At 29.8% G+C, this 144,179-nt stretch overlaps 7 protein-coding genes, 3 long non-coding RNA genes and 1 pseudogene across 21 annotated transcripts; 6 read left to right on the plus strand and 5 right to left on the minus strand.

The window, feature by feature from the left end:
* Positions 1 to 9,190: 9,190 nt before the first annotated feature.
* Positions 9,191 to 10,734, plus strand: LOC145200610 (uncharacterized). The gene is made up of 3 exons (XM_090070741.1): positions 9,191 to 9,508; positions 9,752 to 9,849; positions 9,962 to 10,734. Exons 1-3 carry the CDS (start codon positions 9,483 to 9,485, stop codon positions 10,510 to 10,512), a joined length of 675 nt encoding a protein of 224 aa, XP_089926867.1. The 5' UTR covers positions 9,191 to 9,482; the 3' UTR covers positions 10,513 to 10,734.
* A 7,804-nt stretch (positions 10,735 to 18,538) lies between these two features.
* LOC149880518 (uncharacterized) lies at positions 18,539 to 22,455 on the minus strand. Its single transcript, XM_090070947.1, has 8 exons — positions 22,113 to 22,455; positions 21,798 to 21,947; positions 21,528 to 21,620; positions 21,126 to 21,349; positions 20,425 to 20,611; positions 19,650 to 20,341; positions 19,384 to 19,553; positions 18,539 to 18,825 (listed from the first exon to the last, which is right to left on the minus strand). The coding sequence occupies exons 4-6, from the start codon at positions 21,333 to 21,335 to the stop codon at positions 20,223 to 20,225; spliced, it is 516 nt and encodes a 171-aa protein (XP_089927073.1). The 5' UTR covers positions 21,336 to 21,349; positions 21,528 to 21,620; positions 21,798 to 21,947; positions 22,113 to 22,455; the 3' UTR covers positions 18,539 to 18,825; positions 19,384 to 19,553; positions 19,650 to 20,222.
* On the minus strand, positions 18,539 to 23,666 carry LOC149880519 (uncharacterized). Its single transcript, XR_016446457.1, has 2 exons — positions 23,329 to 23,666; positions 18,539 to 18,849 (listed from the first exon to the last, which is right to left on the minus strand). It is a non-coding gene; the product is annotated as an uncharacterized LOC149880519 (long non-coding RNA).
* A 143-nt stretch (positions 23,667 to 23,809) lies between these two features.
* LOC149880520 (uncharacterized) lies at positions 23,810 to 42,975 on the plus strand. Its single transcript, XM_090069953.1, has 4 exons — positions 23,810 to 23,929; positions 24,546 to 24,806; positions 28,454 to 29,764; positions 32,161 to 42,975. The coding sequence occupies exons 2-4, from the start codon at positions 24,557 to 24,559 to the stop codon at positions 42,720 to 42,722; spliced, it is 12,123 nt and encodes a 4,040-aa protein (XP_089926079.1). The 5' UTR covers positions 23,810 to 23,929; positions 24,546 to 24,556; the 3' UTR covers positions 42,723 to 42,975.
* Positions 42,976 to 54,474: 11,499 nt separating this feature from the next.
* On the minus strand, positions 54,475 to 63,225 carry LOC149880521 (uncharacterized). Its single transcript, XR_016446440.1, has 3 exons — positions 62,948 to 63,225; positions 60,692 to 60,832; positions 54,475 to 55,100 (listed from the first exon to the last, which is right to left on the minus strand). It is a non-coding gene; the product is annotated as an uncharacterized LOC149880521 (long non-coding RNA).
* Positions 57,772 to 60,043, plus strand: LOC149880522 (uncharacterized; annotated as a pseudogene). The gene is made up of 3 exons (XR_016446439.1): positions 57,772 to 59,465; positions 59,553 to 59,808; positions 59,892 to 60,043. The product of XR_016446439.1 is annotated as an uncharacterized LOC149880522 (transcript).
* Positions 63,226 to 63,965: 740 nt separating the features above from the next.
* On the plus strand, positions 63,966 to 79,553 carry LOC149880523 (uncharacterized). 7 transcript variants are annotated; one of them, XM_090070268.1, is made up of 4 exons: positions 63,966 to 64,105; positions 65,808 to 68,065; positions 68,172 to 68,420; positions 70,320 to 79,553. In XM_090070268.1, exon 4 carries the CDS (start codon positions 70,403 to 70,405, stop codon positions 78,680 to 78,682), a length of 8,280 nt encoding a protein of 2,759 aa, XP_089926394.1. In that variant the 5' UTR covers positions 63,966 to 64,105; positions 65,808 to 68,065; positions 68,172 to 68,420; positions 70,320 to 70,402; the 3' UTR covers positions 78,683 to 79,553. The 7 variants fall into 7 exon arrangements, with proteins under 7 accessions (XP_089926394.1, XP_089926393.1, XP_089926396.1 ...); XM_090070267.1 differs by having other exon boundaries at positions 65,808 to 66,551; positions 66,764 to 68,420; XM_090070270.1 differs by having other exon boundaries at positions 65,808 to 66,119.
* A 3,995-nt stretch (positions 79,554 to 83,548) lies between these two features.
* On the minus strand, positions 83,549 to 90,065 carry LOC149880524 (uncharacterized). 4 transcript variants are annotated; one of them, XR_016446451.1, is made up of 4 exons: positions 89,663 to 90,065; positions 85,460 to 85,592; positions 84,879 to 85,018; positions 83,549 to 84,148 (listed from the first exon to the last, which is right to left on the minus strand). XR_016446451.1 is itself a non-coding variant. In XM_090070929.1 (2 exons), exons 1-2 carry the CDS (start codon positions 89,873 to 89,875, stop codon positions 84,047 to 84,049), a joined length of 315 nt encoding a protein of 104 aa, XP_089927055.1. In that variant the 5' UTR covers positions 89,876 to 90,002; the 3' UTR covers positions 83,549 to 84,046. The 4 variants fall into 4 exon arrangements, 1 of the variants encoding a protein (XP_089927055.1); XR_016446449.1 differs by having other exon boundaries at positions 84,879 to 85,109; XR_016446450.1 differs by having other exon boundaries at positions 85,460 to 85,564; positions 89,663 to 90,002.
* Positions 90,066 to 92,988: 2,923 nt separating this feature from the next.
* On the plus strand, positions 92,989 to 95,457 carry LOC145181327 (uncharacterized). 2 transcript variants are annotated; one of them, XM_090070607.1, is made up of 3 exons: positions 92,989 to 93,059; positions 93,394 to 94,807; positions 94,894 to 95,457. In XM_090070607.1, exons 2-3 carry the CDS (start codon positions 93,826 to 93,828, stop codon positions 95,151 to 95,153), a joined length of 1,242 nt encoding a protein of 413 aa, XP_089926733.1. In that variant the 5' UTR covers positions 92,989 to 93,059; positions 93,394 to 93,825; the 3' UTR covers positions 95,154 to 95,457. The 2 variants fall into 2 exon arrangements, with proteins under 2 accessions (XP_089926733.1, XP_089926734.1); XM_090070608.1 differs by having other exon boundaries at positions 93,002 to 94,807; positions 95,005 to 95,457.
* A 9,783-nt stretch (positions 95,458 to 105,240) lies between these two features.
* LOC149880525 (uncharacterized) lies at positions 105,241 to 108,777 on the plus strand. The gene is made up of 3 exons (XR_016446094.1): positions 105,241 to 105,346; positions 107,213 to 107,421; positions 107,601 to 108,777. It is a non-coding gene; the product is annotated as an uncharacterized LOC149880525 (long non-coding RNA).
* An 11,080-nt stretch (positions 108,778 to 119,857) lies between these two features.
* Positions 119,858 to 142,348, minus strand: LOC149880526 (uncharacterized). Its single transcript, XM_090070067.1, has 4 exons — positions 138,296 to 142,348; positions 134,526 to 134,844; positions 129,848 to 131,387; positions 119,858 to 120,040 (listed from the first exon to the last, which is right to left on the minus strand). The coding sequence occupies exons 1-4, from the start codon at positions 138,306 to 138,308 to the stop codon at positions 119,858 to 119,860; spliced, it is 2,055 nt and encodes a 684-aa protein (XP_089926193.1). The 5' UTR covers positions 138,309 to 142,348.
* Between the last annotated feature and the right edge of the window lie 1,831 nt (positions 142,349 to 144,179).

Below are 144,179 nucleotides of genomic sequence, written 5' to 3' on the forward strand. Positions count from 1 at the left end.
TGGATGCATAAACCTTTACTAGAAAGTCCATCGGGCATTCCATGTCCCTGACGGAAATCGTTTTTAATCAAATAATTTATACTTGATTTATAATTTTTGCAAAACCTTTTGAACAATCCATGTCCCACACTTTCAGCCATATTTATATTTACCAGCCTTTCAGCCTGTAACATATTTGATAATGCGCTAAACGAATTGTGAAATATGTTTAGGGACAATGGAGTTAATTAACAGCTTTAATTGAATTTTTTCCAATAATTAAAGTTTTTACAAAAACCAAATATTTTTTTTCCTAAGCAGAATTTATTTTTTTCCAACAGAATCGTTTTAGTTAAATAAAATGGAGATTTTTTTACTTGTTTAACTTACGATGCGATGTGACATTTTTACTACCACGACAAAAATCTCATTAAGATTTTATTCATCAGTAAAAATCTCGTATTAAATTTTTTCTTTTTACTTCCCCGCATTAAAAAAATACTTTTTTATAAAATGTGTTTTGCACAATCCATATATAGACAATCCATATTGCATTTAATTTTTAAATTGCTTAATAATGTAAAAACAAACGTTGAATTTTCTTCCATTTATTCTGTCGACAGGAAGGGAAAATTTGTGCCTCTTGTTTGGTGGCCAACGCCAATTGGGAAGTGGAAAAGCTGGAGGCAACCTTTAAATTTTCTTGCATACAAAATATCTTTTAACGGATCCGCCAGGGAATTTCAACTCTTGATAGGCCTTCAAAAAAAATTTCCATCCGCGGCCGCCATACTAGAGGCGGAAGCTACTGTCGATAGAAGCGAATATATTCTACCCGAAAAAATATTTTTTAATTGTTAAAATTACTTTTATATGTAAGTTTCCTAAGTTAATTTTTGTTACTTTTACATGTATATATGTATGTATGACTATTATAACAGCCTTTAACATATTTGATAATGCGCTAAACGAGTAGTGAATTATGTTTCGGGACGTTACAGTTGATTAACGGCTTTAATTGAATTTTTTCCAATAATTAAAACTTTCACAAAAACGAAATATTTTTTTTCCTAAATAGAATTTATCTTTTTTTAACAGAATCGGTTTAGTTAAATAATATGAAGATTTCTTGTTTAACTTACGATGCGATATGAGATTTTTACTACGGCATTCAAAAAAAATTTCCATCAGCAGCATCCAATCTAGAGGCGGAAGCTACTGAGTTGAAAATAGAGTTGAAAATAGAGTTGAAAATAGAGTTGAAAATATTCTGCCCGTAAAAATATTTTTTAACTTTTAAAATTACTTTTTTGTTAGTTGCCTATGTTAATTTTTGTTACTTTTGCACATAAGAGTAATTTCATATAACGGTGCAGCAATCTCTAACTAACATTCTTTTTAGCTTACTTTTCTCTCACAACTCTTCTTTCTCTTTTTCGCTTACTTTTCTCTCACAACATTCTCTTATTCTTACTAAAGTAAATATTACTTTTTTAAAATCTTATATTTACGTAAGATTACTTATAAAAATGATTTACTTATACAAGTAAAAAGTAAATTGAATTTCGACGCAAACTATTTGTATAAACATAAATCTAAATTCCTTTTTAAAGTGAATTACTTTTACACGGCTGACTTTTAAAAGTAATTTTCAAAATGTAAATAACTCTTTAATGGTAATTAGTTTTAACTTGTAAAAATTAATTACCCATTTTTGAAAAGTTTTCAGTAAGTTGCGCTTTTATCAAAGTAAACTTTATATGTAAGTAACTTTTTAAAAAATGAATTACTTTTTAATGTAAATATATTTCATAATTTATTTACTATGTTAATTAATTTTTGTTCAAAAGTAACTTCTTTTTATACATCGAAATAAGTAAAAGTGCCATCCCTAATTCCTTTTCATATAATAGACAATATGAATAAATTTTCACGGGGGTTAACTTGAAACATTAAAAAGAAAGTCAATAGTTTTAAATATAAATATTTTTGATGAACACAAATTTAATTGTGTTGAATTTCTTTGTAGTAAAGTATCAATTTCAAGTTAAAAAAATTTCAACTCATTTGATTTAAATTTATAAAGATATTCTAGACAAAGAAAGTATCTAGGTAAACAAATTGGTGAGAAAATTAAGTGTGATTAAATTCCTATAAGGTTTTCTTATTTGAAACCTTTATTATAAAAAATAAAAACCATCCTATTAATTCTTGAAAAGATTACTTGTAGACAAAAAAAAATATTTTTTCTCAAGTTGGGGGAAATATTAGCTTTTGTTGTATATTTTGTACTTAACCTTTTCGCTGCGCAATAAGTTTTGAAATTTTGTGAGCGCTTTGAGCATATATATTAAGTGGTTGCGAGTTTAATCGTGTTGAGCAGTTTGAGGTACAGTCGAATGTACTTTATCCGCACTTTATCTGCAAAATATCAAATTTTCAGGTTTTTACACGTTCGTAGACTTCCATAGGTATACAATAAATTTAAAACATGATGCGAAAATACTCGCTCGGAGCGTATGAGACAGATTTTTTTTGCGAGTATATACGTGTAGAGCAGCAAAATGGTTAAGATTGGAGCGCTTTAGTCTGACTTTAAGACCTGTGCTTTTTTAATATTTCTTAATGAGAATAAAATTCTCTTTAATACTCATAAAATTGGTGGAGTAAGTAAGCCAAGTTATCTTTATTATTTACATTCTACAACCTCATTAGCAAGCATCATGATCTTATCACCTATGGCCATCCATGTGCTGACAGTCATCCAAGTGGCAAGAATTATTATCTAATTAATTTTAGTGCATTTAATATCCAGACAAACCAGTTGTGTAGAAAGCTTTAAGATTTATTTTTTTGCCTCATTTTTTCTTTAACTTTTTTAGGGAGTATTTTTCACGTATTGATTGGACTACTGTTTAAACCAATCAAAGTAATCAAATTTTAAAAATAATTCTCTTCAGGAATTTTAAAAAACTTTTGTTAATAGCTTTGACTTTCTTTAATTTTGAGTGGAAAAAATTATGTTTATTTTTAGGTATAAATTATGTCGGAAGAAATAGTAAAGGGAACTTACATCATGACTGATATAATTGAAAATCCGGAAGTATTAGATTCTGATTTTTCAAACGGAAGATATCTAGACGCTTTGGCGTCTATTCTCGCAATTCACAGTGATTGCACAGCAATATCACTGTTAGGATCAAACGAGTATGTCATTGCATTTAACAAACATTTACCTTGTAATGCTGATAAAGCTGCACTTGTTACAAATAGTGTTAAGTGTATTGAGCATTGTATAAAAAATCTAGATATTAACATTCAGGAAAGTGTTGAGAAACTACTAGGGTTACATCTTTGTTTAGGCTCAGGCTTTAAACGAAGCCTTAAAAAATGTGAAAAGAATGATGTCAAAAATACTGAAATCAAACAGCTTTTAAAAGATATTTGTAAAGATTTATGCAAGGTTAAATTAGAAACTGACAATTATCTCAAAGAAGAGAATTATCTCAAAGCCTCTTCCACAGCAGCAAAAGTTGTTGAACAATTTTATAATCTTTTACAAAAAGGAACTTTAGATAAAAAATTTCCAGCTGAACTACTTATAAGGCCCCTTCAGGATGTAACTAAAGTAGGTTCACTTAAAGAAAAGAGTGGCATTATTTCTTTATGTTTAAGCATATCATTTCACGACTCCTACGTTGAACCTAAAAGTAAAAATGAGCATGCGGAGATAAAATTAAAAAAGTTGCTGAAGAATTTGCCAAGATTTCACGGAACAGAAACTAATCAGCATTATATTGGTATATCAAAACTATGCTGCTATCACTGTCACCTCAAACTTGATGTGACCTTTCCTCATAGTGGAACACATGGACTGCTGTTTAGTGAGCATGTTTCTATATATAATAAAGAATTGGTAGAAAAACTGGGTAGAAAGCTTCAGATTCGAAGTGTTACATATTTTAAGAGTGTGTATTTTATGTATTAATTGGACTACTGTTTAAACCAATCAAAGTAATCAAATTTTAAAAATAATTCTCTTCAGGAATTTAAAAAAGCTTTTGTTAATAGCTTTAACTTTCTTTAATTTTGAGTGGAAACAACTTTTTTCATTTTTAGGTGTAAGAAATGCTAAAGAAGAAAAATACTAAAGAAGAAATACGGAAGATATACTAAAGGGAACTAATATCATGACTGATATTATTGAAAATTAGAAAGTGTTAGATTCAGATTATTCAAACGGAAGATATATAGACGCTTGGGCGTCTATTTTGAGTGGAAACAACTTTTTTCATTTTCAGGTGTAAGAAATGCTAAAGAAGAAAAATACTAAAGAAGAAATACGAAAGATATACTAAAGGGAACTAATATCATGACTGATATAATTGAAAACTACAAAGTGTTAGATTCAGATTATTCAAACAGCAGATATCCGGCGTATATTCTACCGATTTACAGCGATTGCACAGCAATATCAGTGTAAGGATCAAACGAATAAGGCCCCTTCAGGATGTGAATAAAGTAGATACCCTTTTAAAAAAGTGGCATTATTTCTTTAAGTTTAAGCATACCATTTCACGACTCCTACGTTAAACCTAAAAGTAAAAATGAGCATGTAGAGATAAAATTAAAAAAGTTACAGAAGAGTCTGAGTTCACACAACAGATACTAAACAGCTTTATACTGGTATACCGAAATTATGTTGTACCTAAAACTTGGTGTGACCTATCCTCATTGAGGAGCACATGGACTACTATTTAGTGAGCATGTTTCAACATTTAAAAAAGGAATTGGTCATTAAAACACCTCTTTCTGATGAAAATATTCGCTTAGGCAGTCAAAGTAGAAAGCTGCCAACTGACGAAGAGTTGGAAAGTAAAAGTCTGAAATTATTAAAGTAACAATACTTACAATACAACTAATAATTGGTTGGACAAAAAAGTCTAACAAGAGTATCTTTAAACCTGTATTATTTTATTAATTCATTTCAATATTTTGATGTTTATTTCAAACTCATTCGCTATAAGAGATATATTGTTTACCACAAAAATTATTAGACGTTAACACTATTAAAATAATCAAAATATTTGTTATTTCTATTTTATATCTGATAATCTATAAAATTAAATTACAGCGAACTCGAATTACGCGTACGCGTGTTATATCCTTTTCTCTAAAGCTTACCATCAGGTAGAGCAAAAAATTCTGCACAAAACGTGATATTAAAATGCAAAGTAAGAGTATATATTAAATTACAGACGAACATAAAATTTTCTTACAAAAACCAACGAACGTTCTTAAAAATCACATGTTTAAAAGCCAGAAAAAGCAAGGTTTTTTCATTTGTTTGAATGCTACCTGCTTTAGATGAGGATATCACTTTGTAATGCGATTTAAATATTGGCCACAAAAATGTATTTTTTGGTTGTAAACAACTAAATTTTTAAAATTACAGTCGTTTTACAAAAAACAATGCTTTTACGCTTTGTCATTTAAACATGAAAACTTATCAAATTAACGATTACAAAGCGTATATTATACTAAAATCATTAGAATTCAAACAATGATTATACAAAAATATTTCTTTTAACATTTTGTAACCGCATTAGTTTAAAATCAGTTAAAAAAAAGAAAACGATCATTAAATTACAACTGTCATTGCATTTTGTTTCCATTTCGCCAATGTCTCAATTTGGCCGTTTTGTAACAAGCAGCGCTTATCACGTAGTTTGTTAAGTCTTTTAGTCATGGTCATATATAAAGAGGAATGTAAGGAATTGAAAAATTGGTGCATAAACAAATTATAAACAATGTGAAGAAATATAGAGAATAGTATACGTAGTATCATATCGCTGTGGATGCGATCATAAAAGATCCGATATTAGAATAACAGTTAGCGAATAGTCGAAGATCTGGCAGTAGTTAATCTCATCTTGTCGCTTCAACCATTTCAGCGATAAGTTTATTACTTGCTGAGCAGTGTGTTCACTACGTGAACTTTAAGCTCAGCAACAAAATTGGAAATTCAAGGAGCGAAGCTCTAACGCTTTCAGCGCTACTTGTGGCGCGAAACTTGATAATGCTTCCAGCACTACTCGTAGATCAGTGAATTGATTATGTTATTTGCATTAGATAATATATCATTAAAAGAAAAAAATATTTACTAATTAAAAATGCTAATTTGAAAATTTATAAACTTTCAAAAAGAAAGAACAAGACTGCGATCAAAAAAAGTATATTTGAAGGTTGATCATACAATCGAAAAACTTCCTATAAAGAAATCACAATTTCACGAGAAGTTATTTAGCTGAAAACCAAGGAGCTGTCATTATGTTCTGGTGTGTCCGTATCAAATGGAATGTTGACAACTTCTTTAAAATATGTTTTTAAAAGAAATCTATTTTTACAAAGTGAGACTTTACTTGAAAGTATTGATTATTTTGGGTGAAAGTAATAGAAGTAATTGTTGCTAATGACTCAAACCACAAGTATTAAAAGAGGTAACCATATTGTATGGTGATAAGGTATGTGCGCAGAGTTAGCATACATCTTATCACAAAAGCAATATAGATCCGCTTCTCGGCCTAATGGCTAACATCAAGTGTAGCTAACTGGCTAGGCCGGCGTGCTTGTATTAAACTGATACTTTTCTTTTTTTTTGTCGCCCACTCTTCAAAGGGAGGCTAACTCAGAGTCGACGCGCTACTGGGTCTTCCCTGGAGAGGAGTGGGTAGTCCACAAGGCATAGGCTGGCGGAGTTTGAACACAATTCCTTCCTTCCACTTATCTTCATAGCATATGGATTAATGATGAATAAAAATTTGCTCACAATTGGGTGTGAAGCCTAATGCGCTGCACCATATATACATCCTATGCGTCCTCATTATTGTTATCCCTTTGAGCGTCTTTTTAAAAATTTTGATTAACTGTCATATTGTGGAATCCCAAAACCTCCTTTTTTAAGCCCCCATGTTTTTTCGTTTTTACGTTTCATTTACCTTTACACTTTGTGTGGGTTTTTACGTAATATTAAGGTTTTCTTAAAAAGCAGCAGCTTATAAACCTTACAATACATATTCGAATAGAACAACCTCTTTTTTTAACTATTTTTAAATTTAAAAATTTACACCATACATTTATAATTTAGAAATGGGTAAGATTTATATTTAAATTTAAGGAATCCACAATCATTTTACTTCTAGAGTTTTTAGAATTTCTTTTTTATAAATTTTAATATTCTTTTTCTTCTTACTGCGTTTTTTTGTTTAACTTTACATCACAGGATCTTTATCTATTTTCTGTATCAATCTCCTAAATTGTATTAAAACAATTATATTACAATAAAAATTTGAAGAGATTAAATTATTTTTGAAAGATAAAAAGGTAGAAGATAATTTAAACAAATGCTTGAAGCACTATAATTTAATATAATATTTTTTTATATTGATGAAAATGACTAGTATCAAAAAAAGAAATATAGATAAAACAAAAGCTAAGCTGCATAAAACACCTTTTGTATAAGAAGGTTTTGTTAAGAATGATTGGCTAGAAACAACTTTTCAAGTATTGTTTTTTTTGTTTTGTTTGTTTGTCTTTAAATTTAGAGTTAGCAGAAAGGTTTTTCTTGGACATACTTGGTTTTTACTTTTCCTATATTTACATATATATATAGATGAACTGTCAAATATTCATATATATATATATATATATATATATATATATATATATATATATATATATATATATATATATATATATATATATATATATATATATATATACATATATATATATAAAAGAAAAATATGGAAAACCATTAAATGGAATATCATCAGAAAATGTCAACCTTAGCGACAAAAGTGCATAAACTTATTTTATATATATATATATATATATATATATATATATATATATATATATGTAAGTTTATAGGTATATATATTCAAATTAGGAAATGCATAATTATATACCTACAATATATGATAATCACCAGATATACATAAATATTATATTTATGTATATATGGTGATTATTAAATATTGTGTAATGTAATGTATGTTGTTATATATTGCTAAGAGTATAAATCGATATCTTGTTATATTTAATGTAATTAGATATCGATTTATACTCTTAGCTTTAAATTTTAATCAAAAACTCATTTATAAAAATTAAATTTTCACTAAGTCTAATTTTTGTGTTATAACATTTTCAAAAACAGTTTTATTTTTTCTTAATTGCAGCAATTTAAAGCTTAATGATGTGTTTATTGAAACACACTTTTAAAAAATTGCATACCTTATTTATTTTCATACTCCATTAATCTAAACGTTACGGGGGGTGTTATGCCCCCAATTCCCCTATATATAAATGGCTGTGCTCCCCTGTGATCCTCAGGGTAAATTATGGTTTAGCCCAATTTAATTTGGCTGGCTCTTAATATTGTGTTTAAAAAGGAGTTTTTAAATCTTTTTAAATGTCTTAACTAACTGCTAAGCATAAAAAATATTGATTTACTTTATTAAAATATCTGTTTTAAAAATGACGTCATTATCGCAAGTTTTTCGTCAAACAATTTAAATAAAAATTTATAAGTATGATTTCCACGGTATAAATTACCAAAAGCGACCATAAAATGTTGTTTTTTTTTTCACCAAAATGGCTGAAATGAAATTTTTCATTAAGCGCTGGAAGTTTTTTTTTTATTTTTGGAAAACTGTCACTTTAAATTATCCATTCTACATTCAAAACATGATTTGGAGAGAATATGATACAGAGAAAGATTTTTTGTTCTATTTCTTTTAAAATATTTTTATTATATGTACTGATACACTTTGCATTAAGTGAAAAAATATACAAATAAATGATTACATTAACTAAATATTTCAAATGGATCATAGTCAGATCACACTCAATAGATCATATGAAAATAATGATAGCTGAAGGAGAATAAATAGAATTTTAACAGTATATATAATAAAAATATCTTAAAGCAACATAGAAAATTAATAATTACTTAACATGTTTTAATTAAATTATTTATTGATAACCCATATGGTAAATTTTTGTTTTGTCTAGAATTTTTAATGTTGAAACGAAATTGTATCATAAATTGAATCAAATAGAGTTTCAGTATTCTAACCAACTGCAACATGTGTATATTTACATTTTAACTGTTGTAAACAAGTTTTAAAAAAATTTTTATTTTTTCCCAAAGTATACATACAATAGTATTTAGAAAATTCAGACAGTTCTGTGGAAAATGGTAGAAAGTTTAAACACATTATGTGCATGCTGATTGGATAAATATGGTAAATGGACTGACAAAGTTTTAAAAATCACTCCTGGTATTGAAAAGCATATTCAAATCACATTTAACGTTTTTATGTTTTTATCAAGATTGTTAAATAAAAAATAAAAAGAACAGCAAATACTGAACAAAAGGCAACTGAGTTTGTTCCAATCACTGATGGAAACACAGAAAGTGATATCAAGTTGGAGAAATTATGTTGTCAATGCTTTTCAGCTATTGGTAAGTATATTTGTACATCAATAATTTATATATATATATATATATATATATATATATATATGTATATAAACAACTTAAGAAATATATTTCTTGAATTACTGATACCTATTGAACTATTTATTAAAGACAAAAGAGTATAAAACAGTTAAATATGACCTATTATCAAAAGAGTTATTACTATGAAGTAGTTGTTTAACTGGCTAATGAATAATGGTACCTATTATGCATATTTTTTAATTTAAGGAGAATAACTCATTTTTGCTGCAAAAGCCAAGCTGTTGACAATCTTATTAGCCATTCAGAAGCACTTGGACATGTATGTAGTGAACAAATAGCTTCAGGTGTTTAAATTTGACCTTTAATTTTGAAGCAGTTTTTTTAAATTTTTATCTCAAACTTTTTAAAAACAAATATTTTTCCAGAAAACATTTACTTATTTTTTTACTTTTTCAGGACTCCTCAAAAATAAAATGAATAGAGAAAATATTAAATTCTGTGAAAAATTTCCACTTAGAAATACATTAAATATTGTTGTTGGAAGACCAGATACAAAATCTAAAAGAATATCGCTTAAAAAGTTATCCTTTGATGTCATAATGGAACTCTCAAACACGTTAAACTTATCCAAAGGAAAAACAAAGATTCTTTGCAGTAACTTGCGTGAAAACCTTGGGAAAAATATGGTTGATACCAATATAACGCTTCAAATGGAAAGGTTACATGGTTCTTTGTCAGAATTCTATGATATCGAAACTGAAACATTTATGTCAGGTGATGAAAAGTTAACTCGTAGTCTAATGTTCGTTACGAATATATCAGATCTTATTCTTCACATGATGAAAGAGAGAAGATTAGATCCTTACTCCAGTATAGCTAAAGATTCAGGACAGGGATTTTTAAAATGTATTTTAAATGTTTTTGATCCTTTGAACAAACATTCAAGCTCAACAAGGCTTGATTATGCTGGTGTAAAAAAAATCTATAATTTTGTCTTTGGTGGATGATGTTTCTGAACACAATGGAAACCTTAACATACTCCTAACTCTGCTGAGGTTAGAGGATGTTAAATACTCAATAGCATTTGATCTTATATGTGGAAATTCTTTATTTGGTCTCAGTAGCCACAGTGCACAGTGGGCCAGTAGGTGGACAAAATGGGAAAAATTTTAGTTGTCTAATCTTGAAAACTTATGTAATTTTAGTATCTATATATATTAGGAGAAATTTATTGATAACTTATTTATATTAAATCCCTTAGTTACCAGGACTCTAAGCATTTGAATATTGAAATTAAAAAAAAAAAAAAAAAAAAATTTAAATAAGTAATTAACGGTGATATCAACGTTGTGTTATATTTCAATTACATCTACGTCTTTGAAACAAAAAATTAGCACATGTTATTCTAGAGTGTTTAGAGATAAGAAAAACCAAATGTGTGAAATAAATTTGTCATAGCATGTTATCTCAGTTATACTTTGAAAATCACAGATTAAAAAAAAAAATTCCTTAAGAAATTTGTTTTTTGCCGCACTATAACTAATAATTACCACAATTTGCCATGTGCTGTCTTATATTTATTTGAGCTATATGATGCTTCAATTGAGTTTTAATTGATTGCTCGTCCCCTTAAATCCCCGTTCAGATTTTATATATGTTTTAACTTGGTTGCTATGGTACTAAATTTTGCATGGCAACAACTTATTTTTACATTAACGTTGTTTTAACAGTATTTTACATGCGCTAAGTACACAATATTGGGGGTATGTATTAAAATGAGATTCACAATTCTTATGGGATTACTTTTTTTGGTTAGTATGGATACCTTACTTTGCATAGCATAGCAACAACATATTTTCGGTAGTTTTTAGTAATTTAATTACTAACACTAACAGTAATTTAATTACTTTTAATTTTAATTACTAACACTAGTAGTAACTTTATTAATAACAAGTATTAGTAGTCCGGACGGCATATATATTATAACATTAAACTTTTAAATACAAAATACTTGCTACAATAATAATTTAGATATGGTTTTATTAAACTTAGACATTCATAATTTTCTCCAAAAAAACAATCTTAGTATTTCAAAACAATATATTTCTGAAGATATATTAAAATTTATTCATCCAAAATTTGCTGATTTTAAAGACGTTGATTTTAGACATACTGTTCGACGATTTGTTTACTTGTATAAAAAAAAGTGGAAATCTGCAAACTATACTGTCAAAAACTTTGAAAAGAAGTTTGTGAGCTGGCTTAATGAATATTTAATTGTCAGAAAAAAAGACAATGAACCAACTGCAAGTAGACGTGGTCGAAAACCAGTTGCATTTGATAATAGTTCTAATAAAACTAAAAAACGGCGTGTAGGGGAGAACCTTAATGAATGGGACAATTATTGAATGGGACAAAACCAAATTTGCATAGAAGCATCTACGGTTGGCTATCCAGACTTCTGTGGTGAGAAGTGTTTGACACAACCATTCAACAGACCAAATATTTATTTCTATTATGGTCTAAACATAATGGCATTGGATATTATTGTGTTTTGAAGAACAATAAGTAATTTTTAAAAACAATTTTCTGTGTCTGATTTTGCAGCGATTACTAAAGTTATGGAAAATGAAACTCCATTTTTGAACACCCAAATGTCTCTACTTTTTAAATTTGTAAAACATTTGCGGTTAGTTATTACTGTTTTTAGCCTGTCCTGTCATTTGTGAATATAGTGGGAAGCCTATTGAATGGGACAAAGTATTGATTATTGAATGGGACTTTTCCAAACGGCTTGATGTGAAAAAAGCAGAAAAATATATTTCGGCAACTTAGTTATGGTCACACATAATTTTATTTTTAAATACGTTTTCATTTGATTTTAGAATATGGTTCTAAACAAGTGTGACCAATGCTTTAGCTGAAATTCAATATTATGTTCAGAGTTGAGAGAACTAAATCTCTATTAAAATCTTTTCTTTAGTATTCTTTAAAGTTGAGTCGATCAATAGTTTATTAAATGAAATTAATTTTAAATATTTAATTAGATATGTTGATGTATGATATTTATAATATGTATAAATATGCATAAATGTTTAATTAGATATGTTGTTGATAACAGAGTATTAAAAAGATGGCGAATATTAGATATATATATTATATATATACATATATATATGTATATATATATATGTATATATATATATGTATATATATGTATATATATATATGTATATATATATATATATATATATATATATATATATATATATATATATATACACACTTACTTATAATTCCTGTTTTGTAGTTATTTATTGTATTTATATACATTTATGTATATCTACTCTCACACACACACACACACGCACACATATATCTACTCTCACACACATAGACACACACACACACATGTATGTATATCATATACTATATGTATGTATATGTATTATACATATACATACATATATATGTGTGTGTATATCTGTGTGTATTTTAATTATATATTTAATGTTTGTATTTAAATATTTGCATATTGCATATATTTGGTTTTTGGGCCTGCTTGGATTCAGTGTTTTACTTATCAATGGTGGATATGTGGTAATTGTAATAATAACAGCAAGAAGCGTTATTATGAATGCGAACTATGTGAATTTGACTGTTAATATCTTCTACACTTTCTTTGATTTATTGGTTTTTATTTCATGTACTTTGCAACAAACAATAATTGTTGATTTTTGTATTTTGGTTAAACATAAATAAAATGAATTTTTTAAATATCTAATAAGATACTTTGTTATTGAGTTTTTTGAAAGTAAACTAGATACTTTATATGGTATAAAGTTGTTTATTTATTTCTAATTTATAATTTAGCATAGGGATGCTGTAGGCAATGGCTCATTTCCCTATTGGAAATGTATCATTACTGGGTATTACATCCAAGCATTTAAACAACGCTTTTTGTTTTACTAAAAACAATTATTCGTGTTTTTAATTTATTTTTAATATAAATATTTTTTAATAAAATTATTTTAGGTTTGTCAATATTTTCAGACTTTCTGCTATATTTATAGCTTTTTTGGGTTCCCTAATTGTAGAAACTACTCTTACTGCTTGACTGCCTTGAAACTTACTTAGGACCTCTCTTCTTTTATTAATTTTTTAGATTTGTCCCATTCAATAATTTTTTTTGTCCCATTCAATGAGTAGTTCTTAATGAATGGGACAAATGCCATGGTCCAATAAAACTCTCTTTTTACCAATACCCATATGCGGAATCAATTTCTTTGTTTTTGTTTATCATAGTACGAGAGTTAATAGTTATCAAACTATTTTCAAAGTAATTTTTAAACAAATTTATCAACCTCAAAAAATGCATTTTACGAAAACTGTCCCATTCATTAAGGTTCTCCCCTATCTTGTTTAATTGAATCTCATTCATCCAATGAATTATTTTTTGCTGCTAATAAAAAATTTAGAAATGAATCTATTATTGCTGCTGCCAAGAACGTTTTAAATATTTCAAATACAGATAAAGCAACTAAATATTCAGCAGACGAAGCACTGGCTTTAATAATTGATGCAAGTCTGACAAAAGCTTCCTATCAATTGGTTAGAAGCGGAGCCTTGGAGAAAGAATATAACATTTACCCTGCTTACAATGATGTCAGAGATGCAAAATTGAAATGTTATCCTGCAAACAAAACAGTGGAGGACTATTCAGCTTCAGTTCCTTTAAAAGATTTAATAATTCATACTTTGATAAGAATCTGTGGAGTTCGGGAACCTGTGCTAAGGCACTTGATATTGAACGACAAAGCAATAAAAACAATGAGACTAACGTGTAAGGATGGTTTTGTTGGTGCTACTGGCTAAAGTATTTATAAACAAGTTTTATCAGAACCCGACATTAACAGAGATTTAAAGCGTGAAGAATCACTATTTATTACTTGTCTAGTACCATTGGATTTGACTGGATTTAACAACAGCAACGAAAAGGTGCCTATTTGGAAAAATCAAAAGTCGTCCTCCACAGCCAATTGTAGACCTATAAGATTTGCATACAAAATGGAATCCAAGGAATCTGTGATTGAAGAAGATCAGTACATTAAAAGTGAAATAGAAAGCTTGGGAATGATTTTATTTGAGGTTTGCAGATCTTCTATTGAAGTGAATTGTATTATTGAACTTACAATGATTGATGGGAAGGTTCAAACGATATTATTGCTTTATAATTTTTTTGGTGCAATTTAAAATTGACAATGTTTTCTTGCACTATTTTTGCTTTTATTATTCCTAAAACATTATTTACCTAAATACTCAATATTGGTGGGTCAAAAATCCGACAAAATATTCAAATATCAATTTACCACTTTGTAACTAAGGAGAGTATCCGGAAACTAAGCAATATAAGTATCCATAGCAACTAAATTTAAAAAAATATCACTTTTGTAAGAAGTGTGATCTCATATTGGTACTCATGACAAATTTAGTGAATATAGCACTTATAAAATATCTGCAGATAACAAAAATAGGTTGTTGCTAAGCAAAATAAAGGTATCCATAGCAACGAAATAAAAAAATATTACCTTCATAAAAAGCGCAGACATCATATTAGTACTCATACTAATTTTAGTGAATATAGCTCTAATATTAAATTAGTTACGAATTTTGTCCAGTAAAAGTGAATTCTGGCCCACTGTGCAGTGGCAAGTTTGCATGTCTCTGGTGTGAGGGTGAATGTTTACTTGAAAGTGGTGAATAAAGAACATTTAGATCCATAGACTCTAACTACAAAAAATTTGTTGCTGATGATTGCAGATTTATATATAAATATATACATTATATATATATATATATATATATATATATATATATATATATATATATATATATATAAATGAATAATGCAGATTGAAAATCAGTTAAGCTGCGTGATTTGAATCTTCGTCAGAATCTAAAGCATTACCTATTTAATTTTTTTGATTTTAAACTGATTGCAAAATTCTGAAGCTTTACATATTTTTTTTTTATTTACAATTTTTTTTTTAATCTTGAGTTCTTTTAATTTTTTTGCAAGTTATAAAGAAAGAATACATAACTGCCATTCACTAATTTCTGTTTTTTGGTTTAGTCTTGGCTTATTGATACTGGATTAAAATTTAAACTGAAATAAAATGCAGTCAATTAAATATCTCTAACACATACAAACCATTATCAGTTTTTAAGTATTAGAGATAATAACAAACTGTGCACAGTTTCTAGTGATGCAGTTAGGAGTGATAGCCAGATATAACTTTCTAACAATACAATTAACAAAGTTGGCTAGTTTTTACTGACATAATTCACTGAATTTTTGCAAGAAAAGGTTTGTGTTTATTGAAATGTTTAGAACTTTGTTAACTTTTAGAATTTAAACTTTACATGAATAGCATAGCTGGATTTTCTTTGTTTGTATAAGTTAAGTTTTATACTACCAACACATTCTTGAGTAAAAGATGGTTTTTCCAAATTGATTTTTTTTTCTCTTGGCTCTTACTTCTAATGTACAATCAGTTTTGTATCATTCACTTATGTAAACATTAAAATAACCATAGTTTGAGTCCCGCTAAAATTTATGATTGCTCCATACCTTTTCTGTATTTTTAAAAGCTTTCAAAATTACATTATGCCAAGTAGTTGACAAAGTTGTTTTGGTTTTTTGAAATGTGTTAAAATTAGTATAAAAATCATAAAGCATGCACCTCTGGATTCTTGAATAAGGATTTGGCTATCTTGACAACCAACAAATTGAACAGTTTAAGGTAAGAATTGTTCTGCAAGAACAACACCAAGTTGTTGGACTGGAAGAGCTGAAACTGGGTCAGCTGAAAGAAACAAACTTGGTTTGAAAATCACTTGCTCATCAGATTCAAGAAGAGTATGTTCAGGAAGAAGAGTATGTTGCAAACTTATGTGACAGGTTTATGAGTAACTTGTTGAGCAGCAAGATTAGGAGCTGTTTCCAGAGGAACAGAACTTCCTCAGTATGAGCAACAAAAACTATTTTGGAAACTATTTGCTCAACAGATTCAAGAAGTTTAGATTTAGAAGGAGCACTGTAAGCATGTGTGACAGGTGTACAATAATCTTGTTGAGCAGCTCAACTTCTCCTTTTGACAATGGCTAAATTATTGAGTTTTTTTAATGCAATAAAGATATAAAAAATCTTAAGCGCTGGAATTTTCTTTAGAACAGCTATTTACACTTTAGTTGCCCTGTCTTCGTCAATCAAATCAGAGGACTTTAGGGGCATTTTAAAGAAGTTGAAATCTCTCTTTTTTCTAATTCAGTGCTTTTTTTCTTTTTTTTTATTTTGTTTTATTTTTTTGTTCATATAAATGGCTTTTCTTTTCCTGTAGCCACCAGTTAAAGTTCTTTTAGTTTCAATATGAAAAATGTTTTTGAAAAACTCAGCCCAACACAAGAATTATCTTTACTAAGTTTACTAAATCTTTGTCAGCACTAAGAAAATTTCAATGTGCTAAAATATAGTTGTAATTTTAATTCTTTATGAATTTTGGTCATTAATATCTTCCTATTTTGAGAATAAAGGTTTGGTTTCATGAAACCATTTCAAATCACTAATAGTGTTAAAAATTTGAAAAAGAAAATTTTGCATTAGATGTTCATTTAAGTGAGCATATATTTTTTCAGTTTTGTTTACCATAGTACACATTTTAAAATTGTGTTACACTGAACATGCTTTTTTTCTCCTTTATATTTACATCTGCATATAAGTTACCACAATATTTGAAGCTGCTCTATGTACAGCACAATTCACTTTGTTACATTCATGTTATAAAAGAAAAAAAAAGGCTATTTTAATTAGATTATAAAATGTTTGCAGTAATGATGTTTATTTTTTATGTTGATATAGATATTTAATTTTAACTAATGTTGCTTTTGACTATATTATAAATAATTATTTCTTATTTCCTGCAATTATTTTTTATCATTTTTAAGAAGGCAATAAATATTATTGAAAGTTTGATTATCGTTTTATTAATTATCAATATCACCTGCAATATTGCCTTCTAGACTGTTATTGTCACAAACCTTATTTGTAACCCCAATATTTAAACCAATTACTTAATTTTCCTCTGACAATCAGAACTATACAACTCTCAAGTTGTTGAAATGTTGTAAAAAGTTGTTAAAATGTTGTAACACTCATATAGATAAATTTTTACTTGAATTCGTTTCACACCCATTCTCATGTTATAATCTTTAATGCCTTTTAGACTTAGTAAATTATCATTCTCTTTATCATATTCTCTTGGTTATACTTTGAATCTCTTGAAATGTGTAATTTCAAGAAATTGAAACTCTTTAAATGTGCAATTTCAAGAGATTCAAAGTATAACCAAGCAAATGAATCGTTATTTAGAATGTTAGGCGGCAACCAAGATAAACTTTGGCCTCCTTATGTTATCTGTGGGTGTTGAAAGTCAACCTTACAAAAAGTAGTTAAACACCATGAATAGTAAGCCATTTTTAATTCATATATTTTATTTTTTCGAACTACAGTATAACACACATAGCCTGTGTTCACTACTTTGCAGCAGACAAACAGTATAGTGGTATTAAAATTAAGCAAATTTCTTACTTAATCTGGTTTTGCTGGCTGCCCATGACTTACGAAGAATAAGTAAGAATTTTAGCTGAGTCATCTCTTAATTATGTTTTTATTCATACCCACTGAGAAAAAAGAGCTCTTCAAAGAGCTCTTTTTATAGTAACCCAGCAGCTCATCCAAGAGCTTCTTTAAGAGGTCTTAAAGGAGACAGTCCGCCAAGAGCTCTTCTTACTGAGCTCTTCATTTGGTTTTCACATAGCTCATCCAGGAGCTCCTTGAAGAGGTCTTTAATGAGACATCTCATAGTACATATATGGTTTATTAAACCATATAGGTACTAAGAGAAAAATTGAATCTTCTTTACTTAATTGAAGAAGATTCAATTTTTATATTTAAAAAAGACTAGTAGAGCGTGATCGTTTTATAAATTTTTATTTTATTAATTAACTATAATAAAAATTACCATTATCATTTACATAGTATTAATATTATTACATGATATCAATATTTACTTAAAACATAATCTTCCGCTTTATTTGTAAGGTTCGTTATTACTTTCTTCACTGTCTTCTTTCTTATCCTCCTCCATCGAAACTTCTGTCTTATCGCAGCAAATCATTAGAACCAGAGATCGCTTATTAGCAAACCGTGCTACTTTGCTATCTCTAATCGCCAATCGTGCCATCTTTTTTGTCTTGGTTGCCTGAGAAAATTTGAATAGTTGAAGCTATAAATACATTATGTTAAAATAGTCACTATTTTTTTACAATAAACTTAACTCTGTAATTAAATATAAAAACATGATAGTTATGCTTAAATTCACAGGTATAAGAGAATGTTATATACAATCATGGCCAATGAGAGGGGCTAGGGCAGATGGGGGAATAATCCCTGGGCCAAATAATACTTTTTGATATGGGATAATATTTTTCAACATTCCCCTGAGGCCCATATTGCTGGTGCACTAAGATGTAGAGCAACTGTTTGAGCAATCTTTTAATTGGTTTAAAACAGTTTTCTATTTTTATTGCTGAAATTTGGTCTTATAAAAAAGAATAGACTACTGAAGAATCTTTAAGGATGAAACAATATTGTCTATATATATATATATATATATCTATATATATATATATATATATATATATATATATATATATATATATATATATATATATATATATATATATATATATATATATATATATATATATATATATATATATATACAAAATTGTTTGTAGTAAATCTATAACAAACTCACTTTTCAGCAAATTTTCCAGGTTATCAAAAATGTTTGCCATGAGTTCCAAAGCCATTGATATTTAAATGAATGCACACGTTACATGTGCTATAAATGTGTTAAACACCAGTAAAAGACGCTCATGGGCAGTCAACCACCCTCCAAGCTCCATCCATGACAACTAAAAAAAACTTAAACAACAAAATAATGTATTATCTCATTTATCCATTGCCAAGAGAAGATCATCATGGCTATGCGTATATCATCAGGAATAAATAAAAACACACCATATTCATTGGATACTGTCCACTGTCATGACATTTGTAAGAAACTATCCTGTCATGATTTTGCCAAAACCAATCCCTTAATAGGATCATCCCCAAACACACCTTAATGTTTAAAAATTAACAGTATAACTATATACTAAATTTAAGCTAGAAAATGTGCCTTGATAAAAAATGTCTGAAACAATTTGCCTTTAAAATACCATTAACCCTTAAGAAATTCTTCATTTTAAGGCATGGTAAACTGGGAAGCTTGATAACAACACCAATAAACTGGGAAGCTTGATAACAACACCAATATACAACTTATATGATAATTAAAACACATCGCATTTAATGAATGAGTTGAGAAGTATAAATTTTTGCTTTTTAAGGTTTTCTAACTCACAATTATAATAAATTATATAAGTATAATTACACAGATAATATATTGTATTTATAACTAAATAAATTATAAGGTTAAATATAATTGTTATATATTTTTATTTTTTATCACTATATAATATTATAATTAACAAAATATTAAAAAACAAAATCTATAAGAGCAATTCAAATTTAATTTCAAATCTATAAAAGTTATTCAAATTTTGTTTTTCTGTTCTCCTTTGTAACATTGTTGTTAGCCTTGAACATGGCATCTTTCAGGCCTTTTTCAATTTTTACAACATCTTTGTGGCCCAGATATTTTAACACAGCTAAAAATAGATTGAATTTATTTTGTAATATTCAATGTAAAGATTAAGTTTTTATATAAAAATCTATAGTTGTCATTACTGGCCTATCAGTGTGGAGTACACACTCCCATTCTTGACTGCCACCTTCTTTCCAGATGTTTTATTTCCAGCATAACAAATTGTTTTTAACATATCTTGAGAGAAAATTTCTTTCATTATCATTTTAGCTGCTGTCCTTTTTGCAAATGTTGTCAAGGTGAGTGCCTTTGTATGTTCCAAAAGCGACATTTTCTGTAGGAAATAAAAACATTTTGTGAAAAAAGTATTTTACATAATATTAACATAGATAATGCTATACCAATAAGATATAAAAAAATGTAATATAATGTAAAACTTAATCTGCATTATTTCACATGTTCATTTTATATAAAGATTTTTTTACGTATAAAGATTTTTTAGATGCCTGTTATACTTAACAACAACCAAGATTACAATTAAAAACAAAACAAAATAACAACTTCAGATAGAAGCAGACAAAAAATCTTCAAAAGCCCTTGTAACGTTCATCTTTATTTTATATTTCAAAACCTTGCAAAAAATTTTGTCATTTGCTAAATCTTTTTCTAGTTGGAGTAGCTGCAGTATAAATAAATGAATAAATTTTTATAAGTTATAATTTGATTTATATTAGCATGTGGCTAGAGCATATGAAGGCTCCCTACATTTAAATAACATAATAATAGATTCAATTTTTAACATATTAACTTACTTAAATAATAAGAAAATACATATTGTATTAACTTACCCAAGTTTTGACTAAGGAGTCATTTTTCAATTTTTCCTCCAAATCAAAATACTGCTCTTTTGTGGTCAAAGGCAGGCATCCTAATATCGGATTATCCTTAACTTTATCATTGTCTGCAAAATCCATGTTTGTTTTTAGAGGTGGTTTTCTATTCTGTAAAATGCTCTTTATATCAAGAGCTTCCATCACTACATATGTAAAATTCAGCATGTGCTAATTAACCTCTAAAAAAATGAAAATTATTCAGTATTTTTATCGCTCAATTATGAAATGAAGTTTAATTCTTATTTACAGCGAAAGTTTAATTACAATGCTATGTTGTAATTGAGAGAGTATATTTGTTATGTAAAAAGTAAACAATGTCAGATCACACAGACCATAGACTTTAAATACACTATTTACCTGTTTGAGACATATCGCTGGCTTTCTTTCTGTGCCTATTTGAACTACCCAATGTTCCATTGCACCACTCATTAAATTCAGCATCAGCTTCAACTTAACAAAAAAAAGTAATGAAAAAATTTAAGACTGTTGAGCTTTTAATCTTAATGTATTTTTTATATTGGAACTCCTATTACGCAGATTCAAATTCAATATATATATATATATATATATATATATATATATATATATATATATATATATATATATATATATATATATATTTCTTACACTTAAACTCAGTCCTTCACTTATCATTTTCTATCTCTTACACAGGGACTGTTCCTAGCCTCCTTTGGTGGCAAAGTAAGTCCTATGCCCTTGGCAGTAGGACTTAGTTCTCTACACATGACAGGAGACCTATCCCCAAACACAGGCGATCTAGAAGAATTGGATGCTAAAAATAAAATTATAATATTTCAAATAATAAATGCAAAATTAAAAATATCACAAAAAGAAACCATTAATTATCCCTTATCAATTATCTTTATCTTATTAATTATCCCTTATCAATCAACCTTATGTAATTCCATTTTGTAATTCAACCTTTTGTAATTCCATTATATCATAAATCAACCTTTTTTAATTCCATTATACCATAAAACAACTTTTTGTAATTCCATTATTTGAAATTTTAACAAAATATATTGCAGTTATGTTTTCTCCTTGTGAAATTATAAAATGTAGGTATGTGTGCAAAATTTTTAAACTATTCAACTATTTTATTATTTTACATCATTGTAAAGAGCTTTAAATCAGTATTACGATGGTGAAAATTTCATAAAAAACTAATGATTCTACTAAAAGTTATGCCCATTTAAGTGACAAAAATTCATAATAAGGAATGCTGAAGAAAACTGCAACCAACTTAAAAAATTAGCGTTCGGCTTACGGTGGTTTTATAATAGAACTTCATTGTTTATCTTTTTGCGCATTACTTTGCCTCGGTAATATTTTTATTCAACTAATAACAGAATATGGTTTTTTTGTGTGTGTATTCAAATCATGTTTTGAATACTTTAAAAAAATCACCAATATTTTAAATAAAGTTTCATTTTTCTAAAAAAACAACTTTTTAATGAATAAAAAAAGTAAAATATACAAAATGCTCATAATCGTGAATCCCCCCCCCCCCCAACCTCTACAAGAGAACAATATTTGGTACCTTTACTGCGTGCAAAAATAGAATATGAGCGTGTCATTATTTTTTAATGAAATTTGGCAGGTACATAGAAAATAGGTATAGAAAATTGATCCAAAAGTTAGAAAAAAAACCCATCATTCCTTCAATGTCAATTCACTTCCAGAACAGGAATGAAGTTTTCAATAGCAATGAAATCATTAAAAACGTTAGTAACAGCAAAAAAAAAACAACTTGCAATAAACTTAGAACACTCTACTTGTAAAATATTATCTAAGTCAATATAAAATTCTAAAAAAAAGACGAGAAAAATCCATCCTTACGACACCTACCTCGAGCACGCGGTGAAAAAATGGTCACAGATTTTATCTTTAAAATCGGTGCCGTAAATCGCAGATACGCACGTACCTATAAAATGCAAAGCAAAGATAAAAATTATTAAATTATGCGCATGCGCCTCAAAGCAACATTTCACGTAAAATGTTGCTTTGAGGCGCATGCGTACGCATTAACGCGTGAAATGTTAAATATTTAACAAAAAAAATTTGTAAATAAAAAAAATTCTGCAGAGAGCTCTACTCGACTCATTTAAATGAATAAACTGAAAGTAACATTATGTACTTGAAAAATATTATACATTCCTTGAAAAGACAAACTATAGCATAGGGAACATAATTTTCATATAAAAAGTGAAATTGAATCAATATAATACATAATATATGTACATAATAAAATTTACTCTTCAATCTACTCTCCAAGCGGAGTTTATTGTAGAGCTCTAAGAGCTCCGCGAGAGCTCATTTTGCTCATAGGGTAGCAAGTACTAGATCTGCAAAATTATCAAAAAGGGAGTTAAAGAAATGGTCGCAAAGAAATTTGTGTCATTTTTAGTTGATGGTCTCATAAAAATGAAAAGAAAATATCAAATAACAAATATTTAACTTGTTTTACTCTTCAACTTGTTACAAAAAATTCACTATTTATTTATCACTCTTTTATTTTAATTTACATATCTCCACTAAAGCGTTAATATTGATTTAGTAATATTAGCTCAATCAGTGTGCCATTGAGCTAACATTATGTAAATAACTGTCAAAGTTGTTACATAAACCTTTGATGAATTATTTAAAAAGAGCGTTTTTGACTGAACTTGAGATTTTTAACCATACGTAAAAAAAATGATTTTTAACCGTACGTAGCAAAAATGAAAAGGGGCGAGCCGGTAGGTACCTATTTCTTGTTCAAAAATCTTTATAATCTACTCAATATCAAATATAAAGGTTTAAACTGATGTGCAGCAATACTTTTACTTTCTTCGTTTTGCTTCTTGCTAACTTTTTGAAAAAGTTTTAACAACTCATTTCCCTCTTTACTCATTTCCTTCTTCACAACACAAGCTTAAAAAGATGCATTCAGTGCTCATTAATTTTCTGTGTTCCCACAACTAGTTGTAAAGAACCAAGCTAAAAATAAAGTCATCTTATAGTTATTATTGGTATTTTCAAAACTATGGTTAGAGTAGCTTCTGTTATCTTCACAAGCCTCTATCATTGTAATTTTAACGACCAAGTTACCGTTTAGTCATTGATTTTCTATATATTGTATATGCCAAATACATCAAAACAATATATAGTTATATATTTTATATTATATATATTGCAATATCATTTCTACGTTTCGTCATTCATTGGAGTCATTTTTATTGTTTTCGATAACGGAAAGATGATATTAAACTGCTTAAAAAATACTAGTACAAATAAAAAGATAAAAAATCAAATTTATAAAATGACTGATCAATCGGTTAAAAGTTTATTGTAGCAAATCTTGTATTGTTTTAGACATATTCATAATGAATCCAAGAATAAAATGCATTTTGGTTGACAGCATCTTTCCGGAATGGAAAACATTTGCCAGTAATGCTGCTTTTGAAAAAGCTGTTATTGATTATATCGATCTCGACAAAAACAGTGATCAACATAAAATGGACGAACTGCTTAAAAAACTCGTTTTACGAAATCCTTTCGATTTTATGTCCGTGATCGAAAAATCACTCTCGCTGATGGATAAAGCAATTATTTTGAATGAGATCCAAATGATTCGTAAGTACAGCCCCCTTTTATACATTTTACTTTTTTTAATGCGGGTCTGTTTTATGTAAAAGTTTTTCCTAACCGTTTTTTTTAGGCGTCATTTTCAAAATGTGATTACTCTTCGAAATACTCGTCTCTTTGAAATTAAACTTTTCGAAGAATTTTTTTCGCACTTGCCGAATAATTTTCTCAAATCTAATTAAACAGTTGAATCTAAAAACCTATTTTTTTTTTTTTTTTTTACCAGTAGCTTCAAAGTTCAATCTCCAAACTTCAAATAATATTAAAAAAAAAAAAAGCTAATAGTGATCAATCTAAGATAAATGTACGTTAAATGCTGCAACATTTTTTAAATGAAAATCATGAGATCATCCATGAAAGTTCATACAAAAAAAAACTTTTTAAGGAAAAGCCTTATGTAGAGTTTTTAATTATTATGCAAATAACGCAAATTTGCGCATATTTTGCAGTAATTTTTCCGATTTGCTTTCAAAAGCAATGTGTAAAAGTAAAACAACTATGTAAAAATTTTTCTCGATTTATTTAGTATAAAATTTTATTGCTGAATCATGAGCTTTCATAGTATTATGAAATTTCTATTCACATTATGAACTTACAGCTAAGCGAGAAACTTAAAAGCGATCATTTTTAAAGCTAAAAGCTTCTTTCCAAAAAAAATACGGGGAAATATAAAACGATACGGGGAACGATACGGGGAAATTTAAAAAGGTGTTTGCTTCACATGTATGCGTATAAATGTCATAGAATATTTGTATTAAAATATTTAAAGGCTGAATATTTATGTAACAGCCATAAGATAACCTATTTAGCATTTACATTTCAAGGGCTGTTTATTGTAAACATTGTATTATAATTTTTGATTATATTTTTTTTATTTATTTATTTATTTTTTCTTGTACAAAATGAAATTTAAAAAAATCTGGTAAACTTTAATACTTCAGCATAACGTAATTAGTTCAGCATCCATCCATCTTTCAATTATGATGTGAGTTGATAAAACTAATTAGTAGAAAGTTTTAAATTTTTGCTTTTTACTTACAATAATTAAGTATAAAAAAACAGGTGGGTGATAATAATATTTGTATTAATTTTTAAAATGTTATATTGCAAATAATTTATTTTGTTTGCAACAAAATGATATGTAATTAGTTAAGCAATTGTAAAAAATTAATATTTAATCGCATGCCCCTAGTTTTTCATTACATTTTTGCACCTATTCGGTATGGAGTTAATCAGATTTCGACATCGTTTTAAAGGAATGTTTTTTCAAGCATTCTAGAGAAACTTTCATAACTCTTGCTGATTTTTCGGGTTTTTTGTTTACTATAAATAGCCTCATTTACAACCGTAACAAAAAGATCGGCAACAGCCGTACGTTTTAATAATCTGTCTTTACCTACATTCTTCCTTTTTAAAACATTTCTAAGAAGTACTGTCTCATGAATAGTTGCGTGTTTTTCCTTTTTGTTTTAATTCTATAATAAGATGTTTTTTTTTTGCACTACAATGCTTTGCACGACCCATAATTTCTATTTATAAAATAAATTTCTTTTGATCATTTTACATATTTTATTAAATTAACGCTAACTAAAAATAAATCAAATAAGTAAACAGCTAACATAAATACATTAACAAGAAACAATATGTATGTTATTTTAACCAAGAAATCTGTTTATGTTCGTGCATTAAATTCGGGACTTCACCAAAGTAATTTGAACACTGTTAAAAATGTTTTTTACTCCCATTTCAATATTCAATGTATGCATTTCTATTACACATAAACTTATTAACTGATATTTATGCTTGAATTAAAATATTATCAAAAATAATTATTTTACTAGTCACTACTATTATTTTGTCCACAACTGTATATTCATTAAAGAATACTCTCTAAGAAATATTTTTCGATATTTCGATATTTCGATATTTCGATATTTCGATTTTAATTACCGTTAGAATATTTTGTGACTGTGCTTCATTATAAGATAGGCGAATTTTTTGCTGGATCATTCTGACTTTTTTTTTCCCCCCACAATCGTTGGTGGCACATTGGTTTTTAATTAAAAAACCTATGTATGACGAACTTAAAATGTAATTGTAAGATTCACGATATTCTAAGTTACTTTTACATCGTTTTTGAAATCGTATTTAACCGAAACATATTCTCAAAACTAGTCTAAAGTACATAACTCAGTATATAACTTTCATAGTTAAGGCTGCATCAGCCAAGGGCTGTTTCAATGAAAGTATTATACTTGGGATGGGGGGCAGGCTGTTACCCAGCAGTAGACTGATCAGCGTTATATGCCATTAAAAACATATTATAAAGTTAGGAAAAGTCAAATAAGCTCAGGCTCATTAGGTTTAGTTAAACCTCATAACTTTGAAAAATAATTTGAAATGGCTGCATCAGCCAGAGGGCGGAGTTTAAGGGTTAAAAAGTAATTGTAAGATTCACGATCTTCTAAGTTACTTTTATATCGTATTTAAAATCGTATTTAACCGAAACACATTCTCAATAACTTAATCCTATTTGATAAAAAGAAGCAAAATAAATTGAATACAACTGAGTGTTAATATAATATAATGTCATTATACGTATGTTCTCTCTACTTTTTTTTATTTGAATGCTTAGGCTTTAGCAACATAGGTGCTAGGTGCATGGAAAGTTGTTGTTAAAAAACAGATCTTCGAAACGTTTTCTTATTGTAGATAGTTCATTCAGATATTAAATTACTGGTGATGAAATTTCAATGGCCTAATTATATATGGAATCTGCCCTAAAATGGCAGGTACCAGGCTATTAAATTTTAAACTCTTTTAACTTATAAGAGTTATATTAAACTAAAAAGGCAAGTTATTCTGCAATATGATTGTAGTCATTTCTTGAAAAAGTTGTGCTTCAAAAAAAGCTTGCATGTTCCTAAACCAAACGTAAGTGAGCTCTCGAAAAACCTGTTAAGTCTGTGTTTACCAAAAGAAGCAAATATGAGTTTCAAAATTTCTTCCCATAGCTTCTTACAGCTTGATTGAAGTAAATCCTTTGGACATTTTGCAAAAAACTAAAAATGATATTTGCAAAAAACTAAAAAGATGTTTCTTGACAGCGGTTTTGTTTTACGACATAAACAATTTAATGAAGCAAAAAAACTCATGACCTTAAAGGTAATCTTCTTGTTTTACAATAGGGTTCCATCTCCAAATCATAATCATTTATAAGGAAGAAACAGAGTTTAAAATATACACTGTCAATCTCTATTTAAGGACTCCTAGGTTTCATCAAAAGTTATGATCTCTAAGTTCATGGTAAACAAAAATTAAGTTGGGAATAGTAAAGCTTAAAATTAGTCAAATTTAAAAAAAAATATGAGTACTGAAAATTTTTATGAAAACCAATTTTTAAATAAAGCACTTAGAGTAGTAAAAAAAATTATTTTTTTAAAGCCTTTTTGAAATCACAACGGCATGTAAAACAGCTTTAAAGGTAGTGATAATTTTTGAAGGAAAAAAATGTCAAAATGACATCACCCTGCTGTTGGTAAATCTAACTATTACGTGCCAACCCACAACCAAAAGCGAAAACTCCTGTAAATTAATGCACTTCAGTCCTGTAAATTAACATATTTCTTGTTTAGATGCAAGTGACAAGCTGAAAGCACATTATTTAAACACTTATGGGACAACGCATCGACATGGGCAGAGTCAAACAAAAGATCTCAACCTTCTCATTAGTAATTTAAAGTTAGCTTCAGTGGAAGAAGCAGACTTAAAGATGGTTAATGATGAATTCAACGAATGGGAATACTATTGTTATAAACAAAACAGTTCCAAAGCTGTAAAATATGAGGAGGTATTTGAGAAAAGGTCTCGATTGATTATGATTTCAGGACCTAAAGGTGTTGGGAAAACAAATTTTCTGCAAAATTGTCTTTATCATTGGTCAAACGGATTTCATTGGAAAGATTTAAACTTTGTTTTCTATTTCCAGTTCAATAAGTTGAACAGACTTCAAAATGTTTCAAACATGAAACAGCTCATAAAGAAGTTTTACAGAAATATTCTGAAGGGATACGAAGTTTCTTCGTTTAATGCAACAATGTTTATTTTAGATGGTTTAGATGAATTTGTTTACTTAGAACAATTTATTAATAGAAAATCTTCAAACACTATTCCCATAATAACAGCGCTCGGGGATGTCTTTTGTTCCGAAACTTGCAGATGTGTTATTAGTGGGAACATCACTGCTACAATTAAATACTGGAGCACAATTAAAAATAACAAAGAAGCAGCAAGCATGCAAGTTATAGGTCTTGATATCAGTAGAGCAACGAGTTTCTTAGAAGATCAATTGCAGAGTAAAACTTTAAGAACTGACATAGAAAACCTTTCAAAATTATCTTGCAATGAGGCAGCTTTGCTCTCTGTATCACTTTATTTGAAAGCAGCTTCTTCAACACTACTAATTTTTAACATTCAGTCTGTTAAAACTATGACTGAGCTACACTCGCTGATTTTTCTACACTTTCTGCGACAAAACTGCAAAGATGGTGAACCATTTCGGCGGGTTATGCAAATAAATCAGCAGCATATTTTAAATGTCTGCAAAGTGGCCTTCACTCTTCTGAGTTCAGGAAAAGTGAATGTTTTACAAAGTGAGCTTGGGTTTGTTTTAGATGAAAACGGTTTTGAACCGCTTGGTTTTATAAAAAAATCAGTGGTAAGTCATCAATATCACTTTGTTCATTTCGTTCTTATGAAGTTTTGCGCCTCTGTCCATCTATTATTCAACGTTAAATCTCATGACATTATTAATAACAAAAGATTGCGCCCCTGCTTGCCCTTCATTAGCGGTTTTTTGCACCGTAACGAGAAAAGCTTCATGAGTTTAATTTGCGAGTTAAAGGAACCATTACACCAACAGATATCTTGGCTCAGAGACATCTGTGGTAAGACATTCTTTCTTTAATATTCAAACTTCATTTTGTATATATTTAGCTAGCTACTTCTAAAATAAAACATTAACTATGATAAATTCCATTCACTTTTATGAGTAAAGTTTATAAAATTGGTTTGTAATTTTGAGGAAAAACAACGAGGATGGGAAAGTTGAGTATTTTCTTTTTAAAAAAGATTGCTTTTAAAGTTCTTTTTTAACTTAACTTATGGGTGAGCAAGTTACTTTTATTTCAACAGCATGGAAAATTGATTCAAAAGATGAACTAAAAAATAGATAAAAACTTGGATTGAAGTTATATTGGTTCACCTAAATTGAATGTGTAGAGGTTGTTTTATCCTTCATTCTTTTCATGCACAACATAGTGATCACCTTGTTGTAATAGGAGTTCCAGTGACATTTCTGCACCATTTATTTTTGTCTTTTGATTAGGGTTTGTTCTTCTTTTTTTCTACTTTGATTTGAAATTTTTATAAATTGGTACCGATACTCCATCTGTTTCCAAATAAACAAATTTGTTTAATGTGAATAACATCAAAGTGCAGCCATTTTATACGCTTAACGCTATGGTGTAAAAAATCTAGATTAATGCAAATCCAAGTGAATAAACTCATGTAACCTCGTCATCAAACTTTTCCTATAAAATAACTATCAAAAATTTTTTCGTGCAGGTTCTTCGCATTCTAATTTCAAAGTTGACCATAGAAGTTGTCTTTCGTTCAAACACGTTTAACTTACTATTGAAAATAAAATTTCAACAAAGTCTCCTTCGACCAGAGTTAAAGGTTTTCTTTAAAGTTAGTTACCGGGCATATTTTCTAAATTTTAAAATAGCGATATTTAAATCTGAATGTCGTTTTTTCTTAAACCACTTCATTATTTCGTTTAATTGTGTTAGTCTATGATAACAAAAACAAAAATTTCTCTTTCGCATGTATTAAAAACAACTCGCTCGACTTTTTGCAGCAAAAATTGGACCAACAAATTGAAATTCAGCACCCTTTAAAAGTATATTACTCAACAGCTACTTAAGAGATTTTTCTAGTTTTTTTACAGAAGGAAGCTAATGTGCTGCTGTTTGATTGTATTGGTATTAAATATTGGTTATCATAGTTACAGGTTTAAAATGAGTAAACAAACATTGAATTGAAAAAAAGTTGGGAAATTTTTCTTCAAATTCCCCCAAAAATGTTTGGTGTTCTTCGATCTTCAGTTGGATTTATTTTGCGGCAATATAAAGAAGATCAAATTATTGAAAAAAAAGCAGGAAGTGGAAAAAAGAAAAGATTTATCGCAGTAGAAAGGTAAATAAATGTCACTCGCAGATAGATCTCGCCAGAAAATTTAAAAGCAACCAAGCTTTGGTAAGAAAATTTTTATCTAAATCTGAATAATATAACGCATATCATAAAAGAAAACTTGAGAGCTATGCATTGATCGAGAAATCAAAGAAATTTTTTGTTTACAAAAGCTATATAAACTTTTATGCCGAGAATAGTTGTGTATAATTGAAGACGACAACTAATGGAGAAAAGGACTTTTCTTAATGCCAAGCCAGCAATATTTTTATCAGCCAAACGATAGAAACGTCACCAACAAATTCAAGAGTATTCAAATTATAAAATTTTCTACCAAGATCCTTACAGGGCAAGCAACCTGCTCCTGTGGTTTAAAAAGTGATTCATATATTACTCCTAAGACTTATAGCTCAGATTTGCATTGAGAAGAATACATTAAGAAATCCCTTTTGTCATTCATTAATCAACATGATATGCTCACAATACTTTGGCTTTTTATGGCTACAATCCACTACTCCTAGGAGTCTCTAGAATGATATGAACAAAATTATTCTAGAGACTCAAATTGACATCTAAGAAAGCGTGTTCTCGATATTGTCCGAAGAAGAGTGTTAAAAAAGAAATTATAAAAATAATCCTTCAGAAAAGAAAGGAGTTAACTTTAGGTGAAGAAGATTTTATGAAAAAGTGGATCGCAACATCAAAAAAAATATATATATTCAAAGCAAAATCCAGAAGATGATGACAAGAACTCACAAAAAAGTTCAGTTCTCACTAAGCGTCCAAGTAAGTATGTAAAAAATGTCTTAAAAAATTTAGTGAGCTTTCATCGGCTAAAAAAATTAGAAAAGTCTGTCAAGTCAATTTTGAGTAACTAACGTTTAAAAGGAAAGTATTTCGCGATTTCTTTTTGCACTCTTACTATTAAAATGTTAGTCATTTTCGCACTCTTATTATTAAAATGCTAGTCATTTTTGCACTCTGATTATTAAAAGGTTATTTATTTTTCTATTGCTTTTTTTTTGACAATAAAAATAATTTTCAAAACTAATAAACGTTCAGCAAAAAAAGAAATTGTTCTTTTTAATAGAATACAATGATCGCGAACTTTTCTTTGAATGCTTCTTCGAAGCACAGATTTCAATTAAAGAGGATTTGAAAGAAGCAATAGAAAATCAAAGAAGATGGATTATGGAGGCAAAATACGAAAATGCTGCTACTCAAGATTTGAAAAAGAAACATTTTAACGACAAACTAATAGAAGCAGGAATAAATACTGATTTCATATCATACCAAAGATATGTAACATCCGCAAATAACACATCTTTTTCAGTTTCATACCCATTAATAGATTTAAATAAGGGAATAAAATTTAATGTAAACACTCAAAACCTCAAAAGTGCAATAGAGTTCTTTGAAAAACAACAGTATGATGACGCAAAAAAACTTTTCAGAGAAGTTGAAAAAAAGCAAAAAGAAGGTTTAGGCGAAAACCATGCAGACAGATTGAATACAATGTATTGGATTGCCAGGTGCTTACATAAAAAACAACAATATCAAAACGCTGAAAAATTATTTAAAGAAGTAGAAAAAAAGCAAAGAGAAGTTTTAGGTGAAAAACATACCTATGTTTTAACAACAAAATACTGGATTGCTAGAAGTTTATATGGAAAACAACAAAAAGATAATGCTGAAAAAATGTTTAGAGATATAAAAAATATTCTAAAAGAAATATATGGAGAGAAACATGCAGACACACTAAATACTAAATTCTGGATTGCGAGGTGCTTACAAGGAAAACAACAGCATAATAACGCTGAAAAACTTTTAAGTGATGTAGAAAATATGCAAAAAGAACTTTTAGGAGAGAAACATCCAGATACACTTAAAAGTAAACACTGGATTGCTAGATGCTTTCATGGAAAACAGCAACATGATAACGCTGAAAAACTGTTTAAAATAGTAGAAAATATGCAAAAAGAGGTTTTAGGAGAAAAAAATGCAGATACGATATATACAAAACACTGGATTGCTAGGTGCTTGCATGATAAACAACAATACGATAACGCAGAAAAAGTGTTCAGAGATGTAGAAGTTATGCAAAGAGAAGTTATCGGAGAAAGACATACAGAAACACTTAATACAAAATACTGGATTGCTAGATGCTTATATGAAAAAGAAAAATATCATAATGCTGAAAAACTATTTAGAGATGTAGAAAATAAGCGAATATCAGTTTTAGGACATATCAATGCAGATAGAAAAAACACACAATATTGGATTGCTAGATGCTTACATGGAAAACATCAATATAACGAGGCTGAAATATTGTTTAAAGATATAGAAAATATGGAAAAAAATGATTCAGAAATAAAAAATACTAACAAACTAAATACTAAGTACTGGATTGCTAGATGCCTACATGGAATACAGAATTATGATAATGCTGAAACTCTCTTTAAAGATGTAGAAAAAATGCAAAATGATGTTTTAGGAGAAAAACATGAAGATACACTGAATACAAAATACTGGATTGCTAGATGCTTATATGGAAAACAACAATTTGATAATGCTGGAAAACTGTTAAGGCATGTAGAAAATCTACAAAAAGATTTTTTAGGAGAAAAACATAAAGATGCACTACATACTAAATATTGGATTGCAAAGTGCTTACATGAAAATCAACAATATGATATGGCTGAAAAAGTGTTTATCGATGTAGAAACAAAGCAAAAAGAAGCTCTTGGAGAAAGACATCCAGACACACTAAGTACTATTTACTGGGTTGCTAGATGTAAGTATGAGCACAAGCATTATGAAAACGCTGAAAATCTGTTTAGAGATGTTGAAAAACAGCGAAAAGAAATTTTAGGTGAAAAACATGCAGATACTCTTAACACAAAATACTGGATTGCTTATTGCTTACTTAAAACACAACAATTTGATAATGCTGAAAAGTTGTTTACACATGTAGAAAAGCAACAGAAAGAAGTTTTAGGAGAAAAACATGCAAGTACTCTAAAAACTAAATGCTGCATTGCAACGTGCTTACATGAAAAACAACAATATGATGATGCTGAACGGCTGTTTAGAGATGCAGAAACTAAACTAAAAGAAGTTATGGGAGAAAAGCATCCAGATACATTGAATACAAAGTACTGGATTGCTAGGTGCAAATATGAACAGCAGCATTATCATAATGCTGAAAAATTATTTAGAGATGTAGAAAATAAGCAAAAACAGATTTTTGGAGAGAAACACCCAGATACACTAAATACTACACACTGGATTGCCAGGTGCTCATGTAGACAAAAACAGTATGATAACGCCAAAATGATATTTACAGATGTTGAAAATATACAAAAAGAAGTTTTAGGAAACCAAAATACTGATACTATAAGTACAAGGTACTGGATTGCTATGTGCTTTTATGGAAAACAACAATATGATAATGCTGAAAAACTATTTAGAGATGTAGAAAATATGCGTAAAGAAATCTTAGGAGAAAAACACGCTGATTCACTATGCGCTAAATACTGGATTGCAAGGTGCTTATATGGAAAACAAGAATATGATAATGCTGAAAAACTGTTAAGAAATGTAGGAAACATCCAAATAGAAGAATTAGGAGAGAAGCATGCAGATACACTAAATACTAAATACTGGACTGCTAGGTGTTTATATGGGAAAGAACAGTATGATAACGCTGAATATCTGTTCAGAGACGTAGAAAATATGCGAAAAGATTTTTTAGGAAAGAAACATGCAGAGACACTAAATACTAAATACTGGATTGCTAGGTGTCTACATGAAAAAAAACAATATGATAATGCTGAAAAAGTGTTTAAAGATGTAGATAAAACAGACATAGAAGATTTAGAAAAGACTAATGAAGACAGACAAAGCACACAATACTGGGTTGCAAGATGCTTACATGGAAAGCAACAATATAATAATGCTGAAGGACTATTTAGATTTGTTAAAAATATTCAAGAAGAAACCTTAGGAGAGAAACATGTTCTTACACTAAATACAAAGTTCTGGATTGCTAGATGCTTACATGGAAAACAACAATTAGATAATGCTGAAACTCTCTTTAGAGATGTAGAAAGTAAGCAATTAGAAGTTTTAGGAGAGAATCACACCATAACAATAAGTACTAAATACTGGATTGCCAGATGCTTATACGGAAAAAATCAAAATGATAATGCTGAAACACTTTTTAGAGAAATAGAGAGTAAGCAGATAGAATTTTTTGGAGCTGAGCATACCGATACCCTAAATACGAGATACTGGATTGCAAAGTGCTTACATAGAAAACAACAACATGAGAACGCAGAAGAACTGTTTAAAGATGTACAAATTATGCAAAAAGATGTTTTAGGGGAGATGCATGAATATACAATAAGATCTAAATATTGGATTGCAAGGTGCTTACATGAAAGGCACCAATATGATCATGCAGAACAACAGTTTAGAGATGTAGAAATTTTGCAAAAAGAAGTTTTAGGAGAGAAACATCCAAAATTACAAATTACCAAATACTGGATAGCTAGGTGCTTATACGAAAAGCAACAATATGATAATGCTGAAATAGCTTTTAAAGAATTTGAAAAAAAACTAAAAGGTTTTGGGGAGAAGCATAAAGATGCTATAAGTACAAAATACTGGGTTGCTAGATGCTTGTATGGAAAAAAACAAAACCAAAAAGCTGAAAATTTTTTTAAAGATGTAGAAAATAGACAAAGGAAGGTTTTAGGAAAGGAACATGCAGATACTTTAAATACTAAATTCTGGATTGCTAGGTGTTTATTTAGAAACCGAAAAATTGATGAAGCTGAAAAAATATTTATAGATTTAGAAAATATACAAAAAGAACTTTTAGGAGAAAAACATGCAGATACTCTTTGCACAAAATACTGGATTGCTAGGTGCTTACATGAAAAACAGCAATATGATGACAGTGAAAGACTGTTTAAAGATGTAAAAACTAAGCAAAAAGAAATTGTAGGAGAAAGTCATGCAGATACACTTAGTACTAAACACTGGATTGCCAGGTGCAAATATGAAAAACGGAATTACCATAATGCTGAAATATTGTTTAGAGATATAGAAAGAAAGCGAAAAAAAGTTTTAGGAGAGAAACATTCAGACACGCTAAAAACTAATTACTGGATTGCTAGGTGCTTACATAATAAAAAACAATATCATAATGCTGAAATACTATTTGAAGATGTAAAAACTAAGCAAAAAGATATTCTAGGAGAGAAACATGCAGATACAGTAAATACTAACTACTGGATTGCTAGGTGCTTGTATGAAAAACAACAATATGATAATGCTGAGAAACTGTTTAGTTATGTAGAAATCATGCAAAAAGAATGTTTAGGAGAGAAACATGCAGATCTATGCTGCACTAACTACTGGATAGCTAGATGCTTTTATGAAAAACAACAATATGATGATGGCGAAAAACTGCTTAGAGATGTAGAAACCATGCAAAATGAAATTTTGGGAGAGAAACATAAAGATTCACTTAGTACGAAGTACTGGATTGCTAGGTGCTTGCATAAAAAGCAACAGTATAGTAACGCTGAAAATACACTTCGAGATGTAGCAAGTATGCAAAAAGCAGTCTTTGGAGAGACACATGAAGAAACTTTAAATACTAATTACTGGATTGCTAGATGCTTATATAAGTTGCACCAATATTGTAACGCTGAAAATCTGTTTAGAGATGTTGAAAATAAGAGGATTGCAGTTTTAGGACATATTTATGCAGATAGACAAAACACACAATTTTGGGTTGCTAGGTGCTTACATGGAAAACAGCAATATGATAGTGCTGAAGGACTTTTTAGATTTGTAAAAAGTTTGCAAGAAATAACTTTAGGAGAGAAACATGCTGAAACACTTAATAGTAAATGCTGGATCGCTAGGTGCTTTTATGGAAAACAACAATATGATAATGCTGAAACTCTCTTTAGAGATGTAGAATTAAATCGAGAACAATGTTTTGGTGTTAAACATCCAGATACACTTAAAGTTAAATTCTGGATTGCTAGGTGCCTATGTGAAAAACTACAATATGATAATGCTGGTGATCTCTTTAGAGATGTAGAAGTTATGCAAATTGAAGTTTTAGGAGAAAAGCACAGAGATACACTAAATACTAAATTCTGGATTGCAAGGTGCTTACATGGAAAACAGCAAAATAATCATGCTGAAGTCCTCTTCAGAGATGTTGAAGTTAAGCAAAATGATACTTTAGGAGAGAAACATATTCATACACTAAAAACTAATTACTGGATTGCTAGGTGCTTACATATAAAACAGCAATATGATAACGCTGAAAAACTGCTTGAACATGTAGAGAGCATGCAAAAAAAAGTTTTAGGAGAGACTCATGCTGATACTCTATGTACTAAATACTGGTTTGCTAGGTGCATATATGAAAAGCAACAATATGATTATTCTGAATGTCTGTTTACAGATGTAGAAAATATGCAAAAAGTATTTTTAGGAGAAAAACATGCGCATACATTAAGTTCTAAATTCTGGATTGCCAGGTGCAAATATGAAAGTCATCATTATCATAATGCTGAAACACTTTTTAAAGCTGTTGAAAGTGAGCAAAAAGAACTATTAGGTGAGAAACATTCCGATACACTAATTACTATGAACTGGGTTGCTAGGTGCTTACTTAAAAAAAAACAGTATGAAAATGCAGAAAAACTGTTTAGAGGTGTAGAAACAATGCAAAAAGTTGTTTTAGGGGAGAAACATTTAGATACAATAAATTCTATACACTGGATTGCAAGGTGCTTACATAAAAAAAAACAATATGATGAATCTGAAAAACTGTTTACAGATGTAGAAGCTATACAAAAAGATGTTTTAGGAGAGAAACATGCAGATACAATAAGTACTACATACTGGATTGCTAGGTGCTTGTATGAAAAACAACAATATAATAATGCTGAAAAACTGTTTAAAGATGTAGAATATATGCAAAAAGATCTTTTAGGAGACAAGCATGCAGCAACACTAAATACTAATAACTGGATTGGTAGGTGCTTATATAAAAAACACCAATATGATAACGCTGAAAAGCTGTTTAAAGATGTGGAAAATAAGCAAAAAGAAGTAATCGGAGAAAAACATACAGAATCACTTAATACTAAATACTGGATTGCTAGATGCTTATATGAAAAAGAACAATATCATAATTCTGAAAAACTATTCAGAGATGTAGAAAATAATCAAAAAGTAGTTTTAGGAGAGAAACATTTACATACACTAAATACTAAATACTGGATTGCTAGGTGCTTACATAGAAAACACCAATATGATGTTGCTGAAAATTTGTTTAGATATGTAGAAACTAAGCGAAAAGAAATTTTAGGTGAGAAACATGCTGATACATTTAGTGCTACATACTGGCTTGCTAGATGCTTAAATGAAAAAGAACAATATCACCAAGCTGAAACACTGTTTAGAGATACAGAAACTATGCAGAAAGATGTTTTAGGAGAGAAACATGCAGATACAATAAATACTAAACACTGGATTGCTAGGTGCTTACATGGAAAACAACAGTTTGATGATGCTGAGATTCTTTTCAGGGATGTTAGAAACAAGCGGAAAGAAGTTTTAGGAAAGAAACATATAGATACAATTAATTCAAAATTCTGGATTGCTAGATGTTTATATGGAAAACAGCATTTTGATAATGCCGAAGGGCTATTTAGAGTTGTAATTAGTATGCAAGAAGACGTGTTAGGAGTGAAGCATCCAGATATACTAAAAGCAAAATACTGGATTGCGAGATGCTTTTATGGAAAGCATCAGTTTGATCCTGCTGAACTTCTTTTAAGAGATATAGAAAGTCAGCAAAAAGATGTTTTAATAGAGAAAAATGCAGAATCACTTAACTATAACTATTTGAGGGCTCAGTTCTTACATAATAAGCAACAATATAATAATGCTGAACAACAGTTTGGAGATAAGGACATTTTGGAAATAGAGGATTTAGGAGATAAACATGCAGATTTACAAATTACCAGGTATTGGATTGCATGTTGTTTATATGAAAAACAACAGTGTGAAAAAGCTGAAATGCTCTTTAGAAACGTAGAGTCTACGCAACAGATTGTTTTAGGAGAGAAGCATGTAGACACGCTACGTTCTAAATACTGGATTGCTAAGTGCTTACATAAAAAAAAAAATTATCATAACGCTGAAGGACTATTTAAAGATGTAGAAAAAAATCTGAGAGAAATTTTAGGAGAAAAACATGTAGATACAATAAATGCTAAAATCTGGATAGCTAAGTGCTTACATGGAAAAAGACAGTTTCGTTGGGCTGAAAAACTGTTTAGGGATGCAGAAATTATGCAAAAGGAAATTTTAGGAGAAAAACACCCAGATACACTAAATACTAAGTACTTGATTGCTTGGTGCTTACGTGGAGATTACCAATATGATAATGCTGAAGAACTAATAAGACACGTAAGAAATATGCAAGAGGAAGTTTTAGGAGAAAAACATGTTAATACACTAATTAGTAAATACTGGAATACAAGGTGGTTATATGAAAAAACACAAATTCATGATGCTGAATGTCTCTTTAGAAATGTTGAAGATAAGCGAAATGAGGTTTTAGGTGAGAAACATGCAGATACACTAAATACTAAATTTTGGATTGCTAGATGTTTACATAGAAAACAGCAATATGATGACGCTGAAAAAATGTTAAGAGATGTAGAAAAAAGGCAAATAGAAGTTTTGGGAGAGAAACATGCAGATACACTTCGTACTAAAAGCTGGATTGCTAAATTCTTAAATGAGAAGCAACAATATTATAATGCTGAACAACTGTTTAGAGATGCAGAAATTAAACAAAATGAAGTTAATGGAAAAATTCCTCCAGATACACTTAAAGCTGACCAGTGGTTTACTAGCTGCTTATGTGAATATCAACAGTATCATGATGCTGGAAAAATATTTAGAGATTTTGATAGAAAGCAAAGAGAAGTTTTAAAACTCGGTAAACTAAATCCTAATTACTGGCTTGCTCGGTGTTTATATGGAAAACAGCAATATGATAACGCCGAGAATTTGTTTAGAAAGGTAAAAAATCAGCAAGAAGTTGTTTTTGGTGAGAAACACGTTGATACATTAAATACAAAATACTGGATTGCTAGGTGCTTACATGGAAAACAACAAATTGAATATGCTGAAGTACTCTTTAGGGATGTAGAAGGTAAGCAAATAGAAACTTTAGGAGTGAAGCATGCAGACACATTAAATACAAAATACTGGATTGCTAGGTGCTTACATGGAAAACAACAAATTGAATATGCTGAAATACTCTTTAGGGATGTAGAAAGTAAGCAAATAGAAACTTTAGGAGAAAAGCATGCAGACACATTAAATACAAAATACTGGATTGCTAGGTGCTTACATGGAAAACAACAAATTGAATATGCTGAAGTACTCTTTAGGGATGTAGAAGGTAAGCAAATAGAAACTTTAGGAGTAAAGCATGCAGATACACTAAATACTAAATACTGGATTGCAAGATGTTTATATAGAAAACAGCAATATAATAATGCAGAAAAACTGTTAAGAGATGTGGAATTTATGCAGTACCAAGTTTTAGGAATGAAACATGCAGATACGCTTAATTCAAATTACTGGATTGCTAGGTGCTTATATGAAAAACAACAATATGATAAGTCAGAAAGATTCTTTAAGGAAATAGAATTTAATCAAATAAATGTTTTAGGAGAGAAACATGCAGATACACTAAATACAAGATACTGGGTCGCATGTTGCTTATATGAAAAACACCAGTATGATAAAGCTAAAAAGCTATTTAGAGATGTTGAAATAATTCAAGAAGAAGTTTTAGGAGATAAACATGCAGATACAGTAGATACTAAATGCTGGATTGCTTGGTTCTTACATGGAAAACAACAATATGATTATGCTGAAGGATTGTTTAGAGTTGTAAAAAGTATGCAAGAAGAAGCCTTAGGGGAGAAACATGCGGATACACTAAATACTACGTACTGGATTGCTAGGTGCTTATATGGAAAACTACAAATTCATGAAGCTGAAGTGATCTTTAGTGATATTGAATGTAAGCAAAAAGAGGTTTTAGGAGCGAATCATGAAGATACTTTATGTTCTAAATACTGGATAGCTCGGTGTTTACATAGAAAACAGCAATATGATAACGCGGAAAAACTGTTTAGACATGTAGAACAAATACAAAAGTTTGTTTTATTAGAGAAGCATGCAGATACGCTAACTACTAAACACTGGATTGCTCGGTGTTTATGTAGTAAACAGCAATATGATGAGGCCGAAAAACTGTTTAGAGATGTAGAAATTAAGCGAAAAGAAGTTTTAGGAGAATTACATGCAGATACTTTAAATACTAAATTCTGGATTGCTAGGTGCTTGCACAAAAAGCGACTGTATCATAGTGCTGAAATTCTTTTTGTAGAAATAGAACAAATGCAAAATGTGGTTTTAGGAGAGAGACATGCAGATACTAAATATATGATTGCTCTAAAGAGACATGCAGATACTAAATATATGATTACATTAAATACTAAATATATGATTGCTCGGTGCTATCATAAAAAAAAACAAAAATATTATAATGCTGAACCTCTCCTTCGATACGCAGAATATTTGAGAAAAATTGTTTTAGGACAGAGACATGTAGATACTATAAAGACTAAATACTGGGTTAATAGGTGCATATATGAAAAACAAGAACTTGAGTTTGCTGAAATTTGTTTTAGAGATGTTGAGAATTCCCGTAAAGAGGTTTTGGCGAAGAATCATGCAGATACACTTAAAACTCAATACTGGATTGCTAGGTGCTTATATGGAAAGCATCAAGATGATAATGCGGAACTCCTCTTTATACATGTAGAAAATAAGCAAAAAGAATTTTTTGGAGAAAAACATGTTAATACATTAAACTCTAAGTACTGGATTGCTAGGTGCTTATATAGAAAACAACAATATGATAACGCTGAAAAATTGTTTAGAGATGTAGAACACTTACAAAATGAAGTTTTAGGAGAGAAACATGCAGATACAATATGTACTAAATACTGGATTGCTAGGTGTTTACATGAAAAACAGCTATTTGATAGAGCTCAGAAAATGTTTAGTGATGTAGAAAAACAGCGTAAAGTTGTTTTGGGAATAAAACATGCAGATACTCTAAATGCTAAATACTGGATTGCTAGGTGTTTAGATGGAAAGCAGCAGTATAATAAGGCTGAAATGTTGTTTAGAGATGTGGAGGTGACGGAAAAAGAAATTTTAGGAGAAAAACATGCAGATACATTAAATACCAGGTTCTGGATTGCATGTTGCTTATATAAAAAACAACAATATAATAAAGCTGAAAAACTCTTTAGAGATGTAGAGATAATGCAAGAGGTAGTTTTAGGAAGGGAGCATCCAGATACACTTAATACTAAAAATTGGATTGCAGGTTGCTTATGTGAAGAAACTTCAAGTAGTTTTCGCTCTAATGTGTTTGGAGATGGGGGCGTTATGCGAAAAGCTGATTTTGAAGATGAATGGTGTATTCTTATGAACGATGAAACAATTATTTAGAATTTTTTCGTTTGGATGTTTTCAGGCACAATATTTTTTAATATTGGATTGTTAGGTGCACTTATGAAAAACAGCAAATCGATATCTTTGAATAAGTATAAAAACTTTTTAAAGTAAAGAAACGTTTAGCGATGTGAAGACTTAGGAAAACGAATTATTATGCGGAAAAATTAACTATAAAATTATTGTGTTTGCTGGCCTCAGTATATTGTATTATACAATATAACTCAATATACGTTCTATTAGTGTGTAATGGCTAGCACTCTTTTATTCATTACATTAGCATAAATACAAATAATACTCTCTTACTCTACTTTTAGTGCTCGATACTGTTTCTATAAATTATTCCTCTTTCTGTTCTTCTTTTTTTATACGAAAATCTCTTATTTATTGAAAACGGCTAAAATCTTCTTGCTATTCTCCCTTGATTGATATTTCTTTTGACTTCTGTTTAATTCTTTACCTCTTTTCCTTATTTATTCACTCATAAAACTTCTTGTTTATTCAAATATTTTCCAATCAACAAAATCTCTCTCTTTAATGTTTTTCATAAAAACTTTTCTTAAAACTTTTTTTTACGTCGCTATAAAACTCCGTTTTCTTCTTTCTATCCATCTCCCTCCTCTCTTTCTCATCTCTGTAAAACTCCTTTTTTTTTTTAAACTTTTATATTTTTTGGTTATCCATTGCGATACTTTATTCATCATTTATTTACTTCGTGTTTATGTTTTCTCCCAGCTGTTTTTTAAACTTTTCTTCTTTCCGTTATATCGTTTATGAGTTTTCGTGTTTTCGTCTTTTCGCACTTGTTTCTTTTTATTTAACTATTCTTCTTTCCAGATTGATAAATCACCGTGTGTACGTCTTCTCCGGTCGCTGTTTTTAACTTTTCTTCTTTTTGCTTAATCATTTATTTATATGGAAAGTTAAATGAGTCTCCGTGTTGGTATTTTCACAGCTGTTGTTTTTAACTTAATTCTTTTCGCTTTATACTTTGTTTATACGAAGTGTTGACAAGTCATCTTCGGTAGGTTTTTTTTATCATTGTTTTTTTTTAACTTAATTCTCCCCCTTCACAATACGCACTAATGGTCTTTCTTGCCTTACTAAGTATTCTCAAATGTTTAAATCAAGTATTTTCTTTTGTTTCTTACTAATGCACATAATAATATGTAATTAAATGTCACCTAAAAAATATTCTCTCTTTATTTATTTATTTATTTATTTTCCTTCTCTACTTTTTTTCTCCTTTTTCTCTTCCCGAAATTCATTTTAAAAAGCTCAAAAAACTATACTTAAAGTAAAATTTAAATATTTTCTGGTCATTCATATCTTATCCTTTTCTCCCCTATCCCCTTTTATGATTTTCCACCAATGTTTTCAAAATTTATCAAAATATCTCAAAAAAGTTCATCAATTTTCCATATTTATTTGATTAGGATTGTGAGGAGGGAGATTAAAAACAACGATCGGAAAAAACGCAAACAAGTTTACTCGTCAACTCTTCATATAAATGAACGATAAAACAAAAAGAATTAATTTAAAAACAGCAACTGAGAAAAGACGTACACACGGAGACTTATTTAACCTCTTACATTAATAAACGATAAAGCAGCAAGAAGAAAAGTTAAATACAACGACCGGGAGAAGACTTATACCCAATGGTTCTTCAATCTATCACGTAAGTAAATGATAAAACGGGAAGAAGAAAAGTTAAAAACAAGTACATGTAAAAGACCGGTTTTAGATAAACCCACAGATCTATAAAGCGGGTTTTCGTACACTGTCGGTTTTAGATCACTGGTAAAAAAACGTCTAACCTCTGAGGTAGGGTGAGCTAAGATAATCTTAAAAAACCCCACTAATATATAGCTAGCCCTAGCTCAGCATAGAGCATTCGGTTAGGCATTTTAGGTTAACAGAGGTAAACCTGGCGGTTAGGGTATGAGATCTCTTGTTTGGAAAACCTTATGCTCTTATATTAGTCAACGCTCTTGGTCCTAGAGTACGTGGCTAACGAGCACCTTGCGAAAGGTTTGACGGGCAACCCTAACGGGCATCAATGAGGTGAAGAAAAAGTCAATTGACAAGTCCATAGACTCGTTAACACTTCAGACAGAGGATAAAAAAACTATACCGATGTGAAAAAGCCAGACATAAAAAATGTGTGATGTGAAAAAGCCAGACATAAAAAAACTATACCGATGTGAAAAAGCCAGACATAAAAAACCTATACCGATATGAAAAAGCCAGACATCGTGCTACCCGCAGGTAAGTCATCAGATGAACACCAGGCAGAATTCAATGCCTTAACCATGAGTGGTTCGATTGCTGTCTTACTGGGTCTAGCTGCTTAGTACGTCGCACACTGAGCCAACTAAAATACTTTTGTCCGTCGTCGAGAGACCCTAAAGCTCGTACGTTTCGAACACAAACAAAAGTTTCAATATGAAAACAGGAGTATTATCTGGTTCATAAAACTTGAAGTTTATATCTTCTATACAAGTGTCAAGCCTCATTTTCCGCCGTCAAGGTTTACCAATGAAGTCCCATGATAGAAAGGGGGTAATTTTATCGAAAACGGCAACATCTAGAACCTTGCTAGGTCTATCCTGGAAACTCAGGTCTATCCTGAAGGTCTAGGTCTATCCTGAAATCTTTAGAAGCAGCAGGACCACATGAGACAAGAAACCTCATGTTTCCCGAAGGCGATGTTAAAGCTTTGAACAGTCGTATCTTCGAGTATGGTGAGGTAATTATTGGTAGGGCTAGTGTGCGGACTGCTGCAGGTGCACCTAATTCTTTCTCATGACTCGGATGATATAATGTAAGGGACCACTGATCTACTTGGAGAAGAAATGCATCAATAAATCTAACATAAAATGTCCGGAGAGAGGCTATACCTGACGTTGTCCAACCTATTGAGCGTACATTTCATTACACCATCCGCACCATCCTTGATCTTCAGCGAGCTTCTATATTTCATTTATCCAGAGAATAAAACATAGAAGCTCGCTGAAGTTTACCGATTACTTTCAAAAAAGAGAAAGAACACCACCAAAAGGCTAACATATGGGTCGCTATCTCTGATAAGACTGGTCTGCTGACCGGTGTCGTTGCTGATAGTCTTGCAACGTCTGGAATTTGCTCAATCTCTGGGATTGCGCTCGCGTTTGTCGGCGCAACATGCGGTATCCTATCGAGTTTGCTCATCATCATCGAACAGCGATACATATCCTCTTATGCCGCACAAGATTGGGAGTATAGAGTGTGATTTTTATCACACTCTATACACCCAATCTTTTGCGGAAGTGGCCTCCCTCTAGGAAGGTATAAGCACCGCCATCAATTATGGAGTTGCAGCTGATAATCTTGACGGTATCACTTTTTTTAGTTGACATATATACTGATCGCTACCTCATCGCGCTTGTTCCACATTGTATGTCGCTGTTGGTGGTAAGATCTGGGCTGGGGCCGATAACTAAGTCAAGAGCTAAGGGAAATGGACTTCGGTGCGAGGGTGGTTTCTTTTTTTCTGATGATTTCTAGTCTGCACGCTTAAGAAGAGAGCTGAAGCTCCGATGGCGAGCATGGTATAGCTAGGTTCTGCAATGAGTCCTACGACTTCGGCGTGCTGCTTCTTCTTCCTCTTACTAGCTTTGCACCAGCATTCTGCTTTTGTTTCGGTTGTTCTTGTTTCTTATCCTCATCACCTGCATTTTTTGCAGCAGCGGCGATGATCTACAGTTTCTGTTTTTATAGTGTCTCGAGGAGCACTGCTTTTCTTTCGTTTTCTCGACACTGCTTTTCTTTTCGCGTAGCAGCCGATACTTTTCCAGCCTTAATAACTCTCTCGTTTTTTGTTTTACGTTGACTGGCGGTTCCTCCATCGTATTTTTCGAACCTGCATCTTCAATAGGCAAATCAGGTTCATTTGAGTTAATTTTTTTCAACAAAACGATGATCACGTTGAACAGACCAAGCTGGAAGAGTTAAATCAACGGTGATTAACATCAAGGTCAACGGAGCTATACCTGAACCAAAATGATGATATACTTCTCCTGAAAGAACTCACAGAGCGTGCTGCAGTAGAGGGTTATTATTGAGATTAATTTTTAGGGCAGCGTGATCACCCATGGGAAAGAATCTCTTGACGAGACCTGTGTATGGTGACGTTGCCATTTGATTGAGCCCGGCGCCCATGCTCCCGCCCATCCTTGCGGTATATTCTAAGGAAGCAGCAGTCACCTCATCCGGATCCATATTGCTGACATTGTCATGAGTTAGCTGCCTCCAGATCAGTTTTTTGCTGTTTCCACTGCCTAACCAGCCAACCAACTACGATAGAGCTCTACAGAGCTGCCTTTGCTTGGGTATGGGCTTGCCTCAATAGCTGAGTTTGAAGTATCCCCAGGCAATTCTTCTAAGACCTCCGCCATTATTGACATTAAGATACGTCTGTAAATGGTCTTCCTCCAGATTTATACCCAAATCAGGCTTGATATGCAAATTGCCAGTAAAATCCATGAGATGAAAAACAAAATCATAGCAGTTCGACACCCCTATTACCATAGGTGAATATTAGTCTAGCGGATCAATGAGCTCCTGTTTTTTAAGGGGAGGATTACCCAGGCACTCAGTTTGTCTATTACAAGTCAGGGAATGGCTGTATATCTCTGCGCGATGATCCACAGGCTGTGCTTGATGTGGCGCTCACTTAAAGCATTTTTGCAGAAACGAGACTTTTGGGAGTCAAATTCCTTTTCGGTGAGGTGTTGTCGGTTATGAAGTTGCACTCTTCTCCAGGTGAGAAACTATGACTCTGATGGTGCATGTAAGTTTATCAAGGACTTCACCCTCACGATGGAACACTTGATTGAAGTCAATTTTTTTAAAGATCAGACACGGATCTTCATTAGGCAATACCTTGAGTTTGGGATAATATTGGGTATTAAAGCTGAGGTGCGCGCTTAGAAAGGTCTAGACTGGTGTTTGCAAGTTACAGGGTTTCTATTGAAGTTATGATATATTAACTATAATAGCTATATTATTGCTGGCAGGATGTCTACCCCCTCACCTGATTATAAGAAAGCTGTCGCTGCCGTTGTGTATCACAGCGCAGTTCTTGACGTTGGAGCCCTGACCATCTCTTACGGCTTAGAGAAACCAAGCTAGCATCGAGGAATGAGCTGCGGCTTGCTATGCAAGACGTCGGAAAGTTGATTGGTTACCTAAAGTTTGGTGAATGGGCAAGGCAGATAATGATTGATAAGAAATGGATCCCTGCCAGCCTTGCTCCTAGCAATTGAAAAATAAATGCGAGACACATAGCCCTTGTGAGCATCATTACAAGCGCGGCAGCTTTCACTGGCAGCCAAGTCGAAGCGCAAAACCTCTCAGGGAACGAGACTAAAGATGAGATCAAACGACACAACAAAGCCATAGAGGCTTTCACTAAGGGGCAACAAGATTAAACAATTAAGCTCGCAGAGAACCTTGATAAAATCAATGCTCGCCTCGCAACTTAGGGTGCATTTAAGTCTCAACTCGAAGACTATGTTATGGTAACCTGTCTCTATTTCGAGATGATGAGTGCCAGAAGAGAGGAGCCCAACGAAGAAATTTTCAGTCTTCCTAAAAAAACCCGAGTTCTCAGATTATTATACGCTTAGAGATGAAAGGATGCGAGTCTACGGTTTGATTGCCGCAGCCACAGTTGCCTGGGGACTCCCCGGATGGTATTTCACATCAGGCGCAAAACATAATAAATGAAAAGAAAATTGGACAGGTGAGGCCAAATATTTTCCAGGAAGGCGCAGAGCCCTCGCGACTGTTCCGCTAAACTCTATTTTCGAATCTTTTTGACCTCTTTAAGTCAGTCAATTATGAAAGCTGTTAGTCCACAAATTCCTGGAGATGATGAGATCAGAGCATAGTCGCATATCAGGGCAATTTAATCTGGTACGACAAAGGTGAACACGGGCTGAAGGAGTGGTGATGTTAGGTTTGCATCAGCACTGGCACCTAGAGTTACCCAAGCCCTGAGAAAAATAGGTTCAGCATTGGATGGGACGCTTCGCCTTCGATACATGATGATCCAGCAACTTTTCTTTTCTCTCTAGTAAGGAAAGATGCTATGTTGGAATCTGATGATATATACCGTGTAGCTAGGAGTCATCTCAACTGCAGACACTTTATGAAGAATTTTCATAAGTATCCCATTTTTCAGAAGACTCTTCGATCTTATGGACGTTTGTGAGATAATCGGTTTTGAGTACCGAGCCTTCCGCAAGATTAATTTTTGTTTAGTGCGCCTTAAGATTAATTTCTATTGTGCGTCGAACAGTCTTTTGCTGCGAGAGACTGTTTGGCGCACAATACGCTAAAGATGCCGTTGGCGTCGCACGGCTCTTCGGTGAGATCCACAAAATGCATTAGATTGCTGTCTCTCAGACGCCTTCTCAACCGGCTCGAAGGGCTGTTGTTCTAGAGGAGCCTATAATATTTGATGGCTTTGGAGTCTGTGTCTGGGTGTGGGGGTTGGTTGGGGTGTGGGGACATTAAGTTGATTTGATGAAGCTACCTGTTTCCTGAAGGTTTCCAGATACTCGTCTAAAGTTATAATTTTCTTTCTGAGCAAACTCTTGAGTTCTTGCGCAATGCCTCGGTCCATGTTTTATGGTTGCTACCTAGTGTAAATATAATCTGTAAATGATAAAAAAATATAGCTGACACATCATATACTCTATCATGAGCCGCGCCGAGTGCACTAGGACCAAGAGCGTCGACTAATGTCAGAGCATAAGGTTTGACAAACCACAGGTCTCATAGCCTAACCGCTAGGTTTACCTCTATTAGCCTAAAATGCCTAATCGAATGCTATCTCAGCGGTATTTTTAAGATTAGCCAAGCTTAGCCTACCTCAGAGGTTTGATCTATTTTTACTAGTGATCTAAAACCAAAAGTTTACGAAAACCCGCTTTATACATCTGCAAGTTTATCTAAAATTGGCCTTTTACATCTACTAAATAACTGGGAAAAGAGGTAAACACGAAGACTCATTAACCTGCAAGATAAATAAATGAAAAGGTATTGCAACTCGTCAGGTTAGAATTATTTTGTTCTATCTCCAATTTTAAACGTTGGGAGAAAATGAATTGTTAATTTTACTAAGTAATGATTAGTTTTAAAATAAACTTTTTTTTTGAATTTTTTTTTCTAAATAGTTTCTTTAAATATAAATTATTTAAAGAATAAGTTATTATTTCTTAAAAAAGTAATAGTAAAGTTTTAAATAATTTTTACTTTAGGAAAGAAATCAAAAACTTTCTTTCAACGCTTAAAATGGGAGAACAAAATAATTCTAACCTGACGAACTGGAAAAATAGAAATCAGAAGAAGTATTGATTTAAGAAGATAAACTAGAAGTAATAAAGAAGAGATGTTCGGAAAAAAAAAGAAGAATAAAAAGAACAGTAATTGATCGAAACAGTATTGAACACTACGAATAGAGTAAAGGAATATTCTTTGTATTTTATAAACTTAATTAATATAAAAGCGCCATTACACACTAACTGAATGTTCATTGAGTTTTATTTCATAATATAATAAAATGAGCACGGGAAATTCAACCTTAACCCTTTAACTATTAAACCATGCTCATTCCTAACCAAACTATCCCCAAACCTTGCCCTTTCCTAACAAAGTAATCCCCATACAACTAACCTCGATCCCAACCTCCATAAACCTTTCCACAAAACTATACAACCCAAACCTCTTTAACACTTACCATCATCAAACAACTAACATTAAACATTAAAATGTTTACGCCGCCCTCACAATACTTATAAAAGGTTATAGAAAGCTGAATAACCACAATGAGAAAACAATTCATATATACCTAAGGCTCCTTTGTTCATAAAACTGCTGAAATAAACCACATCTAAGAGACGAATTTCTGAAAACAATTGTGAAATCAATTCTGAAGTATTTTACGCAGCTATTCATATTGATATGTCCAACTCCACTAAAACAAGCATGGTGGTTCACCATTTTCACCACCATGCTTGACCATTCCTCTTGTGCATTTAGGTTTCTAACGTTTACCTTAAGGTCTAAATGCCTTCAAATTTTCATGAGGACCTTTCAGGTTGTCTGCAAACTGTTTTTTTTTTATACTGAAAGTTTCAGTTTTTCGAATGGTATCGTTGGCGTTGTCAAAACAATTTATTTTGACGCTACGAAAAACTTTTCGGTTAGTGAAGCCACATGCTTGAATGGTCATACACCATTTCGTTCCGTTTCAAAATTCAAAATTTCTTGATTATTTAGCATACGTTTGACTTGTGAATGGTGACAATTTCCTTTTGTACTTGGTGACAATATCCTTATGTTTAACTCCTTTTCTATAATTATTGATTTTGCGTTCTCGAAAAGTTTTATCAAACAATTTTTCCTACCAATATGAAAAATCAGTTCAAGAATGCTTTTGTTTGCCGTTAGAATAAAGTAGTTTGAAAAGTTGCTTATTTTTTGATTACTGATGGTATCTACTTACAATTTTTTAGAAATTTTATATTTTCAATTTTTGTAGCAGGAATTTTTGTAGTTTACGGATAATCACTCCTAGATTAAGATACAAATGTATGCAAAAACACCTTAAAAAAAAATCGTAACCTTTTAATAACTTTTTGAATATAGAATTAATGAACAAACGTCTCATATCTTTGTTTCAGCTATAACTGATAACCATTTATTTTTACTGACTAAACTATTTTAGAAAACAATATAAAAATACGTCTATATCACCTGAGTAAAGAACAAACTTCCCCTATTCAAAAATACGATATGATATGATATATATATATATATATATATATATATATATATATATATATATATATATATATATATATATATATATATATATATATCCATAAGTTTGGACGCACCTATCGCAACTTCAGCTATTAAGAGAAAAATGTGTCAGAATTATTTTGATTTGTGACTTTAATAAAACAAATCGATAGTTTTATGTTCTTTTATTAGTTTCAATGAAAAAAATATATATAATAGTATCAAAAGTTATTACTAAAATAAAATGTTTTTATTTAAATCTTCTTTTCGTCAAAATGGCCACCTTTAGCTTTGACTATCGCTAAGCAGATACGTGGCATGCGATCAATTCATTTTTTTAAATATTCCTCATCAATATTTTTCCATATGTTTTGGATTGCCTCCAAAAGATCATTTTTAACCCTTGGTGGAGTTTTTCGGACTTCACAATCTAAATCATCCCACAATAACTCAATTGGGTTACAATCAGGACTCCGTGGTGGCCAAGTCATGACCTTCAACAATTCTTCCTCTTGTTTTTCATTTAAATATTGCTTAACCACTTTAGCAGTGTGTTTAGGATTGTTTTCTTGTTGGAACACGAATCGTTCGCCAATTAATTCGGTTCCACACACTAAAACATGTTCTTCCTAATTTTTAAATAGAATTCTTTTTGTCATTTTCCCGTCAAGTTTGGCAATTGATCCGACTTGGCTACCACCGAAACAACCCCAAAATATTATATTATCACCTCCATGCTTAAAAGTACATTGCTCCAGCATTCTTTCTCCTACCCGACGACGAACAAATGACCGGCGTTTATTCCCAAAAATCTCAAACTTTGATTCGTCTGACCAAAGTACTCTGTTCAACTCTTCTACCGTCCAATTCTTGTGTACAATTCAACTATTTATATATAAAAACAAATAACTCTAGAAGGAACCTCTGAGTTGTGTGTACTCACAGCGCTCAGCTAATACTTCATTCAGCATTTATGACTTAGTAGTATCGATCTGAAAAACTAATGCATAAAAAATTTTATCTTAAAAAGAAACTCAGCTGCCTACCATGCAGGTGTGTTATGAACCATCTAGTACACATCATTAGGTAGTTAAGAACTAAAAGGTACATAAATTATGTAACATATGCTAATTATTTGAAATTCGAGTTTTTGCGCAAGCAAACAAATACTTTTTCTTCACTTCTGTTAAGCAAACAAAACTTAAACAAATCAAAATTAAAATTTGTGCATTGTTTTACTGAGAATTTTTATTTTATATTATTTATTCTAAAAATCGAAAAACAGAAAGTTATTATGCAACAAGAATGTGTTTTGTTAAATAAAAAATAATATATGACATTTATGTAAATATGTAATATTCCGTTATTTTTATTAAAAAATCTTATGTTAAACAAAAAACAATTTATCAATATTTGAGCTTAAGATATAAAACTTGATCATCATCAGTTTCTTAATTTTTATAAACCACATGCAAAACAAGAACATGCAAAACAACTCGTTTATTCATTGTTAGGTAGTTGTATCATGTACAAATCTTTTTCAAAATTATGTAGTTGTAACAATTTAATAACATTTAAAGAAATTTTTTTAAAAAAAAAAATTTATTGATTCATTCAATAATAGAAGCTGAAAAAATATAATTTTTTGTTTGGTTGCTTTTGTTTTGGGGAACAGTTTATAGATTTCTAGTCAAGGTACATAATAATAATGTTTTAGGTTTATAAATGTGATTAACAAATTGCATATCCATATATACTGTTAACATCATTATCATGCGATACTTTTTGGATATTAGAGCTTTAGGGTTAAAGTATGCAACGAAAACCTAGATTTTTCTGATGAGCGATATTGTTAGTCTCATATTTTCAGATCTAAATTTAAATTTTGTGTACCAAATATTGCAGTTTCTGTACTATCAACATTTGATGTTGAGTTTTACAAAGCTGCGAACTTAATAAACTATTATGATAATATATAGGTAAGTGTGTAAAATATTCGAACTTTGTTTCAATAGTGCAATACAAAACTTGTTTATTAAAATTTTTTGTTGCTTTCCTATGTCTCTTTGAACCCTGAGCCCAAAATTGACATTATTTTTTGCCGAACATTGATGTTTTCTGAACAAATCTTAGTTTTGCAACCTAATAATTATTTGCCTAAAGTTTTTACAAATGCACACAATTACTAAAATTGACAGCTAAAAAATGTATCCAAAGTATGAAAAGAGCTTTGAAATTTGATAAATAGAGTATCCTTAGTACACTATTTGAACTTTTCTTTAGTACTCTATTCGAAAAATAATCTACAAATTATTTGTAAAATAAACAATAATATTTGCAAATTTATAAACAAATTTCAAAATAGCCATGCTGCTTTATATATATATATATATATATATATATATATATATATATATATATATATATATATATATATATATTATATATTATATATATATATATATATCATGTATACCATGAAATATATATTATATCTTTCTATAATACAGAGAGAGAGATTATATATAGACTCTTTGCTTTTATAGTACTTTATATTATATTATATTATATTATATTATATTATATTATATTATATTATATTATATTATATTATATTATATTATATTATATTATATTATATTATATTATATTATATTATATTATATTATATTATATTATATGATATTATATTATATTATATTATTTATACGCTCTTTACTTTTATAAACATTTCTTTTTTTCTAACCAGGACTATAGATCTCATCATAACCAGAAACCATATTTTTCATGCCTTTGCACATATGCGTTCACCTGTGCGTCCGCTGCCAAATTCATTTTATGTTTGACGAGTAAAACTTAAAGATTATGTTCATCACTTCTTTTGTTTTTCCTCCTCACAAAATGCTAAAAATGCAGTTTTTAAGACATGCAACAACCCATGTCCTTGTATTTTTTAATTATCTGTGCCACAACGTTTTCGTAGTCCGGACCATTGTGATTACCGAAAAAGGCTTCTATTACCTCTCGCAACGCGCACCATGTTTTCCTATGAACTTCGCTCGTTTTAATTCCAAGATTTTCTGATTATAGCATTATCTCACCTTGCGGTCTAATATTTCGTCCTTAACTTTGCCTTTACAGAGCTTCGAAAACGTATGTTGAATTTCTTAAAAAGTCTCTCCATTAAGAAAAAAGCAACAATATAAAACAAGAGGCTTTAAAAATAGAAATAATCGTAAGAAACTTGTTTGATCCGTTTGGTTTATTTTTAATTTTATGGTATTCTATTTAATAGTAAATTGAAATTTTAAAGTTTTTAATGCGTGTTATTTTATTATTTTTAGGTTTGTTTTCAATATTCAAAAAATATGCCTCTGATAAGGCTTCACCAAATAAATCAATTTTTGACGGGTACATGTCATACTGCCATTCTTATGAACCAATGATTGAACGTTTATTATATCTCACGAACTTTTATTTTTTGGTTGAACGTTTATTTTCACTGCTGAGTTTTTTCAATACCTAAAGAACAAAAAAAGTAAGAAAAATGAGAAAAGGAATTTTCCTCAACTTCATTAAATAATTTCTAATTCTTCAACTGTGATTACCTATTAAAAATAAACTCATATTTTTCACTATGCATTTTGTTCCAGAAAAAAAGTCCGAGTGGGGACCCTACAACTTTTCTTCCCAAGATCTCTCATGCCATAAATCGGTTTTTAGTAAGAATTTTTTAAAATAATAATCCAAGATAAGAATCTTATTAAAGACTCATTAAAGATTTTTAAGAATTTCTTATTTCATTCAAAATAAGAAATCTTAATGAGAAGTTTAAAAACATTTCGGTTTGTTTTAAAAGTTAAATAAATTTGTTAAGATTACAGCTTTTGTTTACAGGTTCCAAATCAAGCGAACAAGTAAACCTCATGTTACAACTTGGTGTAAAATTTACACCGAATCCCTGCAAATAATTTAATAACTCTGCTAAATGTTTAACTTTAATCTCTGTTTACATAAAGCAAGTAGTTAAGATAAGAATCTCATTTGAAAGAATGGGAATGCATGTTTAAGTGGCATCACGCTGTCCAAAACCTGAAAAAGAGTTTAAAAACTCAAAACGCTTTTTTCTCATATTTTGAAGGTTTAACCTTTACAAATAATAAAAGTTGAACAAAAATGGAGCAAAAAAAAAATCTGTATTTACCATAAATTTGTTGCTAAAAAGAGATTATTGTAATAATTTTTCTTTACTTGATTGTTTGTTTTTTTAACTTTTATTCGTTTTTATATTATTTTCTATTTAAAGATTTTCTGCCTTTTAACAGAGAAATCTTTAGTGGTTAAATATCTTTCTTTGAAATTCTGCACAGAAACAGAAATTAGTCTGATGAATGTGCTGAGTTAAAAATATTATTCCTATGGGATCGCATTAAAATTAAAACTAAAGTAAGTTGGATTGTTTTGTAAATACATACTTAAATGAGAATTCAAGAATGTTAAATGAAAATGATCAATTTTATTTTTGCAAATGGTTTACAGCAATGTCTTTTAGAAAATATTGTTTTCATTTGAATGATCTGGCAATCAGCTATCCTTGTTGAGAAACGGACTGATTTTTAGATTTTTCTAAAAAAGCATTTTTTAATCATCTCAAACAACAAACTTACCAAGAGTTATCAATTTCAAAAAGATAAGAAACGTTAAAAAATAAATTTTTTAAACGAGTCCCTTGCTTTTCATGGCTTCCCCCCGGAAGATATTTAGGAGCTTTAACACAGCGCTAGTTCATTAGTTGGTTCTTACCACCTCTCTTCATATAATCAATTTAAGAACAATCAAATGGTAAAAAAAAAAAAGGCTCTCCCAGGAGAGTAAGGGTTCGTCAGTCCATCAGGGAAGATCATGGTTGAAAAAATCGAACGGTGCATAAAACATTTTGAGTGTAAAACTGATAAATGTAAAACAATAAAGGTTATCTGAAATGAAAACTAAAAATCGAACATACTCTTCTTTGTCGCATTCGTTAATAAATAATTTGAAAATAAAGGTCAAGAGGTAAAGAATATTCTATCACCAAAGCATCAAGAAGATAATAGAAATCTTTATATACACACTTCAATCAAATAGTTAAAGATCTAAAGGCTTAAATTAAAGCACATTATTTAAAGAACTTCCATTAGTTTTCGTGAAGAATGTACTTTCTAACCCGTAAAGCAAAAGCTTTCTCTTTAGCAAACTTCTTTTTAACCCTTTCGTACCGGAATTTATTTAGGTGATTTAAAAAGCGCAATAATATGCGACGTAAACACTTAAATAGATGGGTTTCCTTACAAAATAAGTAAAACAAAGTATATGTCATTGGAAAGCAGGCAAAATTTAGAATCCAAAAAAATAATTAGGAAAGTAAAAAACTTTATATATATATTGTTATTTATGTATATATAAATAACAAAAATATAAATATAAAATATCCGAGGCGCACATATGTGCGCCTTCGGCACGAAAGGGTTAATTAAGAATAAATTACGGTTAGGCAACATGATTAACAAAGGGCAAATGGACTGTTTTGATGGAATATGTCTGTCTGCGAAATTATGAACTAATTTCAAATATCTATCTGATTAAGTTGCACCCAAACATTTATCGGCGCTTCATCACTGGCTTTTTTAAACTAATTACAACTGAGAAAACATAGGTAAGGTATTCCACTTCTATTCGTGTAAAAACATTCATCCGCACTTTTTCTATATCCCAGGAATCAATTGGTCGGCGCTACTTGATTTTCTCCTCCCCCCTTCCCTCTTCAATTGATTTTGAGGCCCATGTTTTTATACAATTTTTAATCAGCATAAAATTCTCTATCAGAATCAATCATAAAACTGGGGGGGGGGGGGGGCCGAGAAAGTCGAGTAGCGCCCTATTGGTCTCTATAAGGGGACTTCTTCATGAACATAAAAAGCTCTTTAAAACAAGTCAACTTCACTGAAAATATTTTTATTGCAAAAAACAGTAGGGTTTTTATCAACTAAAGGGCGCCTCTAAAAGCAATTTTTTCCAGCCTATATGTGTGTGTGTGTATGTGTCAGTTCAATACACAATCGAAATTGAAAGCGAAAGCGAACATAAAACTTTAGAATTTCTCGATGTAACGGTAATAAATAACACCAAAGTTAATTACGAGTTTAAAGTTTACAGGAAAGAAGCCGTCACGAATATTTAAATTAAACCTTCACTCAAATCACGACCCCAAAAATTTTTAGCGCAATATTTAAAGGTTACGTTCACAGACCGTACTCCATATGCAGTGATTTACATTTACAAAACGATATAACTTTTCTATTTTAAATGCTCAACGAAAATGGTTACGAAAAAAGCCAACTGGTAAGTATTGCAAACCAAATTAGTAAAAAAAGTTCCGAAAATAAAAATAAAAATCAATCCGAGTGTGACACCCTCCATACACTTTCTAAATGGCACTTGCGTTTGGATAATCATCTTAAAATTAAGCATTTAATGAGCAAAGATCAAATTAAAGATGTTATTTCAGAAGCAAGAGCAAAGTATTGGTTTTCAGAGAGTTTAGCTCAATCATGCTCTGGTTATTACAAAACAGTCGCAAAGCCAGTTGAAGAAACTCAAAAGGTTTTGACTGAGAGTTATCTAAGTCATCTAACACAGGTGCCTTTTGGTGCTAAAAGAATTTTATGATGAAAAAGCCAAAGAACAGGATGTTCAAAATGAAAACTTTCTAATGTATTATGAAAATACTTGTGATCTGCTTCATGCATTTAAGAATGAGCTAAGCAAAAGATATCCTGTTAGCAGAGCGAAGCTTATTGTAGTCTTGTAGAATTTATTTGGTTAGTTATTGATGAGAAAATGATTATCTATGCAAAATCTGCTTTTAGTAATGTGTTGCTTGTTGAAGATGTATACCACAATCCTATTGTTGCACAGATTAGTAATGGTGGGAATGAAGGATCCAGTCTTAGAGTGTAGTTTGCAGCTCTTATACTTTTCTTGAGCTTTTCTCAAAGAAGACATATATATCAGCCTAAAAAGAGATGATTTTAATAACTTAAAAGATGAAAGAGAATAGTTGAATTCAGATCTTTTAAAACCTATAGCACAAACCTATATAATAAAAAAAAACATGGGTTCCAAGCATCTAATGTCAACAAAATTTGAGTATCCAGGGTATAAAGTCTTTGTAAATTATACATAAAAAACCTCAACTATATATGGGGGAAAAATTAATTGCCTTGCCTGTAAATATATCTAAGCATCTCAAGTTTTACATACAACAACTTTTGCCAATCTTAAACCCATCAAATCCATCCTTTTTGTTTGTTTCATCTGATGCAGAGAAAATGTCACATTGTGTAATAGGAAGTGCTTTAACATTGACTTTTAAACAAGCCAAGGTGTTTGGACAAACAGAGTACAAAAGAGTTAGTCTAAAAAGAATACAATGCTCATGTACAAAATTTGAGTGCAAGATTGAAGGAATTGATAGTGGGTATTTTGCCAAACACTTCTTGAAAAGCAAGAAGGACACTACGCAGATTCATTATAATCTTTTTTTCAAACCATAGAGAAGCATTGAAGCTTGCTATGCTGGTTGGAAATACTTTTGAGGTTGGAAATTTCAGGTTTTAGAGAAGGCAAAAATAGAAAATCTCACTAACTCTATAGACAAATGAGAAAAGATAATCCCTTCAAAAGAACATTTATTAGAGTGGTTAAAAACAAAAAACATTGTTGATCCAAAAAAAAGATGTCTGAAATAATGAATGTCTTAAAAGAAACAGAAAATAATGTGTCATTTTACAGTGACATGATTGATTACAGCGATTGATCATTCAATGTGAAATTTCAATCTTTCTGGTATTACACTTACAAGTTTTTTATTACTATGCAATTATAAAAAATTGTAAGAACATTTCAAAATTACTTTTCTTTAAATTTTTTCAGAGTTTTTACAGAGAATTTGGCTCTAATACAGATGTGTCAACAGGTCACTGCAAACCAAGTGTCAGAACTACAACATTGGAAACAGTTAATATTTATTTGAAGCTTTAACATTTAAACTTGTATTATAATAAATTGAGTTTTTGAAATTAATTTGTTTTTTTTTGCTTAGATTGTTTCTCCATTTTTCTTTATATTTTAGAACGCTTATGCTAACGAAACCCTCATACTTTCTTCTGATTCAGAATCCAATCCTCAAGTTAGCAATATTTTTATTTTTGTTTGCAATTTTTAATGTTATGAAATTTCAGTAATTTAAAAGATAAAAAATCTTATCCACAGAGAAAGAGAAGTCAAAGATTTTGAGAAGGAAGCCTTGCTAGACGATGAAATATGCTACTTAAAGTTTATAAATGTTGAAATGAATTTATTTAAAATATATGAAGCACCATCTTATAATTAAATGCTAATTCTAATTATCTTTTTTTAATGGTGAATTGAAATGGTTGTTCCTTACTTTATTTTAGGAAGAAAGATTTCCATGCCATTCTCCCGATCATTCTTTAGAGCTTTTCCTTCCTTCTTACTTAGGATCAAATTCCAATTTGGATACCAAGATAGAAAATGTAATTTAATTCTGATGTGTTCAGTTTTAAGTATTGATATTTCCAAAAAGGATGATCTGATTCAGAGGAGAAAGCACAGGAAATCTTTCTTTTCACTTTTAACAGAACTATGTTCAAGTATTTTTTGTCTTGCGGATTTTAATACCGTATATAGAACGCGAACCATTACTTCTGAAGAGGTCAGAAACTAGCTTGCGACAAGCAGCCGTGGAAAGTAGACATTTTCCAAGAGCGTGACGGACTTTTTTTTGGAGATTTTTAATTTTAAATATTCGAGAGACAGAAGATTCTAAGAAATTATTTACCTGTCTAAAAACCGTGTTATAAAACTTGTTAAAATTTTATTTTTGCGTCTTTAAATTCTAAAATATTGTTTCGCTAAATTCTAAAATATTATTTTGCTAAATTCCTAACATTTTTTGTTTCGCTACCTTCTAACATATTATTTCGCTGAAGTCTAACATCTGGCTAGAAACATTAAGCAACCTATATTTCTTGATTAAAATTGAGACTTACTGATTTCGTAATAAAACAATCACTTTTCTTCATGACGAATGCTTAAACCAAAAATACGATCAAAATACAACCTTCTGCTGAATATTACTACCATCAAAATCCGGACGCGTAATAACTTAACCATTAGCAGAATAACACAACCTCCGTAATGATAATGATAGTTATAATAAAAATAATACAATGACAGTAGTAATGTAATAATAATAATGCCGATAATTATAATAATGATAAAAATAATAACAACAACAATGATAATAATAATAGTAACAAGAATACAAATACAAATAATAATAGTAATAATATAAATAACAATGATGTTTATACTAATTATTATAATGGTTATAATAATAGTTAATGTAATAATATCAATACAAATAATAATAATAATAGCTAATATTATTAAAAATTATGTTAATAATTCTAACTTTAGTTTTAATAACAATTAATTTACTAATAATAATACAAATAATGATAATAGTAATATTATTTGAAATGATGATAACTATAATAATTATAACAGCAATTAATTTACTAATAATAATACAAATAATGATAATAGTAATATTATTTGAAATGATGATAACTATAATAATTATAACAGCAATTAATTTAATAATAATAATACAAATAATGATAATAGTAATATTATTTGAAATGATGATAACTATAATAATTATAACAGCAATTAATTTACTAATAATAATACAAATAATGATAATAGTAATATTATTTGAAATGATGATAACTATAATAATTATAACAGCAATTAATTTAATAATAATAATACAAATAATGATAATAGTAATATTATTTGAAATGATGATAACTATAATAATTATAACAGCAATTAATTTAATAATAATAATACAAATAATGATAATAGTAATATTATTTGAAATGATGATAACTATAATAATTATAACAGCAATTAATTTACTAATAATAATACAAATAATGATAATAGTAATATTATTTGAAATGATGATAACTATAATAATTATAACAGCAATTAATTTACTAATAATAATACAAATAATGATAATAGTAATATTATTTGAAATGATGATAACTATAATAATTATAACAGCAATTAATTTACTAATAATAATACAAATAATGATAATAGTAATATTATTTGAAATGATGATAACTATAATAATTATAACAGCAATTAATTTAATAATAATAATACAAATAATGATAATAGTAATATTATTTGAAATGATGATAACTATAATAATTATAACAGCAATTAATTTAATAATAATAATACAAATAATGATAATAGTAATATTATTTGAAATGATGATAACTATAATAATTATAACAGCAATTAATTTACTAATAATAATACAAATAATGATAATAGTAATATTATTTGAAATGATGATAACTATAATAATTATAACAGCAATTAATTTAATAATAATAATACAAATAATGATAATAGTAATATTATTTGAAATGATGATAACTATAATAATTATAACAGCAATTAATTTAATAATAATAATACAAATAATGATAATAGTAATATTATTTGAAATGATGATAACTATAATAATTATAACAGCAATTAATTTACTAATAATAATACAAATAATGATAATAGTAATATTATTTGAAATGATGATAACTATAATAATTATAACAGCAATTAATTTACTAATAATAATACAAATAATGATAATAGTAATATTATTTGAAATGATGATAACTATAATAATTATAACAGCAATTAATTTAATAATAATAATACAAATAATGATAATAGTAATATTATTTGAAATGATGATAACTATAATAATTATAACAGCAATTAATTTACTAATAATAATACAAATAATGATAATAGTAATATTATTTGAAATGATGATAACTATAATAATTATAACAGCAATTAATTTACTAATAATAATACAAATAATGATAATAGTAATATTATTTGAAATGATGATAACTATAATAATTATAACAGCAATTAATTTAATAATAATAATAAAAGTAACAAAATTATTAATTTTAATTATAATATTAGTAATTAAAAAATAATAGTAATAATATTGATAAAAATGTAGATAATGCTATTAATAAGAATAATAATAAGATGAATAATAAAAATAAAAATAACAATAATAATTATGATAATAGTAAAAACAATAACAATAGTAATAATGATAATAATAATAGCAATAATAATAATAATAATGAAAATGATGATAATAGTGACTTAACAACAACGTATCATCAACTTACCTGTATTTATACCTTCCTCTCACTGTCGCCTTTAATTTTTTTTCTCAATAGAAACGTTTTGTGCACAGCCAACTGCTAAAGCAGTTTCTTGCGTTTTTAAAAAACACGAAATATTATTATGAAAATACTTAACATAATTGCATTTTTAAAAAATGTTGTTATAAAATTAGTCTCTGATTTTTAGTGATAACATTCATGAAGAACAGCGCTCGTTGTTTTCGATTGATTTTTGAAGCCATCTTTTATTCTTATATCTGCCGACGTGTTGCTTCGCTAATTGCTTTTCAACCCATATCTATTTATCCAATCTTTTATGATCTCAAAAAAAAAAGTATGTGAATAAATTGGTCATAATTAGCATCTTAATGCAAATTTCAATGGGAAATGATCTAATTTGCACTGGTTAATTAAATTGTTATAGGCCACAGCTAGTGAACAACCAATACCGAAATTTCGGCCCAAACCGAAAAAGTAAAAGGTTGTTGAAGTAGAAATTTCGGTTTTGGTTTCGATTTCGGCAGAAGTCTCGGCCGAAGCTGTAAGTTTCCGTTCACTTGTTCACATGGTTTGAGAAGGAAGTAGAAGGGAAATCAGTTAAAACTTTGTACACCGACTTTTTTTTACAAAATGTTCCGGTATGCATTTTTTATATGCACTTTGTAAAGCTGAATAAGTAAAAAAAAAGAAAAAAAATGAATAGGTGAACTTGTTGGTGACATTTTTTGTAGAGAAATATTTTTCTAGTCATGCAAAAAAAAAAGTGGATCTTTATTAGATGTTTAGTTTTTTATGATTTGAAAAAAAAAAAGAATAAGCAAACAATGTAATGCGTCATATCTTTTTTTTTTTTTTTGAATGCAGTGTATTACAAATGGGGTGTTTGATTTAAATCTTCTGTTTGTTTTTATACTTTCGAATTGAATTTTGAGTTTTGTTACACAAAGCAAACGGTGGTGTTGTTAAAAAAAATAATAAAAAAAAAAAAGATGGAGTGCAACTTTTATGTTGTCATTAAAAGTCGCATGTTATTTCACCACATTCTTTTCGAACCTTACGTGGCGCAGTTTGAGCACATTTGTAACACGATACTTCGTTTAGAGAAAAGATTTAAAAAATTTTTTATAACTGTTCACGAAGAATTGTTGTGTGTAAATTAAGGTACATGTTTTTTTTTTACTTTATTGAAGTAATATATTTTTGATGATACTTTTTTGAGCTATAACATTTGACTTTCCCCTAAACTACAAATTTCCAGAAATAGGAAGGTTTTTTTTTGAAGTAATGACGATATTTATGACAGCGCATATTTAATTCAATCATTACGAATAAGTTAACGTAAAATACAAATAAAGTTAAGTTTAATAGTTACGAGGTTGCTGATGTTACTGAATCTAATTACGACTAAAATAGGAATTCTGCATTTATAATTAAACCATATTTACATCATTTTAATAAGAAATATAACCTTTTATCTTTTCATTCCTTTAATAACTTAAAGTTTTATTAGAAGTGAGGTTAATTGCATCAAAGAATATATTAGAAGTGAGGTTAATTACATCAAAGCATGCTACTTATGAAAAGCAGCTATAATTTCGAAATTAAATAAGGGAAACGGAATAAAATTAAGATACTCAGATACTCTTGCGTAGATAAAAATTACGATCATCAGTATCATAAATATCATCACTATTATCATAATTACAATCACTATCATCAGTATCATCATCGTGTTTGCTCATCACCCATATAATCATATGTTGTTTTATCAATAATATATATATATATATATATATATATATATATATATATATATATATATATATATATATATATATATATATATATATATATATATCAGAGTAGGTCATAGTAATAAATTGTGGATAGTAATAAATTGTTGCTACTGGCTAAAATAAGATTAGTAGAAAAAAATTTTTTGCATTATTTTGGGGTTTACCTTTGCCGCCAGGGGGGTTTCAATCAGCATATTTGCAAATTTTTATGCTTTTTATTAATTAATTACTTAGTAATTTGATTGTAAAATTTAATTTTGAATAGTGATAATATCTTGGTCATGTACAATTTAAGGTAAATGGAAAAAGAAGTTTCTAACTTGTTTTTGTCTTCTTTTGTCACTTGAGGACCTTATATTGCCATATTTCTGCATTTTTAGGTTTTTTTGTATCGCAGTTAAATTTACTAATTTCATTATAAAATTATAAAATTTTATTGTGAATTTAAATAATTTGTTGTTACTAGATGATACAAGGTGGATTTAAAAAAATCTATTATATCTATGGCATTCTTTTGATGTCAGGGGGCCTTAGATTGTGCATTTTTAGGCATTTTTTTTTTATTCAAGCTCCCATAAAAAAGCCTGAAAATATCAATTTAATTATAAATTCTTGACTGAATTTAGAAAACACATTTTAGTTTTTCATCCAGTGAACTGAATGAAAAAACACATTTCGATAGTTAGAAACCACTATTTAATAAATTCTTATCAAGAAGAATTAATAACTTATTAATACTTCTTAATGTTCTTCTTCGTGGTTTTCTTTTTTTTTTTTCTTCTTCTTTGAACTTGGTTGGTATCGTCGTGTGTATAACATAGAAAACATCTGAGAAAAGATATTGAGTTATTTTGTTGCATTTTGTTGTAAAGGTTTTAATAAGCATTTTTTTAAATAATTTTTTCTATTTTTTTAAAAAAAAAATTTAGGAAGTTTAATATGTTATTAGTAAATTAACAAAAATTAACAAAATTGAATAATTAATCTGTATATGGTTTTTTAAATTTAAATCTATTTCTAGAATTCTGTGGTACAGATTGAGTTTATAAAACTAAACTTACATTTAGAAATTAATAATATTACAATCTTTGTTGCAAAATATGGTTCCTACAAGAGCGTAGCTGACTTGTCCAGTATATGGGACAGAATGTGAACAAACTTCTCGCAAACTTCTAATTGTTAAGGAAGTGATGCAACACTATTCTTTTGTTCAATTGCAGCATCCTAGGACTACAAAGTCAAGTATAATAGTTTCTTAAGTTTCTTAAATTTTATGAATATTTGTTTGAAATCTGGCATTCCAACTGTTACAATGAGAAGAGTGCTGCAGAAAGTAGAGTATTTGCACAACAATTTGAAGATGATTTTTAAAAGAAGAGGTGAGTCAAAGACTTCAGCAGTATTAACTGCTTAGCAGGAAATTTTAGCTTTGTTTGAAATTGCTGCACATAGCTGTCTTAATTTAAGAAACTGCACTTGCCCGAGAAAATCAAAGGTGCCAGTACTTGAGCATGAATTTTAATTGGATCAAAGAAATGAAAAAAATATAGTATTTTGTTCTTTGGATAAGGAAACTACATTTAAATTAACTAAAGCATTTGAGAGAACTAGAAAGAGAAACGATTTCTTTTTGCAGTTAGTATCAATTCGAGTATAGATGGAGATTTTATGCCTGGGAATGAGGAGTTAGTTAATGACACTCTGAGCAAATGTTGATGATGATAAGTTATCAGAGTTCTGTGAATTAGATTGCGAATCAAGTAGAAATATGATAAAATTTCAAACAGTTGCCAGAAAATGTGACAGATTTAGCATATCTGATGCTGCTGGAGTGCTATTGCAACTGCAGCACTTTTAGATTATGGAAAAAAGCATGGCAGAAGGTATCATAGACCGAGTTTATCATATATTGTTGATAGTCAAGATGCAACTACTAAAAGCTATGTTGATGAAATTTTTGTTAAAGTTTTAATGATAAAAGCTAATGAACGTATAACAAATTATGCTGAATGTCTATATCAAGCGGATGGTAGATTAAGTACAAAACAAACATGATTCTAATACTAGAAAGATATTTACACTTTTTGATAGAGCTCTTAGTGATTTGAATGCTACACCATCTACTACATTATTGCATACTAAATATCTATTACAAATTAACCTACTTTATCTACAGAAGTATAATAAGAGATTTTATTTACAATTCAATGGAATTAGTTCTCAAAGGTTTTTATCTACAATAAATCTAAATCTAGCTTCTAATACAGATGATGTTGTTAATGTATTTATAGTTTATTAATTAAAGATCTACAATGCAAATATTTATGCTGTAGGAAATGGATTGTTCAATCATTATAGCGGAGGATGGGATAAATTTGCTTGTTTTAGTTCTCAAGGAGACTTGATTATTTCAGGAGCTACTGGTAATGAATCATCTATTAGAGGTGGCCCTGTATATAATGATGCACCTGTATTTAGATACAAGACTAAAGCAGATACTTGTGCTTTAAGTAAATGGATTTGTCTATAAGTTAATTGGGATTTTCTTGGTAGAAGTCTAGCAAGCTCAGTATGTTGGAATGGAAAATAGTTATGGAGTTTTACGGTCTGAACATCTATTGGTAGTACTTAACATTTGGTGATTTAAATCCAGGTACTGCACCATTAGATAAAGATGTACAACAATTTATAAAGGATCTGTTATTCCATTAGACACAAAAAAAGCACATCAAAGAGCATTTTGCGCCAGATTTTTGGTTGATTGAGATCTAATTGTTATTTAACGCTACCTGCAAGAATTATTTGTAGAAATTATTTTTTTCTAATAAAATAGACTATTGATAAATTCGGAGGTGGTACATCAATAATAAATTCAAGCAAAGGTGTTGTAACACATAATCTTTGATAAAAAAAAACTTTGTTAAAAAGTATAGTGATACTCTGACTGCAGAGTTGACAATTAGTAGTCATAAGATAAAAGTTGTAACAAATCCAACTAACGCACATGATGTTGCTACTAAAAATATGTTGGCACTAAAGCAGCTACTTCTAACATTTTACAAAGCAAGTTGTTAATGTTTGGATCACTTTAACCAGTTTGATAAAAGTTGGAGAGACTAACATATTGCAAAACTATCTAATCCTGCATAAAACCAAGATGCTGCTACTAAATACTATGTTGACAATAAAATACTTAAAATTGCATATACCTAAGTCCAGTCATGATTAATAGCTGATCAGCACAAGCTATATCTCTGATACAAGCTGATAAAAGCTATCAAATATCATTTATCAAATATCAGCAAGTTTAGTAGTCTGTAAACAGGTTCTGGAATTATGGGAGTTATTTATCCACTTCTAGATACAAAACAATGTAGAACTTTATCTACATTTTAGTCTTCCTATCTAAAAATTATCTCATTTTCATTTAGAATAGTCGGCACATTACTGAAGATATCAGAAATTCATGTAAAGTACACTAGTAATTTTGGTGGATTATCAGATGGCAATTTTCACTTAGCTTCATTCTCTACAGATGCTTGGTTGTGGTTTAAAAATATTTAGAAATAAAAGTGACAAATTATTTCGAAACCAAAATTTTAACATTTTTGAATAAATGCATTTCTGCACTTTATAATATGTGGAAAAATCAAGTTGATTCATTTGGATTACAATAAAAGGTTTGTATATAGATTTAATGATTATGTTTGCTATATATTTGAAAACAATAATAAAGAACCTAGTCCAGTAGTAGAATGTAGTGGTGATACTTTGATGAAACAGTTTGAAATATTTCTTGCAAAAACTCTTTTAGAGACTATAAGACTAGCATTCTTGTATAAAAGTGATTCTTTTATGGATTTATCCGTCAGATTTTTAAGGGTATATTAAGTCATTATTTGGTGCCTAAAAATCATAATATATTTTTACTATTCAATAAAAATAATATATTACAAGTACCATTTGGATTTAGAACTTTGTTCCGTGAATCTTTCAGATTTACAACAGTTCTATCTTACTTTGCCACATACACGAGCTCCACCACATCGATTGTTCTCATACACGAACTCCAACACAAAAAAATATTTAAATTATTCTTTTCAAATACTCTTTGTAAATACAACGTTTAAATGTTTAAAAAAACGCTTTAAAAAAACCACTTTTTGATGGTTGCTTAATGGTAACAATAGAGAAGTTTGATAGATCTGTTGCAATTACAATAAATGATTAAATTTTATCCGTTTGTTTATGGTTGCTAATATGGGCTGAAATGGATTAGCACTATTTTTTTTTAACTACTAATTTATCTATGTTTTTATGATTGCTTATATGGTCATAATTGAGAAATTTGATTGTTCTGTTGCAATTACAATAAATGGATAAAATACAACCGCGGGTTTTCGGTTGAGCATATGGTCGATTATTTCGCGATTTTTCCATTGCATGTATGAAAAATGGCGAAGTTCAAAAAAAATCAACCAATGATAAGATTATTTCTGGAGATGTATTTTTTATGGTCGGTACATGATCGAAAAATGAAATGAGCCAGCTCCTACTTTTTTTTACAACTAGAGCTTATTAGAAAAATGGAATCTTTAAATTTTAAAAAATGCGACTTATTAGCTTGCTTTTTGCACACATGGTCTTTTAATCTGGCTTAACTATAGATAGTGCAATGTAAGCATCTGACTGAATGTGTTGTCTGTTTTTGTATTCGTTTTTAATGGTGCTAATTCGGATAAAACCAAAAGTTAACTTTTAAAAGACATTTTTAAAAAAGTTACAATAACTATTTTTTTAATTCTTGTTCCCCCTTTAAAAATTTAAATTCTTCCATTGGAGAAGGGGGAGGAAGAACTCCCCCCTCCCCCTTCCCCCGTTTTGGAAATACTAATTTAGATAATACAAGCAAAATAGATCTTTTGCTGAACAAAAATGCCAAGTAAAACTGGTATTTACACAATTTAAGCAACTTAAACATAAAGTTAGTTTAAATAATTTCAAGAATGTAACCAGTAAAAAAAACCTTATATTTATCTATTTGTAAATAATGATAGTGAAATAGATTCTTACCTAAACTCAAGCAAAGATATTCTTTCGTTTTCGTATGATTTTAAAAACTAAAAATGAAAGAATAATCAACAAAAAAAAAATTTATTCTTTCTTCTTTATCAGAGCTTATAGCTCTTTTAAAGAAAAGGGTACAAAAGCTTGATTTTAACAACTTTTCAAATATTGCTTTATTACATTATTTTTCTCAGGTTTATAAGTACTAACCTTACTATACTTGAACGAATTGGGAGAGTTCTTAACACTGCTAATGCCTCTTAAAATATTGCTTTATTTAATCTTTATATCTTTCTGGATGTATTCAAAGAGTGTTAAATTAGATTTTAAAAAATTTTAAAGAATTTAAAAAAATAGTTTACAAAAAAACAGAAGCAATCAGAATTTCAGAAACAGTTTTTGAAAACCGGCCTTCCTTTTTATTCTACTGTTCTTTATATTTTGAAAATAATACATAATTTTATACTTACAGCATTTCAAAAATTATCATTTTATGATTTGATTACATAAAGGTGAAAGGTGAAGAACTACTTAGAACATCTTAAACCACCAAGTAATTCTTCAGAGCGAAAATAGAAAAGGTAACAAGAATAAAATGTTTGAAGTGTGGCAAATATCTTCATTGACTGGGAAAAATTGTGATCAACAACTGACTTATTGGAAAAAAAAGTTAGAAGGGTATGAGACCCTAAATCTAGTTACAGATTATCCAAGACCACTAGAGATTGATTTCAAAAGAAAAAGTGTACATTTTGAAGTAGATAAAGGGTTATCCACCTCTTTAAGAGAAGTGGCTAAAAGCTTAGAAGTAAGTCTGCATAATCTTCTCTTGGCATCATATTATCTAATGCTTAACAGTTATACGAGACAAGACGATATAGTAATAGGTATTCCAGTAGTAAATCGACACTATACTCAAATAGAAAACTTAATAGGCTTCTTTGTAAATACTTTAGCTTTGAGGATGATCATTGATACCACCTCCAAAATCACAAGCTTTATAAAACGCATAGAAACCGAAGTAATAGAAGCGCAAAAACATCAAGATCTTTCATTTGAAAAACTTGTTGACGAGCTACAGGTTCCGAAAGATACAAGCAGACATCCGATTTTTCAAGTATCCTTTGGGGTACAAGAATTTGGAAGTGAAGGAAAAAACATAAGTAAGATACTAGATGGATCATATAACAATGATGAAAACAACATCTACAGCGTAGCTAAATTTGACATAGAGACATTTATAGATGATAGTAGTGATATACTTAGAGGTATGTTCAACTTCAGAGTAAATCTCTATAAAGAGGATACTGTAAAAAGGTTTATAAGTACTTATCTTACTATACTTGAACAAATTGGAAGAGTTCTTGAAGATGGTACTGCTAATGACTCTCAAAATATTAGTGATATGAAGTATCTCACGAAAGAGGAAGAAAAGCTCCAATTAAAAGCATGGAATGCCACAGACAAACCATACCCACATAAAGAAACAATACATGCATTGTTTGAAGAGCAAGCGTCTAAAAATCCAGAGAACATCGCCGTAACATTCGAAGACGTCACACTCACTTACAAGGAGCTGAATAAAAGAGCAAACAAACTAGCGCGCTACCTTATCACTCATCATGGCATCAAAGCAGATACCTTAGTGGCTCTCCTTTTAGATAGAAGTGAGGAAATGATAGTAGCAATACTTGGGGTGCTCAAAGCAGGTGGAGCTTACGTTCCTCTTGATCCAGAGTATCCAGACGAAAGGATTAGACACATACTGGATGATACTAGTTCTTCTGTGGTGGTTGTTAATGAGAGGAATGTGGAGAGGTTAAGAGGAATTGGAATCAAAGCAGAGCTAGTTTCTATAGATAGTAGTGAACTATTTAAGGTATTATCTATTGAGTCGAGTAGTAATCTAACATCACATAACAAAGGCATCACAGGCTCTAACCTAGCTTACGTTATTTACACATCAGGCACTACTGGAAAACCTAAAGGTGTCATGCAGTTGCACGGTAATGTGGTAAGACTATTTACCTCAACAGATGACTGGTTCAAATTTAATAATAAAGACGTTTGGACTTTGTTCCATTCTTATGTATTTGACTTCACTGTATGGGAAATATGGGGGGCTTTATTGTATGGAGGAACACTTGTGATACCTTCTTACAGTGTGACAAGAGACTTCGACGCATTTTATGAATTATGCAGGGTGAACAAAGTTACTGTACTCACTCAAACTCCAAGTGCATTATATCAATTTATTGATATAGCAAGTAATAAAATACACAAAGATAATGAGGATAAAGAAGATAATGGCAAACTATTAGACCTAAGGTATATTATCTTCGGTGGTGAAGCACTTAATTTTTCTCAGTTAAAACCGTGGGTTGATTGGTATGGATATAATAAACCTAAACTCATTAACGCGTATGGAATCACAGAGACGACAGTAATTGTTACATGTAAAGAAATTACAGAACAAGATTCAGGGAAAAGCTCATCCATAGGACGTGTTTTACCCGATCTTAAAGCATACATCTTAAACAACAGCTTACAGCTTCTGCCAATAGGTGCCATAGGGGAACTGTACGTAGGAGGAGCAGGTCTTGCAAGAGGCTACCTAAACAACCCAGAGCTGACAAATCAGAAATTCATTCCTAATCCGTTCCAGACAGAAGAAGAAAAGAAGGACACCACATTTGGACCAAATGGAAGGCACTCTCGTCTTTATAAAACAGGTGACCTTGTTAGATGGCTCCCAGGTGCTAACTTAGAATACCTTGGTAGGGCAGACTTCCAAATTAAAATTCGTGGATTCAGGGTAGAGCTTGGGGAGATTGAGAGTGTTCTTTCTTCACATCCTGACATCAAGCAATGTGTCGTTATATCAAAAGAGCATAAAACTTCTTCTGAGAGAAACAACAAGTATATAGTAGCTTATTACACTAGCATCACAGGAGGAAAAGTTGAAGAAAGTGCTCTACTCAAGCACATCTCATTCAAACTTCCAGATTACATGATTCCCAGTGCATTTGTTTATCTAGACAGGCTTCCTCTAACCGTAAATGGTAAGATAGACAGAAAAGCTCTTCCTAATCCTGAGTTAACTGGGGACTCTTATGTAGCTCCGAGAAGTGAGCTTGAGCGTAAGATATGCTCCATATTTGCTGAAGTTTTAGGACTTAGTATAGGGGCGGTTGGTATCAAAGATAACTTTTTTAGACTCGGTGGGGATAGTATAGTAAGTATACAGCTTGTAAGTAGACTTAGGCAGAGACTTGGTTTGGGTTATGTAAGTGTTAAAGACGTATTTAGTCACAAGTCTGTTGAAAAGCTTTACGATAATGTAATAACTAAGCATCTGGAATCTTATATTACTAATAACATAAATACTAACTCAGAACTAGGAGCTACTTCTGGAACAGCGCCTCTTCTTCCTATCCAAAAATGGTTCTTTGAAAGTAAGTTTCCTGTTTCGAATCATTGGAATCAGTCATTCATGGTTAAAGTTCCTGAACTTGATATAGAAATACTTAAAGTTAGCATAAAAGCATTGCTAAATTATCATGACGCTTTTAGACTCAAGTATACTAGTAATCATATTCAATACTATGATGAGAGTGCTACAGAGGAAACATTTGCGCTCAAAGTTCTAGATATAAGTACTCTATTTGCAGAAGAAGAAATAAGTTCAGTCCTTACGTCATGGCAAGACGGTTTTGATCTAGAGAAAGGTCCTCTCTACTCTATAGGGTACTTAAGTGGATTTAAAGACGGTAGTGCGAGAGTATTCTGTGCGATGCATCACTTGATAGTAGACTCAGTAAGCTGGAGAATTTTAGCAGAAGACCTAAGGGAATTTTATTATAAAGTAGAGAAAAAAGTAGAGGAAAATGAAAGCTTAAAATTGCTAACTCTTGGCAATAAAGGAACAAGTTATAAACAGTGGGCAGAAATAGTTGGAAATTACTGTCACTTTATTAAAGATGAAAGAGGATATTGGAACAATTTATTTATTGATATAGAAGAAAGCAATAAGACGTTGGAAGTGCTTTATGCACCTTCTAGCACATTTTCAAGTTTATCTTTAAACAAAGAACTTACATCTAAATTACTCAAAGATAGCTCTAAAGCCTATAACACGGAGATTAATGACATACTTCTTAGTGCTTTATCTCTGAGTTTAAATAAAGTAATTGGAACCAAAGTAAATCACATAACACTGGAAAGTCATGGTAGACATGAAGAAATAGGAAGAAACAGTAATCTTCACCTAGACATCTCAAGAACTGTTGGATGGTTTACTGCAATGTATCCTGTAAGACTTGAAGTAATAGGTAATAATAACCTTGGTGATACAATTAAGTATACTAAAGAGGTATTGAGACAAGTCCCTAATAAAGGAATGGGTTTTGGCAGTTTATTCGGGTATCAAGATCACTTACTTCCTCGGGTAAGCTTCAATTATTTAGGACAACTAGATAATAGCACTCAAGATTCCTGGAGCATTACATCTGAATATAGCGGAGTATCTGTAAGCAGTGCTAATGAAGATAGGAATCTGATTAACATTAATGGTGCCACTACAAATGGAGAGATATCATTCAGCATATCAAGTAAGCTTGATAGCAATACTTTAAATAAACTAACAAATGAATTTAAAGAAAGTTTAAAGAAGATAATTGAGTATACCACATCCCTTCCTAGAACTTACTTAACTATAAGTGATATAGGAAATATAGTAAGCCAAAGTTACTTAGATAATATCCAAGAAATAAAAGAAGTAGAAGCTGTATATCTAGCCAACAGTTTGCAACAAGGATTTATCTATCACTTTTTGAATCAAGGAGATATAGATGATGCATATATAGTTCAGATGATATTTGAGTATAAGAATAGACTCGATCTAAATAAGCTAAAAGAATCTTGGACACTTGCTCAAAGCAAGTATCCTAGTTTACGACTAAGATTTAAGTGGGATGAAGAGCTAGTTCAGGTAATAGATAAGGAAAGCAAACTAAACTTTAGATATATAGACATGAGTAATGAGTATCTAGATACTCAAAACCAAGGTGCAGAACAAGAATTCAGAATAACTCAGATAAGAAATGAAGATAGAAAAGAAAAGTATAATCTAGAAGAAGGTAATCTCTTTAGAGTTTACATCATTAAACAAAGAGACGATCTCTATACATGTATCTTAAGTGAGCACCATGCCATTATAGACGGATGGAGCGGTCCCGTGTTGCTCGGATACGTACATGACACTTATGTTAAATTATCTCAAGGAAAGACTAAAGCAATATTAGACACAGTTATAGACAAAGCATATTTAGATGCTCAAGAGTATTTACAAAGAAATCAAAGAGAGAATGAAGATTACTGGAAGAATTACATCTCTAAAGCAGAAGACTACCTTGATTTAAGCAATCTAGTATCAAACAAAACAAAAGGCTACTCTCTAAATGAGTATAGACACATTCTAGATCCACAAAATAAAACTTTAACTATCAAAGATAAGTTATATGAAAAATTAAAGACGTTATGTAAAAAAGAAGGAATTACCTTAAATGCAATACTGCAATACACATGGCATAAGGTGCTTAAAGTATACGCAAGTAACAATAACAAAAATGTAAGTACTGTAGTAGGTACTACTGTAGCTGGTAGGAATTTACCTATAGACGACGTGGAAACTTCCGTTGGATTGTATATAAATACATTACCCCTCATAGTAGAGCATAATGATACAAGTACTGCTAACTTAACAGTCCTAGAAGCTATCAAAAAGCTGCAAGATAACATAACGGAGATAAACGTAAGAAGTAATATGAGTCTCTCCAAACTGCAAAAAGATGGAACTCGTCTTTTTGACACTCTATTTATCTTCGAAAACTATCCAGTTCATGTTAGTAAAAAAGAAAATGAAGGAAAAAACGAACTAATAATTCAGTTTAAAGAAGTCGTAGAAAAACTAGACTATCCTCTCTCCATAAATGCTTATGAAAGTACTAATGCAAAAGAGCTGGTCATTACAATAAAATACGCAAGAGAGCTCTTTGAAGAAAATTTGATAAAGAAGTTACTTTCTACTGTAAATACAGTTATAACTCAGATAGCTGAAAACGAAACAAACAGACAAATAAAAGAGCAGAATCTACAAATTGTAACGAGAGAAGAGGAACAGCTCCTATTAACAACATGGAATGCCACAGACAAACCATACCCGCATAAAGAAACAATACATGCATTGTTTGAAGAGCAAGCGTCTAAAAATCCAGAGAACATCGCCGTAACATTCGAAGACGTCACACTCACTTACAAGGAGCTGAATAAAAGAGCAAACAAACTAGCGCGCTACCTTATCACTCATCATGGCATCAAAGCAGATACCTTAGTGGCTCTCCTTTTAGATAGAAGTGAGGAAATGATAGTAGCAATACTTGGGGTGCTCAAAGCAGGTGGAGCTTACGTTCCTCTTGATCCAGAGTATCCAGACGAAAGGATTAGACACATACTGGATGATACTAGTTCTTCTGTGGTGGTTGTTAATGAGAGGAATGTGGAGAGGTTAAGAGGAATTGGAATCAAAGCAGAGCTAGTTTCTATAGATAGTAGTGAACTATTTAAGGTATTATCTATTGAGTCGAGTAGTAATCTAACATCACATAACAAAGGCATCACAGGCTCTAACCTAGCTTACGTTATTTACACATCAGGCACTACTGGAAAACCTAAAGGTGTCATGCAGTTGCACGGTAATGTGGTAAGACTATTTACCTCAACAGATGACTGGTTCAAATTTAATAATAAAGACGTTTGGACTTTGTTCCATTCTTATGTATTTGACTTCACTGTATGGGAAATATGGGGGGCTTTATTGTATGGAGGAACACTTGTGATACCTTCTTACAGTGTGACAAGAGACTTCGACGCATTTTATGAATTATGCAGGGTGAACAAAGTTACTGTACTCACTCAAACTCCAAGTGCATTATATCAATTTATTGATATAGCAAGTAATAAAATACACAAAGATAATGAGGATAAAGAAGATAATGGCAAACTATTAGACCTAAGGTATATTATCTTCGGTGGTGAAGCACTTAATTTTTCTCAGTTAAAACCGTGGGTTGATTGGTATGGATATAATAAACCTAAACTCATTAACGCGTATGGAATCACAGAGACGACAGTAATTGTTACATGTAAAGAAATTACAGAACAAGATTCAGGGAAAAGCTCATCCATAGGACGTGTTTTACCCGATCTTAAAGCATACATCTTAAACAACAGCTTACAGCTTCTGCCAATAGGTGCCATAGGGGAACTGTACGTAGGAGGAGCAGGTCTTGCAAGAGGCTACCTAAACAACCCAGAGCTGACAAATCAGAAATTCATTCCTAATCCGTTCCAGACAGAAGAAGAAAAGAAGGACACCACATTTGGACCAAATGGAAGGCACTCTCGTCTTTATAAAACAGGTGACCTTGTTAGATGGCTCCCAGGTGCTAACTTAGAATACCTTGGTAGGGCAGACTTCCAAATTAAAATTCGTGGATTCAGGGTAGAGCTTGGGGAGATTGAGAGTGTTCTTTCTTCACATCCTGACATCAAGCAATGTGTCGTTATATCAAAAGAGCATAAAACTTCTTCTGAGAGAAACAACAAGTATATAGTAGCTTATTACACTAGCATCACAGGAGGGAAAGTTGAAGAAAGTGCTCTACTCAAGCACATCTCATTCAAACTTCCAGATTACATGATTCCCAGTGCATTTGTTTATCTAGACAGGCTTCCTCTAACCGTAAATGGTAAGATAGACAGAAAAGCTCTTCCTAATCCTGAGTTAACTGGGGACTCTTATGTAGCTCCGAGAAGTGAGCTTGAGCGTAAGATATGCTCCATATTTGCTGAAGTTTTAGGACTTGATATAAGAGTTGTTGGTATCAGGGATGACTTTTTTAGACTTGGTGGTAATAGTATACTTGCTATAAGACTTGTTACTATGATAAATAATTCTTTTAAGTCACATATTAATGTAGTTGATATATTTACTCACAGACAGGCTGCGTTACTGATTAATAGAGTGATACAAACCAAGGAAAGTTTTCAGACCATAGTTAAACTTAATAATAGCAATGATAAACCTAATATGTTTATGATACATCCTGGATGTGCTGGGTGTGAGGTATATACTTCTCTATCTGATAAACTTTCAGATTCCTTTAGTTGTTTTGGTTTGGATTCTTATAATATTTTTTCTCGAGATAAAATAGACAACCTACACCAGTTAGCAAAGTACTATCTAACGTATATAGATGAGGTCATGGCTGGTGCAGGTCAAACATCTTATCATTTATTTGGTTGGTCTTTAGGAGGTCAAATTGCTTTAGAAATAGCTTCTATTTTAGAACAAAAGGGATGTATTGATATAAAAGTTTATTTACTTGATACAGTTTTGCAAGACTTCTATATTCAATCTTTGTTAGATTCTTTTGTATATAAGGAATTGAAAGCACAGGATATAAATAGAATTTTTAGAGAAGAGCAAATGAAACTTGGGTATGAAGAGTCGTACCTGAATAGAATTATATCAAATGCATCTGTTGAACAAAAATTAGCTGCACAAAAAATCTCTAATATTTTGCAGCATTCTGAAATAATACTCTTTAAAGCTTTGCTAAAAGATGAAAGGTTTAAAACAGATAATTTTAAAGAGGCGCAAAGTTCCATAAGGAATCTGAAATATAATAATGTAGATAAAGTTGTCGACCAGATAAGTCAATTAGAGGTTATTGAGATGTCTAATGTTGATCATTCGAATATTATTTTGGAAGAAATATTTATAGCAACCCGCTGTGCTCTTTTTGCTAAGTAACCTCGATTTTGACGCAAATGCTCTACCAAGTCGAGAACAAAACATATTTGAACAGTTTTTGTTATTGTCCTTGCAGTTTTCTATTACATATGTTATGGTAAAAAATATTTTAAAACTACATAAGCATTATAAACAAAAATGTATAAGCAATTGCAACTTTGGATTGAATTATTAAAGAGTATTTTGAAAAATTATGGTACCAATAGCTTTTATTTCCGACTCATACACCACAGGTTAATCTGAAATTTGTGCTATACATTTGTTATTTTTTACGAAAACGGCACAGATCCTGCTAATTCTGATTTATTGTTTGCAGCTACAAAAAATGTTCCAACATTTCTTTGATAAAATGGTTAAGCTATAACACCACTTCAAGAAAAGTATAACAAATATGTCTATAAGTGGATAGAATATCCTGATGTTATGGTACAAGATTTTATTTTACAGCTTGGCTTCACTGAGGATAAGATGAAACCAAACAAAGCTATTCCTGTTACCTTTAATGTACCGGTATATGAGTTATTGATTGATAACATAAATGATGAAAATCCTATCATTTTGAACATTTATCACTTTGCAACTAATGATACCTTTGATCATATCATTCAAAGTTGTTGGTCGGAATACTTCTTGTGGAAAAATGATCAAAAACGTTTACTTGATGATCCCGATGCTGTCTCTCTTATGGCTTTTTATGATATGTTGTTTAATTACATAACGGACTGAAAAGTTTAGCTTACTTATGATAAAAAGCTTCTCTCCAATTGGAAAAGAAATCTCTCATACTTAGGCAAAGAAAGTTGTTGTTGCATAAATTGAAATATTCTCTGCTGTAACCTAATGTTGTCAAAAATACTTTATTGGTTTTTAATTTCGACTTTTTCATCTTTTTCATTCTCTATTCAATTGCTCCAGAGTAATTTCTGGGATTCAAAGCAATACCATTTTTGCCAAAAAACAGTATTTCTGTCAGTGAGCAGAATATTTCTGCCAGATAATATTTCAATAACTTCTATGTTATTAATAGGATCGGAAAATCCATGACCAATGGCTTTTAGCAAAACTTCATTTTTAGCTCAGCTAGTAAAAAATAACCCAAATTTGTCTTAAAATTTGAGACTAGAAAAATATTTGGATTCAGTTCGTACCAAATTAGCGAGTTCCTGAACGTTCAGGTTATTTTTATGCAATTCTTTATCGATACCTGCTCTTTAGTTTAAAGCTGTTATATAAATGACAATTTTATGAGAATAAGACATTAAATTTGATTGAACACAGTTTTTAAAAAAGGTTTTTTAAATTCATTATAAATAAACTCGATCTTTTCAGGATGCTGTTTTACATAACAGCTTAAAATATGTCTTAAAATCTTAAGTGGTATAATCTAACGTGCGTGTAATTGATTCGTAGAATTTATAAAACAATTTATAAAACAATATACCCAAATGATACTAAAACATAAAAACGACAATTAAAAGCATTAGTCACCTGTATATCATATAACACAGTTTCTATTTTTAGAAATGATTTATTCTAAACATATTTGCATGTTAACATTATTCTACGAATCAATTACACGCACGTTATTATTACTGGTTATGGTTCCAGTATGATAGTTATTTGCCTATATTTTCTGTTTAATGCAAAGATATTCACGGTACCTTGATACATCATTTATATCTAAAGTTGTTGTAAAGATACATACTCTACGTACACTTGTGTTGAATACCAACTGATTCAAAATATTATTCTCAACTATATTTTTGGCAAACTTATTCTTGATAATTTTATTTATTCTATTACTCGCAAAATGATTTATGCTAATTGATCAATTGTATATGTTACCAGAAAAACTGAGCTATACTCTTAATTTGTTTTGGAATAAAATGAGTTGACAAGGTAAAAGCATAACAAATTAAGCAGCTAATTTCAATTTAAGAATTTCGATAAGTGTTTAATCTTCAAAAACAGACCAGAGGCTAAGGGAGTTACAGAAGATTTCTCAACATTAAAGCTTTCCCGCTAATAAATATCATTAACTTAAGAAATAAGTTGATACAATCTTACTTTTAAAACAAATCTTTATTTTATAGCAAATCTTAATTTTAATAGCAAAGTTAACATTCCACCCGTACCCCTTTTGACGTAAGGAATTCCAGTTAAGCCCTACGGATCTTTTGGCTCTAACTTAAGCATTTTTGTGCATGTTACAAAAAAAAGCAGCTTCTTAAACTTTAATTTCAAAAGTCAAAAAGGCGCTTTACCGATAGATTGCCATTGATCGCTAATTAACTTACTTAGACGAAGTGAATATTTCAGGGGAAGCAAAACTCTATAAAGGGTTTTAGAAGGAAGATGATCTAAGCATTTACAACTCATTCCTCTACTTCTATCAAAAGGTTGGTGCGCGTTTTTCAATTTTTATTATTTAGCCTAATTTCTTCAGCAGCAATGGACAAAAGACCGATGATGAAAAGTTATTTGATAAAATCAAATATTTAGATATATGAGTTTGTGTTAGATTGCCCTCTGCGCAAAAATATAACTCAGTTGGTTTTCGCAGTATAATCTTTTCCAAGTAGTTTTACGAGTATTTTTGAGATAACTCTGGCTTAGAAAACAGAGCATTTTTGCAGTGGAGGAGCATTCCATGTAGGATTTGAAAATGTTGGTTTGTTCGCTTGAGTTTTTATCAGAGTTTGAATTCATAACTTACCTTCGCACTGAATTCAATATTCAATCATTCTACAAAGTCAATTTTCTTTTATCAATTTTGATTAATATCTATACACTCTTATCATAAAAATTTACACCTACTGTTAGGAAAGAATTGTATATTACAAACAGTCTCCAAAGGAGGCTCTTTGCTGGCATTCAAAAGTTATTGCTCCTGTTTTTTCATGGTAAAGTATCAGTTTGGTGGAAGTTCGCAGCGGCAAAATCGTTTAAAATTACAATATGCGCAATTTAGCAAACTTCGTTTGCGGCGATCAGGGCAATCACAGTAGGCCAGAGTAGTTGACAACAAAAACAGATAACTAAATGAATTCGAAATTGGCAATATTTAGGATATATTGTTTATATATTGTCTCGGCTGGTATGGTTATACGTTGATGTGTCAGTATGTATTGACACAAATGTAAATATGCTGCATTGAAAATGTACATAGTCTACATAATGTTTAAAGTAATGCAAACCTATATTATAACTTTCAATTATTTATGAACATAGTATTATTTATAGCTATATTTTTAAATTTAAGTAGATTAGTTACAAATGTCGATAACGTTACATTATAAGTACCATTTTATAAATATATAGTCTAAATATTGTGAGGGGCGATGTTTTGTGAATATTTTTATCTGTTTGTTGTTAGTGTGTAGCTGTAGCAAGGTTACGGGAGGTTTAAGGGAGGTATGGGTTCTAGGATTATGTGGATGGGATATTTGGAATTACTTAGTTAGGAAAGGTAGGAATGGGCAAGGTTTAATCGCTAAAAAGTTAAGGCTGTTGTTCTCAGTGGGTTTTATTATACAATATATTTAAAGAAATCCTCTATTAGTGTGTAATGGTTAGCACTCTTTTGTTCATTAAGTTATAAGATAAAAAATAATACTCTCTTACTCTACCTGTAGTGCTCGATACTGTTTTTACTTATCAATTACTCCGCTTTAGCTCTTTTAGCTTTAAACAAAATAGAAGTCCTTTTGTTCCTTTTTTTTCGTTTTTTCAATGAGAAATCCTTCTTCCTCTTTTTTACTTATTCAGAAGTCCTTTCGTCAATCTATTTTTGAGGTTTTTTAGCTCTCCATTATTATTTGTTTCGTTGCTATATCTACTTATCATTGATTTACTTGACAGGTAAACAAGTCTCTGCGTGTGCGTCTTTTCTTAATCGCTGTTTATTTTTTCCTTCATTACGTTTTATCGTGTAATCGTTTATTTATATGACAGGATGAATAAGTCTCTGTATGTGGTTCTTTTCGCTGTTTTTTACTTTTCTCTCTCCTCACAATATTATTGTCTTGATACATGATAATGAGCTTGATTAAATGTTTTGCTGCATAATAATGTTCTAACTTTATTGAATTGATAATGGATGTTATAGAAATGCATCTACCTGGATTATGACTATATGTACTCATATGTATGAACATTTTTAACAAGATAGTTGTAGCTTTCTTATACTTTAAGATTTATGATTTTTGAAGAACTTTGGAACTTTTGATTTGAATGGAAAAAATTAGGAAAGCTAAAGATAAAAAAAAAAATTTCAGAGTTTAAAAAAAGATGAAGAACTGAGTAAAAGTAAATATGGAAAACACTGCTTATGAAATGTTGCAGTATTCAAGCTGTAAAAAACTGACATCAAAAATTTGTTTGAACACATTTTAAGCTTGATTCTTTTGAATTATATCCATCCCCAAATATCCTATTTATATGTAAACTTTTCAAAAAACTACTTGAATATTTAGTTTTAAACAACATATATGATGTGGCCACATATTGGTTAGTTTACCCTATGTGACGGCCACTCAACATGTTTAGGCCCTATGCGTCTGCAAAAATGTGATAGCCCTTGAACTACTTTTCAAACTTGATTATTTTCCTGTCAAACTTAAGAATCAAAACGTTTTTCTTAATCATGCACGTTTTTTGTTTTTATTTTATGTAAATTTATACTGTAAGATAGGCCCCCACGTTTCAATCGTTTGCTACCGTCCACTAACGCGAACAATTGACTAACGATGACTATTGACAAAATTAGGCAGATATTTTTCTTCTCAAAAACTGTTAACACGTAATCTCGGTAATGACTTTCATCCAAAAAAATTTTATTCACGGTAATTAAAAAGAATCATACGATAGTTAAGTTATTTATCAATGTTATCATTTACATTTCTCGGTAGTACAAAATTATCATCGGTTGTACGCGATAATTTTCGGTAGTAAGCGAGAATTTTCAGTTGTCAATAAAAGATTTTGAAATACAAAATTTTAACTGTTTGAAATATTAAGTTGTCAAAACCGCATAGGTCTAATATGGATTGCGCCAAAAAATTAGATTTTTGCGCCAACTTGAGTATATGTTAAAAATTTCTTCTAGTGGGTGAGCGTATTTTAAATTGCTCTTGTAAATTAAAATTTCACTTCGATAAAAAATGAGTTCAAGTTCTGAAAGCGACTCTCAAGTATCTAATACTTTTACTGCAGGGTTATCACTGTCCTAAACAAATCAAGCAAACTCACTCTTCTACGACTGGTATGAGATCACATTTCAGCAGCTGTAACAAGGACATTGCCAAGAAGATTATGCAATAGGAAGTTGCCCGGAAGAAAAAGGTTGATGTCGATGTTGTTGAACTATCCATAATTATTGAAGAATGTGACCAGTATGAGAAGCGCCGAGATGAGTTCATCAAAGTTGAAAAGAACGCACCTCTGAAGCCTAGGCCAATCAAGAAGCTAAAAAAGAATATTTAAATGTTATAATACAAACATATAAAAAAATTTAAATATTATAATACAAATAAACGAAAAAAAAAAAAAAAAAAATTTAAAGCAAGTATTCTATCTTAAAATTTCTCGGAATTCAAATACTGAAATTTCATATGACTTGCTATTAATAAAAATACAATAATTAAAGCCGCTTAAATAAAGCAAACACGTTCTTTAAAAGAACAAACATAGAAAAGAATATAGGACAAAACATGAAAGTTAAACTCTTTCATATAAAACTTAAAACAAAATATGGGGGGAGGGGGGGGGGGGAGACTCAGACCTCTAAAATTTAAATCATAAGTCTTTTGGTGATCGTAAGTTTTTGTATAGATTCACGAATAACACCGATATAATCAAATAAATGTATAAATGAATAACTGTAATTTATAATGTAATAAAAAACATATAACTAAAAATTAGTTAAAAAAAAAAAAAAAAATTCAAAAACTTCAAATAAATTTTACTTTTAAAAATAAAACGTTAAAAACAAAGACTAAAGGAATATATTTAAAAATTTAAAAATATGGATTTAAGAAATATACAATAAATTTAAAAATAAAAATAAATTTAAGAATAGAAAGAAATAAAATTAATAAGTAAAGATAAGAAAAAAGAAATAAAGTTAAGAATAGAAAAAAAAAAGAAAAGAGATTAAAAAGTAAAACTACAGTTTAAAAAATAGTTTATCACGTACTTTAACCCTGAAATGCTGAACAGCACAAGATATAAAACAAAAATATGTAATTTTTTTAGGTATCCATCTATTTCTTTTTACTCTGCTTTTTCTGTAGCACAATTAATGACCAATGATTTAGGAACCATTTCTAATAGCTCCTGAAATACAAACTTCCAGCTATGAATTAGCATAAATTCATTAATTGAAAATTCCACAGATAAATTACCATTAACAAGAACAATAAGTAACCTAAAGCAATTATAATAAGTAATATTAAGAAATAATGAATTTTTAAGTAAGAAAATCAATTCATATGTTAACAAACATAATGCACATATTTGACACACATAATGCACTTATTTGACAAACATAATGTACATAGTTCACATACATAATGCACATAGTTGACACATACTTTTAGAAATCTTAACCAAAATTACAAATTCTACTAAGCTTAATTAAGTAAATAAAATATTTATACAAAACTTATTATTTTTCAAAAAACTTCAGAATTAAGTACGCAAATATATTATGAGGTAAAAAATAAACAACTCAATAAAAAGAGGTGCCTTTGCAGAATGAAGCTTTGAGTAACTTACTATGATTGCTGACTGTTTGCAATCAAATGCTTCACTTAACTTTAACAGATTCTCTTTACTTTCCATAGCCATAAAAATACTTTTGTTGACCCTCCATCAAACAAGCTACAAAAAACGTGATGCTTATGAATTGCTAAAATCAAATCAATACTTTAAAATAAAATAAATTTTGAATAAATATATTTCAAGATTTTTTCATAAACTAGCATTAAAAGTTGAAAAAAAAAATTCTTTAAAAGAAAATTGGAAAAAAAATTTTTTGATAGGTAGGAGAAGAAAAAGTTCGAAAAACAACTTTTTTATTTATTTTGTTGTTAAAACATCTAAACTTTGTAGACTAATAATAATATTATTATCATTATTACTATTACTATCACTTTTATTATTCTTATTATTATGATTAGTATGATTAGTATGATTAGTATGATGATGATGATGATGATGATGATGATGATGATGATGATGATGATGATGATGATGATGATGATGATGATGATGATGATGATGATGATGATTACTTTATATTATTGTTATACATACATACATGCATACATGCATACATGCATACATACATACATACATACATACATACATACATACATACATACATACATACATACATACATACATACATACATACATACATACATACATACATACATACATACATACATACATACATACATACATACATACATACATACATACATACATACATACATACATACATACATATAACAACAATAATAGTAATAATAATAATTATTATTATTATAATTATAACAATAATAGTATATATAATAATTATCATTATCATTATTGTAATAACAATAATAATAATAATTGTAATAATAATAACTTTAACAATAATGATAATAATAATAATAACCTTCAAAATTTAGATGTGTTAATAACAAAATAAAAAAAATTTCTTTTGAACTTTTTATTCTACTTCCTATTTAAGTTTTTCTTTTCCCAATTTTACTTTTTTAAAAAAATTTTTTTTCAACTTTTAACATTAGATTAGAAAAAATCTTGAAATATAATTATTTACCATTATTTAAAGTTTCACACAACAGCAAGAAACTTTAAATAACATTAAGTAAACCTAACTAATTATCTAGTTTTTTATTATAACAATAATATATTCGGTCAACTTGTAATACACTGCATTGAGTACTCTTTCTGAAAACACTGACATAATTTCTCATATATATATATATATATATATATATATATATATATATATATATATATATATATATATATATATATATATATTATATATATATATATATATATATATATATATATATATATATATATATATATATATATATATATATATATATATATATATATATATATAAACACACACACACATATCTACAATAATAACAATAATAATAATAATAACAATAATAATAATAACACTAATAATAATAATAATAAAAATAACAATAACAATAATAATAACAATAACAATAATAACACTAATAATAATAATAATAATAAAAATAACAATAATAATAATAACAATAATACCACTAATAATAATAATAATAATAATAATAATAATAATAATAATAATAATAATAATAATAATAATAATAATAATAATAATAATAACAATAATAATAACAATAATAATAATAATAATAATAATAATAATAATAACAATAACAATAATAATAATAATAATAAAAAGAAGAAGATGAAGAAGAAGAAGAAGAAGAAAAAGAAGAAGAAGAAGAGGAAGAAGAAGAACAACAACAATAATAAATTGCTTCTATAGTGATTGGTAATTTCAGACTTACCAGATGCTGCAGCAATAGGCAAATATTTTAGAACATTTTTCAAAATGAATTTATAAAGCAGTAAAAAATTTTATTTAGAGAATTTTAAAAAACTTATTTAGAGAATAAAATTTTTTACTGCTTTAAAAATACAGGCAGGTACTGATTACATTGTCCTTTAACATTAAGTTCCAAGCACAAATAACAGATGACTAGTGACTAAAGTAGGTCTTTTTGCAAGCATTACTCTCAACCATGCTCCATGTGCTGTTGTCAAGAGGATTCAGGTCAGGGCTTGATGGTGGCCAAAAGTCTTTGGGTTAGAAGTTAGCCATATTGTCCTGAAGATATTATTAGATTTTTCTGGAAACATAAAAGGGTGTATTGTGTATTGTCTTTTTTTTTTCTCTCTTTGAGGGGCATATGCAGATTGGTGGATATTTTTCTCTCCATTAAAAATGTTGATGCCTAGCATCATGGCAGACCGAGGGTGCTTGGTGAGACACACAAGAGGTGCCCTATTACCCTTCTGCACTATGAATCTGTCATTTTGCATATAGATCACACAGTTAACACCAATAAGTTTTTTATCTGAGAAAATTTTGACTGTTGACAGAGCATGGTTTCTCAGCTGATTCTTTGATTGCTTCAATCTCAAAGTTTTTCACCTTTCTGTCAAAAGTTGGAATGTAGGTCAGGCCACATTGACTTTACTCAGTGTTTATAGAGTTTTTTTGACTATCCTCTCATCAATATTGAAAAAATTTGCGGTCTTTCTGATGGATATGGTATGATTCTTTTCAAAATACATTTTAAGCTTTTCAGTGATCCTTTTATCAATTTTTTTGTTCACTAGAGTGGGCATTTGGGCTCTCTCAGCATTCTCCAATATTCTTATTTTGTAAAATGTACTTTTAGACACTACAGAAATATGAATCACTTTACTTGCAGGCGAACCCAAGTGAATCAAATTTAAAACTTCAGGTCTTTTGATTTACGTTGCAAAACTTTTAACAAAAATGTTTTTTATTCGCATTTCTTTCAATTCTAAGAAGGTCATTGAAAATTAATCAGCAAAAACAAACTTCTGAAATTTTTTTTTTACATTACAAAACCAGGCTAAAATGAACTGTATTTTCTCAAATTAACTCTTTCCTTTAAAATGTACAGTTTGAGCTGCCATTTGTTCAAAAAACTCATTGATAAACTTGTTCCACCACATTTATTTGACCTTCTATAAGAATTTGTGTCCAAAAAATTATGTACAAACTTTTTTAACTTAAACTAAAATTGGTATAAAACAAGGATCAAGTTATTAACACACATCATGTTGATAAAATATAAATCAAAGTTTCCAGAACTTTTAAGAACAGCTTGTGCAGAACTGACATGATTAAAGAGTTATTTAATATTACATTAAATTTGTGTACCTTTTCTGAACAATAAACTTCTCAGAAATCTTAAAATTAACTCTCATTTTGTATTAGAACCAAGTGAGATATTAAAAGAATAAGGACACAATAGAGAACAAGATTCTCATCTATTATAACATCTTAGCAACAGCCAAGTACAAAATCAAAAATATATCCTTGAAACTCTGGAAGTTATCATTTTATATGAGGCTCAGAAACATAATAAACGACATTCAGCAATATTGAACATTTCAAACCTTTAGAATGTAAAATATACTCTTAGTTTTCCAAACAAAAATAAATACCAAAAAAAATGTTTTAAAAAAAGGCAATTTGTAAGGATTTTTTTCAAAAGTTTCTTAGTTAAATAAATTTGATTTTAAACTCAAGAATATCATTAAAAAGATTCAATATGACAAATAATATTTGAAATTACAAAAATACATTTTAGAATAAAAGTGATTTAGCACTTTTATCTGTTGGTATGCAACTACATAATTAACTGTTTAATTGTATCTATAAACATCCAATTCCCAAGGTCATCACTTTGTAAAAAAAAATTTAAGTACATTTTTGTTCATTTTGATGACAAGCCAGTTGATTTAGTTATTAAGAAGATATTGTCAAAAAAACTTTTAAAAATTGCAAATCGCTTGTTACTCAAGTATTGTGATTGAAAAAATCAGGTGATATTCACCTGATATTTGTAATCATAATAATCAAGTAACAGGTGGTTTGCAATTTTTTATGTGATAATTAAACTATAATTTGATAATCAAGTTTAATGATTTTAATTCAATCATAATTCTCAAGACCAGAAGGCTAAATACAACAATAATAATTTTATGTACAATGGGACAGAAAGGGAAAAATATATGAAGGTAAATAAGCAAGAAAGATTTGACCGTGTAGGATTGGAAAAACTTTTAAGATAAACAAGGTCATGACTGAAACACTAAGTTTTCAAACAATGAATGAGCTTTATTAGCACTTACTATGTTTCCTGGCTTTTTAAGCATTTTATTGGTATCAAGTCTCCAGCCAATCAAGTTTTGGTAATTAAAGCCTAACATGTCATTAGTAAGATTGGTGAATAGACCAGCTTTACTTCTACGCCTGAGACTGCATACCACTCCAGCTAGCGCTTCATTAATGTAGTAAAAAGTTTTTCTTCTCTTCTTCTCGTCGTCACATCTTCCTATGATCATCTTAGCATTATTTCATAGCATTAGATATAATTGCTCTTCTTTCGTTTCACCTTTTTTACATGTGATCTAAGTAAAAAACACGATATTACTATTCCATATAGCTTTTATATTAATTATAGTAATTTTATCTTTTATTAGAAAAAAAATCGGTATCTTTGCTTGTTGTAAGTTCATGAATTTTATAAAGGCAGTTGTTTTATAGTCGGAAAAGCGTGACACAGTTACACAAACGTTTATGTTACTCAACCTCTTTCCAGCCAAATATAGAAAGTATTATGGCTTCATTAAAATTTTATTCATATCTTAAGACCACTTTTAAGAAAAAAGCTTGAAGCGGGAAAGTTTTTTTAAAACGAAGCTTTTGGAGGTTAGGATTCCTTAGTACCAAAACACATCCAATTTTTATAAAACTTTCCGTATATATTAAAAAAGGGATGAGGAATCTAATGGAATGTGGACACTTTTTAACTTTTATACATAAATTTTTAGTTCTTAGCGTTTCAAAACTTCAAGGTTAATTTTTTTTAAAAAAAAGTTTTTTTTAAGTGTCCAGGTGGAAATTGCAAGCTTAGTCTTTCCTCTTTTTATAACAAGTATTTATTTATGTTTTCTTGAAGAATAGATTCTAAGGATTTGTATATAGAAATTATGTATATATATGTCTATTTTCCTTCGCATATTTTATGACGTTTTTTGTTTTGATTTTCGCGACGTAAGAATCATTTTGTTCTATCTCCAAGTTTTAACGTTGGGAGAAAGTTTTTGATGTTTTCTAAAAGTAAAAATTGTTTAAAGTTTTAGCTTTAATTTTTAAAGAAATAATAACTTTTGCTTTAAATAATTTATATTTAAGCGAATTATTTGAAAAAAATCTATAAAATAATGCGTATTTTAAAAGTTATTATTACTAAAATTAATAACTCATTTTCTCCCAGCTTTTAAAATGGGAGATAGAAGAAAATAGTTCTTACCTCGCGTTTTGCGTAAAATAGATGAACTTGAGCAGTCCGCACAGATTAAAATAAAAATTGTGGTATTTTATTTGCGTATAGTTGTTGAATCACTATAAAAAATTTAAAGTCAAATGTAATGGTGGTTCAAAAGTTATTCAAGAGTCAATATGACACCAAAACTAAGTAAATAAGTTAAAACCCACAGTCTGTAAAATAGACGATTCTGGACAATCCCGACAGAATTAAATAAAAATATTTTGGCAATTTATTTTTTCATAGTTGGTAAATCAATATGGAAAATTTCAAGTCAAATGTAATAACGGTTCAAGAGTTATTCAAGAGTCAATATGACACCAAAACTAAGCAAATAATTAAAACCCTCAGCCTGTAAAATAGACGATTCTAGGCAATGCCAACTGAATTAAAAATTTTTTTTTTGTTGGTATTTTGTTGTTTTATAGTTGTTGAATCATTATGGAAAATATCAAGTCAAATGTAATAACGGTTCAAAAGTTATTCAAAAGTCAATATGATCCAAAAATACTCTCTTTTTCACTGCCATAACATTGCAAATTTTCCATACTTAAGCCTTTCGTCAAAAAATCATCAATTTTTGCACTACAAAAAATTCAATAACTTTAGGTCCGCTTAACTTCAAAGGCCGAATGACCCCACATTTTTTAAGTCAAGTCAAGCTCTATACAATGATATAAATTATATATGTTTATTTGAATTATAAAAAAATCGTCCGGAATGGCTACCTTTGCATTGCGCTTCAAAAGATTAAGTTATGGCAGAAGTTTTGCCAGAGTGAAGTTTTTGATAAAGTTGATATTTTTAAGTAAAAAAGGACAAGAAAACGCGAATTATCAGCTGAAACACGATCGGCAATATTTATGTTGTGACAAGAAAAGTTTCAATGGAACAAATTTTAAAAATATCTAAAATTTATACTTCAACGGTATTGAATTCAATGGTAGGACTTGATGGTAGAACAAAATAGCAAAAAAAGATTCCAAAATTTTGATGAGAAGAGAAGAGTATTTGTTCGAAGAAAAGTTGGTGAATAGATGATGAAACAGTGTGTTGTGTTCACTGTAAAGCATAGCGGAGGCAGTGTCATGGTGTGGGTTTGTTTAGATGGTAATAATACTGGTAAAATATTGTTAAAGTAGACGAAATAATTACAAGAAAAATATATAATGGAGTTTTATAAACAATTTTTGAGAACCATACATTTTTCGTTCTTTCGTAATGAAAATAATGACCAAAAGGATTCGTCAAATATTTTCGAAATTGTTTAAGGGAATTTGAAAATGACAAGATCATTGAAAAAATGACTTATTGTTAAAAAGACATGTGACAAAAATACAAAAGTGTGTGGCGAAAAATAGACATTCAAAAATTGGAAAGTTTTTATGCAAAATACCACGATTATATTTTAAAGTAGGGAGTTTTGTCACGTGACATTTTATCGCGGAAAAAAATATATCGAACGTTTTTGAAAAACTTCGTCCAAAAAACGCAACAAATGATTTTATGTAGGTGTCGAAGAATGAAAACCCATCCATGAAAATAAATAGTATATACGTATATAGAGATGTTATTTTTTTTAGAAAAGTTTGCACTACAATAATATTTTTGAGGACATCGTTTTGCTTTAGAATTGATAAAGTTATTTAACTTTAAATGTTTCAGTTTTGTTTATATACAAGTAAATTAAGCTAATTCTTTCGTCCCCACATAAAAATAGATTCTGCAACTATTTATTTATTATGTCAATCAGTTTTTTTGTTTGTTTTTGGTAGTCTAATAGGGTGGGTTTTTTGTTTTCTAAGTGGACATTTTATAAATTTCCCCCGTCCACAGTGGGCCAGGTGGTGGACAAAACCTCAAAAATGAAAGTTTTTTATTTCAAAAATCATATTATAAAACATAATCGCAATACTCTACTGACTAATTAAAACATTTGTTTGAGTTTAATAGTATCTTTCAAAACCACAAAAATCAATTGCGGTTCCATGTATAATAATTTTATTTATTTTTTTAAAAAAGCGCGAGTTTTTTTAAGTTTTGTGTATATCTTTTGTTAACAGTAACTTTAAAAAAAATACGTGTATGCGCAATTAGTTTGTTTATTTTAACTATTAAATTGTATAGCTTTATGAAAAAAATAAATAGAAAAAATCATTGTTTATAAAACATTTGTAAACTGGCTTTATTATAACAAGGTAAGTTTATAACATTTAATACTTTTATTTCGTACAAAAAGTGTCAGATAAGTTAGGGAACCTACGAGAACCTATATCGAGTGCTTGAGCTAGTAAATGCTACATGTCTATAACCTATTAGAACTGTATACATCGCCCATTATTTCCCATTTTGAGTTTATTTGATACTTTAAAAATACGAGTTTCAAATCGTATTATTCGCTTGAAATCGAAATACTTATTTGAAACGTCATGTTTTTTATTCAACCAAACAATAACAGATGTTATTTTTCTCCAATACAATTCAATGCACATTGTACTGTTTGAATAATACTTTTTTTGTTTTTTACTTTAGTTATAATATGAAAATTGGTGAGATTCACACACTTATAAGACAAAACAAACTACTTCCTAATGATAAATCATTTTTTTCATCAGTATTAACTCTCCTATCTTCAGTAGATATTACACTAAACGATTGTGAGTGTAAAAACTTTATAAAAGTATATCGTAAAAAGTGGAAAAAAGCAATGAAAAATGGTTAGCTCAAGATTTTCAGTTTACGTACATTACGCTAAATTCTACAGTTAATGACGTTGGAAGACCTTGTTGCTCTTTTAAAAACTCATGCAACAAAACAAAAAAGAGAAAGCTTAACAATGTTATTAACAGTTTATCTGGCTCTGAATTACTTCATGCAACAAAATTAAAATTTAGAAATGAGTTTAAGTACGAGACTGCTAGAAAAATTGCCGAAATTTCTGATGAAAAACCAGTTAAAAATCTTATGAAGTACACACCGGACGAAGGTCTAGCATTGGTTGTTGATGGTGGTTTATCAAAATCAACATACCAGCTTTTACGAAATGGCGCAGAAGAAAAAGGCTGCCACATTTATCCTTCATATAATGATATACGGTTTTCAAAATCTAAATGTTATCCCAAAAATGTTTATGTAGATGAGTATGCCGTAAACATACCGCTAAAAGACCTTCTTATGCACACTCTTGAAAGACTGTGTGACGTACAAGCTCCTGTGCTAATAACAATGTTAGAAGAACTAACTAAACTGACATTTAGATGCAAAGCTGGGTTTGATGGTGCTACAGGGCAAAGCGTTTACAAGCAGGTTAGCCATAATGAAACCATTGAACGAAATCTAAAAAATGAAGAGTGCTTATTTATGACTTGCATAGTACCATTAGAACTCAGCGGATTTTATAAAAATAAAAACGTAGTAGTGTGGAGAAACGAAAAGCCGTCATCAACTGCATATTGTCGACCCGTTAGATTTTCTTTTCAAAAGGAAACTAAGAATGTTGTGGAAGAAGAAAAAAAAACTATTGATTCCGAAATTGAGAACTGTGATGTTATTAACATTACTTTTGCTGGGAAAGAGTTAGCTGTAAAATGTTTTATTGAGCTGACCATGGTAGATGGTAAAATTCAAACAATTTTATCAACTATGACAAACTCGACACAGTGTTGTCCAGTTTGTGGTTTATCTCCAAAAAACATGAATAACTTGGAGAAAGTTATGAATTTAGACACCAATAATTTAGAGTTTAAATATGGTTTATCTAGTTTACACGCTTGGATAAACTTTTTTGAACTAATACTTCATGTTGGATATAAAAAGGAAACCGGAAAATGGCAGGCTAGAGCCGTAGCTGATAAATTAGCGGTAGAGCAAGTAAAGTGCCGAATTCAGACCGATTTTATGAACCAATTAGGATTGGTTGTGGATTTTCCGAAAAGTGGAGGTTCGGGTAAGTCAAATTTTGTATTATATAAAATATATATTATATATCCATATAATATATTAAATGTAAGATATAATTTTCTAATTTTTAAGGTACTAGTAACGACGGAAATACTTCCCGCAGAGCTTTTGCCAACTATAAATTAACCGCCGAGATATTAAAAGTTGATGAAACTCTTATATATTATTTTTATATTATTTTAGTCACTTTGTCATCAGGATATGAAATAGATACTATAAAGTTTAAAGTTTTTTGCATAACCGCTCTAAAACTTTATATATCCAATTATTCATGGTACTACATGTCACAATCTGTCCACAAAATTTTGGTTCATGGTCATGCTATAATTTAAAGACAATTTCTACCAATTGGAATAATGTCTGAAGATGCCCTTGAGGCGCGAAATAAAGACTTCAAGAACTTTCGGGAACATTTTAGCAGAAAGACTTCAAGAAAAGATACAAACCAAGATTTGATTATTAGGCTTCTTGTATCCAGTGATCCCGTTATAACATCTCTTAGAAAACTAAAGTTAAATAACAATCAAAGTTTGCATAAATTTCCCAGTGAAGTTCTAGAGTTGTTGAAAGAATCAGCTCCGTAATTGAATGGTTTGTAATATATAAATTAGTACAAGCTTTGTTTTCTTTTTCCTACAAGTAGCCTTTTTTCTATATTGTATAAAAAAACTTAAAATAATGTTATTCAGAATTTGGGGGTAATAGATTTAAAAATTAAAAAATGTAATTCTTTAGACTAGAATTTTACTAATTACTACCATAATTAATCTATAGAATTTATATTTCATCATAAAATATAATTAAAACCTCATAAGCATTTTATTAGAACTTAAATATAAAAAATTACAAACCCGCGTTTTTTAAAGTTTTTTCTATTATTTTCAGTATATTCAATAATTTAACTAAAATTTATAGTAATAGCGAATATTTTTTATTATAATGTGTTTATTTAGACATTTAAAGGACTTTAATAAAAAAAAAAATTATCAAAATAATTTTGTCCACCATAAGTCTAATATCCGGCCCACTGTGCCGTCTTTAGATATTTTATTGTTAACGCAACTTTTTACGCAAGAAAAAAAAAAGATAAAGTTTTTTTTTTTTCGGTGCCAAAAGTTTAACGAGAAACTTTACGGAAATATTTTATAAAATGTATATGAATTGAAAATATTAAAACACGAATATCTTTGGAACTAAATAAGCTACGGAAGTGGTTAAAACCATTTTGAAAATAAAATATATTAAGGAATCCAATGCATTTTAAATAAAAAAGATTTATATTGGCTATAAAAATTGCCTAAGCTCCCTATTTAAAGCAGTTTTTAAGAATATTTTCTCGATTTTCATCTACGTATCTTAGCAACATAACACAAAGTTAAAACTAAATAATATCTACAATGGAGAACAACAGTTTAAATAAGTTATTTCATTTCCTAATATTCGAATGGAATTCGAAACTAAATAATGTATGTTTAATTAAATCAAGTTAAGGAAATGGCACATATTGAAAATGACATTCATTGCCATCGTCATGGAAAAAGTCAGTCCAAGAATAGAAGATCAAATATATTTTAAATAAGCACAAGGTTTTTAACAGAAATGAAATTAATGGAACATCTAACTGTTTTTCAACTCTGAAAGACCACAAAGAGAATTTTATAAACAACCCAAGAGTTCGATTACTAAATTCTGAGAAAAATGAAGCTGGAAGAATCAGTAAAAGTATACTATCAAAAATAAAATATGGTGTCAAATATTTACTTACTCCAACCAATTAAAATGAAATCAAAATCCTGCAAATTGGTTAAAGAGAATTACTGAAAAACTCCTTTATAAGTTTCGTATTTTGACACCAATGATTTCTATCTATTAATGAAAAATCTCTTAACGATACAGTTAGCTTCGCCAAGCGATGCGTAGTAACTAATAATTAGAATAATGTAATTATCAAACACGCAAGAAAATCTTAGCTCTTCAATAATAGACGAAGTTGGGTAAAAAGGAAATGTTTGTTTGATGCTACTTTGGCAACTTTTGACGGCGCACAGTGAGTCAGAAAGGTAAAAAAAAACGGCGAAATTTATATAACCATCAAATGTAAACATGTGATACATCTATACTAGTACTTTTGGGTCAGAAAATCTAAATTTGTAAAAAAAATTATAAAACCATGTCTTTTAGTTATCTTTTGCCTCAAAATTATTAATTTAATATCTTAAAAATACCTAAAAAAATCAAATCTTAATTATTCATATCTTAAATATTCATATCTGAAATACTTATGAATTAAGTAATTTGTTGAGATTTCAAGTATATATTTAATTTATAACAAAGCTATTTGGTCAACAGAGTTCATAGTGGTGACAGAATTGATTAGAACATTAGTTTGTTTATTGCTCAACTTACCCTACACAAAACTGCTCAACTTAACCCGCTATGGTAGATTGAACTTGGTAAACTTTAGGCAATTTTTCTTAAACAAAACTAAAAAAATTTTTTCTTTAAAGAAAGTTTCAGCAAATATAATTATCTTTATGAAATTGAAAAAATTATGTAAATCCGATGCACCGTTCAAGAGATCTATTAGATTTGATAAAAAATGCGCAACTAGTCCTGCCCTACTCTAGTGTTTGCAAACTTAATGTAATTGAAAAATATAAATGAGAAACCAATGGTATTTTACTAATTAAGAAAAGATAACTAATATTCGTCAAGGACATAACTCGAATAAATTAACATAAAAGAAATATGTAAACATCAAAGTTTGATGCAAGAGGTTTAGTTAGAGGGTTATTTAGAGGGTTATTTAGAGGATTATTTAGAGGGTTATTTAGAGGGTTATTTAGAGGGTTATTTAGAGAGAAAAACTTTCACTGGCTAAAGCAGAAACAATCAAAAAAAAAATCAAAATTTAAAGTAACAAAAACAAGTAAGTGTTAATATTACAAAGAATATTGAGTAATCCCGACAGCCCTTTACTTGTTTAATTTTGTTCTTCAAAACTCTTCTTTAACTCTCCACTTTTTTTAAATTTAAAACTTCATTTTATTTAGTAAGTTATTTCTATATATTTATTCATAAATTTTATTCTAAAGCAACAAATCATTCTCAACATCTTCTGACCTTCTTCAAAATTTTATAAATTAGTCAACATAAGGATGATCTTACTATTACCACTCTATAAACATCAGTGCAATAGGCTTGTAAAATTTTATCCGAGAATTCCAACAAAATTCCTAACTTTGACAATCTGCAACTTAGGTTTTGAATGAGATGAAATAAATTTGAGTTTAATGTTTTTTATGAAAGCTATATCTGCTTGTGTTTAAAAAAAAAAAAATAAATAAAATAAAAGAATGTGTAGGCAGTATTTAGGGTTTTCGTAAAGTGTATATTTGAGGTATTTTGCGATTTTGCTCTGTCGGTTTGCATCAAATTGACGTAAATGAAATTACAAAATATCCTTAATTTGAACATGATTATAGATCAAAAGAACATTTACAAAGTGTTTAAAGTTTATAATTTTATAAAAAAAACATAGTAATTTTTACTCAAAATTACTATGTTACCCACTTATTAAGTAAAAGTACTCAAAAAAATGAGATGGTGCGAGTTGTAGCTCTTTTGCTTCTATTTTCTCAATGAATTTTCTATTGTTTAAATGTTTTTGCAATAATTAAGATATTTCCAGCACCAAGCAAGATCTAAATTAAAAAATAGAGTCCAAGAACATGAGATTTTGCAGGTCTGGAAATTATAGCTAATGCTAACATTTTAAATATACCGTAATTTTAACTTCAATCACGCGATAAATTAGTCAAGTGGTAAACTTTTTTTTATAAAGCTTTTATATAGATACTAAAACTATATTTATTCAAGCCTGTATTGCGCAAATTAAACGTGTTTTTGCAATAAAATATCTAATGGTTTATTGCAGACCAGATGTTTACTGGAAATATCTCGATTGTTTAAACTAATAACCGACTGACGGCAGTATTTTTAAAAGCACCTTAACTACGCTAAGTAGACAATAAATACGAAATTCATTGTGCACAATAAATTTGGAAAATGTATATAAAGCTGAGAAAGTGAGAGAAATATAAAACCCTAGTGAAAAATATAGTCGTCTTGATTTTACAATTATCTCTGTGTGCTATTTCATGCATGAATTTTTATTTCATATAATAATACATTATTTCTTTGGTAATCACTTCTCATCACACACCAAAAATGTGTGCTTTTACTCAATGTAATGCACTTTGTGACGCTACTGCAGTTTCTCTCCCCCCCCCCCCCCCCCTCCTTTTTTTATGATTGATTATAACGGAGAATGTATCCTGATTTAGAAAAATATAAAAACATAGACCTGAAAATCAAAGGAAAGTGCTCTAATTCGAAGTCAAAGTTTTAGAAAATTCCACTAAAGACCCTAATATTCGCCATTTTTTAAAAATCTTTTTCAAAACGCTTTTATTTTTAATGAAGATTAATTACCGTTATATTGCACAATAAATTGACCTGGTTTCTATCACCATTGTTATTATCAGCATTTTAAAATGTTACAATAAAAGTGAAAATTTCATAGAATTCTTTGAAATTTCCAATTTGATACAATTTCATTGTGACATTTTAAAAGCCGATAATAATTATGCTGATAGAAACCAGGTCTTTTTTCTGTTCTCACGCTCTATGTTTGATCTTTCTGGAAAAATCGAATATAGAACGTAAGAACATAGACAAATCGGTAAATAATTATCGTTTTATACAATGGTTAAGACGTCGTACGGGTTTTATTTTTAAAACTTTAACTTTAAAAAACCTTTAAGAATTTAATTTCGAAAATTTTTCTATTAGGAAATATTTAAGCAAAAAAAGTTTTCTAATTTTAAAATAACTTATTTAAAACTGTTAACTTCTTCTTTGAAAGTTGTTTTTTTTTTACATTTTTATATAACCCCCGTTTTATTATATATATTAAATACGTAAATACCGACGTAAATTTAACACTTTCAAAAAGTGATAAAGTACCAAGCAACATGGCTCGTCAAAGACCGTTAACGAACGAAATTGACTCTCTTTCCCTAACAGAAATTGGAGCAAGGTTTAAGTATAACTTAGAACGTACTATTCGCTATTCGTTACGACCCTTCGAACAAGAAAGGTTTCTTAATTCCAGTCCAAAATCGCTACGCTGCAACATTGATTCCAATAATGCATGAGTGGATCCTTCCTGGCATTACTATATATAGCGATATGTGGGCAGCTTATAATGGTTTGCAAGGGCTATTATATCAACACGGCACAGTTAACCACACCTACAACTTCGTAGATCCGCAGACCGGAGTGACCACAAATCATGTGGAAGCTATTTGGTCTAGAGCTAAAGCCGAACTTAAATCAATGATGGATTCAACTAATCGCGAGATGATAGGAGATTACTTATCAGAATTTATGTGGGCACAAAGATTCAACGAACGTTGTTTTTTTCGTTTTTGGGACCAAACTGCAAGAACATATCCTGTCTGATCAGCATGATGCTTATTGTGTGCATAGAGAACATTACCTACACTTACAATTAAACTCTGGTAAACCAAAAAATGGCTATTTTCATAGCCACAAATCTGTTAAAAACATTTTTCCAAAGGACTTAGGTTAGGGAGGGTGCAGTTGGACAGTTTTTAATATTTACCACTCGTATTGCCTGCTGGCAGTTTCTAAGTTAATTTAAAAAAAAAAAAAAACGGTTAAAATCAATTTCTAAGTTAGACATTTCGTCAGCTCGGAATACAAGTGTCGTATACGACACTGTGTTTAAATTGAGAATTTTGCATTTAAAGTTTAAAGTACAAAATCCCTTTATGTAAATTTAATTACAAGTTGAAATTTAACAAAGTTGACTAAAATCACTATAAGTTTTTGTTTAAATTGTCAAAAAAACAAACAAAAAAAAACTTCCCCTGTAACTTTGAGCACGATTTTTCAAATACGACAAATGTATTTCGAAATCAGAACATTTTGTCGGAATACAATTGTCATAGATGCAATTAATTTGATAGTAGGTGAATTAAGGTTAAATTTACTTATGTTGTAACTAACAATGACTTTATTCCCGGTAACCAATTTATCGGCATTATATACAGAAATATACAGTTTTCAATCTTCAAGCTTCTTATATAAAAATTAATAAGCTTCTTATACAAATATACTTATTGATAAATTGAGTATGATGTAAGGTTTCACTTACTCAATTTATAAATAACTAAATATTCACAATTTTTTCTTTTTTTACATTAAGCAATTTTTGTTAACATTATTTATTTTTGAATAATTAAAAATAAAATAACTAATTTATCACACATATCTTTTAAATTGTCTGTGAAAAATGATATAAATAAGTTAAACCTTAAATATAAAAAACAACCATTTTTCATTATTGTACCTTTTTTTTATAATAAAGAAATAAATATATAGAATGTTTATTAAAACATTTTACAAAGTGATATATTTAATTGTTCAGGCTTTGTGACTTGAAAAGAGTATTATAAAATTCAAGATCATCGGCAACAAAATATTTTACTATTGACTCAAGGTCATTAATTTTTTTATCTGAGAGCAAAAAACGTGTTGAATCATTTTTTAATGGAGGAAATTCTTTCAGAACTTTAACTTTCTGCTTATTTTTTCTCTGAGGGGTACCTTTTACCAATCTTTCTTCAATTAACGGACCAAAGAACGATTTTTTGAATTTAATATGAAAAGGTAGATGTTTTTCATGACACATTAGTTTTACCTTTGCAAAAGGCACTTTATGGAAATATAAAGACTTTGAAGCAAGTTTGAAGTTCTTGAAGTCATCTTTGTACATTTGTATGACTTTCAATTCTACTCCAGAAGTTTTTTCAATAGATGACAGTAACTTGAATAAGGTAGGAGGGCTGTAAATCTATTGTATTGGAAACTATTTATCAAACTGCTTATTAAAAATAGAAAAATTATTGTTATTAAAACAGTAACTTAGAGTATTATTAAAAAAACAATGCATAAATACAGTTGATGTAAAAATAAATAAAAGGTAATAATATTAAAAGAAATTTCAAGAGCTTATTTAGAATGTAAAAAAATAATCTCTTTAAAATTATTTGAACACAAGACGTATTGTAATGAAATCTTTGTACACAAGTATTTTATATTTGCTTTTCATTGCTAGGAGAAATTATAGTAGAAGAAAAAGATGAATAAGTAGGACCTTCTACTACATATCCAGGAGTTTCTTCCTCCATTTGCTGGTTTAGCTCCAATACTATTGGTATCGGATTATCAGCATCAGAAGCCATAAAATACTCCAAATTTGTTATGAAATATTCCATATTTGTTACTTATCTTTACAAACAAACAATATATTTATAAATACTGTTTAGTTCTTTTAATTACGAGTAATAATTTTTATTTACTGAACATTTCGATTCAATTCAAAGAAAAAAAAACAAATGGGATGTATCACTTTTTATTTACAAAAAACACATGTTAAAAGTAAACAAATGAAAGGAATATACGTAGTTAAATCTAAAGTCACGTGAGCAAATAGAAGGCTACTATTGGTCTGCGCTAAGTACAACAAATGTACCTCGAGCGTCTCGTACAAAAAGTTCATTTACGACAACTGATCTACTGAACTATATTGGAAAAAAATTTAATTGAGCTATCGGATAATTTTTTTTAAAACAAGTCCACAAAAAATAGATAGTTCGCATATATAAGTCATTTTTTTCAAAAATGTCGAATACGACACTTGTATTCCGAGCTGACGATTTGTCCTACAAATCCATCGTTGTTAATACGTACTATATATAACAAATCATAATTAAATTTTGATTGTAATAACCGCTGGTCTAATTACCGCAAGTTTAACTTGCGCAAATTGTGCTAGATAAACGTACTCTTTTATCTAACGTAACTTTTCAACGTAAAAACCATGTTGCCCACGTCCGGTTAAAACGTTATTAACTTTTCACTCTCAAAATGGCGAATATTAGGATTTTTAGTGGGATTTTTTAAAACTCTGACTTCGAATTAGAGTACTTTCCGTTGACTTTCAGGTCTTTATATTTTTCTGAATCAGCATAAAATTCTCTATCATAATCAATCATAAAAAAAAAAAAAGGTGTGTGTGGGGGGGGGGGGGGGGGAGAAACTACAGTAGCGCTGCACTTCGTTATGATATTTTGGATAAATCCTTTTTAGGAAGTATATAGGAAAGACAGTGGACTTACATTCATCAAAAAGAAGTTCTGAGCATGGCCGCCGAGAGAGAGAGAGAGAGGGGGGGGGGGACGAAAAAGATTCCCAGGGCCCTGTGTGTAGGGGAGACCGGGGCTAGTTGCAACAGGGGTAAGTTGAATTATAAATTAGCTGCGGATTTTTTTAATTTTACGCACTTTTCTAGTTTTTTCTAAAATAATGGACGTTTGTTTTATATAACAGAGTAACAACAAACGAAAACAAAAGTTTTAAGATAAAGATAAGTTTATATAAGTTGTATATGTATTTAATATATATGAGGCATATGTATATATATGTATAAATATTTATGTATTACATATTAAGTATCTATACATGTATCTTATAAGCATATTATGTATAAATTTATATATATAAATTTATACATATTATACATATAACATACATGTGTATATATATATATATATATATATATATATATATATATATATATATATATATATATATATAATACATAAATATATACACATATACTTCATATATATTACATACATACACAATTTATGTAAACTTATCTTCATCATAAAATTTTTGTTTTAAATTTATATATATAAGAATTTTTTTTTTTTCAAGAACAGTTTTTAGTTTAATAAACAACTCAGGTAAATGTGAAGTGTTTCATAATAAATTTTATTGCAGCTCAAGGAAAATACTACTTTCTTTTATTGTAATTATAAAACTTTTATTGCCAAATAGAAATTACAGATTAACTAGTAACTTTTCTCTGAACTCTGCAAGGCTTATACTTTTAGAGTATTGTGTTGCAACTTACCCCGTTCACTGTTGCAACTTGCCCCGATGCGGGGTAAGTTGCAACATCTTTTTTTTCATTTTTGTTTCACTATTGCGGAATAACTAAGTTTTATATTACATTTATCAATGTTGGATTAATATGTCACTAATATCTATTTTATACCCCGGAAAAAAAAATTTCAAAAATATTAAAGTTTAGGGAGATAAATGCAGTTTTTTAAATTTTGTTACAACTAGCCCCAGTCTCCCCTATAAAAATAATTTTTTAAAATAATTTTTGTAAAACTTAAAAAGTTTTTACTTTTAAAAACCTTAACTAATTTTCATTTTTAATATTCAATGACCAAAGCACGCTTCTAGTGGTCCTGGGTATATAACTGATCATAATGAGGGCCCGTTAAGAAAACTTCCCCAGGGCCAGAAATTTCTCTCGGCTGCTATAATTCTGAGTGTTAATGGCTGTACAGGTGGTAGGCGATAAAGATACAAAAGATTTCAAAATTAGACTTTTAATCCAATTTCGATTTTCTTTGCCTTTTTTTATTTTTACATTTAAAGCAACTTCATTAGCTGTAAAGAAAGTTGTCTTCTGTTCTGCGGTCTTACAACATACAGCGTGAGAAAAGATAGTATGAAGATTATGAAGATTACAACAGCAATGAGGAAGACGCATCACAAGAAGTAGGTTTGTAGAAGTTGTTGTTCTTTGAAAATATGCTGAAGAAAAGTTGTTGATAGTTCTTGTAATTCCTATTTTAGTCAAGTATGGCACGCTTCCAAGTGAACCAGTATTTTTACTTTATTTACTATAATTAGTGTTCTACAGAAACTTTAAATGATTTTTTTATTTCAGCAGAACATTGAATTTTGAAATTGCTGAAACATGAATACATATTCAAAATGTTCATACTTTTTAAACCAGTTCATGGTATTAGTCAACTACCAGTCTGGCATAAAAGCACCTAATTACGAAAAAAAAGCCATTCTGAAGTTCAGGAGCTCAGAAAGTAACAAGAACATTTACTTTTTTGTCTCAGGAGATTTGTTTAGTGCATTTTGACGTAAGAAATGTTAATTACTCGTGATTTAGCTTCTCACCCGTCAATTCATCGCCACTCTTAAACAAAACTATATTCTCTTGTAAGAATGTAAAGATGTAAAGATCTTGTAAAATGTAAGATATATCACTTAAAAGATGTTTTAAAGAACTAAAATAGAATGACGTCATTAAAAAATACACAAACGTTCATCCGTAGCTTTTTCTTGGATATTTCAAACATTTTTATTCCTTAATGTCTGTACATTTTGCAACTTTAATGTCTATTTCAGCGAACCATAAACATATATGATAGCTGTTGTTAAATGTTTCCGTGAAAAAAGATTGGAAAGTGAAAGTAACGAATTGAAATATGTTTTTTTTTTTGTGCGTGTTACCAAAGGAAAAAAGCAAATATTGAAGTTACTCAGCATTTCGGTAAGAAACTTTGTTTACAAAAACTTAACGATTCAAAGTTTACAAATCGATTTCTAGGCGATCCTCCGTAGTGACAAGTAGTCTGTTTCGTTTTGGATATTTCGTTTTGCACGTTTTTCGCTTTTACAGTAAAATTTCTATGTAAATTATTTTATTAAGCTCTATAATTTGTTAAAGACTCTCGCTCATCGACGGCCATTTTTCTTCAAAAGAAAGGTGACGTAAATTTAAAAACAAATAGCAACTGAGTTAACTCTCAATGCGACGGAGTTAATTTACTTAAGCGTGTTTAAAGAAAAATTTGAACAACTAAACCACTTTTACGCTGATTTCAGTTTCGCATTTCACAGATCGCGTTTAGTATTTTTTTCAATCAACAAAGCCAATTGAAACGTTTTTTTGATATGAAATTGGCTTTTGTTTTATTTCTTGCTTTCTACGGTTTTATGTTGCATGATTTAGTTTTTTCTATACAGCGTTGAATTTTAAATTCTTCAATGCGCTGGTTTATGTAATTTCAAGAAGAAAAACTTTTGAAACAAACATTGGGTTTGTTAATCAAAAATCCGTCCTACCGAGACCGATGCAAACTCGGTATCGTAAAAAATTCCCGATCTAGTGACTACATGATACTTTCCGTTCCGAGACTCTGATGCTTATTACCAATAACAAATTTCTCTTTCTTAGAACGACTTTTAAAGACATTTTTAAGTTATCATTTTTATAAGTCTATCCAAATAAACTTAATTCGCATACATTATACCAATTTTGTCACAAAAAAATGTTCTCGAAAAAACGTGCACTTCCATCGTTTTTAAAAGGATGAAAAGACTCACATTTTAAACCGTTATAAAAATATATTTCAAAAAACAAAAAACAAAAACGGAAAACATAAAGTATGACATATGTCCCTTTTGAAAAAATGCTTTTAAGTTGGACTTCAAAACTGTTCTTTAACATGTTGCTTTACTAATCATTTTTTCAAAATAGTGATGCAAGTAAAAATTTAAGCAGATCTCAATCATGCAGGCCACTGGTACATTATTCAAACTACTAGTTTCTATTAATGTTGTTACTTTAGGAAAGATGGATTGTATTTTTTGTTCTTCAGATGCAGAGACCCTGTAAGTCAAGCCACTTTAATAATCAAGTAAATAATTTATTAGTGGATAAGGAAAAATGTATTCCATCAAAAGGAAGTTTACTGGGATGGTAGTTTTGTTTAAGTGACTTATGGGGTTTCTAAAATATCTATGGGAATGTATCAAACGGTTTATTTCACTTCTAAAACTCCGCCAATTAATTTTGACGCAGCACAGATTTCTGCACACGCGTTTATTAGAGCATCCCGCCATCGGAAATTGCGTAAATGCGTAAATTCCGATGTGAGAAATAGTTTATAAAGGTGACTCCGATGTGATGCGATGGTGAGGAATGGTATCACATCGGAGGTGCGATGTAGACCGAGGCCGATGGGGAGAATTTCACGCACTCTCCGATATATTTCGAGATTTACGCATTATCGTACGATATTTTCGCGTAATTTCACAATAAATCGTATTTAAAGTGTAAAATCGTAATAATGTGGTATTTCCGATGTATTTATCTATAATTACGAAGTTTTCGCAAAATTACAGCAAAATTTTGCAAGCCACCACAAACCGTCGGAAAATATCGGAAATAAAAAGATTAAATCACATCGGAGTCACCTTTATAAACTATTTCTCACATCAAAATTTACGCATTTACGCAATTTCCGATGGCGGTATGCTCTAGCGTTTATTAGCCATGAAAAGAGATTGCTGACGTGTTAAAGAGCGTTTCAGTAAAATTTATTGTTAATAATAAGGAACTTCTTTTTCGCAGGATGACTTTAAAAGACGAAGTTTTCATGGAGAACGAGTTCGATGATGTTAAGTGTGATTATATTTTTTAATGTTTCCGATATGAGACGGACTTTCGAACTACAAAAAAACCTTCTCTTAGTTGAAAAATTTCCACAAGATGTATTTACTACGTTTGCTGATTTGCTGACTTTTGCAACCGAAAGGATTTGGTCAGTGAATGCAAATGAAGTAGGTATATTTTTTATAATTCGAAGACACAATCGTCTGTTAAATAGATGGATTTAATGGATTAGTTTATTTCTACCAAAAACAAAAACAGATAACAAGGAAATGCTGAGCGCACAAAAAAGTAAAAGTCCTCAGCAAAGTTATCGCGTGTTTAAAAATAAAGTTTGTTTATATTTTAGATTTAATATCCCGACACTTCATTTTCGGTGTCCTACCACCAACAAAAGCCTTGTTTTCACGTGACGATGAACTTAATTAAATTCACAAACACCTTTGCCAAATAAACCATTCAGGTAAATCAATCACGGTTTTAACTGGAATGTCTGGAGTAGGAAAGACTCAGCTCACTACAAAGTATGCTGCAAATTACAACAAGCATTTTAAAAGGATTTGACAAAATACAAGTTTCTATGACTAATCTCTGTCACCAACTAGGATTATGCATAAAAGACTCTCAAGGCGATCCGTTCGATTTAGAAAAATACATCACTGTTTTGAAAGAGGAAAAACGTTATACATCTTCGACAACGTGGATGATGAGAGTGTAAAGATATTTGAAAAATACGTATCAGATAAAAAAAATTCATTTCCTTTGGTAACATCGCAATTGAAATTTTGGTCTTCCGATGTTAATCAAGTTCATTCTTTCTCGCCTCAAGATGCGCTTCTTTTCGCAAAATAAACATTAAACAAATGTTAAACAAATATTAACAAACGATGACGAAAAACTAAAAGAAATAATCTAAGTGCTTCGATATCCGCCCGCCATTGATCAAGCTATTCTCTATATAAACAACAACAGCGCTTCTTTTCAGGAATATTTAGATATTTTTCAATCATATCCCTTCGAAATGGTCGAGGAAAGTATTTCTATTTTGAATAACATCGAGTATGTTTATTGCTTCTTTTTTCAAGAAGCAATAAACATACTCGATGCCATTCAAAATTATAGCACAAAATCTTATGGAGCTAAAAATCAGATAACTTTAGATACACAAGATAGCGTTATGTTTGGATGACGTGGAAAAATGTAATGAAGCTTTAGAAGTTTATTATCAAGTTGATAAATTTTGAACTGATATTTTCGATATCAATCATCCATCAACATGAGCTACAAAAAATAATATAGCAAACTGTTGGAGTGATAACGGGTAAATATAATGAAGCATTAGAAATCTATTATCAAGTTGACAAACTGATATTTTAGGTATCAATCATGCATCACCATTGCGAAAAGAAAGCAATATTACAATCTGTTTGAACGATATGAAACGGAGGGAAATGGAAAATCGAAATTGTAAGCTATTCTAGATAATTGCTTTCTGACAATACAATTTATGTTTTTTATTAGTAATATGTCTGTCTGTGTACATATATATATATATATATATATATATATATATATATATATATATATATATATATATATATATATATATATATATTATATATATATCATATAAAAAAGATTTAAAAAAAAAGGCTTATATATATATATAAAAGATGTAAAAGAAAAGCTTATATATAAGCTTTTTTTTAAAAAAAATGTAAAAAGATGTAAAAAAAAAGCTTATATATATATAAAAAAAAAGCTTATATATATATATATATATATATAAGCTTTTTTTAAAAAACAGCTTATATATATATATATATATATATATATATATATATATATATATATATATATAAAAGCTTTCTTTAAACATCTTTTTTATCCGAAGTTCTTCATCAAATATGCGGTTAAATACGACGTAAGATGTTGAAGACAATCTAAAAGTATGATGGCGGAATTAATAACAAAAGAAACAGTTGTATTAAGTTAATGAATTAATTTTTGTTCGTTAGTGTCTTACGTCATGATGATTTTTACAGCCGGAAAATTAGTAACGTTAAGTTTCAGATTTCGACCTTAGGGACAGGTTTTAAGTAATTTTCAAATGATGTTTTATGGAAAAGTGAAATAAAATATTAAGTTCTTTACCTTGTTTTTTGTTTTTTTTATCACTGTTTAACCATTGAAATTCTTATTTGATTAATGATTTTAAAATGCCAAATGATATCCGCATGTAAGCTGTTCAGTTACCAGATAGAAACTTATGACAAATAATACTTTATGATGATAATAATACAGCATAGAAATCAAAAATATAAATTTATTAATAATCTAAATTAGAAATTTAAAGTATCAATTTAATTTAGAATATTAACTTAGAAATTCTTAAAGTGAAACAAGAGTTTAGTAAAGTGAAACTAGAGTTTAGTAAAGTGAAACTAGAGCTTAGTGAAACTAGAGTAAAGTAAAGTTAGAAATTTAAATCAAAAAGTTAAATTAGAATCTTAACTTTGAAATTTGAATAAGAAACTTATATCAGAAAATAATTAACTCATATCAGAAATTCTAACTAAAAATTTAAGCTCAGAAATACAAATTAGAAATTTATATAATAATTAAAAATTTAAAATAAAAGAATTCAAGTTATAAATTTAAATTTAAAAAGTATAGTAGAAATTTAATCTATTCTTTTAGATTATAAATTTAATTTTGGAATTTGAATTAAAAAAATAAAGATGAATTTTAAAACAAAAACTTAAAGTTCTTGTTAGAATTTGAAACTATAAACTAAAAATAAAAATTTAAATTAGAAATTTGAAGTAGAACTTCAAACTAAAAAGTTAAACTAGAAATATTAGTTAGAAAGTTAGCTTAAAAACTTAAATTAGAAATTTTAATAAGAAAATTAGATCAGTTTAAATAAGACATAAATTTGAAATTTTAAATAAAAATTTATAAGTAAGAAAAATAAAATAGAAGTTTAAATTAGAAATGTAAGCTAGAAATGCAAATTAAAAATGTAAATTAGAAACTTATATAAAAAAAATAAATTAAAAATTCAAACTAAATATTTGAACTAGAGATCTTAATTATAAGTTTACATTATATTTTTAAATTAGAGTTAATTAGAAATTTGTACCAAAAAGTCAAGTTACAAGTTTAAATTATAAATTTGAATCAGAAAGATAAATTAAATATTTAAGTAACAAATTGAGAATAAAACTTTTAATCATAGATTCAAAAAATTATAATTGAAGTTTAAAATATAAATTTAATTTAGGAACTTAAACTAAAAAAATAAGGAAGAAGTTGAAAGTAGAAATTTAAATTACAAATTTATGTTGAAAGTTAAAATTAGAAATTAAATTTACAATGTTAAATTAGAAACACATTTCTAATTAAGTTGTATAATGTCATTAAGTTTAGTGCTTCCTTCTGAAATGCTAATTAAATATAAAAGCCAGAGAATATTAACTGACTGTTGACAATCATGACAAATTGTAATGATGTATGTTCTAATCATAGTATATTAGTACATATGTATATTATATTTATCTATAATATATATCTATATTCACATATATTCTTAATCTATAAGAAAAACGTCAAGAAATAATTCAAAGAACTCAAATAAAAGGTAAATTTTAATGAAGTATATAAACAAATGCTATACAACTTGCATAACATACAGCTTATATTTCTAATCTTGACTTTATTTTCTTCTTTGTCTCTTTTAAATGTTTTTAAGTTATCATTGGAAAGGAAATCCTTTCATATTTTTTGTTTGTTGCTAAAAAAACATTGACAAGAATTTTTGTTGAAAACATAAATTTGTTTTTGAGAATCATGAAAGTTTCCCAACATTCATGAATTCTCAAAAACAAATTTACTTTTTGGTGCATATTTATGTACCATGTATGTTGATGACTTAATTACAGGAATTGATAAAGATGAGATTTCATTCTCAATTAAATCCAAAATGGCAAATACACAACAAACAAATTCTGCAAGCTGTGTGGATGGAACAAATAATCCACCACGTGATAACAGAGATAGATAAGAGCTATTTTCAAGATCGCAGTCCCCAGCTTTCAAATATGCTTTGCAGTTTTCGCACTTAGAACTTTTTGATAACTTTTTTGCAACAAAACCTGCTATAGTTATTGCAACTTCTTGACTATTACTTTGATTATTAAACAGTTCACCAAGTTAAGTTAAGGAAGGATGAATATCTGGTATTAGATTTTCTTCCCAAAAGTTTATCTGCTCTTTATTTAAAGAACAAGATGACAAATATCTTTCTGAATTTAAAACTTCTCCTAAACTTACAAGAAATCTGGCCCACTCATTTGCCTGCATTTTGAGAAACATCTCTCAATTGGATCACTTTGTAAACAAGCTGTCATCACATAATCACATCCATCATTCAGGAGTTCCTCAACAAGCACTGCTTGAGCACATAGAGTGACTAAAAATGCTGATGCAGTTTGATTTGTGAAGGTGAATGCAGGTGAAAGAGACCACTGATTGATCCAATCAGCCAGAGCTTGGTAAAATGTCATTTTCTTGTCTCCTAATACAATAGTATTGCCAATAATATTAGGTGAAAATTTTTGTTTGGAATTAGCAATTGTCCACCAAGTGTTAAAAAAAAGTACATCTTTTCAATTTGGATAATAGTTTTTTGAAGCCGCAATTGTAGTTTCATCTAAATGTGCTAATGCAAGTGGCACATTTTGTTTTTTATTTCCAGGATGTAAAGCTTCAAATGTAAGTTTAGGAGCTTTTCTAAGTTTACATTTTAGCCCATCATTGTTATTGTAAATTTTTAAAGAATCAACACCTCCTTATTGAACTTTATTTAACAAAGATATTGATGGTAAAGGGAACTTTTTAAGTGACAGTTTGTACGCCTACAAAGAAGTATATCTTAGAAGTAATGCATACCAAATCATCTCTGCAGAATATGGTGGCCTACCTTGTGGCATATAAAGCTCTTTATTTTTAATCCCATCTAAAATAATGTTGCAATTTCCTAATGTTATGTTTCTAATATAAGAAGGAAAATTTTCTAGCTAAACAATTTTATCAAGTTTTGCATTATGTCCTTTAACAAACCAACTTGATAACGGAAGTGGTGTCCCTTACAGTGTAAATGCATATTCAGGTCTGTATCAACTGATATTGATTCTAATATAGTTGGTAAGTATGTCTGTTCATTAAATGCTATATTATAAAATACAACACCTTTTTGTTTGTACTGAAACCCAGGTGGTGCTACTGCTTCATTCAAGTCATGTAAACTTGTAAGTGTATCATTTTTCTCGAATGTATCTAACTGATCTTCTTGGAACATTCTCTTTTTAGGAGGATTTAGAGAAGCCTTTGAAACTGTATAGATGATTTTTTTGGTGCAAAAGTTCACATGAATATTTGGAAGGAACAGGTTTCATTAGCCAATTCAGGGTGCATTTATCACCTCTAGTCATATATTTATCTTCAAAATGAAGTTCACACAAAACAGAATGTTTTGTTGGAATCCAATCTGAACGATCAACAAATCGTATTCAAAGTTGATTTAAGTTTTGGTCTGATGGAAAATGAAATGATGCAATTTGCTTATGTTTGTTGCTTAAATATCCGGATGAACATTTTGGTGCAGCACATTCGTTGACCTTTTTAAATATAATTTCTTCAAACTAGTAAATTCTTCAAGAAGAATACTTTAGCAGTTTTTGTGTCAAAAACATTAGAAACAAGCTTCTTAATTTCCCCCTCAAAAATACACCGCCGTTAATATAATAGGCCATGGTTCTAATGAACTCATGAGAAGAGTGATTTCGATTTTTTTAATTAAGGTAGCTGCAATAACTCGGTTAAATTATTGTTCAGTTTACTTTTGAGGATGTCCCTGCTGAGAGTTTGAATGATCTTTTAGACTCTGAACCTTCTTCTGCCACAAATTCTGACTCAACCAATCCTGGAAGAAGCTCAGATTTAAATGAACTTGAAGATAATGCTTTGGCAGAGCAGCCAACACGACAGCCTTCAAAAAAGAGGAAAAATTCCTAAATCATCTGAAGCCTTGCCTCTTAAACAAACCAACAAAAATAGCTAAACTAATTGAGAGACTTTTTGTTTGCCATCTTTTAATGTGTTCGTGATTTTTGTACAATAAATGTTAAAACAAAAATGTGTTTCATTGTGTTTTTCATTTTATGTATTTCTCTTAAAATAAAAAAAAAATATTTTATCGAGTTTTTTATGAACAAGGAGTATTAGAAATTTAAAAAATCTAACTAGATTTAAAATGAATAAAATGACTAATTGTTAGACAATTTGATTAAAATGCTGATTCAAGACATAAAAACTATTATTAAACCGATGCCCTTTAAATATTGGAGTTATAACAGAACGCAAAAGAGTCAACAATGATTAGTTTCAATTGGATATAGAAAGTTTTATTTTAAAAAAAAACCAAATGCTGACACATACTTTGAAAAAAACGCAAATAAATCTAATCTTCCTCTCTTGGAGCCACCAAAAACATTTCTACTTTGTTTTACCCTTCTGTTCACACTTTTATCATACTTATAGGAAAAAGAAGCTTTTTATAAAAAAAAAAACAAACAACATATTTTATATACTTAACCAGGAGTTCTCAACCTGTTAACAGCGGTCCACATGCGGCCTACCGAGCTTTATTGGATTGCTCGGAAAGCATCTGTTAACCGGAAGATGCATTTCAGTAAATCAGGCAAAGGTTTTTAAAATATGTTTTTGTACGCAAAAATTTTGCATATACCAGTTCTCAATTCGTATTTAACAGACAACCAACAAACACAAGAGAAGCAGGCATTTAGAATGTCAGACTTTAAAAATGGCAGGACTTTTTTCAAAATGCAAACATAAAAAAACTGATGCAAAAAATCATTAGGAAAAAAGAAAGTTTTGTTGTTGCAAATAAATAAGGTTTGGCAACATACATAGGGGAGAGTCGCCGATTATGGACCACTTTTGTTGCAGAGTGTATAATTCACTCACTTTTGCTTAAATAGTTAACTTTTATATTGTAAACCACTTCTTACCTTCAGCTGAACATATTATATGAAGCTTGTAGTGGTTGATTTATTAATAATTATAAAATGTGTCAAAAACGTAAGTGGTCCATATTGGGGGTACTTTAAGCTTGTGCTCCAAATATGGACCATTGAGGTTCCTATTATGGACTAATTATAAACGGTTTGACTTGGTCATTTAAACAAATTATATACACACTAAAGATAGAATTATTAGAATATAAATACTCAAGAGTATGTAAGCTTCTAATTTTTAACAGGTTTTTAGATGTCCTTTTTGTAAAAAAAAAAAAAAGTTATTAAGTTTAAGCCAGCCACCATTTATTTGATTCTAATTCTACCAGTCTCATGCACATGTATGCATATACTCAGTTTTATTTATAAAGTGTTTTACTATTTTAACATTTAGCACACACAAAAACATGAATACTGATGTGTAATAATATTTCAAAATTTATTTACAAAGTTCACAAATAAAGTCACAATCTGAAGTTCCTGCGCATTCTTCATGTGCCCATCTTTTGTAGGATTGACAGCATATCATATTTTCTATGTTACATTCTCCACACACAAAACAAAGCCATGAACTTTCATTTAAAATACTGGTACTAGTTGTTGAATTCATTTTGGGTTTCTTACATTTCTTTACTACTTTTTCTTTAATTATTTTTGTGTTTTTGGACTTTTTAACTTTTGTGTTTGTTTTTGGACTTTCCTGTAGGAACAGCTTTTTATATGGACTTGAAGTAAGAATTTCTGACTGTTCTTTGCGACACTTCCTTTTGCCTGCACCCTTTGGGGGAAGAACAGGGACCAATCTCTGAATTGGAGACAAAGCCCGGATGTAAAAAATTAGTGCCTCATAGTGCCCAGAGTTATTTTCAAACATGGTGTACTTCACTGTGATGGGGTTACCACTATGTTCTTCACCATACATCAGCACATTCCTGTTTGCATTGTGAATCACAATTTTTGTTTTCAGAAGACAGGAGATCTGATTTATCTCCCATTCTCCCACAAACGAGTCTGGTTTGGCAATGTGAGCAATACGCTCTTCTAACAAGTTAAAGTGAAGATGCTGGGGTTGGTCAGCATTTAAGGCATCCCCGTGTATGTCAACAGACAATATTTCCAAATTAGATATCAAATGGCTAACAACCTGATTACAAAGTGAGTCAGCCATAGCAGTTTCCTTCAGATGAAGCAGTTGACTGACCAGCTTGCCGTTTAATCGCTGAGCAGACTGAAGATCTGGTGTTGTGCACACAACAACTGACCTAAAAAAACATTTCCCATCAGAATAAATTGGGATGAGCAAAAAATTTTCCAGCACCTGTGGCAGAACTGTTTTGGAATGGGACGTTTTAACAGCCAGTGACACTGGGTGGGTCACATAAGTTGTTGGTTTTGGAACCATTATGCCTGGAAGTGGTGGCACACCCTCCTGGTCTTGTGCTGGTCTAGTTACACATACCAATGCTGGTATCGAAGCTTCCTGGGCTTGTGCTGGTAATGTCCCTGATGTAAGTGGTGAAGACAGCATGGTCTCGCGGTCTCCTGCTTGAGAAGCGAATGATGGCGCATAATCCTGAGGTTTAAAAACATCTCGTGTGCATGGCCAAATTCCACACGATGCAAAACCATTAATTGCTGTGGACATGGTAGCAGCCTTTGCATATGCCAGATGAAAAAGATTGGCCACCTGATATGAACTCACTGAACGTCCTGGATTTAGTCTTAGCCATTTTTCCACCTCCTGGTCGTAGCAGACTTGAAGGGGCTTAAAAAAAGCTTTATCCAGAGGCCGCAGTTTGTGTGTTGTGTGAGGTGGAAGTGACAACATTATGACATTGTTGTCAATGGCAAGCTGAATGGCCTCAAGATTTTTAGTATGGGATTTGTGGCCATCTAAAATAAGTAAAACCTTATCATCTTTTGTTGGCTTCACATGACTGATGAACATTCTCATCCACTGTACGAAAAGTTCAGAATTTATCCATCCTGAATCAGAACATGTTACAATGCTGCCTTCTGGTGCACCATCTCCCAGTTCATCAGGAACCCGTTTTCTTTTGAATATAATCATTGGTGGAACATAATGTGTTCCACCAGCATTTACGCAACAGACAACTGTTGTGTTAACACCCCTTTCTGCACTGGCTATGCTACCTATCTGTTTTTTGCCTTTTAGGCCAAGCACGCGCTGGCATTTCTTTTGCACGGTTGAAATACCAGATTCATCAATATTGTAAATGTTATTGGCCTTGAGGCAATGATCTTTTATTAAATTTTCTAGTAAATTAAAAAACCTGTCAACATCCCCCAGGTTGAAGCCGCTGGCTCGCGACATGGAAGTAGCTTCTGGTTGGCGGAGGCAGAGGTCAGGGAACCTGGTTAAAAATTTGTAATACCACTTTTTCCCAGCTTGACCTTTATCCTTATTGAATGGGTGATTTAAACCCTTGTGTTCTGCAACTTCAAATGCCAGAGTCATTAAATCTTTTCTCGACATTCCAAAAAACATGGCCTCCAATTTTAAAACTAGGTTGTGTATTTCTAGCTCAACATCCGCAGGAAGGATAGTACTTCTGCCTAGCTTTTTAAAGCCGTTAGCAAACTTGTTAGCATTATCAAAATGCCTCTTTAGAGTTGCTTTGGGGATGCCGTATGTGGCTGGACATTTGTTCAAGCCAATATCACCATTTCTGTACGCCTCAATAGCACGTTGAAGATCATCATTAGTCCAGCAGCCCCTGATTAAAAAAAAAAGATTGAAATAAATTGTAGGACAGGGCAAAATTTTAAAAACAAATTTGTCTAAATTTACCCACTACAATCTACCACTACAAATATAATACTTAATAAAAAATTATCATTATTTATTATTATTAATAGGCTATTATTATTATTATTAATTTAATTTTAATCATTAGGCCTATAGCCTATAACTATAATAATACTATTATATTAATAATGATTCTTAATTATTTTTAGACCCTTAGCCTTATAATTATATCTTAACTTATATTATTATATAATTATCTAATTTAAATTTAATAGGTCAATTATAGTAATAGTAAATACTTAGTAGATCTATAATTACTATAATTAAATAATTATAATCTATTATAGATTCTATAGTCTGGCTATAGTCTAGTCAAATTTCAAATACTAATAATAATCAAAGATTAAAATAAAACATAAGATTAAGATAATTTAATTTATTAATAGCCTATGATAAAATAATAACATCCAAGAGAATAAGAACTTATGTTCCCCAATATGGACTACAGTTTCCCATCTTGAACCACTGGTCCATTTTAGGAACAGCAGTTGGTCCATATTGGGAGAACCACATGGGGATCTAATTTTACTAAATAAAACCAAAACGATGTCATTTGGAGCAACACGCTTGTATTTAGTAAGAAATGAAATGAAAAAGCTTTCCATTTAGCATAGAAGCATTGTCCTGGTTCATTTATTTGTAGAATGACACACAAAAAAAAGCGAGTGTACTTTTAGAAAAAAATAACCAAATAAAATACTAACTTACCTTTTTGAAGTAATCTTGCTGACCGCCATCATTGAAATGCGATTTAACTGAACGGAAGTCACTCTTTAATGCTACGTTTCCAAAATTTAAAAATAAAATCGCATTTATTTGTTTCATCGGTGGTCCATAAAAGGGGACGGTCCATAATGGGCGACTCTCCCCTATAAACTTCCAAAGAGAAAAAAAACAACAAATGTCACGTGATGACAGCATGGAAAAACTGTTGAGAAAAGAATGAAAATCGTCTATAAAATGCATCAATCGTTTTTTTAGTGAAATTTTCGGTGAATATCGTTATCTTGTGAACAATTTAGAGAATTATAACTAAAATATCAACTAAAAATATTAACTTAATATGACAACTAAATTACTTATAACTAAAATTATCAACTAAATTACAAACTAAAACTGTTTCACTAAAGAATACACTGCTCATTTGTAGAGGTTTTAGGTTGAAGTAATTTTTACTTCAGATTTTTTTTTAACCACTCTTTTGAGCAGGTTGATATGAAATAGAAACTGTTGAAAACAAATTAAAAACAGCATCTTTTTTCTTTTTTTGACCATTTTTCTACATATTTAAAACCTTAGAAAAATGAGGGGGTCTGAAACTTTATGTGGCTGTATCTTTTGAGCGTCAAAATATGTTTTGATAAAACTTGAAACCTAATTACAATTTATGTTTGAATTAAAAATACAGAATTTTTTTTTGAAAACATAATATCTCTCAATGAGGTAGATGCAGGGGTCATTTTTGAAGGGTATTCCTGCCCCTGTGATCCGACTGCCGTGATATTTAGCAAAAAAATTATCATGTTAATGAATATTAGCAAAATAATAGTTGTAATTATCTTCTTGTCAAAAAAATATTACAAATGCAAATTTTCCATCGCTACTGATACACGCAAAGAAGTGAGAATTTAACAGTAAAAAAAGTACAGTTAGATAACAAGAATTAACAGTGTAAAAGATGTACGCGCTTCGTAAAAATGTAATCATATTACAATCATTTTACAAAACATTCAAGCATACCCACATCCGTACGCACAAAATTATTCTAAACCAAAAACTCTTCAAAAAAGCCTTACAATTAGAAAATATAGAAAAAATATATATTCGAAAAAAAAGTAATAGTCACACAAATGTATGATTCGGGTCGCAAGTTTCGCTTTAACAGTGAGAATTTCACTTCAATGAAAGAGGTTATATATCATAGATGTTAAATACATGGATCCGAAGAATAAAAAACGTAAAAAAACGCGTTTTTTTTGAAAAAAATAAAATACATAAAAAAAATGTAAAATAAAAAACATGTCGTCTAAATTATTTACGCCAAGTGAAAAACAACATTAGGACAACACTGTGACACCGCTAAATTGTTGCAATTTACTCAATTAAGCCTACATATTAGTTCAAATACTATCACAATCAAATATACGTCTGACTTATGATGATGACTTTTCGTCCTAGTCAGAAGATGAATCAGATTCACAGAGGTCTTCCTCAGCATCAGAGTCATCTCCGCCTTCTGCAATGGACTTCTCCAACTGAATTGTTGCTTCGGTGTACGAGAGTTCCTGTAACTTGTCAACAAGCATCAGATTGTTGAGCACGAAAATGACGTTTTTAACCTGGAAACGGATTTTGTAAACATAGTGACTGACCTTAATAGTTACCAAATATTTACCAATAACACCAATAGATCTGGCTGCGGATATATGAAACATACAGTCATTCAAAATATTACCATTTTTCATATACAATATTATTTATTTAGCTAATAATACAAGAACAGCATACGTTTCCTAATAATAACAGAGTTTGTACCTTATCACACTTCAGTCGGCTTTTTTTTTGAATGTATGAAGTCAAATGTGGACCAGTTCCGTTCACAGGCTGATGCTGAAGTTACTTGTGACAAAACTCTGATAGCCACTTTCTGCAGCTCTGGCACATTACAATAAAAGCCTACCACCATCGACTTGACGACATCTCATTTGCAGCAGCCATTGCCACTGGCCGTGCAAAGAGACCTTGACCAGCCCGATTAACACTGTGCTGACTAATAGTGTTGACTTGAGCTACGTGGTCACCAGCATGCATGCGCTCAATCATGACATGAAACTCGGAAATTACTTCTTCATTCTCAAGCTAAATAAATGAACAATACTCGGGGTCGAGTACGAATCCAACGGAGTTTAGATCAGTGTGGTGCATCTTCCAACGACTGTTAATCAAACCACTTAAATAGCTCTTCTGAGTTGCGTCCAGTACGGTGGATTTCAGAACTCCTGGTCCAATTGAAACAGTTTCCAATATATTTTGCCAACTCAAGGTTTGGTACCCTCAACCAAGCGCAATAGGCTTACTATCGACTTGCAAACAGACGTCAGCAGAGTGACAGAATCCTAAAAGTTGCCGTCAACGACTGCGTCAGTAATAAGCTTACCGTTTTCTCTGATTGACTTTTTACGTGTCGTTATTGGCAGCTATGGTTTGAATCACCGAACCATTACAGTTTTCTGGATTGCACCGTTTGTCGCCATAAGACGCTGCATCATCACGAAATTGCTGGCAAAGCGCGTCTCACTGGGTGTCAGTAATTCTACTTTTGAATTGCTCCTAAAATAGTCGAGAGGCGACTGGTGATTTGTGATAAATTTCACAACTTCATAATCTCTTATGATAACATCTTGCGCCGAACACTGTTTGGCGATGTCCACTAATTGAAGGTCAAGACAATGTGCCGTACATGAACTGAAGACAATTGACGTTAACTATACAGCCAACTTATTCCTTGCTGCATTACAGTTGCCTGCAATGCCCGAAACTACCTGCAAAATGTTGTCTGAGCCTATGGAATCAATACGTTTTGCCAGCTCAGGCGCTATGAAATCAACATCTTTAATCTGCTCAGATGTATCTACACCATCGACAAACAAGGCTCCATTGCCAATAACTAACTGGATGTTAATTATCGCACGGTTTTGCACGGTTTTTAGCGTTCCGCCAGTCGTACTTAGCTGAGCCTTGAAGCTGTCGAGCTTGCAAATCACATTAGCAACTTTATTTGCAAGCAGTGCCTCAGATATGGGTTGACATTTAAAAGGCTTATACCCTGCCCTCCACTACTGTAGCGATTGCCTCTTTAAAGTTCTTATTCTCAATTATGGAGAAAGGAATGCCGTTCGCATAGAAAGAACGTGCAAGTGCAGCATCTGTCACCTGCTTAGTTCTAATCTGCAAGGCAGCTGAATCGTGGTCTGCCTTTTTATCGACGTCGAGGACGGTGCACTGGAACAGGAAGCATCGGTTATTGTTGCCTTGAACACAAAATAAAAACAGAAGTTTTAAGTTAGAGTTGCCGCTGCGATAACAAACCTGAAAACCATACACCAAATGAAACAGCCTGTCTATCACTGCTCTAAGTCTGAACTCTGAAGTCTGAACAGACTTTTTAAAATTCATGTATATTTTGCTAAACAATAAGTCAAATCAACTTACTAATCAGCTAATTTACTGTAACAACATGAATATATAGCATGAACAATTTATAAAAAAAGCAAATTTACAATATTACTATTATTTTTATTATTATTATTTTTACTATTATTATTATCATTATTATTATTATTATTATTATTAATATTATTATTATTATTATTATTATTATAATTATTATTAATATTATTATTATTATTATTATTATTATTATTATTATTATTATTAATATTATTATTATTATTATTATTATTATTATTATTATTATTGTTAATGTTAATTTATTAATAATGTTAATATTAATATTAATATTAATATTAATACTAATAATAATGTTATTATTATCTTTAATATTATTTTCTTTAATATTATTATTGTTATTATTATTATTATTATTGTTATTATTATTATCATTATTACTATTATTATTATTATTCTTATTATTACTATTATTATTATTATTATTATTATTATTATTATTATTATTATTATTATTATTATTATTATTATTATTATTATTATTATTATTATTATTATTGTTACTATTATTATTATTATCATTAATATTATTAATATTATTATCATTGATATTATTATTATTATCATTATTATTATTATTATTATTATTATTATTATTATTATTTTTATTATTATTATTATTAATATTATTATTATTGTTATTGTTATTGTTGTTGTTGTTGTTGTTGTTGTTGTTGTTGTTGCTGTTGTTGCTGTTGTTGTTGTTGTTGTTGTTGTTATCAACCTACCCGCCAGGGTGGGTTGAACTTGGTAAACTTTAGGCAATTTTTCTTAAACAAAACTAAAAAAGTTTTTTCTTTAAAGAAATTTTCAGCAAATATAATTATCTTTCTGAAATTGAAAAAGTTATGTAATTCGACGAACCGTTCAAGAGATCTATTAGGTTTGATAAAAAATGCTCAACTAGTCCTGCTCTATTCTAGTGTTTGCAAACTTAATGTAATTGAAAAATGTAAACGAGAAACCAATGGTATTTTACTAATTAAGAAACGATAACTAATATTCATCAAGGACAAAACTCGAATAAATCAACATAAAAAAAATATTTAAACATCAAAGTTTGATGCAAGAGGTTTATTTAGAGGATTATTTGGGAGAGAAAAACTTTCACTGGGTAAAGCAGAAACAATAAAAAAAGTACTGAAGTAACAAAAACCAGTCAGTGTTAATATTACAAAGAATATTGAGTAATCCCGACAGCCTTTGCTCTATTTAAAGAGATTAAAATTCGTGAAAAAAGGTTTTAGATAATTGCAGTATCAAAATATTTTCTTTGAGTTTCTGCTTGAATTTTCCTTTTTAAATTTGTTTTTTAAAATTCCACTAAAAATCTCTTGTTTAAATTTCTTGTTAAATATATTGTCTTCTTTATATTTCTTCTTTACGATTCTCTGCTTATTTCCTTGTTTAATTTTGTCCTTCAAAACTCTTCTGAAATTTTCCACTTTTTTAAATTTAAAACTTCATTTTATTTAGTAAATTATTTCTATGCATTTGTTCATAAATTTTATTCTAAAGCAACAATATCATTCTCAACATCTTCTGACCTTCTTCAAAATTTTATAAATTAATCAACATAAGGATGATCTTACTATTACCACTCTATAAATGTCAGTGAAATGGGCTGGTAAAGCTTGTAATGCTGCAACTATCATCAATAACTTCATTATCTCTGTCTGCTATTCCATGTATGTCTTTTTGTTTTATAAAATACATTATTTCTTTGATAATCATCTTTCATCACACACCAAAACAGTGTGCTTTTACCCAATGTAATGCACTTTGTTTTGATATTTTGGATAAAGCCTTTTTAGGAAGTATATAGGAATGACCGTGGACTTACATTTATCAAAAAGTAGTTAAGTATTAATGGTTGTACAGGTGGTAGGCGATAAAGATACAAAAGATTTCAAAATTAGACTTTTAACCCAACTTCGATTTTCTTTGCCCTTTTTTTTTACATTAAAAGCAACTTCATTAGCTGAAAAAAACTGTCTTCTGTTCTGCGGTCTTACAACATACAGCGTGAGAAAAGATTGTATGAAGATTATGAAGATTACAACAGCGATGAGGAAGACGCATCACAAGAAGTAGGTTTGTAGAAGTTGTTGTTTTTTGAAAATATGCTGAAGAAAAGTTGTTGATAATTCTTGTAATTCCTATTTTAGTCAAGCAAGCCTCGTTTCCAAGTGAACCAGTATTTTTACTTTATTTACTATAATTAGTGTTCTACAGAAACTTTAAATGATTTTTTTTATTTCAGCAGAACAATGAATTTTGAAATTGCTGAAACATGAATACATACCGTCAACCGGGGCTACTTTACTCCGTTTTTTATGGTAATTTCACTGAAGTTAAATTTAAGCTTAATAAAAAGTTTGCTTCATAAAATAAATTGATTTTTCAAGTTCTACCCAGCTAGCACACTTACGTTGGGCTAACGTATGTAAAACCATCGCGAACGTCGGGTGTTTTATCCAATGCAAAACCAACGTTGATCCAATGTCATATGTTTAATGATGAAGATAATACCGACGGAACTAAAAACAACTGGAAAATTTACATTGGTCCAACGTTTGTTTTTACATCGCAAAAAGTTAATTGCTTTTACGATGTAAATCCAACGTTGATCCAATGTATTTTAATTGACTTTGATTCAACCAACGTTGAATAAATGTATGTTTTTACATCGTAAAAAGTTTATTGTTTTTACGATCTAAACCCAACGTTGATCCAATGTAATCCCAGCTAACACCATACGTTCGAGCAAGTTCGACGAACTTTAGAAACGTTCGGGCACGTTCTAAGAACGTTCCGTAAAAGTTCTTTGTGCATATTCACCAAACTTTTTTTTAGCTTCAGTCTGACGTCAATTTGGCATAAGTTAAAACTGTAAAAGTCGTAATCACCAAATTTGCGCAGTTGCGTTTCAAAAAAACTTTCGTAAGTTTTTGCGTAAGTTCAGCACTATCGGTATTCACCAAACTGAAATGGTTTCACCAAACTTTTTAGAAACCTGCTCTGCTCAATTTTCGCAAGTAAAGTTAAGTTTGTAATGAGCTGCCTTAACTATGGCGTATCTTTAAAATCACTAAATAATAAGAATGGCATTACATTATTATGATGCATATGTAGTTCTATTGTCAGATTGATATATTATTAGGGATCTTAACATACATAAATTAGGCGCTACTACAGTTTCTCCCCCCCCCCCCCCTTTTTTTTTTTTTATTATTATTGATTGTGATAGAGAATTTTATGCTGATTCAGAAAAGTATAAAAACATAGACCTGAAAATCAACGGAAAATGCTCTAATTCGAAGTCAAAGTTGTAAAAAATCCCTATATAAACTAGGGTTGTTCGCCGCAAAAAAAAACTTACGAAAATTTCGCATTTTTATCTTCCGTATTTCAAGTTGCTATTGCGAAAGTTGTTCTTGCGCAAATTCACCTTCCGTAACACGTTATACGAAAAAAATAAATAATTATTATTCCGTCATAACTCTTTACGAAAAGAAACTTGCGAAACAAAGCATTTCGAAAGAATACTTGCGAAACAGTTCCTTACAAAAGGAACGTTTCGGAATGTGCGCTTACGGAATAGACTCGAAAGAATTCATTAAACTGTTATACACAAAAATATTATTATTTATTATTTAAATAATGTTGTTAAATGATTCTTCAATAGTTTTTATATATATATATATATATATATATATATATATATATATATATATATATATATATATATATATATATATATATATATATATATATATATACATACAGACTGTATGTATATATATATGTATATATACATACAGACTGTATGTATATATATATGTATATATACATACAGTCTGTATGTATATATATATATATATATATAAGGGGCGCAAAAGAGGCTTGGTTGCGATACAATAAGCGAGAGTTATATAAAATAAGTTAAGAAATAATATATCATATAAAATAAATATATTATATAAAATAAAGTTTGTGTCATCATTTGTTAAAAAATTGTAATTAAGCACTTTATGTGGGGGAGGAGGGGCGCGAGATCGGTGTTTGCCCCAGGCGCTATTTACCCTAGGTACGCCACTGCATACAGTGACCTAGAAAGATTAAGAAAGTGAGGACGGGGTGGGGGTGCTGAAACAGAATATAAGGGGGCCTAACGCAGCTAAAATTTAAAAATTTTAGCTGCGTTAAGCTCCGTTATATTCTATAATTAAATATATTAAATATATTATAATAATTAGTGTTTTCGTTACCTAGTTAATTATACGTATTTGATTCATAAAAGGTAATTAAATATTTATAATTAGCCGCGTTTCGTAAGTGTTTTTCTGTTAAGAACCGTTTCGTAAGTTGCGGTGCGAAAGAGTTTCGTTTCGAAAGAAATTTGGTTTTTTATCATTATTTCAAAAAATAAAACCTCAAAATGTTCATATGTTGCAATACTGAAAATAAAATTTTATTATAAACATTTTGGTATATAAAAATTTTATTTTTTACAATTATATCCCTTTGGCCAATAAAATTTTTTAACAAGACTTCAAAACGTCGTTTAGCGAAAGAGCTCGTTCCGCAAGTGCGACTTCCGTAAGCGCTACTTTCGTATGTAGCAAAATAGTTTTATTTCGCGATTCAACTTGCGAAAGGCGACATTTCGTAAGTAGCTTCTGCGAAATGAACATCGGCGGTTTTTTTTGTTTCGTAAAAATCGGTACGAAAAAAAAAAATTCCTGATTCTGAATATCCTTCCGAAAGAATTCTATTTTTGCGGAATTGTACGAAATATTGCGGTTAACAACTCTAATATAAACCCTAATATTCGTTAATTTTTTTCAAAACGCTTTCATTTTTAACGAAAATTAATTACCGTTACATTGCGCAATAAACAGACCTGGTTTTAATCAGCCTTTGCATTATCGTTTTAAAGTATTATAACGAAAGTGTTATAACGAAATGAAATTAATGGAAGATTTCAAATAAAGGTTGAACGTAGAATGTGAGAATGTAGACAAATTGATGAATAACTATTATTGTAAAAACGGTTTGAAGGTTACATTTTCTAAATTTTACATGTGATAAAACAACTATGAACTAAGTTTCAAAAGTTCTTTTTTTTGGAAAAAAAACTGTTGAATTTTTTTTTTAAATTTATTACAAAAGTACATTACTTGCAATATAGTTTATTCTCTAATAAATCAAAAAACGACTATTTTAATTGCCACAAAAAATTGCCCAAGATAAACATACTTTAACGACTTTTTTTAATGTAAAAACCATGCTATTAATGTTTGCTTCTGTCAGCAAAAAGATCATTAACTTATTATTTTCAAAATGGCAATTTTGATGTGAAATTTCTTCAAAACCTTTATTTACCAAAAAATAATATAAGAGATATTATCAACACTTTACACAATGATTTGTCACCAATCATATTGAGAAGCAACCGATGCTGATATTGAAGAGGTGATAAAACAATGGTTAAGATATGCATGCAATCGTGATAGCGGAAGGAGGGCGGGAAACAGGAAAAAACTAAAGAAAAAAATCCATAATGAACAAGAAAGCGATGAATTTTATGAGAGTAGTGATATATAATTTGTTTTCTTCTGAATAATATAGTCTTTACCATGTTAAACGGTGTTCTTCCTCTATATGTATTGCCTTTAAGCTAAATGGTTTATCTATAGAATCTATTTAGATTGCGGCGCCAAGTATTGGCACCAACAAGCGCCAAGTATTTGGCATTTCTATATAGAGACGCAACGTCGAATCAAAACAAAATACGACGTTGATTCAACATAAAATACAAATTTGAATCAACATACAAAACAACGTTAAATAAACATAAAATACAACGTTGAAACAACATAAAATATAACGTTGGATCAACATAAAATACAACGTTGAATAGGCATTATATACAGCACTGCGCCAACATAAAATCCTACACTGTACCGACTTAAAACAAATGTTTTTCCAACGTTGGATTTTTGTTATTGGCGACGTCGCATTTGTAACCATAATGATATAAAAACAACGTTGGCAACCGACGTTGGGCCAACGCTCTGCGCGACATTGTTCTAATGTTTTAACACCGTATAAGTGCTAGCTGGGATAAAATGTTGTTATAACTACTTTATAAAGCGAAGAAAAAAAAATTTAAGATTTAATATGCACTGAGTGAGGTTTTAAAATTGGTGCAAAGTATCCCCAATAACAGGGTCACTTTGCACCAATTTAAAAAAGGATATGTTTTATAAGTTTACAAAAAAGGTATTGCGGAAAAAGTTGATTTAAGTACAAAGTTAAGTTCAACAATTTTATAAAACGCTTCTTTAAATAATTAAAATATTTTATGTGTTTAAAAATATGGTTTTTAAACTCTAAAAAAAAAAAAAAAAAAAGCCCTGAAAGTTAACTTAATTATGTGGTTATATTCAGTAATTTCACAAAACAATTTATTAAATAAGTGTAATATTTTCTTTTAAATAAACAAGCATCAAAAACAAAACAAAAAAAAAATCCAAAAATAGGCCATCTCATAAATAAAATAAATGAATTAAAATACCACGACGACATATCACTGCTTAATGCCACGACGACATATCACTCTTCTTTTTGAACCATCTCCTTCAAATTTTCAATATGAAGGAGATGGTTCATGGTGCTCGTATTGTTTCCTCGTTTACTGCAGCTCTGCAGCATTTGATATTTGCAGCAAAACGTTCTTTTAGTCTGGGGAATCGTGTTAAAAAAATTTTCACCAAATCATTGCCAGGAACATTATTTGAAAACTGTTCAACTTTTCTATCTACTTTGTTTAAGTAGCAGCTCACCGAAAATCTCAAATCCAACTGGGCCAATGGAAAACCAAAACTACTCATGGCTTCAATATATGAAACAAACGACTATTCTTCAAATCTTGAAATTATAGGCTGTTTACCTGGTCTCATCAAATGTTTTTGGTTTAACTAGTTAATTATTGTCTTTCTTGGTATATTAAATTGCTTAGCAGCTCTACGTTGACTTAGTGTTCCATTTTTTATTAAATTCAAACATAACTTTAGAGTTTCAGTTGACTAATTTTTGTAACTACGAGCTGCTATCTTCCTCTTGTAATACTTTACCATCCTTAAAAACAATTTTTATCTGTTAGCAAAATTTAAAACCATAAAATGCTTAAAAATATATAGTCTGAAGTTGCTTTTCACCACTTTCTTAGCTGGTGCAAAGTAGCCCCATTTTGGTTAAAACATGACACACAAACTATTTTGAACATCACTTTCATAAAAAAAAGTCTAACTTAATTTTTTTTTTTTTTGCATAATTTAAACTGCAGATAGTTTCTTCGCATAAAAAAACTAAACTTTGCTTAAGTTGTTTAAGTTCTTGTGTAGAAACACGCCACTTTTAAAGGAGGAAAAATTCGGTAAAAAAAATGGCTTCCATAAATGTTAAAAAAACAACACTTAAGATGCCAACATCATTCAAAATTAATTCCAAAAATTGAAGATAATGGCCTAACAAATAAAAAAAAACAAATATATTTTAAAAATCAACATTGTTATTAGAGTTGGTGAACTACAATTACTTTTCAAAATCGGTGCCAAGTAACCCCCGTAGGAGTAAAGTAGCCCCGGTTGACGGTATTCAAAATGTTCGTACATTTTTAAACCAGTTCATGGAATTAGTCAACTACCAGTCGCCATAAAAGCAACTGATTATGAAAGAAAAAAAAAAAAAAAAGAAGCGATTCTGAAGTTCAGGAGCTTAGGAAGTAACAAGAACATTTACTTTTTTGTCTCAGAATTTTTTGTTTAGTGCTATTAGATGCGCATTTTGGCCTAAGAAATGTTAATTGCTCGTGATTTAGTGTCTCACCCGTCAATTCATCGCCACTCATAAAAAGAACTATATTCTCTTGTAGGAATGTAAAGATTTGAAGATCTTGTAAGATGTAAAATATATATCATTTTAAAAAGCTCTGAAAAGTTTGCAATATCAAGGTGACTATACTTCTGTTACAGCTATGTATTTCACTGCTCTTTCTCTACTTTTACAATTTATATAGGTTTTTCAAATTCATTGTGGCTTAATTTCTTATGCAATCGTCGCACAGTGGAGTATTTGTATGACAAAACCGCTCAAAAATATTTTATGAATTTTTTTTCGCTTTATTAGTTTAAAACACAGAGTTTTATTAAAATTAAATGTTTAATTAAAAAAATAAAATTTTTTAAAGAGTAATTTATTATTAACAAAAAGACATATTCGCTTATCAAAGCTTCATGCTGAGATCATCATATTGACTGCTTCTTTGGAAAAAGGCAACGTTTTTTTATGCCGTTTTGATCTAGAACTACTTATGTATGGGTCTGAACTCAATAGCAGCCTATTTAATACGTCTGTATTGCAGTCGATACGAGAAAACTTTCGACTAAAATTTTGTCTGTACTGCCGAAAGTGTTTGTTTCGGGCTTCAGCTGCCTCCTCGGATAACTGGCCGATAGGGAGGATTGCATGAGTTATTACTTCGGCACCATGCATCAAAACTTTATGCATGGTTGGAGACATGGGATACCAACCATACAGATTGATATACAGTTTAGCAGTTTCATGAGCAAAAGCGTCGAATTTAACAGCATCAATTTTATATCCACTTGAAATGACTTCAAGAATAACGTGTAAACCTTTTATCAAATCCAAGTTAACACCAGTTATTTGTGAAGATAATTCCGGGTTTGAAAAAAATCTTCTTGACGTATTGCCGTCATTCGTATTTCCAAACCCTACTTTAGGTATATCTACTTGAAGCCCTAATTCTTCTTTGAAGGATGTTTGTATTTTCTTCTTTGCTTCTTTGACAATTTTTTTTTCCTCGTCTGATCGAGCTTGCCACTTTTGTAAAGGTATTTTATAAGCTAAATGAAGAAGCGATTCAAAAAAGCGGATCCTTGCATGAAGAATCGAGAGTCCAAATGAGATGGTTTCCGTATTGATTGGCTCTTTTTTAATCAATTTATTAAAATCTTTCGATGTTTGTCCACAAATGTAGCACCTCATAGTTGATGTAGTATCAGTTGCAGCGTTGCACACTTTACCATCTACCATTGTAAAAAGCAAGGTATGCTTTATTTTTCCAATTTCATTGGGCAACCTTGTTTCCCTGAGATTCCTTATTTGGTTTTTTACGTGCTCTATCTCGTCCATTGTTATGTCTTTAGATTCACTAATGAAACGTATTCGAATGGGCCTGCAGAACCTTGGAGATGAGGTGACTGAGTTTTGCCATATAATTTTTTCCTGTTGGCCATCAATTTTAACAATCATTCTCAGAGGTACTAAAGAACTTTGAAAAATATTTGCATCACTGTCGGTGTTGTTTTGAAATTTTTGCTTAAATTTTGCTTGTTGCGATCCATCACAGCCCCATTTTGATATTAAAACCATATTTTTCTTTTCTTCAATTGAACACTTTTCTACAACCTCTGAGACATATTTATATAAGCGTAATGTAGTGTGGTCAAGTAATGCTTGTAGTTGAATTTCAGCTGTTGTTTCGGTTACTTGTATCGATTCCTTATTAGGGTAACATTCTTTTTTGGCTTGTTGTATTATTGAGTAGCAGGGGTAGACACTTTTGTTTCTACTTTGAATAAGTTCCCACTGTTTTCTGGTAAAATCGCCTTCTACAAACAGTGCCAGTGCCTCTTGAGGTGTTAATTTATTGACAGTTACTTTTTTAAAAGCAGAGTTAAATGCTTTTCGGTATTTCTTTGCTCTGGTAGGCGTGGCCGTAATTTCTTTAATAAATTTTGAAACATCAGTATTTCCTGAAGTGTGCTGGCTCATTCTGGCTGCATACGTCAACTCATCAACAGAGACCTGTTTGCGCAAATCCATAGTTTTTCGACGCTTGCTGCAATCACTTAGTTCTATAAATCGATGGCTCCGCGCAAAATCGGACTATCTGCAATCTCCGCCAAAAACAAAATTGGCATATCTGCAATCTCCGCGTAAAACAAAATTGGACTATCTGCATTTTCCGCCAGCTTTATTTTTGAACTATCTGCATTCTCCGGGCGTTCAAAGTTTTTATTGCATGAAATTATGCGCCTTGTCAAAATGTGATTTCACTACAAATGGCAGATCTCATGAAATAAGTTGTTAATAAGAAGACAGTAATTGCATTATTTTCCATCTATTCCTGAGATATAAATCTGTTTAAGTTTTAACACAAAGTTTCACTTGCCACATTTGATTTTGTTTAGAAGTAATTATTTTAAATAGTTATGGCATATGGTATGTTAATGCAAATGAAAAATTTACAATATTTAAAGAACATCATTTTAGCAGCTGAAATAAGAACAGTCTGCATCTACTTTAATCTCAAGTCTGAACTTAGTAAGCGTATACACATCATGAATTGATCAAAGTGTAGCTGATCGCAAAACCAATTTTATGTATTCAAATTTAATTTGAAATTAAAATGCTGCTGGATTAAGAAAACGTTTTACAGTTTTACGAGGCTTATTCGAAACATTGTTTGGTGTTTTTCAAGTTTGTCTATTTTCAACAGAAAAAAAAAAGTAGTGTTACTGTGTTATCTATATTATATAGGTATGCTATATAGCATATAGCAGTCAGTCATGTTTTGGTTAAATGTGAAAATAACAAGTTGGTTTGTTTAGCTTACAAAATTAATTAATTCAAGTGTATTATTGCTATCGTCAAATAAAATATGTTAGATTTTAAAAATATGTTAGGACTACAAAATTATAGATGTTTTTAGATAAGTTGTGTTTGTACATTAAATTATAATTTCTAAAGTTAAAAGTTAGCTAAATGTGACTATAATTTAAATTCAAGTAATTAATATTGTCTATTACAAATGTGATAATTTATTATATTGGGTATACTGTAAAAGTAATAAAAGCCTGATATTCAGATCAATGTGCAAGTTAAGGATATGTTTATTTAAAACAGCAGTTTTTTGTTATTTTGTAATTATTCTTTTATAGAAAAAATACAGCTATTTTTGATTGTATCATAGTTATTACTATCATAGTAAAAAAATTACAACCCTTTTTTATATATCATTACATCCCAAAGTCTTGGATATGTAAAAATTATCAAATATAATTGGACCAAAATTGTTTGATCATCACTGCAGTTGAGGTGACATCTGATTAAACCAATGTTTAATGGTTTAGAGCTCAAATCCAACTGAACCTTAGGTTCAGTTTGATTTTGATCCTAATTATTGATAAACCAAGTTTAAGAAAAGTTGGAAACCATAATGTTTAATACTCAGGCATGAGTTTTTAACTAGTTTGTGTTCAGTTAAGTGGCATCTCCAAAAAAGAATGGTTTTAAGTAGACAACAAAGAAAACTCCACATAGTTTGATTGCTTAATGAACAAAAATAGGTTAATAACAATAATTTTGTTAGTTACGATCAAGGTTACAATATATATATATTTATATATATATATATATATATATGTGTGTGTGTGTGTGTGTGTGTGTGTGTGTGTGTGTGTGTGTGTGTGTGTGTGTGTGTGTGTGTGTGTGTGTGTGTGTGTGTGTGTGTGTGTGTGTGTGTGTATATACGTGTATATATAAATATATGTATACATATATATATATTTATATATATATATATATATATATATATATTTATAAATGCGTGTGTGTATATATATGTGTATATATAAATATATGTATGTATATATATACATACATATATATATATATATATATATATATATATATATATATATATATATATATATATATATAAATTAGCAAAAATACTTATCTAATTCTTTCTTTGACAGCTTGTTTTACCATCAGTAGGTTCATCAGGAAGTCTGATGAACCTAGTGATGGTGAAAGATAAGTTTATAAATATATAAGGTTAATATATAACATGTTAACTAATGATTAATTTGTTAACCTTCCTGATTACTTATTGATGGTGAAACAAGTTGTGGAAGAAAAAATTAGATAAGTGCTTTTACTAATTTATTACTGCTCTGCTCTTTAAGACCATTGAGCACTCTATTTATAGAATACACTAACATAGTTATATATATATATATATATATATATATATATATATATATATATATATATATATATATATATATATATATATATATATATATATATATATATACACAGGGTGTCTGCCAATATTATAAGTTGGATTTCCCTAGCTTTTCCCTAATATTTACCTATTTCTCGTTTAGAAAAATGCTCTTCAACTGCAAAAATATAAACAATAATACAACCCACATTAAATATATCAAGAGAAGTTCATAAAACTATCTGCCAAATAAACTTTTAGATTACGTGAACTATATACAACTTATTTAAGTTATATAAGTTTGATAAAGACTCATCTTTCCTGATTTTTTTAAAATTTAACCTAATTTCTCTGATAATCCCCTGATTTTTTTGAAGATATCCGAATTCCCTGGCATTTCCCTGATTTCGCAGACATCCTGTATATATTTATATGCAGATCTTGTGTATAAAGACCACTTAGCAACATTGCAACATAACATAACAAGAATTTAATTTGATCTAAACTTATTAGTCACAACAACAAGGCTAAATAAAATTGACAAAGTATGATGAATTTAGCAATTAGTATGTAACATAACAATGTTTTGTTACATATGCTATATTATTATTAACAATAACATAAGTTATTTTTAACATATTTATCTTAACTAAAACTACTTGATTACTCACAAACTTAATCAAGTTATGATCAAGGTTTTGTGTTTAAATAATCGCTATTAATAAATGTTTAAATAATCGCTATTATTTAAAAAATTGTAGAATTTTATAAAAAACTTCAAATATTTAAAGAAACGCCACCAAAAATTTATGCACCCGAAAAACGCAGATAGTCCAAAAATGTATCTGGCAAAAATGCAGATAGTCCAATTTTGTTTTACGCGGAGATTGCAGATATGCCAATTTTGTTTTTGGCGGAGATTGCAGATATGCCAAATTTGTTTTCCGCGGAGATTGCAGATAGTCCGATTTTGCGCGGAGCCATCGAAATGATTTTGATGGTCGTCCAGGTTTCTGTCGAATGTTTATTGACCAATAAGGTAGCTCGATGTTTGATTTGAGCCATTGTTTATTGTTTTTTATAAAACTTTTTTGTTTATAACTTGCAGCTATCCATCTTTTCTTGAAATCACTCTTAAAGAATTTTAAAATTCTTGTTATGGTACTTTTTTGATCTATTGGATATTTCATGACTGTTATAAGGTGTTCTTCTAACAACGAAAACTTTTCATCAAATTTTTTACCTTTACAATCTTTCATTATTTCATATAACTCTCTTCTAGTGAACAACTTTTTGACTTCTGTCGAATCTACATGATAAATAATAAAATCAGTAAATACATAGTGGTGTGACCTTAATGAAAGATATATATATATATATATATATATATATATATATATATATATATATATATATATATATATATATATTGAGATTTTATAGTTTGATAGTTTAGTATATTAGATACAATTTAAGATTTACGTAGTTTGGTTAATTTTGTACAAAAATATTTAAAAATTAGACAACAAGAATTTATTTTATCCCCTTCGTACACGATGTGTACAAACGTACACACTTCGTCATGTTTATTTTTTACTATGAAGCTTAAGCAAAATAATAATTGAAACACGATGCATACAATAGTGCACACCAGTACTACCTTCGTGTAGCTTGTCTTCTTTAAGTAAGATTTCTGTATCTAGATATTTCAACATGACGTTGACGGCAAAAAAATACTTCGTGGTAAGTTTTTTCTTTATTATAGTTTGAGAATTATAAATTATCTCAAGTCAAATTTTGTATCAGATGTATTTAATAATATGTTTATAATTGCATACACATAAGTTTAAAATATAACAGGTGACTATTCTTTGCTGAAAAATTTTTTTATAATACTGTGTACATTTGTACACACTGTGTGTTAATTGCAACGAGAAGAGAGAATAGTAAAACTAGTAAGGTGAAACTCAACATTGAATTTCGTTTTGTGTGATTGTCGTGAGTTAATAATTGCATGTGTGTATATATATTTCTTTAAATCTCAGATACAAAATGTGTTTTGTTTAATAGTTTAGCTGTTCATTTAATATCAAAAGGTTGTATTAGAATCATTAAAAATGAAATACTTTATTTAAGTCTACCTACTGAAGCTAATGCCCCAGCCTTTGTGTTTGTATAATCAAACATTTGTTTTAAGCCTGTCATATTTATTTTGTTTCTAAGTTTTATCAAATTGATTTTATAATCAAAGATAAATAGGTATAATATGTTAAATATATTTTCAGATAATCCGCGAAGGCGGTTTACAGTTGAAGATATGTTGCAGCATCTTGATGACTCGGAACTTGAATTATCAGATTCTGATGACTCTGAGGATGAGACCTTTAACCCTTCTGCTGCTGATATGCTGACTGATAAAATTGAGGATCAAATTGAAAGACCAGATGAAGATGATCAGCCCGGCACATCTGTGAACAGTGGGAACAAAAGAGAAAAAAAGACTCAAATTAAGTGGCAGTCTCTTCGAGGAGCATTTGAAAGCAGCTCAGAATGGCTGGACAATTTGAACTTGGGAGATGGCTTACTTTCACCATCCTCATATTTTTTTAATTACTTTAAACCAGAAATATTTGAAACATTTGCTGAACAAACAAACATTTATCATCTACGCCAAACTGGTAAAACTCTAAATACTACAACAGCTGAAATTCAGAAATTTTTTGGTATCACAATAGTAATGGCAAATTTAGGTTTTCCCAGAATAAGGATGTACTGGCAAAGAGCAACTAGAGTAAATGCAGTGGCAGATGTAATGCCTATAAACCGCTATTTAAAGTTGCAAAACAGCATTCATATCAATGCCGATCCTAATCCAGAACAAGGAACAAATAAATTCTGGAAAGTTCAGCCTCTGATAAACACAGTACGTTCTCGCTGTCTCAAGTTACCAAGAGAAGAGTACAACTCTGTGGATGAGCAGATGATCCCTTTCACTGGTAGAGTACCTGCTAAACAGTACATCAAAGGAAAGCCGAATCCAGTAGGGGTAAAAAACTTTGTTGTCTGTGGCACCTCTGGTAGGGCAGTTGATTTCGAACTATATCAGGGTGCAGGTACAGGCATATCAGAAGAGTACAAACACCTGGGACTTGGTGCTTCTATTGTCCTAAGATTGTCAGAAACTATTCCAAAACATAAAAACTACAAGCTCTGTTTTGATAATTACTTTACTGGCATGATCCTAATTAGACAGCTGAAAATGTTAGGGATTCAGTCCCTAGGTGTTGTTAAATCCAACAGATTAATGGGGTGTCCGTTAAAATCTGAAAAAGAAATGAAGAAGGGTGGACGTGGATTAACCGACTGCAAAGTCTCAGCAGAAGGTGACATATGTGTGGTCAGGTGGATGGACAATGGAGCTGTCACTCTTGCCTCCAGCTTTGTTGGAATCGAAGAAATGGGCACAGTAAGAAGGTGGAGTGAAAGCAAAAAGGAATATATTCAAGTGGACAGACCCAAATGTGTAAAAGTCTACAATGAAAACATGGGGGGAGTGGACAAAATGGACTTCCTCATTGCTTTGTATAGGATAAAGGCGAAAACTAAGAAGTGGCCTGTACGCATGATTTTTCACTTCGTGGATTTTGCCCTTGTCAATTCATGGCTTGAGTATCAAGACATTGAAATTCAAAATGGTACTCCAAAAAGACAAAGTTTGGATCTCCTCAATTTCAGAAATGAGATTGCTGCCACACTAGTGAAAGCCCACTTGACAACACCAATTGCTTGCCGACCAGTTGGAAGGCCAAGAATTACTGCAACAGCACCAATCACAGATTCAGGTGATTTGTCAACATCAACATCTTCTGTGGTTACACCTCCTCCAAAGCGGGCAAGACCGGCAGAGAGACCAGCCGTGGAGATCCGCTATGACCGGTTCGACCATTTCCCTGTCTGCATCAAGGAACTGGGTCAGCGCTGCAAATTTGAAGGATGCAATGGTCGCAGCAAATGCATCAAGTGTAATCTATTTCTTTGTTGCACTGGCGATAAAAACTGTTTTCAATTATTTCACATGAAATAATTCGTTGGTAAAAAACTGAAAAACATTTTGTTTTTTTTTTTGTATTGATTTGGTAATGTTGTGAGGTAACTACATGACAAATATTTTTATATCTTTAAAAGAAAGGTTAAAAAATGAACTATTGATTTGTTTCAGCTTTTTGAGTTTTTTTGTAAAGATTTCTTTTGATATAATATTGTCTACAAAAACCTTTACAGCAAGATTGATACACGCTGTGTACAAATGTACACATGCCCTATTTTGAATAATTGATGAAATATTTTAACAAAACTTTACATACCCCATAAGGAGGCCTAGTACATTATTTTTATTTAAAAAAAAAATTTTTTAAACACTTTCCATGTGCCTGTGTACGAAGGGGTTATAGCTATTTCAAGACGTTTTACGAGATTGTGTATATTACGAAATGGTCTACACACTATTTTTGAAGCGTTAATATAAAAAGTGGCGGACGTTGGCGGATAATTTTACAAAAGTATCTGATTGTTTACAGCCTATAGTTATTGCTCGTAAAAAAATTATAACTCGACAAGACCATACTTGTTAACAAAAACATTATTACATTATAATTTTATATGAAAATTAAAACTCAAATTGTCCATCATAAAAACGCTTTATATTATGCACAATAACTACAGAAATTTAATGTAATTTTATTTTAAAACATAGGTTATACCTTCCTCTGCCATAATTAGCCGTTTATTTTTTCAAAACTGAACAATATTATAATAATAGCTGCAATAGCAAATGTCACAAATTTTTGAATTTTTTTTTCCCACGAAATTTCAAATAACAACGCCACGTTCTGAACAAAAATACGACAAAAGGAAAAATCGAGAAGAATTTTCTGTTACATAATCTAATGAAGCAATTATCTAGCTTGAAAATAATAAAGTTAATAAGACTTTTATGCGAACTTGATTTTTTGACTTTTGAGCGGTTTTGTCATACAAATACTCCACTGTGCGTCGCGACGTGTACAATGAATTATACAAAGAATTTATACAACGAATTTATACAATGAATTTATACAATGAATTTATACAATGAATTTATACAAAGAATTTATACAAAGAATTTATACAATGAATTTACGCTAATTCCAAAGTTTTTAAGTAATTGTTTTTTCATTTGATTATTGAACAATTTTTTGACACGTCTTTTTTTTAGATAAAACACTCCGTAAGCCAAAAATATGAAGGGAAAGGTACTTAGGGCAAGACTTATATGTCACGATGTTTTAAATAACTAAAATATAATGACGTCATTAAAAAATACAAAAACATTCATCCGTAGCTTTTTCTTGGATATTTCAAAGATTTTTATTCCTTAATGTCTGTACATTTTATAACTTTAATGTCTATTTCAGCGGACCATAAACAAATATGATAGCTGTTGTTAAATATTTCCGTGAAAAAAGATTGGAAAGTAAAAGTAACGAATTGAAATATGTTTTTTTTTTTGGGCGTGTTACCAAAGGAAAAAAGCAAATATTGAAGTTACTCAGAATTTCGGTAAGAAACTTTGTTTACAAAAACTAAACGATTCAAAGTTTACAAATTGATTTCTTGGCGAACCTCCGTAGTGACAAGTAGTCTGTTTCTTTTAAGATAATTCTTTTTTTAGATTATTGTTTACTTACGTATTTTATTAAGCTCTATAATATTTTTAAGACTCTCACTCATCGACGGCCATTTTTCAACAAAATAAAAAAAGGTGACGTCAATTTCAAAACAATTAGCAACTGAGTTTAATCTCAACGCGAGAGAGTTAATTTACATAAGTGTGTTAAAGAAAAATTTGAACCACTAAAGCACGATTACGCTGATTTCAGTTTCGCACTTCACAGATCGCGTATTGTATTTTTTTAATCAACAAAACCAATTCAGACATTTTTTTGATTTAAAATAGGCTTTTGTTTTATTTCTTGCTTTCTATGGTTTGACGTTGCATGATGTAGTTTTTTCTATACGGCGTTGAATTTTAAATTCTTCAATGCGCTGGTTTATGTAATTTCAAGAGGAAAAACTTTTGAAACAGACATTGGTTTTGTTGATCAATGAAGTCCATATTCCTCACTGCAAATATTCTTTACTGCAAATATTCTTTTCTGCTCTTATAAAGATCGTAGAAAAGAATATTTGATGTAGGAAAACGGGGACAATAGAGCTGGATTTAAACAGGTGCGTCATTATATTTGTTCTACTATTGTTATTTGTTGCCTAATTCTTCACCAATTTTATTTTCCAAATGTTAAGGACATAAATAATGTCTCTGCAATTCAAAACATCAGAGTCTCGGAAATCTCGAACGTGCGATACTACTATCAATGGCACTTCAAAGTTAGTTTCGGAAAAATCTGTCCTACCGCGACCGATGCCGATTCGGTATCGAAGGATGGGTACCGTAAAAAATTCCCAATCCAGTGACTACATGATACTTTCCGTACCGAGACTCTGATGCTTATTACCAATAACAAATTTCTCTTTCTTAGAACGACTTTTAAAGACATTTTTAAGTTATCATTTTTATAAGTCTATCCAAATAAACTTAATTCGCATACATTATACCAATTTTGTCACAAAAAAATGTTCTCGAAAAAACGTGCACTTCCATCGTTTTTAAAAGGATGAAAAGACTCACATTTTAAACCGTTATAAAAATATATTTCAAAAAACAAAAAACAAAAACGGAAAACATAAAGTATGACGTATGTCCCTTTTGAAAAATTGCTTTTAAGTTGGACTTCAAAATTGTTCTTTAACACGTTGCTTTACTAATCATTTTTTCAAAATAGTGACGCAAGTCAAAATTTAAGCAGATCTCAATCATGCAGGCCACTGGTACATTATTCAAACTGCTAGTTTCTATTAATGTTGTTACTTTAGGAAAGGTGGATTGTATTTTTTGTTCTTCAGATGCAGAGACCCCGTAAGTCAAGCCACTTTAACAATCAAGTAAATAATTTATTAGTGGATATGGAAAAATGTATTCCATCAAAAGAAAGTTTACTGGGATGGCAGTTTTGTTTAAGTGACTTATGGAGTTTCTGAAATATTTTATAGGAATATATCAAACAGTTTATTTCACTTCTAAACCTCCGCCAATTAATTTTGACGCAGCACCGATTTCTTCACACGTGTTTATTAGCCATGAAAAGAGATTGCTGACGTATTAAAGAGCGTTTCAGTAAAATTTATCGTTAATAATAACGAACTTCTTTTTCGTAGGATGACTTTAAAAGACGAAGTTTTCATGGAGAACGAGTTCGATGATGTTAAGTGTGATTATATTTTTTAATGTTTCCAATATGAGACGGACTTTCGAACGACAAAAAAAACCTTCTCTCAGTTGAAAAATTTCCACAAGATGTATTTACAACGTTTGCTGATTTGCTGACTTTTGCAACCGAAAGGGTTTGGTCAGTGAATGCAAACGAAGTAGGTATATTTTTTACAATTCTAAGATTCAATCGTCTGTTAAATAGATGGATTTAATGGATTAGTTTATTTCTACCAAAAACAAAAACAGATTGCAGGGAAATGCTGAGCGCTCAAAAAGGTATTTCTAAAAAGTCCTCAACAAAGTTATCGCGTCGTTAAAAATAAAATATTTTTGTAATTTAGAGTTAATATCCCGACACTTCATTTTCGGTGTCCTACCACCAACAAAAGCCTTCTTTTCACGTGGCGATGAACTTAATTAAATTCACAAACACCAAATAAACCATTCAGTTAAATCAATCACGGTTTTAACTGGAATGACTGGAGTAGTAAAGACTCAGCTCACTACAAAGTATGCAGCAAATTACAACGAGCATTTTAAAAGGATTTGACAAAATTCAAGTTTCTATGACTAATCTCTGTCACCAACTAGGATTAAGCATAAAAGATTCTCAAGGCGATCCGTTCGATATTGAAATAGTTTTTAGAAAAATACTTCACTATTTTGAAAGAGAAAAAACGTTATACATCTTCGACAACGTGGATGATGAGAGTGTAAAGATATTTGAAAAATACGTATCAAATAAAAAAAAATTCTTTTACTTTGGTGACATCGCAATGGAAATTTTGGTCTTCCGATGTTAATCAAGTTCATTCTTTCTCGCCTCAAGATGCGCTTCTTTTCGCAAAATAAACATTAAACAAATGTTAAACAAATATTAACAAACGATGACGAAAAACTAAAAGAAATAATCTAAGTGCTTCGATATCCGCTCGCCATTGATCAAGCTATTCTCTATATAAACAACAACAGCGTTTCTTTGCAGGAATATTTAGATCTTTTTCGATCATATCCCTTCGAAATACTCGAGGAAAGAATTTCTGTTTTGAATGACATCGAGAATGTTTATTGCTTCTTTTTTCAAGAAGCAATAAACATATTCGATGCCATTCAAAATTATAACACAAAGTCTTATGGAGCTAAAAATCAGATAACTTTAGATACAAAAGAGAGCACTATGTTTGGATGACGTGGAAAAATGTAATGAAGCTTTAGAAGTTTATTATCAAGTTGATAAAGTTCGAACTGATATTTTTGATATCAATCATCCATCAACATGAGCTACAAAAAATAACACAACAAACTGTTTGAGTGATAACGGGTAAATATAATGAAGCTTTAGAAATTTATTATCAAGTTGATAAAATACAAACTGATTTTATAGGTATCAATCATCCATCAGCATTATGCACAAAAAGCAATATTGCCATCTGTTTGAACGATATGAAAAGGAGGGAAATGGAAAATCGAAATTGTCAGCTATTCTATATAATTGTTTTCTGACAATACTATTAATGTTTTTTTATTAGTAATATGTCTGTATATATATTTATATACATATATATATATATATATATATATATATATATATATATATATATATATATATATATATATATATATATATATATATATGCATGGTTTTTTTTACATCTTTTTTATCTGAAGTTCTTCATCAAATTTGCGGTAAAATACGACGGTAGATGTTGTAGACTAAGGGTCGATGTTATAAAACATTTTACGGCCGAAACGGATTCCGAAGCTAATTTGGAGGGACAAAAAGTCACTTAAAAATTTGGAATTAACGATATTTATAAAACAAGAATGATATATTTTGATTAGTTTTAACGTTCTTGTTTTATAAATATCGTTAATTCCAAATTTTTAAGTGACTTTTTGCCCCTCCAAATTAGCTTCGGAATCCGTTTCGGCCGTAAAATGTTTTATAACATCGACCCTAAAAGTTTGATGGCGGAATCAATAACAAAAGAAGCAGTTGTATTGAGTAAATGAATAAATTTTTATTCGAAAGTGTCTAATGTCATGATTATTTTTACAGCCGGAAAATTAGAAACGTTAAGTTTCAGATAAAGACCTTAGGGACATGTTTTAAATAATTTTTAAATGGTGTTTTATGGAAAAGTGAAATAAAATGTTAAGTTTTTTACTTTGTTTTTTTGTCACTGTTCAACCATTGAAATTCTTATTTTATTAATGATTTTAAAATGCCAAATGATATCCGCAAGTACTCAATGCAGTTAATGCATGTTGTGGAAAATACACGAAGTTTGCGTTTTTATAAAAAGGTTGTTTCACTGCATTTTTTTAGCCTAAATAAATTTTTTTTCTCCTTGCGCTTTAGTTTGTCTAAAATCAAACAAAGTTAAATTTTTTAAATAACTTAAGTTTAGATGTAAAATTTTGCTTTATAGTTGATGAGCCATAATTTGGTATAAAATGGTGCTGCTCTCAATGAAAGTAAAACATTAAATTGTAAAACAACTTTTTCAAACAAGTTTTAAGTTATATGTTTAATTTCTAACCAGTCATACGTCTGCAAACATATTAAAGGTCGAAAAAAATATAAAAAGTTATTTCAAGTTTAAAACCTATTTTTTCCATTTTATATGAAAGTTTTTATTAATATGAGTGTGAAGAACACACAAACTGACATACGACTAGTGAGACTTTTAAAGTTAAACCTCGTAAGGTTTATTTAAAAGTCTAAGCTCAAGATTTAAACATTACTGTGATATGAACCACCCCTATTTTATAATGCCATAAAACTACTTAACTAAGATTCTGGTCTTTAAATTACCATAGATTAATGTAAACATGTAAAATTCTTTTGTTAGCTATGCATAGCTAACAAAAGAAACACAATATTTTGTTGAATAAGTAGATTTTTTTTATTTTTTTGTAGAAAATATGTATGCATATTTTCTTACTCCATCGCAAAAGATATGTTAAGTTTTAAAAAATATCTATAGAGATTGTTTAAAACTTAACATATCTTTTAAAACTTAACATATCATACTGCTTATAAACAAATGTTCCTGACCGGAAAAAAATTGTTCGTTATCACCGAGAACAAACAAGACAAAAGAGTTTGAGAATATGAATTAACGGCGTTGAGTAAGCTGTTCAGTTACCCGATTAAAATTTAAGACAAATAATACTTTATGATGATAATAATACAGCATAAAAGTGAAAAAAAAAATTTATTAATAATTTAAATCAGAAATTTAAAATATCAATTTAATTTAGAATACTAA

Source organism: Hydra viridissima, unplaced genomic scaffold, assembly GCF_058129835.1.
Source record: "Hydra viridissima isolate aposymbiotic clone 2 unplaced genomic scaffold, HvirCarnegie_v1 scaffold_13, whole genome shotgun sequence".
NCBI lineage: Eukaryota > Metazoa > Cnidaria > Hydrozoa > Anthoathecata > Hydridae > Hydra > Hydra viridissima.

Bases quoted from the DNA above. Each gene is read 5' to 3' on its own strand.
- LOC145200610 (XM_090070741.1), top strand. From the start codon at position 9,483: ATGTTGTCAATGCTTTTCAGCTATTG. The intron at 9,509-9,751 runs GTAAGTATATTT...TTTTAATTTAAG, and splicing joins TCAATGCTTTTCAGCTATTG to GAGAATAACTCATTTTTGCT. The intron at 9,850-9,961 runs GTGTTTAAATTT...TTACTTTTTCAG, and splicing joins TAGTGAACAAATAGCTTCAG to GACTCCTCAAAAATAAAATG.
- LOC149880518 (XM_090070947.1), bottom strand. From the start codon at position 21,335: ATGCTGAATTTTACATATGTAGTGATGGAAGCTCTTGATATAAAGAGC. The intron at 20,612-21,125 runs GTAAGTTAATAC...TATTTCCTACAG, and splicing joins ACTCCTTAGTCAAAACTTGG to AAAATGTCGCTTTTGGAACA. The intron at 20,342-20,424 runs GCCAGTAATGAC...ATCTATTTTTAG, and splicing joins TGTGTACTCCACACTGATAG to CTGTGTTAAAATATCTGGGC.
- LOC149880520 (XM_090069953.1), top strand. From the start codon at position 24,557: ATGAATCCAAGAATAAAATGCATTTTGGTTGACAGCATCTTTCCGGAA. The intron at 24,807-28,453 runs GTAAGTACAGCC...TTTCTTGTTTAG, and splicing joins GAATGAGATCCAAATGATTC to ATGCAAGTGACAAGCTGAAA. The intron at 29,765-32,160 runs GTAAGACATTCT...TCTTTTTAATAG, and splicing joins TTGGCTCAGAGACATCTGTG to AATACAATGATCGCGAACTT.
- LOC149880523 (XM_090070268.1), top strand. From the start codon at position 70,403: ATGTTTGAAGTGTGGCAAATATCTTCATTGACTGGGAAAAATTGTGAT.
- LOC149880524 (XM_090070929.1), bottom strand. From the start codon at position 89,875: ATGATCATAGGAAGATGTGACGACGAGAAGAAGAGAAGAAAAACTTTT. The intron at 84,149-89,662 runs GTAAGTGCTAAT...ATTCTTTTTTAG, and splicing joins TTAAAAAGCCAGGAAACATA to CTTCTTGATTGGCCTAGGCT.
- LOC145181327 (XM_090070607.1), top strand. From the start codon at position 93,826: ATGAAGTACACACCGGACGAAGGTCTAGCATTGGTTGTTGATGGTGGT. The intron at 94,808-94,893 runs GTAAGTCAAATT...CTAATTTTTAAG, and splicing joins TCCGAAAAGTGGAGGTTCGG to GTACTAGTAACGACGGAAAT.
- LOC149880526 (XM_090070067.1), bottom strand. The intron at 131,388-134,525 runs ATTTCGATGGCT...GCGGAGCCATCG, and splicing joins CCTGGACGACCATCAAAATC to ATTTATAGAACTAAGTGATT. The intron at 120,041-129,847 runs GTATTAAATAGG...TCATTTATTTAG, and splicing joins GTATCGACTGCAATACAGAC to CTTGAGAATGAAGAAGTAAT.